The sequence below is a fragment of the Lissotriton helveticus genome, chromosome 7, assembly GCF_964261635.1.
Source record: "Lissotriton helveticus chromosome 7, aLisHel1.1, whole genome shotgun sequence".
NCBI classification, from domain to species: domain Eukaryota; kingdom Metazoa; phylum Chordata; class Amphibia; order Caudata; family Salamandridae; genus Lissotriton; species Lissotriton helveticus.
Window position 1 is genome coordinate 606,701,394 of NC_136068.1, and position 144,179 is coordinate 606,845,572.

The window sequence follows — 144,179 nt, forward strand, 5'->3', positions numbered from 1 at the left end:
GACCCCTTGTTAACCCTGAAGGCTTCGTGGCACATAGCGCAGGAGTCGGTAGATAGCCGTGTCTCCTACAGCCTGTATGACTGTCGACAGCGTCGACGCTGGTGTCAGCAATCCTTTCAAGGTGGTGCACGGCGCCATGTATTAATTCTGCTCCAAGGTCCACCTTCAGACGCTGCTGCACTGCTTCGTAACGGGTGCACACAAACACAGAGGTGGGTCCATGTAATTATCAACGCTCAAAGTTTCAAAGAAACATGGGGCACTCGGGGGTTCCGTTACACAATGAGATTTATTGGCAAGGACGCGTTTCGGCAATAAGCCTTCTTCCTGCTTGCTTCATAAATTCATACAGCTTTTGCATTGTGGTACTTTCTAAGTTTAAAACCTCGATTTTCATTGGTTGCCACACATGGAAGAAGAAAGGGGATTGCTCACTCATGGGCCAATAGAATTGCCCCTCCCTCTCCTTGAGTTCGTTCTCTGCATCCAAAGCGTTCTTCGGAATTATAATATTTGTTTAAATAACTAAATGTTAATGCTTTTCCATATTGTACCCCCTCATGGGAATTCCAAAGTCCGCTTATTGCTGCTGCGGTGGTTCCTGCGTTGGGACCCCTTGTTAACCCTGAAGGCTTCGTGGCACATAGCGCAGGAGTCGGTAGATAGCCGTGTCTCCTACAGCCTGTATGACTGTCGACAGCGTCGACGCTGGTGTCAGCAATCCTTTCAAGGTGGTGCACGGCGCCATGTATTAATTCTGCTCCAAGGTCCACCTTCAGACGCTGCTGCACTGCTTCGTGACGGGTGCACACAAACACAGAGGTGGGTCCATGTAATTATCAACGCTCAAAGTTTCAAAGAAACACGTGGCACTCGGGGGTTCCGTTACACAATGAGATTTATTGGCAAGGACGCGTTTCGGCAATAAGCCTTCTTCCTGCTTGCTTCATAAATTCATACAGCTTTTGCATGGTGGTACTTTATAAGTTTAAAACCTCAATTTTCCTTGGTTGCCACACATGGAAGGAAAGAGGGGATTGCTCACTCACGGGCCAATAGAACACATGGAAGGAGAGAGGGGATTGCTCACTCACGGGCCAATAGAATTGCCCCTCCCTCTCCTTGAGTTTGTTATATATATATATATATATATATATATATATATATATATATATATATATATATATATATATATATATATATATATATATATAGATATATATATAGATATATATATAAATATATGATTAAAACAGGTGCCTGGACGGTTTATTTCCAACACATTCAACCCCACCTACTGACTCGTGACGAGAACAGCAGACCCAAGGACGGCTTTAGAGTGATGTGACCGGTGCAGCCGAGCCGAGTATTGACCTTGGAGTGGGGGGCGCTGCCTTCAGAAATAACAAATGGATTTTAAAAACACTGCTGCAAGGTTTCTTGTCTGACCAGCAGCTCTCAGGCAACAATAAAATGTCAAGATAACGCTGGTGATTAATGTTCCTACTGGAGAGAAATAGAAGTTTTGTCTAGTGACTCAAAATACAGTAGGGCAGAGGGTTAACGTGCCTATGCAGGTCACAGAATTGTGTTTTAAATCGATAGCTTGGTGCTAGTGGCATAGCAAGGGGGGGGCAGTCCGCCCTGGGTGTCACTAGTTTTGGGGGCTGTGGTCTCCCCTGCACTCACATGTGTTTGCCAAAGCAAACGCAGGAATCGCCAGCCCCCCTCCCTCTTCCATGCGGTCGCCGCAGGGCGGCAAAGCCAGGGACTGCCAATGGGCGGCAAAGTGTCTAGCTATGCCACTGCTCGGTGCATTACTGCTTTTGTCACAGAGATCCTTTTGTTACTTTTGGTTCATTAGTCACAATCCTAATATAGCACAGTGAGCTATAAATTGGCATGAAAGTGCTGCATGCAATCTGCAAGGTAGAGGTTTGAACTTTATGATTTTTTCCCAGTCTCTAATTATCCTAATGTTGCTAAAAATGGTTTGTACGGGTATAAATACATTCTTATTAGTAAAGCCAACTCTAACCAGTGTGCTACTTTTAAATTATGATGCTAGCGCTTCTCCAGACCTATTAATTCTAAAAGATAATGCTGTATGGATGACACATTGTAGCACACCTTGTCTATGTGACATTTCCTATACACTGATTTATAGATGTATGATTAATTGTCCCTATATAATGTGTTTGTGATGTAAAGTGCCCTGACACCCTATACTAGTATGAGTAAAGCTATAAAACAGACAAAATACATATAAGAGAGGTGCTATGGCGAGATGAGGGGCATCGTTGGAGGATTGTAGTGATAGAATCTGTGAAGAAGCAGGTAATTGGGTGGTGGGTGGCGCCAACATAGGTTGCCCCACGGGGTGCCACAATGCTAAAGCAGGTCCTCAGCAGACCTGCCAACTTCTGGAATGTTTTTACCATGTATAGGGAGGGCGGGGCCTTGGAGGGGGAAGGGCTTAGTGCAGAGCACAGCCTGAAGCACTTTTATACACTCCTTTCCCCTAGGACACCAAAGAAAAAAGCCACGTGTCCTAGTTAGGTTTCATCACCAAATGAGCACTGGCTGCACAGAGAGCTGGAAACAGACTCTATGCAGTGGCCTAACGAACCTTGAGGGAGGGCCCTTGCTAAGTACATGGAGGGGGCCAGCCCCACGCTACGGACTCAGTCAGGAGCTCTCAAGCCAGGGGCATAACAAGGGCCCCCATGGTGTGGGGAGCCCCCAGGCTTACCCATACTGGAGGGGGCACCCTCAGCCCATAGTGATGTTAGTGGCCCCTTCAGCATATCTTACAGGGGGGCTCCTCACGTTTTGTTACTCCACTAGCCAGGGGCCCATTGCCCGTGCACAATACCGAAGGGGGCTGGGTGGGCTAATGTTACGCCACTGACTCTATGCAAGGGTTTCCAACTTATTATCTGCTCCTCCCTGGTGGATCATGTGAAGGGAACTGAGTTTGTGTGACAAATGGTGGCACCATGTGAGTTGAAGGTCTGGAACAGAAATATCCCCATATGCAGTAATATATTGAAACGCCCCCATTCTACCCAGGACAACAGAGCCTCTGTACACACTCCCCTCAGGACAGGGTGACCAGACATCTTGGATTTGCCATGACAGTTCTGGGTTTTTCACCATTAGCACCAGCAGATTCTAGAAACTGTAGTCAATGTCCCGGTTTTGAACAAGATTCTCTAGAACACAGAGGGATGGAAGTTTTAATGTGCTTCTGTCAGGCCACAAGTTAGGGTGGGCACAGGTGTACGGAGTCCCCACATTATATTTAGGAAGTGGACTTTGTTTCCCTTAGTCCAACCTAAGAGGTGTGACCTTGTGCCCCAGCACAGTAGCTGCAGTTGTAAACTCTTTGGGGCTTATTTACAAGCCCACTGCACCACCGATGTGTCACTTTTTTGACACACCTTTGGCACAATGGGATTGCCCTTATGTACAAGGCCACATAAAGCCACCCTGCATGAGTTTTCATGGCCTTCTAAATATGGGCCCCTTTTGTACACTACTCTGCGTGAAAGGGGGGTACCATGGGTATTGCTGTGGACCCAACATCCATGGAACTTGACTCATTCCCAGATTTACAACATTTTGAAAACATGGCATGCATCAGAATCCTACGCTGTGGTGCAATGAAGGGAAATACTTTTATTTTTCCTCCTGTTTTCCTCTTTCTATGCGTGCTACATTCTGCAGCATGCATAGAAAGAGGAAAATGCTATTAATTATTGTTTTTTTGTGCCGGAAGGTGTTCCTTCCTGCACAATAACAATCATCCCCACAGTGCAGGCACCCTTGCAAAATGACGCAAAGGTGCATCTACTGGCGCATGGCAGCCACTTGTGCGCCAGCATAGGGAAAGCACTTTTATGTTTTGCATTGTTGTTAATACAAAGCATCCCTGTGCTTTGAACATGGTGCAGCACGGTGCAGCTAAATGACTTGTGGCACCGTGCTGCATCATTTTGTTGTAGATGAGGCTCTTTGGGTGTGCAACCTGACCTAGTGATGTTTGTACACCTCCATCCCACTTGCAACATTCCCTTTATGTGTGGGACTGGCCAATAAGGTGCTATATTTCAAACTCTTACCCGAAGAAAAAAGAAACTGACACCGTTAAACCGTTTATTGTTTAACAAACTACAAGCTGAAGCACTTTTGTGATTTGGAACTAGATAAAAAATAGCAGCAGGAAACTAACGCATTAACAGCAAGTTTAATGTTTAAAAGATAAACCCTGAACATTTTGTTTACTCACTAAAAGCAGTCTAAAAATATAATTCACAAGTTTCCAAGTGTCTGTTTTAAAAATATTGGCACTTTCAGAGATTTTTAAGCTCAGTGACACCCTTGAAGATGAGTGGAAAGAGTACATGTGATTTATAAAACGTAAAACCAAAACATGTTCTTTTCACATTTTTGTAATTATGTTAATTTGCTGTTGTTGTGAAATAGGCCCTTCAACTTTTAAGTAAGTACTAAAAGGGTGTCACATCACCATATGTGATGTCACTTTCTGTGTCATCATTTGTAAATCGGATATGATAATTAGTCCCCTACTGTTTTCCCTTAACTTGTGCCTTGGCTTCAGTGCAAAAACAATTAGCAGTCCCAGGCAAAAAAAAAACATAGTTAACACATTTTGTACTGTGTGCAAAAGCTGCACTTAATTTCCCATTACAGCATCATTGTCTGTGTTTTCTAGGTTGGTGAGTGCTATCCATAAGCCATTCCATGCCCCTTGGGCAAAGCTATTTTTTTAGCCCGACGTCTATGTTTGTGAAATGTCCCGGTTTATGGTGCCCAGAATCTGCTACACCATCTGCATGGATGGGATTGGAACCTTTTGCCTGCAGGATTCGCGCAAATCTTCGCAGGAGGTTCTCAGCCCACTGAGCTAGTTTACAGGGCCGACGTATAACATTGCCTCCTCGTCACTACTTCCGGTGTGTTTGTATTCCTTTGGAACCCACCACTAAGGGCCCCCACCCTTACAGCCGCCCTCCCCTCCAAAATGACTCTTTACTGGAAACAGCTTCCTTGCATGCGCACATCTCCAGTTGCCTGGCAACCGGATGCTCCACGAATACTGATTGGATCAGACAATTGAGTGAGCACTGAAATTGACACAGACACACAAGGACTATATATAGAAGAAACACTCATCGATAAATATAGCTATAGATTTATAGGTGTACTTGTACTGTAATGGTGAGATTGAACGTTACCCGACGAATGGCGGCATTGGGGCAATGTTATTTTAACAATAACCCGTAAACAGCTTGCATGTTGCTGTGAATGACCTGGGGGTAACAACACGTTTACCAGTAGAAAATGTAACATCACATTGATTGTCACCGCTAGAAATGGCGCTAATCCCTGGAAACGTGTGCTCGCCGCACCACTGCCCACTCAAGCAAGTTCTTCCAACATCCCACAGACCACAGGCATTAGCTTCTCACGCTGCTCACAAGTGGCAGCGCCTGAAACGTCCCACAGGGCACATGTGCTGGCTCCCTACACTGTTTACCTCTGCCAAGCCTAAACCGTGCCCACTAACGCCACCTCCTCAAACATTCAAAGTGGGGGCACTTAATACTGCTTCCCAGAGCCAGCTCATCTCTCTGCCCAGCACTGCAAGACCCCAAACTGCAGCACTGCCCTAGCTTCACACATTTACACCCAGTGGCCCCCCACACACACGAGGCTTTCCCTTACTGACTCCTCTCTGCAGGAATATCTGACAGGCGAGCTTAAAGGCCTCTGTAAAATGAAGCTGCTCCATCTACAAGTTGGGCATTTTTTCCTGCGATTGAATGCCTTCCAAAATGGCGTCCGAGGCCTACAGCAATTAAGTGCAGGCTCTGTCATCAACAGGAACACTCCTTGCCCCACATCCTATCGATATGCCCAGTTCTACGCAGGGAACGTAAGACTCTGTTGCGGAACATCTTTAGTCAAAACGGCATTCGCGCAATAAACAGACCACGCAGTGTTAAGCGTAAAAGGCCATTTATTAGACCAGGCTGCGTAATCTTACAAAACAGTAAACATCAACAATAAATAACTTCAAACCCTCAGAACACTTCACTTCTCACACACTTCACCCGTTCTACATCCTCAGAACCACTCCATGCCCCATACCGTCCTCATTCATATCCATCAATCACCCGTCACCCTGCCATATCCTGTGACCTTCCAGTCATGCCTCTATCTGCCATTCAAACTTCCCCCCGCAAGGGATGGGTGTGCCCACTCTTGACCCCCCTCTCCCTTCAAAGTACCGCCAATCAGGGAACCCCCTGTAGGGTGGTTCCCTGCCCCACCCCCCCACGGGTCCGCTATCCTTCGCAAACTGCACCCATCCACACTCACTCCCTGCAACACCATATCGCCTCATTCCACAACTCGCTCACCACATCTCTCATCTCCATCATATAGTACGCATTCCCCAGTCGAGACAGGTGCACTCCGTCGTCCCTGAAAACTAAAGGTTCCTCCAGTGGAATGCCTCCGTGTTGGATCACTTTAATGTCCTTGTCCCCGCAAAAAAGTCTCATCGCCCTGTTGAGTTTTCTCCGTGCTCTCTCAATTGCCCCGTGTTTCATTGCCCCCCTCCACACTTTCCTGGGCACCAACTCCGTCCAGGCAATGCAAGTTCCTGCAAGCCTTGACTTCAATACTTCCAGATCCCTCTGCATCAGCTGCAAAAGCGCCAAACCTGACAGCCTCACCAAATTGTTTTCTCCCAGGTGAATAATCAACAGGTCCGGGCATCCTTTTTGCGCGACCATTTTTGCGAGCCAGGGCAGTAGTGCCCCCCATCGCATACCTCCTTTACCCCACCAGTATACCTCATGTAAATGTCCTTTCAGTCCCAGGTTACGGCCGTACACCTGCTGTTCCGCGTACTTAGATGCCCAATGTACGAAGGAGTGCCCCACAATCCAGGTTACCGTCTTGGACCCTGGTCCGCCCACGCAACCTACGAAAGAGAAATATGTTAGCACAAAACCACAACCCGCGTTCCAGCCAACCGACTCCCCTCAGGACCGACTCACTTCCTCACATACCTCTCGCAACAGCGCGACTTCCATCTCCCAATCCGTCTAATCCTATCCCAGGACCACCCCAAGCGGGCCGCAGCTGTCACAGCCCCAATACGAAAGGAGTGGGTCCCAATTCCAGATGCCTCCAAACCAAGCCCACGCAATGCCATGCGCAACACCGCTAACAGCTGGCCAGCCGTCACTCGCGCCCCTGATGCATGACAGAAAATCTCACCTTGCGTCACACGTGCGGCCCCCAGGAACCCCCGCCATTCGGCCACCGGGCACACATCCCCGCCATCCGCCTCATTCAACCACACCCACTTACCCCTACCCAGCTGATCCGTCTTGGAATATCCCAACCAAATCCCCAAGCGCCCCCCATCCACACGAATCTCCTCAAACACCCTACCTGCCCGCGTCCTTGTGCCCAACAATTCAGAAACCCGAAACGCACCAAAAAACATCCACACCATACACAACCGAAAAATCCTCACTTCAAAAAGCTCATAGCAACACTCCAGCAAAACACCCCAACCAGCCGAACCAGCAGCTCAAACATAACCGCCTCCCGCAGTCTACCCTCCCCCATCCTACGCTCCCTACCCCAACCTCGGAGCATCCTGCTCACAATCAGATCTTTTGTAGGATCAAACCCCAGAAACAAAGTACAATAAAAGGAGATCCCTGCCAGTTTCCCAGATATCGTAGCCGCAGTCAATCCCTTATCTATACAGCACAGCACAAAACGCTTAACGCCCTGTTCTACCTCTGACCGGTCACACAGACTTGACTCCTGACTCCACCCCATGAATGCTCCAAACTCTGACCATGCCTGCCGATACGTCTTCTTAGTGGTATTCGCAACTGAATGCTCCACCAGGCCAATCATCCTCACTCCCCCAAGGCCCAGATGCCGTCCCGCAGCTTGGTCTTGCACATATCCGCTCCCGGTGCCAGGTGCCGGAACCGCTGCCACTGCGAATGAGACAAAGCATCCGCAATGTCATTATTCGCCCCAGGGACATGCTTAGCCCTAAACACCACATTCAGACGCAGGCAAGCCAGCATGAATCTTCGCAACAAACGCAACACTCTCAGGTCCCTGGCCCTCTGGCGGTTCAACAGCTCCACCACCGTCATGTTGTCGACGTGGAAAAGCACGGAACTATTCTGAAACTCACTCCCCCAAACCTCCAGCGCCACCAGCAAAGGAAATAATTCCAGGAAAGCAATGATCCTACCCTGTTGCAACCAGTGAGCATGCCAACTCTCCGCACACCACCTCCCGTCCCAGAAGATGCCAAACCCTGCTGACCCAGCTGCATCCAAGAAAATTTGTCATTGCCAAACCGCCCTTTCCTCATCAAAGTCCAGGGACACCCCGTTGAAGTCCGTCAAAAATGTCAACCAGGTCCTCAAGTCAGCCCGCACGCCCATGGAAATCCTGACTCTGTGGTGTGGAAGCACTGCCCCCGACATGGCCATGCCGAGCAGCCGACAGAACATCCGCCCTGCCCTGACCACTCTACATGCCAAGTTCAAGAAGCACAACAGCTTCTGTACCGCTCTCAAAGCAATCCGCTTCTCCTCGATCGCCCACTTGAGACATGACAGTATCTCAGTCACCTTGGCCCCCGGAAGGCGCGCCAGCCACTGTACAGAGTCCAACTCAATCCCCAGGAACGTCAAGCAACAACTGGGCCCAGCCGTCTTTTTGGGTGCCAAAGGAACACCGAAGTGGAAAGCCAGCTCCTGGAACCGCGACAGGGCCCTGCCGCAATCACCAGAATCCGCCCTATTCAGGAAGAGGAAATCATCCAAATAGTGGGTAACCTCGCGGCACCCACTAGACCTCACCATTGCCCACTGCAGGAAAGTACTAAAGAGTTCAAACAAGGCACATGAGATGGCACACCCCATGGGAAAAACTTTGTCCACGTAGATGGCCCCCCCAAACTGCATTCCCAGGAGCGAGAAATCTGCCATATGTATAGGCAGCAAACGGAAGGCCGACTTGATGTCGCATTTCGCCAATTCAGCCCCTGTCCCGCACGTCCTCACCAAACGAATCACATCATCCACTGACGCTTACAGCACCCTTGAGTCCTCCTCCGCAATAAAATCGTTTACAGATTGACCCTCTGGCCACGAGAGATGATGAATCATCCGAAACTCCCCCTCCTCTTTCTTCGGCAACACCCCCAGCGGAGAAATGATCAGATCTTCCAAAGGCCAATCGGTAAACGGGCCAGCTACCCTTCCTTCCTCAACCTCCTTCAACAACTTAGCAGCTACCACCCTCGGCAATTCCTTCGCGGACTGCAGATTGTCTGCCCACCTATGCACCCTGGGACCCTGATAGCCTACCATAAAGCCCTCCGTTAAACCCCAGAAAAGCCGCGACGCCGCCTCCTGGTCCGGGTAACACGCGAGCCACGGGGCCATCGCCTCCACCCTAACCGGTGTAGGCGTCCTTCTGACCAGGGTGGCCCCGTCCTCTGGCATTCCACCACTGTTCCGAGGGGGTGACAAGGGTAAGGCACTGAGTGAGGGCATGCTGCCCGCGGCACTTGGAGCACTCGTGTTTGAACCTACAGGGGTACCTCGAGCAGTACCCCCTGTTGTAGCTCCAACAGGCCCCCGTCGCATAACCCCCCGGCTTACCGGGCTGACCAGTGGTGAGGGTATTTGGCACCACTCCTCCCCCCGCCCCGCCGAGGGTGGGACGCGGCGGAAAAGACCGATACACCACCGGCAAACCGCTGGCCGTATGTGTGGACGCAGTTGAATGTGTGGACTCCATCCATTGCACCCAGAGTTCTTGGTCCACCTCCCCCCAGTTCTTCTCCGGGTTCGCACTAACCCTCACCCTGAATTCCTCGTCATAACTCAACCAGGCGAAACCCCCAAACTGCATCTGCGCCTTGCGAATGATGTCCATGTATTTCAGCAACGCAATAGCCCTATCCAAATACTTCTCACAATAAATTCTGGCATATATTAAGAAAGCAGATGTCCAGTTCTCCATCGTCACCGGGACCCTGGGCCGCCTATTCAGCTCCCATTCCTCCTTCTTCGATCCCTCCTTGGCCTGAACCTCTCTATGTAACAACTTGAAGACATCTACGAACTCGTGCTTCCAGATCTTAGTCCTGACCTTCTCAGATAAATGCGACCCCAGGGGCATCGCCAATCCCATGTACGGGAGCTTCCTCGGCAGCTTCACCCCCACGTCCTCCTTACAATCCCCTTTGTCCGTCTGCACCCCCGCCGTGACCACCGACTTACCGTCCACCTTCTTACCCTCCACAGGTGGACCGCCCGTTGGCGTCTCCGGCTACCGAATCAATATCTCCCCCACGCCCACTGACCTACACGCCTTCTTCCTACCCCCCTGGGGACCCTCATCCCAGGCCACCCACCAAGACCCATCACCTGTGACTGTTGGACGCCTCTCTCGGGACCGCCCTCTGGGAGTTGAAGCCTGGACCGCCACCGCCTTGACCTTGTTCTTTGTCATCGCCGAGGCCTGTAAAACACCAAGGTCGCTGTTGTCCACCACGCCCCTCGCTTCGTCTGTGTCATCCCGCACCTCCCCCTCCGCAAGCTCCTCACTCTCATCATCATAGTCCAACTCCAGCACTGGTTCCACCTCCACAGGCACACTCAACACATCCCTCACCGCTCTCTTCACACCCTTCTGCGCTCCAACTGACTCACGTGACACATTCGCAACATGCGCCGCCGGTGCCCGAGCCCACGGAGGAGGAACAGCCGCCGTGGACCACCCTACTACTTCAGTCCTGCGCCTCAGGGCCGTCTTGCGCCCCGCCTGGCACCCCCGGGCTCTGCTGACAGCCGCCGGCTTGGGTCCCCTCGCGCCCCTCAGGTCGCTCCAGCCTGAGCGGGCCTCAGCACCATCGGGCCTCAAAGCCGTCCTGGCCGTCCCTACACCTAGCATCCTACCCTTGGGCCCCTCGACTGGCGCCTTCTTAGCTTTTGTGCGCCTCTCCACCTCTTCTAACTCTGCCGCCCGTTCCTCCTCCGAGGTTGGGGTAGGCAGCCCTTCCAGCTCATGCCCCCACACTGCTCCTACCCTGGCCATGGTCTGCTCCACCCACCTGGCCTCCTGAATCTGTTCCATGATCCGCTGTTCACAGGCCCTGTCCTCCCACGACATGGCCCCCCAAACCGGGATGGGCGGGGGTGGGCAGTAGCCCATGAAATCCCCCCGGAATGAAGGAACCCTCCCTGCACCTGCACCGGGGGACACCCTCCCCCGGCCCCCAGGAACCCAGGCCCACCCAGCCCCTCCTGGCCCTCAGGTCTCCCTGCTGCCTCCCGCCCCGTGGGGGCGGGGGTCTGCACCCTAGAGCTAGTGGACAAATCAATGGGGGCCTTATCCCCTTGGCCCACGTCCCTTGACTCTGAACCCCCTCCTACAACCTGATCTGCAGACAGATCCACCACCTGATCCCCTTCCCCTGACCCCAGCGACACCTCCCCGGGCCCAGAAGCATCCTCGTGTAAACCGGCAGGCAGATCCCCAAGCCCCGCCCCCGCAGATAGGCTCCCCGACGCCCGGGCGTGCTCAGGCCGCGTCACGATAGGCTCCGCGCCCCCAGACACAGCCCCAGAGGCCCAAGGCAGGAATTGGAGAGGAGGAAAAACTCACGGGGCAGGCTCTTGCGCTTCCCGCCCCGCGCTGAGTCCATCGTCGCTCCGCCCCCCCTCCGAACAATCACCTGCCCACGCTGAGGAGACGCGTCGTCCTGATACGCCAGGACCGCCGCTGCAACCCCGGCCGAGGCCGCGCGTGGGGCCCTCACGGCCCCCACCCACGCCTGGCCCAAGACTCCCGGCTGAAGCAGGTCCTCCCTGCCCGCGCGGGCCAGCAACAACAAAGCCACCCTCACCTCCTCGGACGTGACTCCCGACATGGTCGGAATGATACGCTTGATGCGGACGCTGAACCTAGCTGCCGGCAGACAGCTCGCGATGTCGATAGTAAGTGAAAACTATTCCGGCCTACACTCACACTACCTCCAAACTTCCTACGATACCTTCGCTAAACCCTTCCGATGGTGCCAGGCAACAGGAAGAGGAAGTCCCCTTCCGCTCCTGTGCCTTATACCCCCCACCTAACTCCTCCCCTTCCCCTGCCTGTCCTATCCCCTGCGCGAATGACCCCGGAGGAAGACTAGTCTGCGACTTTGCTTCCCCCGGGGCCGGCAAAGTTCCTGCCGACGTGCTCTGCTTCTTGCATGAAAGGAGGTACACCGCAAGTGATTGAGGCCTTCATAAAAGTTCAGATTAACAGCAAATTAACTGTTGTCAGCTGAAGGGTCGAGCAGCTCAAGTACTCAATAAATCCAATATTTGCACTTTATCGCACAGTCTGCACTTTTCACTTTCAATTTTTTCACTGTCATTTTTGTTCTTCGTTCGTGACTAATGGTACCTGTTTTAGTGATGTATGTCCGAGAATGCCAGGCTGACACATAGCATGAAGGCCTCCTTATGATCTCAGGCCTTTTATTGGCTCTTATATCAAATATCTGTTTTTGTACGCTTTGAAATTTCGGTGGCCTCTAATTTTCTTTTCTTTTAACAGTTTTTAAAGTGTCTGAAAATTTATTATTGTGATGTCCTATGTGTTTTTGATTTTAATTAATTGAAATAAACATACTTAATTACTGACTCCTCGCAATGCCTTTTAGACTTTTCTCCAGATCCTGGGGCAATCTGGGCAGTAAGTGCTGTCATTTCTTTTCAGCGTCAGGACCCTGGAAACTGCTGCTTGCGAGGTTATCATCACTCTTAAGCAGCGGTGGTCCCTCCATTATGGCAGAGGAGCTTCACCCCCCCGGCCCCCAACCCCCCTTGCTAGCAGCCTCAAAACATGAATAATACAACATATTTATTATCGTTTTATTTATCCTCTGAGGGCCAAGTCTTGGGGGCGGAGCAGTCACAGAGGGAGCTTGGTGGGCACAGCTATCAGTGCGCATGTCGGCTTGGCCGACCATCTTAGGAAGGCCAAACCGACAAGCGCGCTGAGCTGTCTCCAAACAGAGATGTGTTGCCGGGTTGGAAATAGCAGGCACAGGCTCCCAGTATCTCTGGGAACGCAAATCAAGGGCTCCCAGAACAATCCTGAAGCTGATCTCATGTTGCCAGCAGCATGAGAGCAGCATCTGGATTGGCCGCATGGGAGTCAGGGAGCCTGTGTCTGCAGTGGAATGGAACTGGAGAGGAGCAGAACAGCGGCGATGTGGCAGGTAAGTTATTCATTTTTGTGTTTTGTTGTATGTTATGGCATCGTCCCCTCACCCCACTTTTGTTTCAAACTGGCCGCTACTGCTCTTTATCGTTTATCAATGATATAGGCTGATATGATCTACAGATTGATTAACAATTTTTTCAGAAAAATATAAGCATATGTCTCTTTCAATGAATGAGACACCATTTTACAAAACTTGGAATTTAAGAGGTTATGCATAAAATGTGCCAGATTCATGAGAAAGGGTTTGTAACACTCTTTGGAAACATATCTGGACCTTCCACTATTCATGATGCGCATTAAGAGATTGCATTTTCTTTTTCAAATCGAATGGCGGGAAGGTCAAGAGTAACTCTAGGTAAAAAACTCTGCTCCGCTTGTGGAATTTGCAGATTTTTTTCAACTCTGTGTTCCGAGTAGAACATGGAGTTACCGAAAACTCCGCGCTCTGCAACGGAGTGGAGTTTTTTTTGTTTGCACGTTCTATATGAGTTTTCGCACGCTCGTGAGCAACTTACCGGGATGCCTGCATTCGCTGGTGAAATTTCCTATCCGTTAAGTGCGCCACGAGATTTGGTAGCAGGCCGCACGGTCCAGTGAAAGTGTGCGATGGCAAACATGTCATTCGGACGGCCCACTGGACTTCCGGCCGAAGTTCTGTGAAGATTGCGATGCCGAACACCAATTTGCAAGCTGGAGAAGTATATCTCCAGAGCAGCATAAAACCTTCTCGCAATGATGCTTTGGATGAAAAAAACTCCTCAGATTGACATTTGGCTGTATTTTTTTGTGCAAGGAGTTCTTTTTCTTTTTTACTTTTTTTTTAAGAGGACAGAAGTGCCCCAGAGTCTCCAACTTCCTGTTCTTGTACAGCAGGCTCCTCCCAGTGCTTTGTCCATGTCCTGTTCCCTTTTCATTTGGATTTGGAGCTTGAAGGATCACTCTTTGTGTCTGCTGCATCCTATATCATACTGGAAATGAGCAGGGCCGGATTGACTGTTGCGGGCACCGGGCAATCCCCCGGTGCGCAGCAAGGGTGGGGGACAGTTGTGGGCCCCTGGGGGCCATTTTTGTTACAGGGCCATTTATGCAGCATAGCTGCAAAATCGGCCCTGTAACAATCGGCCGAAACCCGGCCCGAGCAAAGTGCTCGGTTCCACCCCCAACCTCGCCCCTGGGTATGAGGACTTTTGAAGTTGAAATTTTACAAGTAAGTTGGAAAATTGGTGTTGCTTGTTGGATTGGGGCATTGCACCTACATGTTTTGTACTTTTCATTGTTTTTTTAAAATGTATTGTTGTGGGTGGCCTGTAGTTTCAGTAGGGGACAAGTTGTTTTTCTTTGTATGTACTTTTTCTACTAGTTTTCTTTTATAAAGGAAACATGTTGCAAAGTTCATTACATTTTCTCCAACTTTTGCAATCAATTTGCAACATTTATTTAATTCACTAGACCAGTGGTCTGCCAATAGGCCTTTCAGCCAGTAGGCCCAGAGCTACTCATGTGTGCATGAAACAACTGTTTCTGTGGTGTCTGTTGAATTTAGACATAATTTAGGGCATGGATGGCATTGGATTGAATTGCAAAATGTGTTTTTTGGGTTATATTTCACTTTCTTCTTGTGTGTTAAATAAATGCCTTTGTTGGATGTGTGTTGTGTGGTTGTTGTGTAACTTGCAAACCTTTATTAGCCCTATGGATTTTCGTTTTTGCATTGTTGCATTACATCTGTGTTGTTTAGCATGCCTCCTTTCTATGGCCATATAGGCCTGCTTGAGTTTATTGTTTTACAGGCCTCCTGCTTGTTGTTGTGTGAGTGACCATGTGGCTGGTGGCCATTCTGTGGTGGTAGTTAGTGTGCTTTTCATTGTGTGAGTTAATCTGCCTGCCTGCCGCATAGCGCTTTTCCACTGCTGCATTTAGAATCCTTGCAACTTAACGCTTTATTGGCAATATAGCTCCTCGACCCTCGCAGCATTTGTTTGTTATTGCCAGTGCCATTTTGTTTAGCTTCTTGTTGGCCCGTCCCAGACCCTCCCTCCACCTCGCTCCCGCCTCCCAGCTGACCCTCCCACGCTCCGCCCCCTCCACTTTCCATTTATGACAGATGTCCCAACGCGCAGCGTCCACGCGCAGCGGTCGCGCCGAAGGTGCGCCAAAGGTAAGCCCATCTACGCCCGTTCACGCCTGGACCGCACCCAGTGCCAGACCCCCTGGCCCCCGCAAAATCCACTCCTCCATCATCACGTATGACGCCGCCACCATCCTAGCCCTCAACCCCGGATGCACACCCCAATGCTACGAAGCTGCCCCGAAACGTACCCACGGCCCTTTCGCCTGCCGCTCCTGCAAATTTACCAGCATCAAGACCCTCACCACTACCACTAACCCCAAAATCAGCACCGACTACAACCACCTGAAGTGCATCCTGCTCAACACCCGCTCGGTCCACAGACACACCACCGAACTTTGGGATCTACTCGATACCACATCACCGGACTTCGCTTTCCTTACTGAAACATGGATGAACGCCTCATCAACACCCGACATCGCCATAGCCATCCCGGACAATTACAAGATCATCCGAAAAGACCGCACCATCCAAACAGGAGGAGGCATCGCCATCGTCCATAAGAACACCATCAAAATCACGACCAGCTCCGAAGATAACCTTTCAACCGCAGAACACCTCCACTTCCAGATCCACACCGACCCCAGGACCACACTCAGAGGCACCCTCATCTACAGGCCTCCAGGAACCCGTAAACAATTCAGGGAAGACATCACTGACTTCATCAGCCCACATGCCCTCGCCTCCGAAAACTACATTCTACTAGGAGACCACAACTTCCACCTGGAAAAGAATAACGACTGCAACACCACCACCCTTCTTGACAACCTGGCCAATCTCGGTCTTAAACAACTTGTTAACACCCCCACTCATGTTGCCGGACACACGCTCGACCCAATCTTCACCTCCAGCAAACACATCTCCTTCCATCACACCACAGCTCTCCATTGGACGGACCACAGCTGTGTTCACTTCAGCTACAAAACCACCTTGAACCACAACCCCCCACAACCTATCCCCCGAAGAAAATGGAACAAAATCACCACCGACCAACTCTTCACATCGCTCAACCAAAACCCACCCGCCCTCTCATCTGACCCAAACCAAGCTGCCATCAAATTCAAACAATGGATCACTCACAGCGCTGACGAATTAGCACCCTTGAAAAACCACCACACCAAACAAGACAGCAAAAAGGCCCCCTGGTTCAACGATGACCTTAAGAAATCCAAGAAGATCTGCCGTACTCTCGAGAAAACATGGAGAAAAAACCCAACCTCCGACAACATGACCACCTTAAAGACAGCCACCCGCAAACACCACCAACTGATTCGATCCACTAAGAAATCAGCATTCAAGAATCGTCTCGACAACAACGCCCACAACAACAAGGAACTATTCAACATCGTCAAAGAATTCACCAACCCCACCGCAGCCTCTAACGACATCACTCCCTCCCAAGACCTCTGCGATTCGTTATCCTCCTTCTTCTACAACAAAATTGCAGACATACATAACAGCTTCGAAAACAGTTCCAACGAACAATCCTCTCCACCCCCCTCTGAACCCAAACCGCCCTCTAACACCCTCAGCGCCTGGAACCCAATCACCACTGAAGACTCCATCCGCCTAATGAATTCCATCCACTCTGGCTCGCCAACCGACCCATGTCCCCACCACATCTTCAACAAAGCAGACTCCATCATCGCACCCCATCTCCGTGATGTCATCAACTGCTCCTTCAACTCTGCTACCTTCCCAGAAAGCTGGAAACATGCCGAAGTCAGCGCCCTCCTGAAGAAACCCACAGCAGACCCCTCGGAACTTAAAAACTACCGCCCCATATCCCTCCTCCCATTCCCGGCCAAAGTCATCGAGAAAGCCGTCAATAGACAACTCGCCGACTTCCTCGAATCCAACAACTCCCTCGATCCATCACAGTCCGGCTTTCGAGCCAAACACAGCACCGAAACCGCCCTCATCGCAGCAACAGACGACATTCGAACTCTACTGAACAACGGAGAAACAGTGGCCCTCATCCTACTCGACCTCTCCGCCGCCTTCGACACAGTATGTCATAGTACCCTCATACAACGCCTCAGCAACATCGGCATACAAGGAAAAGCCTTGGATTGGATCATCTCGTTCCTCGCCGGAAGAACCCAGAGAGTCCGCCTCCCCCCTTTCAAATCGGAAGCCACTGAAGTCATCTGTGGTGTACCACAAGGATCTTCACTCAGCCCTACCCTCTTCAACGTATACATGAGTCCCCTCGCATCCATCGCGCGCCAACACAACCTCAACATCATCTCCTACGCAGACGACACCCAGCTGATCCTCTCCCTCACCAAAGACCCAAACACCGCCAAAACCAATCTACACGAAGGAATGAAAGAAGTAGCCGAATGCATGAAGAACAGCCGTTTAAAACTTAACTCGGACAAAACGGAAGTCCTCATCTTAGGATCATCCCCCTCTGCCTGGGACGACTCATGGTGGCCACCGGCATGGGTACAGCACCCATACCTACAGATCATGCACGTAACCTGGGCTTCATCCTAGACTCCTCCCTCTCGATGACCAGACAAGTCAACGCCGTCTCATCTTCATGCTTCAACATCCTACGCATGCTCAAAAAAATCTTCCGCTGGATCCCCACCGAAACAAGAAAGACTGTCACCCACCCACTGGTCACCAGCCGATTGGATTATGGAAATACCCTTTACGCCGGGACCACAGCCAAACTACAGGAAAAACTCCAACGCATCCAAAACGCCTCAGCCAGACTCATACTGGACATTCCCCATCATGCTCACATTTCCGGTCACTTGAAGGATCTCCACTGGCTCCCCGTCAACAAGAGAATAACATTCCGTCTCCTCACCCACGCACACAAGGCAATCTACGACCTAGGACCTGAATGCCTCAACACACGACTGTCCTTCTACACACCCACCCGCCAACTACGATCATCCAATCTAGCCCTCGCCGCAATTCCGCGCATCCACAGGTCCACCATGGGAGGAAGATCCTTCTCCTACTTAGCGGCCAAAACCTGGAATTCTCTCCCCACTCACCTCCGTCTTACACAGAACCACCTCTCCTTCAGAAAGCAACTAAAAACCTGGCTATTCGATAAGTAATGCATCCACCCTCCCTCAAGCGCCTTGAGACCCTCTGGGTGAGTAGTGCGCTATACAAATTCCTGAACTTGAACTTGAAACTTGAAACTGCTTTTGCCATAGGCCTGCATTGTCTGTCTTCCCTTTCTTGTTGTTGTGGTGGCCGGGCCATGTGTCTGGCGGCCATTTTGTGAAAGTAAATTGGAGACAGATGCACAGCCTGCGGTTGATATGAATAATTTAATTGGATGTGTTCCATGAAGGGTAGAGTGTTTTTTAGAGGTGCTCCAATGGTGGTGTCTTCCGTCTCAGACGTCATACATTAATGAAAACAAAGTGTGCTTCTAATGAGTCATTAGTTGCATCCCCTTTGGGCACACTATTTAGGGTTCCTTGTAAATAAGGACTCCACAAGTTATGTTGTATTTCATAAATCTTGTCCTTTTATTTTCTTATCATTTTTTAATAGTTCATCATTATTTTTGAATGAAATTGTTCAATCATTCCATCCTTGTGACTTAATTCATTACTTGTTATGACATCACATAGTTGTATCTTGGCTCCATTGCATTTCGGGCCATCAATAGCCCTTCCTCAGGGAGCAACACTGTAAATATAGAGCCTGTACATAAATCAAAAGTATAAAGACATAATGAAATAAACAAGATGCAATAAGCACAATAAACTGAGCGAGACTCATTGAGTCTGTGAGCCGTAATATGTGAACCCTAAGATGTGAAAGAGCATAGAACCCGTAAATGCCGTGTGATGGACGAAAAACTGAATAGAAGACCCGTGTGACGCTATATGCATACAAAAGCGGACATACCTGCAAACCAATGTCTGCCTCAAAATCCTGCAAAACGAAAACAAAAACTGACTTATCAGCTGTTTCGCTAATAGAAAATCTCAACCGATAACTAAATGCCATGTCACTCACCATGTGAGTCCATAAGATCCGGAACAAACGATAAAGCAAGAGGTTCAAATAAAGTTCGCTGGGGACGCCCAAATGCGTCTCCGTGGATATCCCAAACTGTAAAATGTCGCGAGATCTTCTACCGTGTCATGTGGCGCGGAACTAATTGTATGTATTGAAAAAAAGACTACGCCGCGCGTAAAGGATCCGGAAAACAGCTACTGAAAAACGAGTATAAGCTAGTGAGCGATATGAATAAAATTACGGTGCGATGGAAAATATGTGCAGAGGACATGCCTCAATAAAGTAATAAAAACAATGATGTAAAACAATAAAATATATAAAACAGTAAATTATCTCTATACACAATAGGTGATGCAACACTGAACATAAACATGATGGAATCATAAACCTGATAACACACCGGAGTGCGATCAGAAACACAGTGATGCGATCAAACACAGTGATGCGATCAAAAACACAGTCAGCACCTAAATGAACCAAGGAATAAGAGCCAGTGGCTCTGGAAGTATCACAAATCAAATATTTAGGATATGAATATACAGAATGCAATCAATAAATAAATTCTAGATAACACGCAAATTCAATCCGATCGTTGAGAACATTCGGTTTTGTGGAATTGAGTCTATGGATCCAGAAGTTTTCTCTTCGTAAAAGATGATTATTGTTGTCTGTTCCTTCCGTTTTCTCCACGCATTCCAGTACAATGAATTTTAATTGCGAAATATTATGATGCTCCTCAATGAAATGATGTGCAACTGAAGATTTCATGTTTTTTGTATAAATGTTTGATTTATGTTCCGTGATGCGCGTTTTTCTTTCAGTCTTGCCCACATTTACCTTCCCACACGGGCATTTCAATGAGTAAATCACATTAGAAGTGTCACATGTTGCTGTGACCTTCAATTTAATATTGAAACCTTTCATCGGATGTGATATTACATTTCCACTTATGATGTTATTACAATTGCCACAGTTAAGGCAAGGTCTTGTACCATTGTATTCAATCTTTTCATTAGTTTTTTGTTGTTTAAGAATTTCCCCTATATTTTTTTTTTCCCTTGTATGGGCAAATAGTGGTGGTGATGAAAAAGTTGCATTAAAATCTGGTTCAAGATTCAGGATTGTCCAATGTTTTCTAATCACTTTCTTAAAGCGGGTACTCAATGTGGAGAACTTAGATACTACGACAATTCTCTTGTTGTCTGTTTTTTGATGTTCTCTTAAAAGATCGGTTCTCCTTTTACTTATGGCCCGTTCTTTTGCTTCCTTGATGGTTAGCTCAGGGTACCCTCTGTTCAAAAATCTATTACCCATTTCATTCAATCTTTGTTCCACTTTTAGGGGATCAGAAGTTATTCTCTTCACTCTTATCATTTGCGAAAATGGGAGATGTTTTTTCAAGGACGTTTGGTGAAAACTTGAAAAGTGTAGCATATTGTTCCGATCTGTCAGTTTCCAGTATACATCTGTTGCTAGACCCTTCTCGGTGAGAGTAACCTCATCTAAGAAGGTAACTTTTTGTTTGGAAATTTCCCAAGTCAATTGGATGCGTTCATCACAAGCATTAAGGGAAGTTAAGGCTGTTACTAGTTTTTCTTCCGTATTCTTCCAAATGATAAAAATGTCATCAATATATCGTACTAGTAATTTGATGTTATCGTAGCATTCTCTTTGTGACAGGATGTGTTGTTGGAATCTATAAAAACACACTCCAACCCCAGCAAAACCCTCAGAAAACAGTCTTACCAAGAGGAAAAACGAGGGGGGTGAGCAAGCAATGAAAGTAGGGAGAGAAAAGAACAATGATAAGAAGAAAATCCCTCAAACACCAAACAAGTAGGTGTTAATTATCATCATTGGGTTTTCCAAGTATGAAAAAATGGAAAAAAGGGAAAGGGGACCCTCATAGGGCCCACAGTGAAAGTGCAAATTTAAAAAAGTTCTTATATTGGGAAGAGTTTAGATACAAATGTAAGAACAGTATTACCATGGTACTTATGAGTTGAAGATGTTTGGGAGTATAAGACCAGGATTGAGGTTTTGTCATCACTCATATACATTCAATCCAACACAGAAGTTGTGTTACACTTCACTTGGATATTTTGCTGTTATTAGGATTTTGTTTTCCTTTACAGACACAGGCGTACTAGCAGCAACCAAGGCAACTCACGGAGGAGTAACCGTGAGTGGGTGAATCACCCTCCTTTTTCTTGAGGACAGCGAGAATTGGACACACGTTAGAGTGTGTTCCTTTTTAAGCTGTTAAAACAAAAGTTTCTTTTCGGTCCTTATGAATGCTTGAGTGATTGTTGCTCATTAGTAAGCAGAAACATGTTGACCATTTTTTCTTATTTAAAGGACATCAGGTTTCATTGTTATGCCTTCAAAATGTCCGCTGTTTTCACATGCTTTTAATAGAAGTAGGCTATCCCTCTATTAAAATTGATATTAGGAACTGCTTATCTTCTTTTTAAAATTTGCACTTTCACTGTGGGCCCTATGAGTGGTCCCCTTTCCCTTTTTTCCATTTTTTCATACTTGGAAAACCCAATGATGATAATTAACACCTACTTGTTTGGTGTTTGAGGGATTTTCTTCTTATCATTGTTCTTTTCTCTCCCTACGTTCATTGCTTGCTCACCCCCCTCGTTTTCCCTCTTGGTAAGACTGTTTTCTGAGGGTTTTGCTGGGGTTGGAGTGTGTTTTTATAGATTCTGACGCTCTTTCATTGTTTTGATTACCGAATAACCTGGGGACTGAGAGCGTTTCTGCCACGGCCCTTTCTCTCTTTTTGTTTTGTAGGATGTGTTGTTGTTCATACTCCTTCATAAAGATATTATCGTACGCCGGCGCGGCACAATTTCCCATGGACGTGCCGACAAGCAGTGGAACAGGCTTTAGTCAACTCCAATCTAGACTTACCTATGCAAACTTTTCTCATGGAACTCATGCTGTTTACACTGTACCAAAGTTATTTCAAGTACAATGAGGAATGGTATCAACAGCTTGTGGGCACGTCCATGGGCAATTGCGCCGGCGTACGCTAATATCTTTATGAAGGAGTATGAACAACAACACATCCTGTCACAAAGAGAATGGTACGATAACATCAAATTACTAGTACGATATATTGATGAAATGTTTATCATTTGGAAGAATACGGAAGACAAACTAGTAAAAGCTTTAACTTCCCTTAATGCTTGTGATGAACGCATCCAATTGACTTGGGAAATTTCCAAACAAAAAGTTACCTTCTTAGATGTTGAGGTTACTCTCACAGAGAAGGGTCTAGCAACAGATGTATACCGGAAACCGACAGATCGGAACAATATGCTACACTTTTCAAGTTTTCACCAAACGTCCTTGAAAAAAAATCTCCCATTTTCGCAAATTATAAGAGTGAAGAGATTAACTTCAGATCACCTAAAAGTGGAACAAAGATTGAATGAAATGGGTAATAGATTTTTGAACAGAGGGTACCCTGAGCTAACCATCAAGGAAGCAAAAGAACGGACCATAAGTAAAAGGCGAACCGATCTTTTAAGAGAACATCAAAAAACAGACAAGAGAATTGTCGTAGTATCTAAGTTCTCCACATTGAGTACCCGCTTTAAGAAAGTGATTAGAAAACATTGGACAATCCTGAATCTTGAACCAGATTTTAATGCAACTTTTTCATCACCACCACTATTTGCCCATACAAGGGGAAAAAATATAGGGGAAATTCTTAAACAACAAGAAACTAAATAAAAGATTGAATACAAAGGCACAAGACCTTGCCTTAACTGTGGCAATTGTGATAACATCATAAGTGGAAATGTAATATCAAATCCGATGAAAGGTTTCAATATTAAATTGAAGGTCACAGCAACATGTGACACTTCTAATGTGATTTACTCATTGAAATGCCCATGTGGGAGGCCCTAGACGCGTATCTGAAGCAGTGAACCCCCCCCCAATCCCCCCTTTTTTTTTCCCCTTTTTTCTCCTTTTTCTTTTCTCTTTTCTCTCTCTCTTCGGCACCACTAGGCCAAGTATACATTGTAAGAGCAGCCAAAGAAAGACAACTGTATACATTGTATATGTGAAATTTGATTCAATAAAAACATTTGAAATAAAAAAAAAAGAAATGCCCGTGTGGGAAGGTATACGTGGGCAAGACTGAAATAAAAATAAAAAGGAGCATCACGGAACATAAATCAAACATTCGTACAAAAAACATGAAATCTTCAATTGCACATCATTTCATTGAGGAGCATCATAATATTTCGCAATTAAAATTCATTGTACTGGAATGCGTGGAGAAAAAGGAAGGAAGAGACAACAATAATCATCTTTTACGAAGAGAAAACTTCTGGATCCATAGACTCAATTTCACAAAACCGAATGGTCTCAATGATCGGATTGAATTTGCGTGTAATCTATAATTTATTTATTGATTGCATTCTGTATATTCATATGCTACATATTTGATTTGTGATACTTCCAGAGCCACTGGCTCTTAAACTTCCAGAGCCACTGGCTCTTATTCCTTGGTTCATTTAGGTGCTGACTGTGTTTTTGATCGCATCACTGTGTTTGATCGCATCACTGTATTTCTGATCGCACTCCGGTGTGTCATCAGGTTTATGATTCCATCATGTTTATGTTCAGTATTGCATCACCTATTGTGTATAGAGAAAATGTACTGTTTTATATATTTTATTGTTTTACATCATTGTTTTTATTACTTTATTGAGGCATGTCCTCTGCATATATTTTCCATCGCACAGTAATTTTATTCATATTGCTCACTAGCTTATACTTGTTTTTCAGTAGCTGTTTTCCGGATCCTTTACGCGCGGCGTAGTCTTTTTTCAATACATACCATTAGTTCCGCACCACGTGACACGGTAGAAGATCTCTCGACATTTTACTGTTCGGGATATCCACGGAGACGCATTTGGGCGTCCCCAGCGAACTTTCTTTGAACCTCTTGCTTTATCGTTCGTTCCTGATCTTATGGACTCACATGGTGAGTGACATGGCATTTAGTTATTCGTTGAGATTTTCTATTAGCGAAACAGCTGATAAGTCAGTTTTTGTTTTCGTTTTGCAGGATTTTGAGGCAGACATTGGTTTGCACGTAAGTCCGCTTTTGTATGCATATAGCGTCACACGGGTCTTCTATTCACTTTTTCGTCCATCACACGGCATTCACAGGTTCTATGCTCTTTCACATCTTAGGGTTCACATATTAGGGCTCACAGACCCAATAAGTCTCGCTCAGTTTATTGTGCTTATTGCATCTTGTTTATTTCATTATGTCTTTATACTTTTGATTTATGTACCTGCTCTATATTTACAGTGTTGCTCCCTGAGGAAGGGCTATTGATGGCCCGAAATGCATTGGAGCCAAGATAAAACTATGTGATGTCATAACAAGTAATTAATTCATTCACAAGGATGGAATGATTGAACAATTTCATTCAAAAATAATGATGAACTACTAAAAAATGATATGAAAATAAAAGGACAAGATTTATGAAATACAACATAGCTTGTGGAGTCCTTATTTACAAGGAACCTTAAATAGTGTGCCCAAAGGGGATGCAATTAATGACTCATTAGAAGCACACTTTGTGGCCTTTTTGTGAAGCCAGCCAGTGTGCTTTGCCATAGGCCTGCATTGTCTGTCCAACCTTTTCACCCATCCTTCAACTACCCATGCATCCTATTCCTGTCATCTTCATCCACCACCTATGCATTCCAAGGCCCCTTCCTTCACCCAAGTATCCTCTGTCACTTATACCTGTCATCTGACTATTTGTCTTCGTCATAAAACTGTCTTTGCTGAGTTGAAGATAGAATATGCCATTAGTTACTCAACCACCGTCGCTAATGCTAATGTTTAAGTAAAGGCCAGGGTGTCTTCTTCAAATGTTCAGTGTTCACAAGCAATAACTTAGCCTCAGTGTACTACTAGTACTGAGTGTACACCCTTGCGGCAAGTGTATTCATTGTTCTCAAAAAGTAAGGAATATGACTTACCACCACCCGCCACTGCTGCTGACTCACCCCCTGTGGCTTCCGCATCCGCTCCCTCCAGAGTGACATGGTGGCCCTCTCCACTGGCCCTAGCACTGGTGGTTAGTACGCCTGGAAAAAAAATCCAATTTTTTTAGATGCCGTATACGCCTACCCTATTTATTTTTTTCATTAGCAAGATTGAAAATACATAATTAATAATACATATACACCACACACATCACCATCTACAATGTGGATACTAGAGCACAGTAGACAGTATTTCCTATCAAAAATTACTAAATAATATCCGATTTGGCATTCTGTTGGTGGCAATTTTTTAAAAGCCTCTCAAGAAGAGGGCAACCTATAGGACTGGACTCAGTGACTAGAGCTCTGGTGCATCTAATTTTTTTAAAAGAAGAATGAGTGGCCAACTGGGCGGACATGAGGTCTCTCGTAGTTGGAAAATGCTGCTGTCCCCCTACTCCTCTCATATAATTCCTTCCAGCCATGGGGCACGGTAACAGCTGTTCAGTGTTTGCCATCAATTGCGGCTACTAAAAAAATTACTAGACCTGGATTAGACAAAGTAAAACACACCACTTTGGGGGGGCCTGCTCCTGTCCAACGTGAGTGACCACCATTACTGATTGAGCATGATGAGGAGGTACAAGAAACTAAAGCCTTCTCATCTCACAATTCACAAACCTGCGGATATACCTTACCTGTCTTGGGCATGCAATCTGTAGTCTGCACAGCACATTAGTGCTACTAGTAGTAGTAAGAACTCCTTACTAGTAGTAGCCTAGGACCAATGGGTTCTCTGAGTCTTACAGTACCACTACTAGGCAATCCACATTAGGGGAGAGAGAAAGCTCAGTTAAACCCAGATGAAAGCAAGCTACAGACAGAGTGTTTTATACAGAGTCAGAGCAGAGGTTAGTCAGATGTAGTTTGATTTTATGTAAAAATAAAAACAGACACTAGAATAAACAATGTTAGTAGTAGTACTTAGTAGTAGGTAATGGTGGAGCAAAAACAAGAATTTAGAAACAGATAGATTGAAGAGGATTTTGGAAAAATTGAAATTAGGAAATGGAAACAATAGAGCAGTAAAAGTTAGGGAAATATTAATATATTACAACACCAGGAGGGCTTACTGGGGCCAGCACCAGAGCCATCTGCACCTGAGGCAGCTTCCCGCTGCTCCTGGGAGTCCCCTCCAGCTCCCACACCAGCGGCACTGCCAGTAACCCCAGTCTTCTTCTTGCCCCTGGATTCTGATCATGTAAAGAGACAAACATTTTTTTGTGTTAAATATATAAATATAATTGCTCTAAAAATATTTTGGGACAGGAAACGGCAATTGCAATAACATTGACCTATGCTAAATCAATCAGATCAACTTATTCGACTAGTAGTAGCCGACTAGTATGTATCGCAGTCGAGTACCATCCGATCATTATTATTCCACAGTTCATTTCCGATTCCTGAATCCTAAACATATCTAGCCCGCCTATTCCTGACTTTGGAATGAATTGTAAAAACATTATATTTGCTTCTAAGTTCAGATCTCATTCCCAATCATTTCTCAGACAGTCTCTCAACTCCAACAACCCCCTTTGACAGGCAAAATACTAAGTCTGCATTTATTCTTCTTAATGCATAGATGAACGCATGCATATTTGCATACACCAAATTGGTTGGGTGCTATTATTCACTCACTATAAGAACTACAAAAAGTTCTACTAGGACTGAAGTCATGTGAGAGCCTGAGGACGCATCACCCACTATTCACGATTCAGGTCGCTTAATTACCAAATAATACTAACTAACTAACTACTACCTCTATCTTAGTGACAGGAGGCAGGACTGCCTGACAGGACAAAGGAAAGGAATGGAGTCTTTCCGATGTGGATTAAATACCTACCTAACTTAAATTCTCTAACCTCTCTTCCATGGCCAGCCCAAGTGAGGGCAAAGTTGCAAACAAGTACGCCAATTAGTTAGTAGCGCCGAGCACCTGTCTGGAAGTAACAATCACATAATATAAAATTTTTAAACAAAGGTTACCTTACCTGCATGTAAGCAGCAGCAGCATTTTAGCTATTTGTGTAAAAAATAATATTCGCAATCGCAATAAATAACAGTCAAAACAGAAGAACACAAAATAGTAATATAAATAGCTACTTAGCAAACCCTGGTACCTCATTACCTAGCAGGTTCAGCAGGTGATGCTCCCGGTCCAGGATATCGGACCATCGGTGAGTCAATTGGTTATGGGTGCGCTGGACCCCAAGCAGCGAAACACTGCCCAGCGCACCATTGCCCACCCCCGGTGACGCTCCCGGAGCCCGTACCCAGACTCAGTCCTGCCGCCTGCAGCCAGGGTTAAGGGAAGGTGGCGCAGGATAAAAAAAAACATTGATGCCACCTCCGCCTCACTAAATATGCCCTGTTCCTGCACCCCTTGTGGGGTCGTGGATCTCACTCCCAGCCCTCCTAGTCTTCCCCTGGCCCTTTGCCAGAGTTCTGAGTAGGCGGGGCGGAAAAGAAAAGGTAGGAACTAAGAAAGTAAGTAAAAGAAATTTAAAAAGCAAGTAATAGAAACAGAGTAAAAAACGCAGTAAAAAACTCACAAAAAGTAGGAAAAAATGCAAAATATACAATCAGGAATAAAGAGAGATAGATAATAAATAAAAAAAGATTTAAAAAAGTTCCTAGAAACAATGGCTTGAAAAGATATAGGGAGGATAGAAAAACAGGACCAGAACCATAGCAAAAAGTAAAAAACAAGATGGCCGCGTCCATTGGCGACCGCGTGGTGAAGTTCGCTCAATATTTCCCCACGAGCACGGAAAAATCGTCCCTGAACATGTAATACACATTCCTGAACAGGAAACCGCATCGCGAACGGGCGGAACAAGCAACTTTGTGCAATTGCGGAAATTCGCATAGCTCGCGGCACTCTTCTGCAGCTTTGTGGAATTCCGCGTAGCGCGATTACGCAAACTCCGCCCAGGATTAGTCAAGAGCACTTTTTTGTTGACCTTTCAATTTATTCAGAATGACCTTATTAGTATAGGCATTAACTTGATCTTAAGTGCATTTACAATTGTCCTTGTATAACAAAGAATAGAAGTTTTGAAAGACCGACAGTATACCTTTCTCTCCAGTCACTCCCAAGACTTCTGGGTTCTTGATAGAAATAATTGAATTTCGCTATTCATTTCTTTAACTTGTAAGGCCAGTAGGTACCACATTTCTTCACTGTTTTCAAAGCTGTGCCTCTGTTTCAAGAGGGCCCTTTCATTGCCTTATCCCAAATCTTTTTTTTCTTCAAAAGTAGCTGTAAGGAAGTTGGCAGCTCAAAAATAAACCGTTCTCACTTAACTGGCCATCTTTCTTTAATACTAAAGGAGCTATTTCTAGTTGGAGTAGGCGTGTACGAATACCCTCTTTGGCTGGTCTCTCAACCCTGCCTTGTTAGATGGTGTAACTCAAAGTGATCCAATAAGCTACTGCCTTCAAGGTATCCTAAAGTGGAAGAATTGGAGCAGAGCCCTTGTTACTTTAAATGAATTCTCTATGACTATCCCTCACATAATCTTCAAATTTAGGATATTGTAATGTTTTGAAATCATATTTTCGACAGTGTGGAGACACCTCTGGTCTGAAATAGCTTTCCGTAATATAAAGATAAAAGGTATTGTGGCCAGGTATAGTTCTAGGATTTATTTTATAGACATATATGGTGAAAAAGCATAGTCAGCAAAAATCTGACTAATTCTAGAGAAAAAGCAGCGTGGAAGAAAATAAAAGTATAGCCTTGCTCAGCAAGGTAACAAAAATCCCTAAACATTTACCAATGCCTATGAATCTAAGAGTTGTTTTAATGTCACTATAGATTTCCGCACACGAACGAGAGGCAGCTTGTGCCCCTGGTGAGCCTCACTCATCTAGTTCTGGCACCAATGGTAGATTAAAAGATTCACAAAACAGAATTTGATCCTTCCATTGATATGATTCACCAAGAAGCAATTAAATAATGACAGGGCATCTATATTTGGAGCATAGACTTGGAAAACTGTAAATTAACACACACTTTTCTCCACCCCAGTAATAGGCTATAACCCTAAACTATCAAACTTGTGTTTAAAGCTTTAGTTTCAGCAGTACCTCCAGTTTATATCTGATTTTATCAGGAGATCTTATACCATTAATGTTTTTTTAAAGCACATGCACATCCTTGGTCCTTATTTGACAATATATAATATACAGTGGATAGTGACATTAATTGTAACACTGATGCTGTGTGAAGGTAATTTATATGACATTTTACCCACTTTTTTCCCCTTATTTCCTCTTCACTGCCACCTAGTGAGAAACACACCTGTCCCTTGCCCTACTGTCTGACCCATCCATCAGGTTTTGTGGACCTTTCAGTCCTACAACCTGCCACCCGCAGTTAGTCTATCTTCAACCCCCCTACCTGTCATATATCACAAGGTGGCTAACAAGAATTCATCATTAAACTTTAACCTGTAAACCTTAGTACTAGAAGGAGTGGCTGATTGCTCAACGTGGGACAGCTGAGGGGCAAACTTGAAGTCAACCCAAAGAAGGTAAAAGCAGGAATATGTAAGATTACTAGTAGACCAAGAAAAAAATACTTTGTCTGAAATGTTGTTGGTATTCCATTGCTATAATAACTCTTGAAGGTTCACCACCTCCTGGCAATAAACAACTTTGCCCTTATTGTCTATCTTTGAATTAGCTGAATTCAGCCAGCTGAATTTGAGCTGACAACGTTGCTATCTTTGCTCCACAGTTGTATGACAAAAGTCTGATCTCATATAGAACTCCTCACCACATATGTTGACTAGTGTACTTGGGCATGGAGGCCTGGTATATGCGCTATAGGAAGATGCTATTGCAGACTGTGACGAGACAGAAGGATCGCGGTCTAGTCAAGGTTGGGATAAGCTTGATTTTATTTTTCGGTAAACCCGTCTTTTATGAGTGGCCAGAGTTTGAGTTATAAGGATAATACGTCTTATTCGGTCTTTGGCAAATGGCTTCGGATTCTTCGCTTCTTGTTCTTCTGGACGCGGTCTTCCCCTCTTGGGCTGGCACTCGAGCAAAAGAAAAGAAGGGAGAAGGTTGTAACTGCCTCTAAAAGTTATGAGCAATGGGGAAGGGAGTGAGGGAACACCTGTGTAGTGCCATACGTTTGAAGAGTGAGTGCTGGTGTTCAGGAACCTGGTAGCTACAGGTAAGAGAGAGAGAGAGAACCGCCCTACTCGTCGGACTTCTCCCTCCTCCTAACGCACCCCGCAACTCATTCCCATACCTGAGTGAGCCACACTCCTCCAGGAGCTTGGCTGGGTGCAGCGCAGAACCGTTGGCCTCCTGGCGTTCCAATCGTCCCCAATAACTCCGGAGTGTTTCTCAGGAGCGGTTGTCCCTCGGCTGGCGTCTCCGACGTTTCCCTTGCGGCGGCGTCCTGCTCCTCGCTTCCGCTTCTTCTTGAGGTTTTCCACACCTTGATCCAGGTCCCGTCTTCCATTATTGGCCCAAGTATGATGACGTTTGTTTTGTGGGCATCGTCGTTGGAGGCTGCATCCCAATTAAAGGGACCGTGCTTCAACAAAAAGGTGTCCGGCACATACGTGGTGCTTGGGGTTGCAGTCCAATCATCCTGCTGAGAGGAGAAAAGAAGACCATTCGAAGTGGGCACAGTCCACCAGTCTTCTGTAAGTTCATTTCCCTCCTGTGCAGGGCAGGAACCGTGACACAGACATACATCTAAATAGCCCATGGATGTGGGCTCCCTCTATCCTTGTTGGCCTTTTGGAACAGAAATCTGTGTGCTCTTTGTACTTGACCGTTAATATCCACATTGCTGAGTTTGGGAAACAAATGTTTATAGAGATGATCAATGTAAGGTGTGAGTTCATCACCCTCGTTTACCAGAGGCATACCCAAAATACTCAAATTATTGCAATGTATTTGGTTTTCTAGATCTTCCACGTAAGAGGGAAAGTCTTTATTTTACTCTCCTGCTGCCAACCAGATTTTGTGAGGTGTGCACAGTCTCTACAAGGCCTGATGTGCATGATTCTATATCATTAAGAGGACGTTTCATTGTATCCATATTTATTGATATTTTGCACAATATAACCTTCGTTTTAAGGTGGTAAGTTTTAAGTGCACATCAATTTATTTTATATTCCTCCGTATGGAGCTGTATCTAGTCATAAATAGAGGTCAAGGACAGTTCAGGGGGAGCCCTGTTCGGTAGAGTCAGACTGACCATGAGAGCTAGAGGTAGTAGGAGAATTTTTATTTTTTATTTTTATAACAAACTTTATTGAAAACCACAGTTAGTAGTAGATGTATCATAGCAAGTATTCCAGGTATTTTTGTTTTTGCCGCTTGTTATCTAGTTTTTACCGATATCAATTTGATGTATATTTAACCCCATCCATGCTGGTGACGAACCCCAGCCGTCACGCTCCACGGTGCCCGTGTGCTGATGACGGCTGGGGTTCGTCACGGCCCCGCCCTGTTCGGGCGGCTGCCGCACACGGGGGGAATCGCGGCCGCACGGAAGGGGTTACATCACATCACATCAGTTAATATAACAGAAACAATCAGTACAGATGGTAGATATTGGACGCATCCTTAATATATAACATGTAATAGAACCGCAGGTCGCGGCTGCATCGTGTTCTTTTAAATTATATTGCAAACTGTACCAACTCCTACCCCCTCCCTCCACCCACTTCCTGGTCTGCCATCCTGACATCGTATCGTATCGTATCGTAAGGGGTGCTTATAAAGCGCGCTGACACCATGGGTTTCCTGGCGCTGGTTGGAAATAGAGGGGACAGAGAGACTAACCAGATTGAGGGAAAAGCCAAGTTTTTAGAGATTTACGAAAAAGGGTCAGAGAGTTGGAAATTTTAAGAGAGAGAGGGAAAGAGTTCCAGAGCTTGGGGGCCAGGTATGCAAATCTCCGGCCTCCAGATCTGCAGAGCTTATAAGAGGGAACAGTCAAGAAATGGAGATAGGAAGATCTCAAATTGCGGGACGGGCAGTAGGGTCGGATGAGCGATTTTACAAAGATGGGGCAGGAGCCAGCCAAAGATTTGAAAATGAGGCAGCCGATCTTAAAGGCTGCCCTAGAAGCAACAGGGAGCCAGTGGAGTTTGACGAGAAGGGGCCTGGCAGATTGCCACTTCGGAATCCCTAAGGCCAATCTCGCCGCCTGATTTTGGACCACCTGTAGTCTGCCCATCGATGTTTTAGGCAGACCATGGTAGATCGAGTTGGAAAAATCTAGGCGGGAGAGGACGAGGGCCATGATAACCTGCAGGAGGGCATCAGGTGTCAGAAGATATGCCACTTTCCTGATCCTGCGCAGTTGGTAGATGCAGGACGAGACCATGGTCCCCACCTGCGGCCCTAGGGATAGAGCGGAGTCAATAGTGACCCCTAAGCTCTTCACCGACGCCACAGGGGTGGGAGAAGGGCCCAATTCCACCGGCCAGAATTGAGGCCCCCAGAAAGTGGAGCTCCTACCAGGGAGGAGGAGCTCCGTCTTACCGGGGTTCAATTTTAACTGTTTATGGCCCATCCACTGAAGAATATGGGACATAGCTGACTGAAAGTTAGAAATAGCGGAGGGGGAATTAAGAGAAAAGATGAGCTGCAGGTCGTCCGCGTAATTAAACACGGTGACGTCCCACAGCCTCAGAGAAAAAAGAAGGGGACGAAGATAAAGATTGAAAAGAAGAGGGGACAAAGAAGAACCCTGGGGGACCCCACAGAGCGAATGCTCTCTAGGAGCCCTAAAAGCACCCAGGCTTAGGGTCTGAGACCTACCCGTCAGGAAGGATCTGACCCAGGCCAGAGCCAGGCCCTGGATACCAGCCTCCTCGACATGGTGGAGAAGGATGTTATGATCCACCGTGTCGAAGGCGGCTGACAGATCTAACAGTACCAGGGCCTGGGGGGTACCCTTGTCAACACCGTCTCTCAGGGCATCCAGCACGGCCAAGATCACTGTCTCCGTAGAGTGGCCGGGTCTGAAGCCAGCTTGGTTGCCCTCGAGGAAGTTGGAACTCTCGATAAACTGCGAGAGACAGGTGGTGACGTGGGCTTCCAGGATTTTTGAGAAAAAAGGTAAGAGAGAGATGGGGCGGTAGTTTGCCGGAACAGCGGGGTCAGCCCCCGGCTTCTTCAGAAGAGGCACCAACACGGCCTCCTTGAAGGAGCCCGGCACCGTCCCAGAAGAAAGAGAAGAATTTAGCAAAGGGAGGATACAGTCAGGTAGGGTATGACAGATGTCCCTAAGAATGGAGGGGGGACAGCAGTCATCCGGGGATCCCGACTTGATTCGGGTGGCAAGGGTGGCCACCCCAATATATCTAGGCTATTGTCTCACTGCGTCCCTTGTTGTTGTTGCGCAGTAACCAAATTGATAGGGTCTGTTTGGGTTTTCGGTGGCTGTGTACTCTGTATGTCAGGGTTGTTCATGGGGTAGGATTAACAGGTATGGGTTGGAGATCGAGCCGTTTGAGTTCTTCTAGCATAATGTCCCACTCCATAGCAATGGGGTGTTTCCGTAGTCCTTGTGCTTCTTCGCGCCTCAGTGCTGCACTTTCAGCACTGCCCCACTGAGCTACCTCCTCCCGCCATGTTTGTGGTGTAGGGCTCCTACGGGATTTCCATCGCATGGTAATTGCTCTAATGGCCAAGATAAATGCAAGGTCCAAAAAACGTAATTGAACCTTCAGGGTCTTAGTACATTTTCGCAATCCCAATAGACATTCTAATATGTTATCTGTGATTGTGAGGTGTGTGATCTCCCCCAGTATAATCTGAATCTTTCTCCAATAATCCCGAAGGAGGGAGCATGACCATATCATATGTATGAAGGTCGCCTTCCTTCCGCCTTACATCTTGGACAATAGGTTTGTGCTTCAGGGAACATGCGCTGTATTCTTTTGGGGGTTAAATAAGCTCTATGTAAATCTGCCCCTGTTAGTGCCACAATCAACCTTCCGTACTATAGACACACTCCTGTTGGAACTTACTTGGGGGAAGGGAAGAAGGAGGGTCAGCCTTAGAAAGATTCAAATAGCATCACATAAGGGTGGACTGGGGGTTCCCGACTTCCGAGCATACTACTCTGCATGTCAGCTTCAGTTGCTGTCTTACTGGACGGCAGGTAGGAACCTACAGGAAATCGGATTTACTCAAAGGAGGAGAAAACATCAGGAAAGGGGTCTGCCCCAGCAGTCAGGTCTCGCAGATATATTAATATGTCATCCGCGTATATGGAGATTAAGTGTGTGGTGTCATCAATTCTGATCCCTAGGAGTTCGGATGACTGTCTTATGGCTATGGCGAGTGTCTCCAACGCCAAAACAAATAAAAGGGGAAAAAGTGGGCACCCCTGACGTGTTCCCCTGTGTATAGTATATTCCCTGGAGATATGCCTCCCAGTACGTGCCCTAGCAGTGAGATTAGTGTAAGTAAGCATACCCATTGGAGATAATCTGGGGGAGGCCAAATCGCTGCAATGCCGCAAACATGTATCCCCATGTTATTTATTCGAAGGCAAATCCAGCGCCAAGCATCCGGCATTGTCACAGCCTGCAGGTGTGGCCACCATGATGTGATGAAGTCTCCTAGTGTTTAGGGAGGTGGTGCGCGCAGGGAGGAGCCCGCATTGGTCTTGATGGATAAGGGAGGTAAGGGCAGGTAATAATCGATTAGCAAGGGCTTTACTTAGGATTTTATATTCGGTTGCCAATAATGACAAGGGCCTGTAATTGGATAGGTCAGTGTCGTCTCGCCCCGGCTTTAGGAGGGACACCACTTGCGCCTCCATAGTAGATCTAATATATCAAAACAAGAGCCAATGCTGAGAGCAACTTTTTTTGTCAACCAACAATTTGCCAAAATAGTTGTTTTGAATAAAACAAAAACAACCTGCTTATAATATAGCACCATGCGAGATTTATTCTCTTTTGTAAACTTTTTTTTAACCTTTTTTCAGCACACTATTTTAGTGCATGGAAATACAAAGAATTTTATGTACAATATATACAAACATAAGCATAAATCACAAAAAACATTTACTAATTTCATACACACTTGGCCATACATTCATACCAAAAACATTCACACCAATGGAAAAAGCAAAAAAACAATGAGACCACGTATCGGTAACAAATTAATGGAAATACAATCCTTTCGTGATTCTTCAATTTCTAAAGTCTGTGCATGTCATAGTTCAACAGAGTATCTCTTGTGACAGATGTCAAGAGCTGTTTTAAGACACTAATAGTAGACCAGATACGGGACAAGGCTGGTCGACGCGTTTCAAACCCCTGTATGTTGGTGGGGTTCTCCTCAGGACCGGAAGGGTTCTGAAAAATAACAAAGGCTTGCTTAGGATTTCTTGCTAAAAAGTGATTAAAGACAGGCTCCAGACAAACAACTGCCGCTCCCTACCTTAGGGTGACTGCTGGTTAATCGCAACCAATGTTTGGAAAAGTAGGTTCCCAAAAACGGAGTGAATTTGTATTTCCCACAGAAGGAGTGCTCACAGGGACTGTGGAGAGAAAAAACACAGACACGCGCTGTATTTAATCATGCATACCGCACTCATTCTTGTGGCCCTAACTGCGAGGTATCGCGCTTACCCGCTAATGAATTAGCTTCTGACTCGCTGAAATCTCCTCGTTTTCTCCAGAGCGGCCGCTCCTTCGCTGAAAAATAACCGGGGGAGAGTCTATCATCGTTGTGCAATTCCGACGTATTTAAGAGGAGTTGAAAATGCCCCATTAGTGAACCATTGGACAAAATGTAAACATGATAAAACTGATTTTAAATGGACAGTATTATCTAAAATCGAAAGAGACCCAAGAGGCGGCGATCTAGATGCCAGATTAGCCCAGCGCGAGGCGATGCTAATAATGAAATTCAACACAGCAATACGGGGTCTAAACGAAATTTCTGAAATATATAAACCTAGCGTTTAAATTTCCAACATTGTTTCGTCCATTTGCCAGATTGGATTGCCATCCAGTCCACTGTTTCCTTCACCGATCTGTTCTGCTCTCAGATATCGGACCACAATTCCCAGAACCACCGGGAACACACTCGTAGCCAGGAAGTACTAGTCATGGTAGCACTACCAGCTCAGTCGAATCATTCGTCTGTACCTGGGAAGAGGACGGACGCCTTTTCTTCTATCGGTGTGGATTATTTCAACTTGACTCACACCTTGAATACGTCGGAATTGCACAACGATGATAGACTCTCCCCCGGTTATTTTTCAGCGAAGGAGCGGCCGCTCTGGAGAAAACGAGGAGATTTCAGCGAGTCAGAAGCTAATTCATTAGCGGGTAAGCGCGATACCTCGCAGTTAGGGCCACAAGAATGAGTGCGGTATGCATGATTAAATACAGCGCGTGTCTGTGTTTTTTCTCTCCACAGTCCCTGTGAGCACTCCTTCTGTGGGAAATACAAATTCACTCCGTTTTTGGGAACCTACTTTTCCAAGCATTGGTTGCGATTAGCCAGCAGTCACCCTAAGGTAGGGAGCGGCAGTTGTTTGTCTGGAGCCTGTCTTTAATCACTTTTTAGCAAGAAATCCTAAGCAAGCCTTTGTTATTTTTCAGAACCCTTCCGGTCCTGAGGAGAACCCCACCAACATACAGGGGTTTGAAACTCGTCGACCAGCCTTGTCCCGTATCTGGTCTACTATTAGTGTCTTAAAACAGCTCTTGACATCTGTCACAAGAGATACTCTGTTGAACTATGACATGCACAGACTTTAGAAATTGAAGAATCACGAAAGGATTGTATTTCCATTAATTTGTTACCGATACGTGGTCTCATTGTTTTTTTGCTTTTTCCATTGGTGTGAATGTTTTTGGTATGAATGTATGGCCAAGTGTGTATGAAATTTGTAAATGTTTTTTGTGATTTATGCTTATGTTTGTATATATTGTACATAAAATTCTTTGTATTTCCATGCACTAAAATAGTGTGCTGAAAAAAGGTTAAAAAAAAGTTTACAAAAGAGAATAAATCTCGCATGGTGCTATATTATAAGCAGGTTGTTTTTGTTTTATTCAAAACAACTATTTTGGCAAATTGTTGGTTGACAAAAAAAGTTGCTCTCAGCATTGGCTCTTGTTTTGATATATTATATTGGTTGGACTCAGCCTTGCTGAGCTAGGAGTCAAGTCCCTTTTTTGATTCTTTCCATAGTAGATCTAGGCAGACGGCCAGTGTCCCAGGCCATCTTATAAAGCTCTTCTAATTTCGGAACTAGAATATCTGAATACGTCGCATAGAATTCAATGGGCAGGCCATCTTGACCAGGGGCTTTGTTACGGTTTAGCCCTTTGATTGCAATCCTTATTTCCTGTTGGCTGATGGGTTCTGACAGATCTCTTCGTGTAGCCTCCGTGATTTCTGGGATTATCAGATCGTGTAAGAATTCTTCCACTAGTTCATCATCAGTGTGTGCGAGTGTAGCATAGAGATCGCTAAGATAAGTGGCGAATGAATTGTTAATTTCCAATTGGGTGTGTACGAGGCCCTTTTGAGGTGAGCGGACGCTAGTGATAATAGGCGTTTCTGGGCTGTCCCTCAGTAACCGGGCTAGTAGTGTACCAGATTTGTCCGCGTTAGTGTGTTTCGGCTGCGTATAAGCCTGATAGTCTATAAGTCGGAGATTTTCTAGTATATCCACATGTCTAATGCGAGCCTCACGTAGGGATTCCTGCTTGGTCGGGTCTGTCACCGCGGCTTGTTCTAGATCTGTCAGTAGGTTTTCCACATCATTAAGGCTTCTGTGTATCTCTTGCCTAGCCCCTACCATGGCACCAATTGCAGACCCCCTTATAACTAGCTTAAGCGCATCCCAATCTGCAAGGTTGGAGGAAGCCGTGCCCCAGTTCTCAGTTAGATAATTGCTAATGGTGGTAGATATAGAGGTCCGGAATGGGGCATCTTCTAATAGTTGGGGCCATAATTTCCAAGTCGGGACCGGGGTTGGTACCCTACCCCATGTCAGTGCAAGTTCTAGGGGGTTATGATCCGAGAAGGTTTTAGCCAGATAGGTGGCCTGTTGTATATGTATGATGATGTTGTGGGAGCAGAGGAACCTATCAATTCTGGTATGAAGCTGGTGAACCGGTGAATAAAAAGAATATTCCCTATGTGTGGGGTACAGTCTACGCCATACATCATGAAGCCTCCAGCCCCGTGTCCATGAGTTCAGCAGCTCGGCCTGTTTGCGGGTTCCAGCACCATGCAGTGGGGGGTGGGATCTATCAAGGTCTACATCAAGGACAGTATTGCAATCTCCACCTAGGATCCATGGAGTATTGTCCCACCCAGCCAGGGCTCTGCCTAGGTTCTGAAAGAATTTGTCCTGATCAAAATTCGGAGCATAGATACTTCCTAATACTACAGGTAGGCCATCTAGGGTGCCCCTTAACAAAATATATCGGCCCTGGTCATCTGTACGATCTATTTATTTATTTATTTATTTTTTACATTTATATGGTGCACAGCTACCCAAAAAGGGTTTCCCGGCGCCGATGACTAGTCGATGGACAGTAGCAAGAAGTGAAGGGCACTCTACTTATTTCTGAAAGAGCACTCTACTTATTTCTGGAAGAGCCAAGTCTTTATGTTCTTTCTGAATTTGGCATAATTTTCCTCTTTGCGAATATGGGGAGGGAGTTTGTTCCACAGGGAGGGTCCCAGGACAGAGAAGGATCTACCTCCCATTCTAGCTAATTTGAATCTCGGTATTGCATCTACGATGCTCCAATTCCTTAAACGGGACCCCATGGCGAATCCATATTGTCGCCCCTCTTGCAAAAGCAGAATAATTAGTAGTAAAAACATGGCCCCTCCATTTCTTACGGGTTTTCACTGCCTGGGACTCCATCAGGTGCGACTCCTGGAGAAAAACAATGTGTGCCTTCCGCCTAAGGGTATAGGCATGAACTCGGTGCCTCTTGTGCACTGCCCCAAGCCCCCGCACATTCCAGGTCAGCAAATTATAGGATCCTACGGTGGTTCTACTGCAAGGCATAGAGTAGTATCTTGAACTATGCTCCTTTCCAATCGGAGACAATATATAAGTGGACTCTCACGCATCACCCACAGAAAAAGACAATGGGCAATATGTAGCAAGCCTTTTTCCCATTTGCAAACGGGCCGATTCTCAGAATCTGCCCGTTTGCGAATGGGCAAAAGCGGTTTGGGATGTATTATCCCAAAAAGCCATCGCAAAATTGAGAATCGCAAAATTTGCGAATCTTTATTAAGGAATTGAAAATTGCGTTTCCTTAAATGCCTTAAATTCCTTAAATGCAATTCTGGAAGCACCAGAAATTTGCTATTTGGCCTTAAGGAATTGCAAATTACCACCAACTTCAAGTTGGTGGTAATTTACGATTTTCTAGAAAAAAGCACTTTTTTGCTTTTCTCAAATTGCCATATGGCACACATACATGCCTTTAGGGCATGTATGTGCGCAACATGTGCAAATATGCATATTTCAGGGGTGCAACAAGGTGTCCATTTGGCACCCTTGCACCCTTGAATTTGCATTTGCAAATTGCGATTACCTATTGGGTAATCGCAAATTGCGAATGTCTTCCCATTTATTCCTATGGGCCTCTAGGCCCATAAGAAGGAATGGGAAGGTATTCCTTAATTGTGATTCGCAATTAAGGAATATGTAGCATTCGCAATTTTTTTTGCAAACCCTACATACATTGCATTTTGCGAATCGCTAAAATCGCAAAACTCTTTTTTGATACAAATGCCCCAATGTCAATCAATGGGATTACATAGAATCAGTGTGAGAAACATCCTAAGGGCACAATGGAAACATTCTCTGCAGGATAGCCAAGCCTCTATCATGAGGAACCCTGAAAGGCTTGGGCACAATATATTTTGCACATGTCTGACAAACTCCATGTGCACTGGACCTGAGTACTGAAGTATAGGGACAACCAATAGCATAACCAAGTGCCAGGCATGTGTACGCAATGGGTTAGTGCAACTTATGGCAGCAAACACAGCACTTACAGCATATGGCACACATAGCGGGATGGTACACACTGCAAAATGGACACATCTCCATGCAGAACTACACAAAAGTACAACAAGTTGACACCCTCAAAGTGTGGATACACAAATACCTAACTTCAACACACCTAACACATACCCAACCTACATACATCATAGGGAGAAGGGGAAGCTAAATTACATTGACAGTGGCCAGGCCAAGCTGAAATACTTCACACATAACATGTCACCCAATGCAATGTCTGCCCCATCTTGATGTCAACCCCCATTGTATCCAACATTTCCTCTTGTCCTGTCGAACTCCAGCTCTGGCTCCAAGGTCACATCATACTAACCAATTCAACTGGATCAGCAACCAGGTATCAAATAACTACAATTGTACTCATAGAGCACTAACTATACAATAACATCAAATAAATAGGAAAGTAATGGCAGGAATAATGTCTTCTAAACGGTTAAAGTGTTTAATGAATGGATTTAAACAAATAAAAAAAACAACAGTGGTCAATGGCCAGTCCATTAAATGTCCATGTGCCACAGCAGAATGCTGTGCCAAAAAACGTGCCCTTACTGACACTGCCAGGGACACCTTCCCGGGAAGTGGCATTTTGTGGGCAGTCCAGGCACTTCAATTATGTTATTTGGGAGAGCTGGCATTGGTATTGGGAGGGGCTGGCATGACGTTGAGGGGGAAGTGGCTGTGGCAGAGGTAGGTGTAAGGTCAAACATAGGGCTTTCCTTGGGAGCCTGGGGATGTAGGATAACAAGGAGTGTGGTTTTGGAGGTAGAGGGAGTGTCAATGAGCGTTTTGGGTGTGCCTGTTGTTGGTACTGGCATGTGTGGGTCTGATGTATGTTGTGTCTGTTTTGGGTTAGATTTCTTTTCGTGTTTGTGGGTGTTTGCTGTGGATGTGTATGTTGTGTATCTGGACTGTGCCTACTGGTGTGGTTTCTGTGAGTACGTTTGTGGCGAGGCTGGTAATCGTGATGAGTGTCTGTTGAGTGGTTGCATGTCTGGACTTCTTACTGTGTTTTGGTGTGTTTGTGCTGCATGTGGATGTTGTGGGTGAGTGCTTTAGTCTGCGTTTGCTGTGGACAGGTCTGTGTTAAGGGATTTGGGATAGGGAAGAGGGAAGAGATGGGGTGGAGGGCTTGGGTGGGTGGAAGGTTGCTGTCAGTGAGGAGGCCAGTGTCTGAAACAACATCTGTAGGCCAGACCTACTACTGTGAATGCATTCCAGGAAGTTTAGAGTCTGCATCATCTGACTGGAAGGCCCCTGGATGGCATTCAGCATTACAGAAAGCCTCAACAGAGATTTGTCTCAGGAGGTCTATAGTCTCCTCATTCAGGACATACTCTGGGCACAGGGGCAGGGGTTGAGGTGCCCAGAGCAAAGTAGATGCCGCTTTGTTTATGGGAGCGGAGCAGAAAAACTTGGTGGGGAGCAGCAGGGAGGGTGGAGATTAAACAGGGGTGGTGGACAAGGATGTTGTGGACACAGGTCCTGTGGTATTCACCACCACCAGGGAGTTGCCACTTGAGGTCGACTCAGTAGAAGATGGCATTGAATCATGCGACTCTAGGGAACCCCCCTCACTCTCTGGGCTCAATGTATGAACAGCTCTTAACAATAACATTATCAAGGGTGCACAAATCACTCCACTGACAAGGTTTCCTAAAACTTGCATGGAGACAAGATGTCCTAAGCTTTCTGTCAGAAGTTGCACATATATTGATAGCACCAGACCACACCAACGGCTAGGGACATCCCCAGTCCATATTGGTCCTGGCGGGAACACCATCCTCAGATTGCCTCTATACAACTCAATAGAGCAGTGAAAGTCTTAAGAGGTTCGGGCGATCTCCAGACTATGAATATGAGGTGTAATTTGTGTCCACAAGGGAAAGCACATCACAGTACCCAACATGGTTTGCACACACAAATACCAATGTATCACAGTGTTTACACACCCACACACGAACACAACAAATCTGCATGTCACTCCATGATGCATGTCATCAGCCAGTGAATGTACCTTCAAAAGTGTACATGTATAGGCCACATAACTCTACACTCCCACATTAATAGCATCAAGGATCAGTTTATGAGACACAACTGTAGGTGAACATATCATGAAATACATAGCCTCAAATCAAATCAAAATAAGCTTTATTCGGTTCCTTTTGTTTAAAACCATAAAAGCAGCAAGTGAAAATACAAACATGTAAAAATGACTCAGCTGAACATATACAAAATAAGAAGGATCCAACTATTAAAAACAACTGAAAATCAAATTGACGATGTACGTGCGAAATCAAAAAGGGTAGATGGTTAGTGGCACAAAATTCTTAGAAACCCCTTTCACCAAGAATTGTGGTTCAATGTCATTTGCATTTTGGGCAGATTGAGTCGGGGGCCAGGATAGAAATCATGCAGGTCCCAGATGCAAATGGGGCCATCTCCCTCTTTGGGCAGAGAAGATCGCAAATAGGGGACAATGTTTACACTCTTGAATTTAATTAAAATCAAGTCGCCCGGGATGTCTTTGGCCGACGTGCCTAGCCACCCCACCCTCCTGACTCTCAGGATTCCACCATCTAAACCAGATGGCAGTGGTCTGTTTTGTTGTAGCCAGGAAATTGTTTTATATAGCAAGTCTTGGTGAGTTTCCAATTTACTCTGCCTAGGTGCAGGGACCCCAGAGAGAACAGCCACATAGGGGGCGGCTTCCGGAGGTAAATTAATCCGGAGTGCGGTCCTGGGAACTCTATGGGGTACAGGTACAGAGTTAAAAGTAATATTCCGGCTTCTTGGATTGGGTATAGGCATAAGAGGTTCAAGAGTTTGAGCTTTCGTACTTGTCGTACATGTCATAAGCTTAGGCTTTTCATTTTTGCTGGGCAAAATGGGATGGATGGGTGTAGCAGTTGTTTCAGTTGGAGTATAGCTCCTTAATATTGTTTTTTCGATAATGGTCAGCCTGTCTCCCAGGGCGTCGATTTTTGTGACCAGGGGTGTCAAAGCAGATACTAACAGTTGCTCTATCTGGGCCAGTAAGGTCACATGAAGTGGTGATACAGAGTCAGATATGGTGTTCACGGACTCAATCGGCGATATTAAGGGTGGATTGGGAGAAGATGATGAGGGGCTAGTGCACATTTTATCGGCATTAGGTGAATTCCCAGTGTCATTGTCTTTTTCCGCATCGGGATCTCTACCCACTATAGGGGGGGTAGACACATCCTGGGCGTAGTTCGTACCACACAAGGCGTTCAACTCCTCCCAGATGGACATGTTGAGAGGAAAACAAAGAAAGAGAGTTCAAACATGAGGATTAAAATAAGACAACCCGATACCTCCTCCTTCGTTGGAGCCAAATGTGGAGGCCCGTCCCGGCCTCTTCGTGCCTCAGAGGGCCACAGAGGGCCCGCCCTTTGCCCGGGCTTAGCCCGGCGTCCCGTTCGCGTCCCGCGAAGCTGGAGTGATGCCTGCTTTATGCGCCGCCCGGCGCGATGGTGTGGCGTCTGGCCACAGCAGAGGGAGCCTGGGAGATGTAGTTTGGAACGCCCCCCTCCGCACTGCAGCCGCGCTAGATGACCACTGCGGCGGCAGGAGGGAGGCGAAGAGTGCCGGTAATCCGCGGTCGTTAAGGGCTAGATATCCCAGGGTCCAAGGTCCGCCAATGAGGTGAGCTGGGAGAAAGGCTCAGAAGCCCCTGCAGGCACCCCCGCTCCGCCGAAGTGATGCCTGCTTTATGCGCCGCCCGGCGCGATGGAGTGGCGTCTGGCCACAGCAGAGGGAGCCTGGGAAATGTAGTTTGGAACGCCCCCCCTCCGCACTGCAGCCGCGCTAGATGACCACTGCGGCGGCAGGAGGGAGGCGAAGAGTGCCGGTAATCCGCGGTCGTTAAGGGCTAGATATCCCAGGGTCCAAGGTCTGCCAATGAGGTGAGCTGGGAGAAAGGCTCAGAAGCCCCTGCAATACATAACCTCAACAATTAGACATGACTAATAAAAGAGATCAATATCTCTTTGTATGTTTAACAACCCCCGCAATGTGTACACACTCCTGTCTGTGTGTACATGTCACCTGCATCCTCAGTATGAATGAACATTGTCCTTTACACATTGGTCAACACATACAAGTTTGGAGGACTCTCACCTTAACCTATGTAGACCTTTACATAATGTATCATACCATTGTGCAGATGATAGGACAACAAATTAAAGCTACACACGCCCTCATGTAGGCATAAATACTGTTGGCACCAGTGTTGTTTGACATCTCATAATGCTGTACATACCCCACTTACCATGGGCAAGTTTGACTCATTGTGTGCATCCTATGTGCAATGTATGCCATGTCTCATATTAGAGATCCCAGGACAAGATAAACAGTATTGGTGGACCATCACTCCTGACACAATGAAGACAAGTGGTCTGTGTGGGACAGCTGTCACACACAGCATCAAACATATGTAGTTGAACTGTCACATTACTCATCCATGTGCCTGTACAACTCCGAAGATAGACATGTGACTTGACTCAGCTTTGGATCTGGTCCAAAAGACATATGTCTTGACAAAAACATAATGCACCTACCATAAGAGCTACACATGCAACAACACTGCTAATCCTTAGGACATGAGTGACCTACAAGGTTGATGGGGAATCTGTTGCTTGTAACAAGAGGAAAATATTAATGCACAATGTATGACTCGGCCCAATTCTCACCTCCTCCTAGCTGTTAATGGGCCCTCAACTGCCTATCAAGTTCCGAGTAGGCCACCGCCAGGTTGCGAGCCATTAGTGGAGTCAGTGCCCAGCACACACCTCTGCCAGGTTGGGAGGAGTTCCCCAGCCGAACCTCCACGATCTTCTGCGTCCAGCGTCTCAGGACCTCCCACCTCTTCCTTTAGTGGACACTGCGCCGGCGACAGACTCCCAAGGACCTCACTTTCAAGACAATGGCTTTCCACACTCCCTGCTTCTGATGGGCGTTGACCTGTATATATAGAAGAGAAGAGGCAAAACATTGTACCTGCAAGTAAATCGGTCAATGTCTGGGTCACACACATTTTAGGGACATCTAGCGCAAGCAAGTAACAATTATTAATACAGTACATTTGTAATTCTCACATGCATAGCACTACATAAAGGGGAATCCTGGTTGTGTCCAACACTGATAAAGACAGCCCACTGACACAATGTTGGTCAGGGCCATCCTACATGAACTGTGCTGCGAGCTACTGTGGTTTGCACACTCCAAGTGCACATGACTGCTTTCCGGCTGTCTCCAGCCGGCCAAACAGTCATGCACACTTTGCATATTACCCACCAGGCTGCAGTACACAGCCTGGTGGGGAACATGCCCAGGCACCCAGTCCCCATCTGAGTGCCGATCCACGGTGCTCAGACCAATCGCAATGCTGCATTGCAGCGTTGTGATTGGCTAAGCGGAGCCTGGGGGCTTCCTGCTTCCAGGCCTACTTGCTTCTGTCTCCGGAGAAGTGGAGGAGAGACGGGGTTGGCAGATTATGTAAGTGTTTTTTAATTTGTCCTCCCCTGGCCCTTCCACCCTCATTCCCTGTCAGCCGCTACTGGGTCACAATGAAAGGGCTTGCATATGTCACACTGACAGATACCATCCTGGTATTGTCTGGCCATGCCATGTGGACAAAAGACTGGGATACCTTACAAAGTGTGACAGAGTTTGAGGGGTTGGTACTAGCATCACAGGACATACCTCCTGCCATATGTGGCACTGACACAGGGATGACCCGTATACCTTATAAAACCTAGTTGCATATGTTGCCTTTTCACAAGCTGCTGAACCACAAAAGACGATTGTCTCACTCATAAGCAACTTCAAATGACAGTCAACAGGTTACATGAGGATTAAGCCTGTACAATGCAAGACTTACAACATACCTGTGGAATAAAATAGCCCGACCTAATTCAATCACACACATCCAAAGTCTGGGCCAAGGGAAAGAAGTATCAGGTCAGGTATGTGACATGATGTTGTGTGGCACTCTGAAGGGCCATTGCGGTATATCTAGCTCCATAAGCATTGTTTGACGAGTACTACAGATCTGGTCTCCCTAAGTATTTCAACTGTACACATGCCACACATCATCTTTACCTGATTCTTACAGTATACATCCACAGCTCAGATTGTAAACCTATAATATTTAACACCCTTTACCCTAATTTGGTAACACAAAGTTTAAATGGCACAACCAACTGAACATATACATTGAAATGTGCATGCTACCCAGGAATGATCTATGGCTTAACACTCGTAACAATGATGATGTGAAGTACACAGAGTACTGTGCTTCACAATCCATTACGTGAATGTCCTATGTACGGACACCAACATTTTACTTCCTTACTATCAAATGACACACTGGAAGCCAAACCCACATCATAGCCTGTGAGACAGGACACAAGGCAGTCCAACAGAGTGATGTATGTATGTTAGGAAGTTGCCTGCTCCTCTAGTGGGTCATAGAGCTGGTTGCAGCATGTCGAGGGTCCAGGGTACTGACGGAGAGAGCGGTGCCTCATGCCCTGAGCTTTTGCCAGATGAGGTGAGGTGTTCACCCATACATTTACGGGTGACACCAACACTCTTTTAAAATCTTCCCAAACGAGACTACAGGTTTTCGTAGGTTGTATCTATTCCAACCACATTACTGTCACGTGTATCACACTTTTTTTTGCAGTAGCAACTACTATCTAGGTCCTGAGAAAGGCCACATTCAGAAATTGATCACTATGGCTGAAACATGTAGACCAGTTTTTCAAACTAGTGCAGTCAACATTTCCTAAAACTGCACATGCACTGTTTTTTAACCTTGACACCAAGAGTTAACTAATAAACTCTTTTTTCTCTTGGTAGCTAATTTTAGATCACTTTTCACATCACCATTCTTTGCACTGCAACCATCACCCGAAAGGCTCTTTACGCTTCGCATCAAGCAGTCCATTAAATGTCCATGTGCCACAGCACACTGCTGTGCCAAAAAACGTGCCCTTACTGACACTGCCAGGGAAACCTTCCCAGGAAGGGGCATTTTTTGGGCAGTCCAGGCACCTCTATGATGTTATTTGGGAGAGCTGGCGTTGGTATTGGGAGGGGCTGGCTTGACTTTGAGGTGGAAGTGGCTGTGGCAGAGGTAGGTGTAAGGTCAAACATAGGGCTTTCCTTGGAAGCCTGGGGATGTAGGATAACAAGGAGTGTGGTTTTGGAGGTAGAGGGAGGGTCAATGAGTGTTTTGGCTGTGCCTGTTGTTGGTACTGGCGTGTGTGGGTCTGATGTATGTTGTGTCTGTTTTGGGGTGAGATTTATTTTCTCGTTTGTGGGTATTTGCTGTGAATGTGTATGTTGTGTACCTGGACTGTGCCTACTGGTGTGGGGTCTGTGAGTACGTTTGTGGCGAGGCTGGTAATCGTGATGAGTGTCTGTTGAGTGGTTGCATGTCTGGACTTCTTGCTGTGTTTTGGTGTGTTTGTGCTGCATGTGGATGTTGTGGGTGAGTGTTTTAGTCTGCATTTGCTGTGTACAGGTCTGTTTTAAGGGATTTGGTATGGGGCAGAGGGAAGAGCTGGGGTGGAGGGCTGGGGCTGGGTGGAAGGCTGCTGTCAGTGAGGAGGCCAGTGCCTGTAACAACATCTGTAGGCCAGACCTACTACTGTGAATGCATTCCAGGATGTCTAGAGTCTGCACCATATGACTGGAAGCCCCCTGGATGGCCTTCAGCATTACAGAAAGCCCCAACAGAGATTGATCTCAGGAGGTCTATAGTCTCCTCTTTCAGGACCTACTCTGGGCACAGGGGCAGGGGTTGAGGTGCCTGGAGCAAAGGAGATGCCGCCTTGTTTCTGGGAGCGCAGCAGGAAAACTTGGTGGGGAGCAGCAGGGAGGGTGGAGATGAAGCAGGGGTGGTGGACAAGGATGTCGTGGACACAGGTCCCGTGGTATTCACCACCGCCAGGGAGTTGCCACTGGTGATCGACTCAGTAGAAGATGGCATTAAATCATGCGACTCTAGGTAACCCCCTCACTCTCTGGGCTACTGACTCCATCAGTGTCAGTCTCCCGACTGGAGGCACTGTGGCCAGCTGTATCCTCAACTTCGTTCGCACTGTTTCCACTGCTTGCCTTAGTTGATGCTGAAAAGACAGTTGAAATAGGTGTAAGACATCTGTGAACACTCATTGTATGAACAGCTCTTAACAATAACATTATCAAGGGTGCACAGATTTCTCCACTGACAAGGTTTCCTAAAACTTGCATGGAGACAAGATGCCCTAAGCTTTCTGTCAGAAGTTTCACATATATCGATAGCACCAGACCACACCAACGGCTAGGGACATCCCCAGTCCATATTGGTCCTGATGGGAACACCATCCTCCGATTGCATCTATACAACTCAATAGAGCAGTGAAAGTCTTAAGAGGTTCAGGTGATCTCCAGTCTTTGAATATGAGGTGTCATTTGTGTACAGAAGGGAAAGCACATCATAGTACCCAACATGGTTTGCACACACAAATACCAATGTATCACAGTGTTTACACACCCACACACGACCACAACAAATCTGCATGTCACTCCATGATGTATGTCATCAGTCAGTGAATGTACCTTCAAAAGTGAACATGTATAGGCCACTTAACTCTACACTCCCACATTAATAGCATCAAGGATCAGTTTGTGAGACACAACTGTAGGTGAACACACCATGAAATACATAGCCTCAACAATTAGACATGACTAATAAAAGAGATCAATATCTCTTTGTATGTCTAACAACCCCACCAATGTGCACACACTCCTGTCTGTGTGTACACGTCACCTGCATCCTCAGTATGAATGAACATTGTTCTTTACACATTGGCCAACACATACAAGTTTGGAGGACTCTCACCTTTACATAATGTATCATACCATTGTGCAGATGATAGCACAACAAATTAAAGCGACACACGCCATCATGTAGGCATAAATATTGATGGCACCAGTGTTGTTTGACATCTCATAATGATGTACATACTCCACTTACCACGGGCAAGTGTGACTCATTGTGTGCATCCTATGTGCAATGTATGCCATGTCACATATTAGAGATCCCAGGACAAGATAAACAGTATTGGCGGACCATCACTCCTGACACAATGAAGACAAGTGGTCTGTGTGGGACAGCTGTCACACACAGCATCAAACATATGTAGTTGAACTGTCACACCACTCATCCATGTGCCTGTACAACTCCGAAGATAGACATGTGACTTGACTCAGCTTTGGATCTGGTCCAAAAGACATATGTCTTGGCAAAAACATCATGCACCTACTATAAGAGCTACACATGCAACAACACTGCTAATCCTTAGGACATGAGTGACCTACAAGGTTGATGGGGAAACTGTTGCTTGTAACAAGAGGAAAATATTAATGCACAATGTATAACTCGGCCCAATTCTCACCCCCTCCTAGCTGTTGTTGGGCCCTCAACTGCCTATCAAGTTCCAAGTAGGCCACCGCCAGGTTGCGAGCCATTAGTGAAGTCAGTGCCCAGCACACACCCCTGCCAGGTTGGGAGGAGTTCCCCAGCCGAACCTCCACGATCTTCTGCGTCCAGCGTCTCAGGACCTCCCACCTCTTCCTTTAGTGGACACTGCGCCGGCGACAGACTGCCAAGGACCTCACTTTCAAGATAATGGCTTTCCACAGTCCCTGCTTCTGATGGGCGTTGACCTGTATATATAGAAGAGAAGAGGCAAAACATTGTACCTGCAAGTAAATGGGACAATGTCAGGGTCACACACATTTTGGAGACATCTAGCGCAAGCCAGTAACAATTATTAATACAGTACATTTGTAATCCTCACATGCATAGCACTACATAAAGGGGAATCCTAGTTGTGTCCAACACTGATAAAGACAGCCCACTGAGACCATGTTGGCCAGGGCCATCCTACATGAACTGTGCTGCGAACTACTGTGGTTTGCACACTCCAAGTGCACATGTCTGCTTTCCGGCCGTCTCCAGCCGGCCAAACAGTCATGCGCACTTTGCATGTTACCCACCAGGCTGCATTACACAGCCTGGTGAGGAACATGCTCAGACCCCCAGTCCCCATCTGAGTGCCGATCCCCGGTGCTCAGACCAATCACAATGCTGCATTGCAGCGTTGTGATTGGCTAAGGGGAGCCTGGGGCAGCCACAGCCGGTAGTGGGAGAACCGGATGGGCGGTGACTTGGGGAGGGTGAGGGACAGGGTGGCGGCTAGTAATGTATGGAATCCGGACCTTAATAGGTAAGTAAACATAAAAAGAAATAAAACGAATTTTGTTGCGCGCACTGCATCACCAAATGCGATGCAGTGCGCGTAATGAAATTCGTTGTATACTTACCTGTTAAGGTTCGGATTCCATACATTACTACCCCCCACCCTGCCCCTCCCCACGTCACTGCCCGGCCGTTACTCCCACTACCGGCCGCGACTGGCCTGGGGGCTTCCTGCTTCCAGGCCTACTTGCTACCGTCTCCGAAGAAATGGAGGACAGACGGAGTTGGCAGATGATGTAAGTCTTTTTTAGTTTGTCCTCCCCTGGCCCTTCCACCCTCATTCCCTGTCAGCCGCTACTGGGTCACAATGAAAGGGCTTGCATATGTCACACCGACAGATACCATCCTGGTATTGTCTGGCCATGCCATGTGGACAAAAGACTGGGATACCATACAAAGTGTGATAGAGTTTGAGGGGTTGGTACTAGCATCACAGGACATACCTCCTGCCATATGTGGCACTCACACAGGGATGACACATATACCTTATAAAACCTAGTTGCATATGTAGCCTTTTAACAAGCTGCTGAACCACAACAGTCGATTGTCTCACTCATAAGCAACTTCAAATGACAGTCAACATGTTACATGAAAATTAAGCCTGTACAATGCAAGACTTACAACACACCTGTGGAAGAAAATAGCCCGACATAATTCAATCACACACATCCAAAGTCTGGGCCAAGGGAAAGAAGTATCAGGTCAGGCGGTGACCTCTGACAACATACAGAATGTACAACATGAAAAGACAATCTGGACAGAAGGTGGGGGAAGGGACTCATTTTGGGAATATCCAAGGATCAGCAGAACTACAAGGAGGTAAACCTGTGACTCACAATTTGAGCCCAAAATGACTGTGTTTCTCAGCCTGTACCATTTCCAATGATGGGCACAATACTTTGTCATCCCTTGCCCTTGGCAGGCAGTTCTAGACTCATGTCACAAATACAACACATTCTAAGCACTTCAATCCAGAAATGTACAACTTTGGGCAATGCTATATGTGACATGATGTTGTGTGGCACACTGAAGGGCCATTGGGGTATAGCTAGCTCCATAAGCATCGTTTGACGAGTACTACAGATCTGGTCTCCCTAAGTATTTCAACTGTACACATGTCACACATCATCTTTACCTGATTCTTACAGTATACATACACAGCTCAGACTGTAAGCCTATAATATTTAACACCCTTTACCCTAATTTGGTAACACAAAGTTTAAATGGCACAACCAACTGAATATATACATTGAAATGTGCATGCTACCCAGGAATGATCTTTGGCTTAACACTCGTAACAATGATGATGTGAAGTACACAGAGTACAGTGCTTCACAATCCATTGGTATACAACGGTTAGCACGCATTTTTTACAACGCAGTACTGTTACCACGCTACTTTTACCACGCAAGTCGTTACCACGACTTGCGCTGGGGGGCGCTCCAGGATAGTAAATAGTTTAATTTACTATCCAACTCCTTCCCTAGAGTCCACGGGGACTGGAGTTGGAATAGTAAATTAAAAAATTTACTATCCAGCGCCCCTCCACGCAAGTCGTGGTAACGACTTGCGTGGTAAAAGTAGCGTTGTAACGGTACGCGTTGTAAAAGTACGCGTGGTACCGTCATACATCCCAATCCATTACATGAATGTCCTCTGTAGTGACACCAACATTTTACTTCATTACTACCAAATGACACACTGGAAGCCAAAGCCACATCATAGCCTGTGAGACAAGACGCAAGGCAGTCCAACAGAGTGAAGTATGTATGTTAGGAAGTTGCCTGCTCCTCTAGTGGATCATAGAGCTGGTTGCAGCACGTCGAGGGTCCAGGGCACCGACGGAGAGAGCGGTGCCTCATATCCTGAGCTTTTGCCAGATGAGGTGAGGTGTTCACCCATACATTTACGGGTGACACCAACACTCTTGTAAAATCTTCACAAACGAGACTACAGGTTTTGGTAGGTTGTATCTATTCCAACCACATTACTGTCAGGTGTATCACACTTTTTTTTGCAGTAGCAACTACTATCTATATTAAATGGTCGCAGCCCTGCTCGGTAATTCCTGTGCAAGAATTAATATCAGTAGATGTCTTTCCAACAGTTTTTCCTTATAACAAGGAATCAAGCAAGGGTACCCGAACTTTCCCTGTCTTTTTCTATAAGCAATTGAACTCCGGCTAATTTCTATAAAGCAGAGCAAAAAAATAGAGGGGATTCTCTTTATATCTAACCACCTGTTTTAGCCTGCGATGTGCCACCAGATGCTGCCATCCCTGCAATTCTGGAAATAAGAAATACAAGAAAAATACACATTAGCCCCTGGATAAACATTGATTTAAGACAAAAAAAGAACTTTCTAATCCTTGCAATAGATCATTGGTCACCAACACAGGTTTGAGATGGAACAAGTCCAAAATTAAATTCCCTGGAATTTGGTCCGAGAGTACAATTACAGATGCCATGAAATACAATTAAAATAAAACAATAACATCTATCAGAAATCCCTTAGACGCCTGGTCACCTAGGTATATCACTAAGTCCACAATCACATGTTTTGGTTGGGGACGAGTGTAATTTTACCACATGGTAATTTTGCATGTGAATTTACTATTACAGTGCACTAAATCCACCTAAGAATTGTGCAGTTATGAGTAAAACAGTCTGGAATGGGGACTACCATGTGTGGCCTATTTTTTCCAGCTGTAAAAGGGCACAGATTTTTTCATTCTATTTCTATGGGGATTTTCCTCTCCATTCATTGACTACCTGCTCCGAGCTGGTGGTAAATGCGTGTGGGGCAGGTGCATGGGGTGGTAGGTGTTGAAGTTTGTGTGGGAGTAGGGGAGGAAAGACGACATTTCTTTTGAACAGTACAAAGTATTGTATGCTTCCCCCATCAGAAAATTAAAACGGAATGAGACTTGGCTCATACTGCAGCCAAGGTCTCATGCAATTTTTCCAGCAGGTTCATGTTTGGTAGAACCGGGTGAGGAAAAATCAAACAACATATAATCAGGTGGTGCAGAATTAACACATAAAATCATGCACTAACTTTGCTCTGCCTAGGTTATAATCTGGGCCTTCGTGGAGATGAATTCAGACTATAAAAATGATGGTGTTCCCGGCTGTACACGTTTTATTAAGCATGTCTCCAGACTCCCTAAAGAATGACTTTTTCAACTAAAATTGAGGATCTTATATCAAAATGTATCTGGCAAACTTAAAAACCAAGAATAGCTCTCCAATGGCTAAGATTTCCAAATAAATTATGATAATTTTATTTTGTAGAGATCCGTAGATACCAATAAGATATTTAGCAAGAAAAGGAATTCAGGGGCATATTTACAAATAAATGTCAGAGTGTGGTGCCACGACAAATTTGGCAACGCCGTGCTCCAACATTTATTAAACGCTGCGATGCGCTGTATTCACAAGGATAGAGCATGCCCCTGTGTATCACTTAGCACTGGTGCAAAAAAAGCTGCCTAGCGCTAGCGCAGGCACCCTGCCGCATGTTGCAAAGTGCCTGCACTGCAGGGGCGATTGTTTATGTGCAGCGAGGGACACCTTGCTGCACATAAACAATCAGTAATGGTGATTTACTCTTTCTATGTGTGCTACATAGAAAGAGCAAAAAACGAGGAGAAATTATTAATTTCCCCTTGTAGCGCCATTGTACGACCAGGTATTCCTTGGCATTAGATTTTGGTGCTGCCTCAGCAATGTAAATCTGGGGCAATGTCAAAAAGCAAGGGGTGTTGCGGTGGAATGCCCACTGCAGCACCCATTTCACTCCCCTTTGCCACAGAGGACTGGGGCAGAAAGGGGCATATTTACAAGGCGGTATAAAGCCATATTTAGTGGCTTAGCCCCACCTTGTAAATCTGGGAAATGGAGCTAGGCTACCGGAGCGTCAAAAAAAGAGACGCTCCGGTGGCGATAGGGACTTGTACATATGCCCCTCAGACTCAGGACTTAACCCCCTTCCATGGCTAAACATTTCACAAAGCTTAGCTTCTCTCAACTTAATTTCACTTACAACTGTGAAACAGATCATAAAAAAGACTCTACCATTACCAGTAAAAATACAGTTTTTTCCCTACACCTTTTAGATAAAAGCGTCCAAACACGATGGAGCATTCTATGCTACCCTCTCTTTGGTACAAACAAAACCTCATTATTCAAGGTAAACCTATATTTTTAAAGTAATGCACAGAAAAGGCAATAACACTGACCAAACCCTTATGACCCCTTACTATTTTTTCAATTTAGACAACATATAACTTAGACAAGATTGACCTATCCACACTTTTAAAAATAAAAGGGGCTTTGACCAAAAACAACATTTACCATCAACCTGACCATCCCAACATTATCAAAATACTCACACAAGGGGGGCACAGTACCTCCAAAATGTCTAAACTTCTTTACCCAAAATATTAAACAATGACCATTACTATACAATTATTATGAGAACATGTATTAAAAGAGAAATATATACAAGATTAAGATCCCCAGAACTGTGATAAGATTTGGTCAAGTCTAAGAGCTAACAAATTTGCCCCCTCATTAGCTCATCGTAAATACCAGGTGGCCCACATTGCCTATTGGACACAAGTTAAACTTACTGATTTCAAACCTCTGCTGGAGTTGCAAGAAAAAACAAGTTGACCATAGATATATGTTGCTAGAGGGCCAATGTATTAAAGACTTCTAGAATTAAATGAGTGGAAGCAGAGGGGCTGATTTCGATGACAGTCAGAGTTGCCTCCGACCGACACCGTTTCGGCATGTGAACAGCCCAACCATAGGTCCATGATTCTGCACACCTCATTATAAAGCGACCACACATGGTGCAGTCGCAAACTCCCATTTCTAAATGGGAGATTGTGCGGCGGGAAGAAATCTCTCTGTGCCTGCAACAAGGTGCAGGGATTTTCAGGGGGGCACCTTAGGTGCCCTCCAGGGCCATATATGGAAGGCCAGAGGGAAAGGGGACCCTGCTAGTGGTCCCAAAGTTGTGTTCCAACAGCCTTTCTATGTAAGAAAGGCCGACATGGGAAGGCTGTCAGAAACCGACACAATTATCCTGACGGTGGAAACGCCGTCTATAAGGCATTATGAGGCCATTCCTACTCGCCAACAGGCTCCTTGAGCCCGATGGAACCCAGTCGAATTCCCCAGCCAACTCTGAGCACCGTCATTATAATAAGGCGATCAGAGTAAAACCTACAATGTCGGTCGGAAAGTCTCTGACCAGCGGTTGGAGGCTTTCTGATAGACATTGTAACCGAGCCCAGAATCTCCCAGTCTAGCCTCAATCATAATAGGGGATTTCTCCTCACACACTGACAAAACTCTGCAAAAATTATATCAATCAATCAGATATAATGATCATTGTGTGCAGTAAGTACATTATGTCGGAATGAAAGACTACAATCAAATTTCTATCCAAATGTGGTGGGCCTGGACTCAATTTACAATAGGTGCTAATAACTTCTTAAACTTGTATCTCAAGAAATGTATGTCCAAAAGAAGCTGATGGGCCTATGCTACTCAATGTCTTGATCCACCTAAGCCTCCATAAATCCCATGAGAAAACTGCAAATAGATTTATTGATGGCACAACACATTGCTAGCACGAAATTATGGAAGTTAAGGCAAGAGTTATCTACCACATACCTGGTACACCCATGCCCCCCTTAGTTCCCCCTTCTCTTCTCTATCTTGCTTTCTTCATTCATCTGGGGCTCTTGTCCAGCTCCTTCCTTCTTGCTTACCTTTTCCTTTTTATTATTATTTTTACTAAACGCAGGAACAAGACTGACTCTTATTGCTCTCAGCTACATTGGCAATAAAGACTATGTTTAGCCATCTGTATATCTCTTGTTTACAAAACTTTAAGTAAGATATTTTGAAATTATAAAATAAGTTTGCATACATTGCAGTTTTGCAATGTTTGTGAATCCCTTTCTTCTTTAGTAAAATAATATGTACCTTTAATCTAATTCATGAAAAGGACCAGGAGGTCCTAAAGCAAATGGTGAAAATGAAACCCAAAATGGATTCACATGAACAAAGTGATTTCTACTCCTTGTCACTGTTCAAAGGATGCAACAGATGGTCATATCATCTTGCCACCAGTCACCACCTTACATCTCCAGGCAGCGCTTGGCTTGCCACACTGCACTAAGAACAGTAAAAGATACAATCCATCTACCTACACCTCTTAATTGGAGTGGGGGCATACACTGGTGGTGTGACCATCAGGTGTGTAGCTGGCCCTCAAGGGTCTATCGCTAACCATCTCCTAAACATTCTGGTATGGACTGCCGAGAGCATCGTGACCTACCTGACATGGCCTGTCTAGGGACATTTCTCCATCCACTGTTGCGATGCTAACATACACTGAGTGGAATCTAACTCCAGTACTATCATTTTTTGTGCTTTAGCATGACAGTTCTACCCTGGTGGCAAGACCTGTTCACTTTACCTCACTCCTCATCACTAACCACATTTCCTACCACATATTCGGTGACCCTTCTTTCTACATTCTTCGGTGGTCTGACAAAATGTCCATACCCACACATCTGCAGGGCGTCTTCTACGAAGGAGACCAGAGCGATGAAGAACAACAGCACGTTGTACTGTATCATTTCCTCTTGCAACAGCAAGGAGTAGTGACAACAATTCAGCTCCCCTTTTCACAGCTTGGTGAGGTTCTGCAAAATTGCATTACAACTCTGGAGGCTACCATTATGCAAAATCTTGTATTTGCTGCCCAAATATGCAGCCCTTTAAAGAATGTTAATACATCATAAAATAAAGAAAGTTCAAAACATCATATGAAGACAGTGCACACTACCATCTTCCTCTTTTGTTCGCTACTCCTGACACGGCTAAGTAACTCTTACATTTGTGGTACGATTGCTAACCTATTGTAATATTGTTATAATACAGTTATTTCATTTTAGTAATAGTGTTATTATAACATTGTTTTTCATCCAATATATTATGTCTTGATCTTAGTATTTTAGTTAATACTTTTATTAACCTTTCCTTTCAGTTTCATTCTAACCCTGTCCAATTTATGGCGGGTAATGGTAGGTATCTGTTTTAGTGATCGTCTGTCACAGATACCCTCTTTGTATTACTACAGCATTTTGTCACGTATATTTTTGTTTTATACGCCGCTTACCGGCACTGCTCCATGACGAGTGCCTTCCACTGCCAGGTTTAATTTGGTTAAGCCCGTTCCGGTGCTTCATTTTATCTTGTTTTATTTCCACCCAAAAAATCCCGTCTGCGTGATTTGTTTCTGCTCGCGCTTCCTAGTTACTACACGCGCCCTTAGTGACACGAGGCCCGGCACTTCTCCGTCTCGTGAGCCACATTGCCATAGTTACTGCTCCTTGCTCGAACGCGTAACGGTGCCTGCTGAGTCGGAGGCCTCCTGTGCTTGTTCTCTGTATTTTAAACATCGCAAACGCCACCCGGTTGGCTTTTGTATTATATACAAACTATTCTAAGGATTTTATTACTAAGAGGAATCTAAGTTTGATTTAAGGGAGAGAGTATCCCTGTATTTTAAATATTACGGGTGAACAACCCCCCTTATGTCCTCCTTCAGCACTAACCATGAGTAAGCCTTGTGGCAATTTTCTGATCTAACTATAACTGTTCTTTTAGAACCTTTTTTAAAGAAAAAATGGACATTAACAACCCACAACAGCCTCCTAAGGAGGCGCTTATGGGTGAGAGCCTTAAGAGGTTCCTTGAGGAAGAGCTCAAATTTTCCGTTAAAGAAGCGGCGGATGCTGCCTTAACTAAGAGGAAAAGGGTGTCTCCTATTGAGGAGATTTACTTCTCTCTCTCTGACGGAGACTCCCCTACTACCTCTGGACCAATAAAAAGAGGGAAAGTTTCCCAGAAGAGGAAACACTTGAAGGAAGCATTCACCCATGCTAATGATTTTTGTAGCCCTCGCGCTACAATAGATAATGGTGCTCATAGCAGCACAAAGGATAAAACCCAACATCTTGGGACATTGAGGAAAGTTGCCTGTAGCGGCATGAGAGAAAGAAGTAACCCTCATGGTACAAATGATTTCGATAATTCCTTTAATTCCCATTCTAAATCCTTAGATTATGAGGACTTGGACATGGTCAAATTTATTTTTGATCCTCAAGATTCCTTTGATAATCCTGAAGAAGATTTGGAACAACCTTCCACTTCTAGTTCCATTAAGGACCCACTCGGAGGGGAAATGTTTAACCCTACATCTAGCCGACTTCCCCGCAGCTCTGAATGGTGGCCAATGGACCACGTTAGTAAATGTTTAGCTCAATGGGTGAGGAAATCTCTGGACAGAGAAACTCACAACCTTTTGCGCCATGAGTGTCCTAGACCCTCCTCAGAGGACAAGGTGTGCAACACCCCTAACCTCGATCCATAATTGATAACATTTCTTTTTAAATTTGGTAAGGACTTCAGGAAAGGGATAGAGAAATGCTTGAAGCAGTGTCAAGATAAACTCCTTGAAGTCCTTGGACCGTTAACCAAGATTCTGGATATGACTGAGGAGGCAAGGGCCAATCACATTCCAGTCAATATCGATCTTTTGAGGGGTTGATCACAACATGTAATTTGTTTTCTTGGTAATGCCAATGCAAATTTAATTACGGAACGTTGTAAAGCGGTTGTCTTAAGGATTAACCCTACATTTTCTGACCTGTCCTCTAAGGAGGACGTGAGCGATACCAAAGGACTCCTATTCGGAGATAGCTTTGTGAAATCTTTGGGCAAATATGTTTCCACCTTTAATGCTTTTAGCAAGGCACAGTCTAGCATGCAGAGAATTTTTGGTGGCCCCCCACTTGTTGGAAGGGCTGACAGTAGGGGACTTGCTGTCAGCCGCAACACCTATAGGTCTCACTTCTACCCCCAAGACCAAAGAGGTTTCTCTCACTTCAACAGAGGCTTTTGATCAATTTTCTACCCACAAAGAGGGAGGTGCTCAAGATCCCATGGCGGGAAACCCAGATCTTCAAATCAAAGTTACTAAGGTAAGCCCGACTTCTTGTTCCCTTACAAAGGTGGAAGGAAGATTGAAACACTGCACACAATTGGTCAAGGATTACACAAGATCCTTGGGTTCTAGAAACTATAGTTAGCTTCAAAATAGAATTTTGGAAACATCCATTTCAAGTCAAGATTCCAAGAGAGATGGCTCTAGACTCGGACTACTATTTTCCTAGTAAAAAAAAAGGACAAAGGTTGGCGTCCTGTCATAAACCTAAAATACCTTAACAAGTTCTTAACTTACAGACATTTCAAGATGGAGGGGGTCCATCTTTTGAGAGACATTTTACAAGCCAGGGACTGGCTGGTAAAATTGGATCTCAAAAATGCCTATCATACAATACCCATGGATGAGGACAGCCAAAAGTACATTCATTTTACTTGGACAGCAACTCTTTATAAGTTCCTGTGTCTCCCCTTCGGCCTTTCCTCAGCCCCTTGATGTTTTACCAAAGTCCTTTTTCCAGTAGTGAGCTAGCTCAGGGAGAGAGGAGTGTGTCTAATTATTTACCTAGACGATATCCTCATTATGTCTCAATACAAAATAGAAATTCAGAAACACTTACAAATGACTGTAGATTTTATTCAAAACCTAGGATTCATTATAAATATAGAGAAATCTATCATGGTTCCGACACAAGAGGAAGAATTCCTCGGATTCCAGGTTAATGCTATCCTTTCCAATCTGATTCTCCCTCACAAAAAAAGTTACCAAGATATAAAGAAACACGTTTCTTCTATCCTAACAAAATAATCAATACGTCTAAAAGACCTAAGAAGGGTTCTAGGTCTTCTGTCATCCTGTATCCAAGCTATTTCCCCCAGACCACTTCAATACAGGGGTCTTCAAAGACTAAAGGTTCTAGGTCTGAGAAAGGGTTTGTGGAACGAAGACTCAGTTCCCCTCTCAGAAGACGTACAAGAGGATCTGCTCTGGTGGCTGAAGAATCTTCAAGCATGGAACGGGAAGGCTATTTTCGGAAACATTCAAGACTTTACCCTTGAGTCAGATGCGAGCAACCGCGGCTGGGTAGCCCAGCTAAACAATCTAGAAACTGGGGTGAGGTGGTCCTTAGAGGAACAATCCCTACACATAAACTGCCTAGAGATGTTAGCAGCTCTAACTGCCCTTATGAGTTTCAAAAAGTTTCTAAAGAACTCCAATACCTTGAACCGCTTGGACAACTTTTCTGCTGTCTCATATATAAACCGTTTGGGGGATGCGAGATCAAAGACTCTTTCAGATATTGCAAAACATGTCAGACATGTTGGGGTCAAAAGATTACTCTACGAGCGGAATTTATTCAGGGAATTCAAAATATAAGGGCAGACTGGAATTCTCATTTCCTCCGCGATTCCAGCAATTGGAAATTGAATCCAGAGGCCTTTGCACTAATCCAGAAGTTATGGGGTCCAATTCAGGGCAGTACCTAACCTCCAATTATATCATTGGGCTGCGATGTTGCAGAATATGGAGATACTGCTTAATGAAAAGAGTGATTCAATAAGAGATAGTGCTTCTGTCCCTATTTTTTAAATGATTTTGGGAACTGAAGTTAAGGTGTGTTTTCTACGACATATTGACTACAACTATTACAAATGGGTCAGGTTTAAGACCCTAATTTGTGCATTTAAGGTTTGGACTGCGGTCCGGAGGAGGCTAGGACTGGGACGATTTAATGCATACACCCCTATATACAGGAATAATCTCTTGCCCTATGTCTTTAATGATGGATATATGAAGCAATGGTACAATAAAGGAATACGAATAATTGGAGATATTACAAGTGGGTCTGATATGCTTCTGTTTGATTTCATAAGGGATAGATATGGGCTGGATAACAGACACTTTTTTAAATATCTCCAACTCAGAGATTTTTTTAGCTAATAAACTCGGAGGAACCTCTGGCATATAGAATCGTATCCAGGCGGATGCATCTTGTTAAAAAAATACACGTCGGATAGTCAGTTTACCGAGCTGTGCACACTCATTGGCAATGGGCTGTCATGGAGACGGACGCGAATTCAAAAAAAGTTTGAGTCGTGCGCTGGAAATACAGTTGGATGCGTACAACAATGTTGCAATCCTAGGACATAACTCTACACTCCCACATTAATAGCATCAAGGATCATTTTGTGAGACACAACTGTAGGTGAACATACCATGAAATACATAGCCTCAACAATTAGACATGACTAATAAAAGAGATCAATATCTCTTTGTATGTCTAACAACCCCACCAATGTGTACACACTCCTGTCTGTGTGTACACGTCACCTGCATCCTCAGTATGAATGAACATTGTCCTTTACACATTGGCCAACACATACAAGTTTGGAGGACTCTCACCTTAACCTATGTAGACCTTTACATAACGTATCATACCATTGTGCAGATGATAGCACAACAAATTAAAGCTACACACGCCATCATGTAGGCATAAATACTGATGGCACCAGTGTTGTTTGACATCTCATAATGCTGTACATACCCCACTTACCATGGGCAAGTTTGACTCATTGTGTGCATCCTATGTGCAATGTATGCCATGTCACATATAAGAGATCCCCAGGACAAGATAAACAGTATTGGCGGACCATCACTCCTGACACAATGAAGACAAGTGGTCTGTGTGTGACAGCTGTCACACACAGCATCAAACATATGTAGTTGAACTGTCACATTACTCATCCATGTGCCTGTACAACTCCGAAGATAGACATGTGACATGACTCAGCTTTGGATCTGGTCCAAAAGACATATGTCTTGGCAAAAACATCATGGACCTACTATAAGAGCTACACATGCAACAACACTGCTAATCCTTAGGACATGAGTGACCTACAAGGTTGATGGGGAAACTGTTGCTTGTAGCAAGAGGAAAATGTTAATGCACAATGTATTACTCGGCCCAATTCTCACCACCTCCTAGCTGTTGTTGGGCCCTCAACTGCCTATCAAGTTCCAAGTAGGCCACCGCCAGGTTGCGAGCCATTAGTGGAGTCAGTGCCCAGCACACACCCCGGCCAGGTTGGGAGGAGTTCCCCAGCCGAACCTCCACGATCTTCTGCGTCCAGCGTCTCAGGACCTCCAACCTCTTCCTTAGTGGACACTGCGCCGGCGACAGACTGCCAAGGACCTCACTTTCAAGACGATGGCTTTCCACAGTCCCTGCTTCTGATGGGCTTTGACCTGTATATATAGTAGAGAAGAGGCAAAGCATTGTACCTGCAAGTAAATGGGTCAATGTTGGGGTCACACACATTTTGGAGATATCTAGCGCAAGCCAGTAACAATTATTAATACAGTACATTTGTAATCCTCACATGCATAGCACTACATAAAGGGGAATCCTAGTTGTGTCCAACACTGATAAAGACAGCCCACTGACAACATGTTGGCCAGGGCCATCCTACATGAACTGTGCTGAGAGCTACTGTGGTTTGCACACTCCAAGTGCACATGACTGCTTTCCGGCCGTCTCCAGCCGGCCAAACAGTCATGCGTACTTTGCATGTTACCCACCAGACTGCATTACACAGCCTGGTGGGGAACATGCCCAGACCCCCAGTCCCCATCTGAGTGCCGATCCACGGTGCTCAGACCAATCACATTGCTGCATTGCAGCGTTGTGATTGGCTAAGGGGAGCCTGGGGCAGCCGCGGCCAGTAGTGGGAGTACTGGACGGGCGATGACGTGGGGAGGGGGAGGGGCAGGGTGGGGGCTAGTAATATATGGAATCCGGACCTTAACAGGTAAGTAAACATAAAAATAAATAAAACTAATTTCGTTGCGTGCACTGCATCACCAAATGCGATGCAGTGCGTGCAACGAAATTCATTTTATTTATTTTTATGTATACTTACCTGTTAAGGTCCGGATTCCATACATTACTACCACCCACCCTGCCCCTCCCCCCTCCCCACATCACCGCCCGGCCTTTACTCCCACTACCGGTAGCAGCCCGGTGGCAGAGGGCTTGCGCGCGTTTGTTACTGCAATCTAATTTTTAAAACTCCTGTTTCACTCTGCTGACTACGAGCAGTGCAATCTGGCTTCTTGACTCTTGTCCCGCTGACTACGAGCGGTAGACATTATTTTTAATTAAATTCCTAATTTGCCCCGCTGACTACTAGCAGCGCCCCTTACCTCCCAATCGGCTTGCCACCTCTCTGGTCGCCAAGCCACCCGCCGTGGCCTCACCGCTTAACGGTGCTTCCCAGCGGCCGTGGGCGTCTTCTTGGATAGGGTTGGCCGGCGAGATCCATCTTCGCCACACCCCCCTCGTCATCAGCCTATTTAAACCTCCCCCATGCGTCAGCGCAGCAGCGCAGCGGGCGCGTCGTAGGCGCGCCGGAGTTGCACCTGAGTTAAGCCCGTCTGCGCCCGTCCGCGGCCGGCCGGGGCTAGGGGCCAGGGATGCTGCAGCCGCGATCTCTTACACCCCCTCTGCTTTAAAGAGCTTACAATCCCATCCTTGCCCCCTCTCGCCCGATGTCAAAGCTCGCATTTCCTCATTGGGAATTACTGGGAATATTTCTTCCCATTTGGGATCGGACGTGTTACACACCCCTTCCACCCCTTGTGAAACTCATCTTCGAATATTCTACCTTAATACTCGCTCCCTTGCGAGACACCAAACTGATATCTTCCTCCTACTCTCGGCTGAGAATCCTGATGTTCTTTTATTATCTGAAACTTGGCTTACCGACGACTCTCTCCCCGATATCCTGGCGGCATTACCCCCTGACTACTATCTGCTGAATGCCAATCGCCCCGGGGGCCAGTCTGGCGGTGGGGTGGCAGCGATTATACGCAAGAACTTAAAAATCATCGCTACCACCTCTTTGATTCTCCCCGAAGTGGATAACCTGGTCCTCAGCCTTGGAACTGAGGTGGGTGCAGTTACTGTCATAGTCCTCTACCGCCCCCCTCTCCCTATGCCCTCCTTCCCCTCTTCCTTCACTGAGCAGCTTGCCAATCTCATCACCTCCACCTCCTGTGTCGCCATTTTTGGCGACTTCAACTACTGGTTCCAACACAAGGATGCTGGGCCGCATGCCACTGAGCTATTTGAGACTCTTTCGAGCCTAAACTTTACTCAACTTCTTAAGCTCCCTACACACACCGGTGGCCATATCCTCGACCACATCTGGATTCATGGGGTGAAGTCCTCCTGCCTGCATATCACTCCTTGTGTGTGGTCTGACCACTCCCTGATTGAGACAACAATCTCAGTCAACGATAACATCAGGACCCCCCCTTTGGAGGGCGGTGTTGCCCGCAAGTGGAGGGCTGTTGATTCCTCGGAATTTCTCTCTCATCTGTCTCGTTCCTGCCCTTCCCTTTCTAGCGCTACCCGCATCGATGAGCTAGATGACAACATCTCTCACTGGCTCACGTCAGCTAGCGACATCTTTGCCCCGCTCACTAAGTTTCCCCGTTCGCGGCACAGTAATTCCCATAAATGGTTTGATCTCCAACTTAAAACCCAACATCTGGAGCTTCGCCAATTGGAGCGCAAGTGGAGAAGAACCTACTGCACCATGAGCAGAGACATTTATGTGGCCGCGCGCAATAAATACAAAAAAGCCATCGCCGCGCCAAAACAGCCTATGTCTCTAACAAAATTCTATCTGCCCCTTGTAAATCTAAAGAGATTTTTAGAGTCTTTGATGAATTCACCTCCGACCCTAGGACGCTCCCGACCCAGGTACCCACACAGGAGTCATGCAATGCCCTCAGCACGTTTTTCTTGGAGAAAATTGTTATGATTAAGGACACTATTCCAGTCACCTCTCCTGTTAGTGCTTCTGCCTGTCCCCCTCCTAATGCCCTTTCTTTCACACATTTTCCCCCTCTAGATCCAAAATCCTTGGCCATCTTGGCCGCTCGGGTAAAATCCGGTTCCCCAGACGACTATTGTCCCCCTTCCATACTACGGGACATATGTCTCTCTCTTGCCGACAACATTCTCTCTCTCCTGAACTCCTCTCTCTCCTCCGGCTTGGTGCCTAGCTCCTTCAAGGCAGCCGTTTTGGTGCCTTTGCTGAAGAAACCTGGAGCTGACCCCGCAGCCTTGGCGAACTACCGGCCTATCTCCCTTCTGCCCTATTTCGCCAAAATTCTGGAAGCCCACGTCACCGCCTGTCTCTCTCAGTTCATCGAGAGCTCCAACTTCCTAGAAACCAACCAGGCCGGTTTTAGACCCGGCCACTCTACGGAGGTAGTCATTCTGGCCGTGTTGGATGCTCTTAGAGCCGGCGTGGACAGGGGTACCCCTCAGGCCCTGGTCCTTTTAGACCTGTCGGCCGCCTTCGACACGGTGGACCATAACATCCTTCTCCACCGTGTCGAGCAGGCTGGCATCCAGGGCCTGGTGCTGGACTGGGTCAAATCCTTCCTGACAGGGAGGTCTCAGACAGTCAGCCTGGGCACTTTCAGGGCACCTAGGGAGCGTTTACTCTGTGGGGTCCTTCAGGGCTTCTCTTTATCTCCTCTTCTTTTCAACCTATATCTTCAACCTCTTCTTCTTTCTCTGAGGCAGTGGGACGTCACCGTCTTTAACTACGCTGACGACCTGCAACTCATCTTTCCTCTTGACTCTTCTTCTGCTATCCCTAATTTCCAGGCGGTTATGGTCCACATTCTTCAGTGGATGAGCCAGAACCAACTTAAATTAAATCCCGGGAAGACGGAGCTCCTCCTCCCCGGTAAGAGCTCCACCCACTGGGGCCCGCATTTTTGGCCGGCCGACCTCGGCCCTTCTCCCACCCCTGTGGCCTCAGTTAAGAGTCTCGGGGTCATCATTGACTCTGAGCTATCCCTTAAACCTCAAATAGGGATGGTGGTCTCTTCCTGCATGTACCAGCTGCGCAGGATCAGAAAGGTGGCCTACCTCCTGACCCCCGAAGCCCTGATCCAAGTTATTATGGCTCTCGTCCTCTCCCGCTTGGATTTTTCGAATTCACTCTATCATGGTCTACCTAAGGCCCTCCTTTCCAGACTTCAGGTCGTCCAGAACCAAGCGGCGAGACTGGCCTTCGGGATCCCGAAATGGCAATCTGCCAAACCCCTTCTCACCAAACTACACTGGCTCCCTGTATCTTCGAGGGCAGCCTTTAAGATCGGCTGCCTCACTTTTAAATCTCTAACCGGCCCATGTCCTGCCTTCCTGAAATCCCTCATCAGCCCTTACTGCCCCTCACGCAACCTCAGATCTTCTCACCTCCGCCTGTTGGTTGTTCCTTCCTTTAAACTCTGCAGAATCGGTGGCCGGAGATTTGCACTCCTAGCCCCCAAATTCTGGAATTCTCTCCCTCCCTCACTTAAATTCTCCAACTCGCTCATTCAATTCCGTAAATCCTTAAAAACTTGACTATTCCCACAATCTGGTTAATTTTTCTTTTCCCCGTTGTCAGTATCAGACCAGCGCCAGGAAACCCACGGTGTCAGAGCGCTTTATAAGCACCCCTTAACATAACATAACATAACATAACCGGCCGCGGCTGGCCTCGGGGCTTCCTGCTTCCAGGCCTACTTGCTACCGACTCCGGAGAAGTGGAGGACAGATGGAGTTGGCAGATGATGTAAGTGTTTTTTAGTTTGTCCTCCCCTGGCCCTTCCACCCTCATTCCCTGTCAGCCGCTACTGGGTCACAATGAAAGGGCTTGCATATGTCACACCGACAGATACCATCCTGGTATTGTCTGGCCATGCCATGTGGACGAAAGACTGGGATACCATACAAAGTGTGACAGAGTTTGAGTGGTTGGTACTAGCATCACAAGACATACCTCCTGCCATATGTGGTACTGACACAGGGATGACACATATACCTTATAAAACCTAGTTGCATATGTTGCCTTTTAACAAGCTGCTGAACCACAAAAGTCGATTGTCTCACTCATAAGCAACTTCAAATGACAGTCAACATGTTACATGAGAATTAAGCCTGTACAATGCAGGACTTACAACACAACTGTGGAAGTAAATAGCCTGACCTAATTCAATCACACACATCCAAACTCTGGGCCTAGGGAAAGAAGTATCAGGCCAGGCGGTGACCTCTGACAACATACAGAATGTACAACATGAAAAGACAATCTGGACAGAAGGTGGAGGAAGGGACTCATTTTGGGAATATCCAAGGATCAGCAGAACTACAAGGAGGTAAACCTGTGACTCACAATTTCAGCCCAAAATGACTGTGTTTCTCAGCCTGAACTATTTCCAATGATGGGCACAATACTTTGTCATCCCTTGCCCTTGGCAGGCAGTTCTAGACTCATCCCACAAATATAACACATTCTAAGCACTTCAATCCAGAAATGTACATCTTTGGGCCATGCTATATGTGACATGATGTTGTGTGGCACACTGAAGGGCCATTGGGGTATAGCTAGCTCCATAAGCATCGTTTGACGAGTACTACAGATCTGGTCTCCCTAAGTATTTCAACTGTACACATGTCACACATCATCTTTACCTGATTCTTACAGTATACATACACAGCTCAGACTGTAAGCCTATAATATTTAACACCCTTTACCCTAATTTGGTAACACAAAGTTTAAATGACACGACCAACTGAATATATACATTGAAATGTGTATGCTACCCAGGAATGATCTATGGCTTAACACTCGTAACAATGATGATGTGAAGTACACAGAGTACAGTGCTTCACAATCCATTACATGAATGTCCTATGTAGTGACACCAACATTTTACTTCATTACTATCAAATGACACACTGGAAGCCAAAGCCACATCATAGCTTGTGAGACAGGACGCAAGGCAGTCCAACAGAGTGAAGTATGTATGTTAGGAAGTTGCCTGCTCCTCTAGTGGATCATAGAGCTGGTTGCAGCACGTCGAGGGTCCAGGGCACCGACGGAGAGAGCGGTGCCTTATGTCCTGAGCTTTTGCCAGATGAGGTGAGGTGTTCACCCATACATTTGCGGGTGACACCAACACTCTTGTAAAATCTTCACAAACGAGACTACAGGTTTTCGTAAGCTGTATCGATTCTAACCACATTACTGTCACGTGTATCACACTTTTTTTGCAGTAGCAACTACTATCTCGGGGCTAGATGTAGGTAAATCTTTTTTACTGATTGTAAAATACCGAATTTTACCGATTCGGTATTTTAGATTCGGTAAATTAGATGTAGGTAATAATTCGGTATTTTTTACCGAATCGGTAAGATTCGGTAATTACCGAATCGGTATTTACAGATTCGGTAATTACCGAATCGGTATTTACCGATTCGGCAATGGCCATTCATTCCTATGGGCCTCCAGGCCCATAGGAATGAATGTCAATTACCGAATCGGTAAATACCGATTCGGTAAAATTGTGAAATGGTCAAGGGTGGCAGGGTGTCACTTTGACACCCTGTTGCACCCCTGATTAGTGTTTTTGTGCCATGCGGCACACATACATGCCCTAAGGGCATGTATGTCTGACACATGGCACAGGTGTACATGCACAAATTTGCATATACACAGGTATTTGTTATTTACCACCAACTAATAGTTGGTGGTAAATAACGAATCCTTAAAGCCCTGTGGCACTGTTTACAGTGCCACCTACATTTCAAAATACAGATCCGGGAATTTCAGTAAAATGACCGAATCTGTATTTTGAGATGCCCTACATCTCAGTATCCAAATACCGGTTGGTAACGGCCGAAAATCGGTATTTTCGGCCGTTACCGACCGGTATTTCGATACCTACATCTGGCCCCTAGTCCTGAGAAAGGCCACATTCAGAAATTGATAACTATGGCTGAAATATGTAGACCAGTTTCACGACTAGTGCAGTCAATATTTCCTAAAAATGCACATGCACTGTTTTTTAACCTTGACACCAAGAGTTAACTAATAAACTCTTTTTTCTCTTGGTAGCTTATTTTATATCACTTTTCATATCACCATTCTTTGCACTGCAACCATCACCCGAAATACTCTTTACGCTTCGCATCAAGCGGATTTTAGGAGATCCGATCAATTGATCAGTAAAACATCCCTGAGCTTCTCCCTCACATTGAGGGGGTTGTAGCCCTTGGTTGCACCAGGGATTGCAACCAAGAGGAGATCCCAGATGAGGAAGCATGCCACCTTGGTGGGTGATGGGATTCCGTCCTCTTAAAAGGACTCTCCCTATCTTTAAGTAGGAGTCGTATTCGTGTACTGGTTGTGCCTTAGAGCTGTTCTAAGCTCGGCAGACGTGCAAATTGTTTGTTTCATATATGAGTCATAGAGCTGGCCATACAGGGGAAGGACTTCAATGACGAGCATCTCCAGCTCCTCTGGACAGAAGGCAGGGGCCCTCACCCCTGTAGCGCATGCCATGACTGTCCCCAGAGATGGCAAACAGCAGCTGCAGTTGAGGAGGTGTAGTTCACAGCTGTGTCAGTAGACAAGTGAATTGTTTTGTGCACCACCACGTACATGTACGCTACATAGGCAGTATTCTGCTTGCACGTACACAGCCATTGGACTGTGACCATCACATGCACCAATGTTAGCCAACGGCTGTGTCTGCCATGGATGACACTGCCTACCGAGCGGTCTACTTTTGCAGGAGGTAGTAGATTCTGAATGTCCAATAAGCGTCGTCAGGCAATCGCATTTTTTGCGTTTTAAATTAGAGTATTCCTCAATTTTTCTACAGTGTCACCATCAGTACAAGTATGTTGGGACATGTGTACAGATGTTGTAGGCCAATGCTCTGTAACTGTCAGTTCCCATTTGAGATTGTACAGCATTCTTGCTGATGTCCCCATGATTACTGCAGTGATTTTGATCCTGGCAATGACAGTAATAGGATGTTCTTATAGATAAAGGGGACAGGTATATGACACAATCGGAGTTAAAACACCAAAGTCCAAGTCGGAAAGAAGGAAGCCTTTGGTAAGCTGAATACAGGGGAGATAGACAGGATTATTCTTTAGACTTTATATCAGAAATACCTCTACTTATCACTTCTTTTTCATTTGTTAGATACACATAGACACATACCGTAGTGACTAGAGTGGAAACCAATATGAAATAGCTACGCTCAAATGGACCAGACTAGCGGAGGACTTTGTCTCTTCATTTTACGTAGTTCCCCTTTCCCCTGAGTACTGACATGGCTCAAGTCTTCTGTCAGTATTCGGGTGGAGTCAGTGGATAGGTGGCATAGATAAGTGGGATCTGGGTTCACATCTCACTCTTACAGGATTACACAAGCTGAAGAAGAAACTAAAAAGCTGGTAAGTTTCAGAACATTACACCCATACCTCTTAACAATGTAGACTGTAAGACGTATGCAAAAGTACTCCCTAACAGATTGAAACTATATCTGAAAAGATTAATTCATTCAGATTTTGTATGTGTAAATTAGCTATGGCCAATATATTAGGTTATTCAACCAAGTCACCGAAAGAGCAAAGCTGTTGGAGACCCCTACAGTTGTGATGGCACTGGACGCAAAGAATGCCTTTGATTGTGTTTGATCAATTTCTTTCAGAAACAAATTGAATTAAATGGTCGCAGCCCTGCTCGGTAATTCCTGTGCAAGAATTAATATCAGTAGATGTCTTTCCATCAGTTTTTCCCTATAACAAGGAATCAAGCAAGGGTACCCGAACTTTCCCTGTCTTTTTCTATAAGCAATTGAACTCCAGCTAATTCCTATAAAGCAGAGCAAAAAAATAGAGGGGATTCTCTTTATATCTAACCACCTGTTTTAGCCTGCGATGTGCCACCAGATGTTGCCATCCCTGCAATTCTGGAAATAAGAAGTACAAGAAAAAATCACATTAGCACCGGTATATACATTGATGTAAGACAAAAAAGATCTTTCTAATCTTTGCAATAGATCATTGGTCACCAACACAGGTTTGAGATGGAACAAGTCCAAAATTGAATTCCCTGGAATTTGGTCCGAGAGTACAATTACAGATGCCATGAAATACAATTAAAATAAAACAATAACATCTATCAGAAATCCCTTAGACACCTGGGGCCTCATTTATGAGGCTGTGCGTCACTTTTACGCCGCTGGTGCGTCACTATTTGTAACGCACCAGTGGCGTACAAAATGCGCCTTGTTGCGCCATATTTAGTAAGTGACGCATCTAGGTAGATGCATCACTTTGTAAACCCCTGTGCCACATTATACCTGCGCTAGGTATAATGTATGCAAGGGGGGCGTATTGATACAAGAAAGGGCCGTAGAAGTGATGGAGTGAAATCTATGAGATTTCACTGCGCCACTTCTAGGACACAAATGCGTCAATTTCTTACGCCTGCCTCACAGCAGGCGTAAGACTGACGCAGGCCCTTTCCTGTGTAATGATACATTGCTGGAGTTGCGTCACTTTTGTGACACCCTCCAGCAGTGCGTCACGTTTACGCCAAACAGATACGTCAGAAATACTGACGTATCTGTAACTCCTTGCGCAATGATGCGTCATACTGTAAATATGATGCATCGTTGGTGTCGCAAGGAGGGCGCAGCGAAAAGTGACGCATAGCTGTTTTCACACAGCGATGCGTTACTTTTCATAAATGAGGCCCCTGGTCACCTAGGTATATCAACAAGTCCACAATCACAAGTTTTGGTTGGGGACGAGTGTGATTTTACCACATGGTAATTTTGCATGTGAATTTACTATTACAGTGCACTAAATCCACCTAAGAATTGTGCAGTTATGAGTAAAACAGTCTGGAATGGGGACTACCATGTGTGGCCTATTTTTTCCAGCTGTAAAAGGGCACAGAATGTTTCATTCTATTTCTATGGGGACTTTCCTCTCCATTCATTGACTACCTGCTCCGAGCTGCTGGTAAATGCGTGTGGGGCAGGTGCATGGGGTGGTAGGTGTTGGAGTTTTTTGTGGGAGTAGGGGAGGAAAGATGACATTTCCTTTGAACAGTACAAAGTATTGTATGCTTCCCCCATCAGAAAATTAAAACGGAATGAGACTTGGCTCATACTGCAGCCAAGGTCTCATGCAATTTTTCCAGCAGGTTCATGTTTGGTTGAACCGGGTGAGGAAAAATCAAACAACATATAATCAGGTGGTGCAGAATTAACACATAAAATCATGCACTAACTTTGCTCTGCCTAGGTTATAATCTGGGCCTTCGTGGAGATGAATTCAGACTATAAAAATTATGGTGTTCCCTGCTGTACACGTTTTATTAAGCATGTCTCCAGACTCCCTAAAGAATGACTTTTTAAACTAAAATTGAGGATCTTATATCAAAATGTATCTGGCAAACTTAAAAACCAAGAATAGCTCTCCAAAAACTAAGATTTCCAAATAAATGTTGATAATTTTATTTTGTAGAGATCCGTAGATACCAAATAGATATTTAGCCAGAAAAGGAATTCAGGGGAATATTTACAAATAAATGTCAGAGCGTGGTGCCACGACAAATTTGGCAACGCTGTGCTCCAACATTTATTAAACGCAGGGATGCGCTGTATTCACAAGGATAGAGCTGTGTATCACGTAGCACTGGCGCAAAAAAAGCTGCCTAGCGCTAGCGCAGGCACCCTGCTGCATGTTGCAAAGTGCCTGCGCTGCAGGGGCGATTGTTTATGTGCAGCAAGGGACACCTTGCTGCACATAAACAATCAGTAATGGTGATTTACTCTTTCTATGAGTGCTACATAGAAAGAGAAAAAAACTAGGAGAAATTATTAATTTACCCTTGTAGCGCCATTTTACGACCAGGTATTCCTTGGCATTCGATTTTGGTGCTGCATCAGCAATGTAAGTCTGGGGCAATGTCAAAAAGCAAGGGGTGTTGCGGTGGAATGCCCACTGCAGCACCCATTTCACTCCCCTTTGCCACAGAGAACTGGGGCAGAAAGGGGCATATTTACAAGGTGGTATAAAGCCATATTTAGTGGCTTAGCCCCACCTTGTAAATATGGGAAATGGAGCTAGGCTACCGGAGCGTCAAAAAAAGAGACACTCCGGTGGCGATAGGGACTTGTACATATGCCCCTCAGACTCAGGACTTAACCCCCTTCCATGGCTAAACATTTCACAAAGCTTAGCTTCTCTCAACTTAATTTCACTTACAACTGTGAAACAGATCATAAAAAAGACTCTACCATCATTAGTAAAAATACAGTTTTTTCCCCACACCTTTTGAATAAAAGCGTCCAAACACGATGGAGCATTCTATGCTACCCTCTCTTTGGTACAATCAAAACATCATTATTCAAGGTAAAACCATATTTTTAAAGTAATGCGCAGAAAAGGCAATAACACTGACCAAACCCTTATGACCCCTTATTATTTTTTCAATTTAGACAACATATAACTTAGACAAGATTGACCTATCCACACTTTTAAAAATAAAAGGGGCTTTGACAAAAACAACATTTACCATCAACCTGACCATCCCAACATTATCAAAATACTCACACAAGGGGGGCACAGTACCTCCAAAATGTCTAAACTTCTTTACCCTACAGTTGAACATCTTATTGTTCCACATTATCTTGAGCAAAGCAGGGAATTTCATCTGGACTTGAGCTCCCAAGGAACGAAGTTCTGGCATCCTACAGCCCAGTTCCCATTGCCTGTGAGCAGTCTTTCCCCCTATGTCAGATCTAATTTGATAGGGGTTAGCAGGATAGTGGAGAGAGGAACGTGCAAGGCTTCTACTGAGAATAAGCTCCTTGACCGTATAAGTTTGAAAATAGACCAAGATCTTTCTAGGAGCCTTACGGTCTGGATGCAACTTAAAAGGATCTCTATGCACTCGCTGAATCTCAGCTTCTAAGTCAATATCTGACCGATCCTTAAGTACGTCTTCTCGTAACAGCCTGCACACAAATCCCTTAATGTCCTCAACTTCTGCTCCCTCTGGTATTTTGAGGATCCTAAGATTGTTTCGCCTGCTTTGCATTTCCAACCTCTCCACATCCATAGTAAGAGTACGATTTTGTGCCTTAAGAGCGTCGATTTCCTTGGAATTCCCTATCGACGTTTCCGCAAGCGTGGTGACTTTACTCTCCAGCAGGCTAGTTCGAGTCGCCAACCCCTCCAAGCTGGCCTCTAGTGCATCAAATCTATCATGCAATCCCCTCTGATTGCTCTTGGAGATCTCAAACTTGTCAAGTAAGGCTCCCCTCAAGGACTGAAATAGGAGACCCAGTCTATCCCCCTCAATCTCAGCCACCACCGGCATGCCTATAGTTTGTGGGACCAGGTTATGCATGACAGTAGAGGTAGTGGAGATAGTGGAGAAAGGAAAGGACTGGGAAGGATGTGCAGTTAGGGCTGCAAGGGGTATTGGCGAGGTAGAATGAGTCACTGAGCACAGAGGGTCCTGGTCTGCAGGTAAGCCCGGAGTCAGGTTCTCTAAGGTTGTAGGTGCATTCGGCGCCTGAACGTAAGAGCTTAAATCCATCCATCCATCCATCCATCCATCCATCCATCCATCCATCCATCCATCCACAAGAGCTTAAATGGATTAGGGCCAACATACTGGACTGACAAGTTTATACCTTACACTCCGGCGCGATTTCTCAGGTCCAGTAACCAGCTGCTCCTAACAGTGCCAGCTGCCAAGAAAGTAAGGCAGGGTGGTAGGGCATTGTCTGTAGCCGGTCCCACCTTATGGAATAGATTACCCCTGCCACTTAGGAAATGCACAGAACATCTGAGTTTTAGGAAACAGCTTAAGACCTTTTTGTTTCAGACATAAATCACTTCCTTGGACTTGCTGAAAGCGTTCTCTAGCTCACAGGCGCAGAGATACTCCTTCGGGAGTCTATTCTAGCGCGGTATAAACCAACAAATAAATAAATAAATAAAACATCTAATGATGGAAGACTAGGAGTAGGGTTATATCCAAGATCCGAGTGTATCATGGCCTCCTCATCTGGGGGTGGCTCGAGCACTGCATACCTGTTCTTCAGGAGTAAGGTGGGGGGGGTTATCACGCTGTCAGTTTGGTCAGTTTGGTAGGTTCCCCCTGCTTCAGCTTCAGCTTCTACGGCCTCTGTCTCTACCTCTTCCAACCCCTCCCCTCCTTTTTCTGCAGCCTCAGCACTTACAACTTTTACTCCAGGCGTTGCTCCTGATTGGCCTACTGTGCCCTCCTTAGTTTTTACTGCTTGCTCCATTATTTTAAAGTAGCTTTTAAGATGTTCAACTGTAGCCACCCAGAGGAAGTGGACAAATTGCTCTTAAAAATGAGGAAATAGTCTCTTCCAGGATGTAATTAGCTGCCAGTCCAAGGGCAAACGATTACTAATTACTAATTAATACATGTCGCTATCGACAGGGGGGTAACAGAATGGGATGGTCTTGTTTTCTTCCTTTCGATCTGTTTGTTGTTAGGGGTAAAGAAAGGGGAGGAAAGGAAAGGAGAAAAACAAAATAAAAATCAATAAAGGATTAATGAATGAAGGAATGCAAAAGAAGAAAATAATTAAAAAAAAGAGAGAGAAAGTAACAAGTTGGATTTTAGCACTGAGTAAGGGAAAAAAGGGGAAAATAAAATTGTTTTTTTTGGTGGTGTTTCACGGTATGGGGCCCCCTAAGGCGTGATTACGCCGGATAGAAGGGGAGGGTTCCTCGGGGGGAGGGATGGTAGGGGTCACAGGGGAGCGGGTAAAAAACAAAAAAAAAGTCCTCATATGCCATAAGTCCTCATGTTGTAAAACTAGAATGTGAACACAGGTCACTACTAGTTGTAGGTGTAGTTAGGTTAGGTAATGCCTCTTAATATGGCACCTAGCAATAAGTTCCTCTCTTGGAACTTAAATGGTATTGGAAGCCACAAGAAACAACACAGAGTGTGCGAATTCTTAAAAAATACTGAGGCACATGTATATCTTTTACAAGAGACCCACCTTGAAGCAGAGGCATGTGGTCAAGTATTTGGGAAACGCAGCTGGGTCCAGGAAATCCTATGTTCCAGGCAAAGGGGTTCCACCAGAGGAGTAGCCATAATTGTGCGTGCTAATAAGGGAATAAGGGTTCATAATTGGGAAACCGATCGGTCTGGGCGATGGTTGGTGGCAGTCCTCTCCATTGGTAGTTCTATTTTCCAATGTGCTGTCTACTACGGCCCTAATGATGACAACCCGGGCTTCCTCCAGAAGTTGCCGGAGTATATGATACAGCACTCAGCCCCAGTCATATTAGGAGGTGACTTTAACCTTATCTTGGATCCCCAGCTAGATCGTACTTCAAATGCTAAATATAATACACCAAATACATTTCTTTCAACCTTGAGGAATATCATGAAGGACTTTACCCTACAGGATGCCTGGAGAGTCAAGCATGGTAGCCTTAGGGAGTACTCATTCTATAGCAAAAAGTATAAACAATACTCTAGATTAGATTATTTCCTCTTAGACCGAGCTTTTCTGCCTGATATTGTCTTAATTTCACATATTCCCACAGGATTGTCAGATCATTCTGTTGTTGAGTTAAAAATTAACTTTAAGGCTAACCCCTCAGAATACAGGTGGACTCTAGATAGAACTATCCTTCTAGATGATGAGATTAAAGTTAAAATTAGAGGGAGTCTATCGGAGTTTTTCTTACTTAATGTTGGTACTGCCTCTGAACAGACAGTTTGGGATACCCTCAAGTCTTACTTGAGGGGTATCCTTGGTTCACATATGGCTTTAAAAAGAAAACTTGGGAAAGAACAAGATATTAGGGATTTAGACCTGATTAAAAAGAAGGAACAACAGCTACAGTTAGCGGTAATGGAAGACAGAAACAGGATCTCGGTCCTTGAAAAAGAGCTTCTGCAGTTACAGACAGGCTTTAAAGTACGGGCTGACAAGATAAATAAGGATAAGTGGGATGTAAGTAAGCTCCGTAATTTTGAATATGGAGAGAAGTGTGGCTCACTCCTGGCATGGAAAGCCAGGATCGAGAGGAACAGGAACAACATTAGTTCACTAATCCAGCGAGATTCCGGGTTGCCCATAACAGATGACCTTGAGATCAGGAGAGAGGCTAGAGGATTCACGGAAGATCTATACCGTGAGGAAAACAGGTGTGGGGTGGAGGAGCTGGAAAAATGGTGGGCCCTGAGAGAGTTACCCCAGTTGAGTGAATCCGATAGAGCCTTTTTAGTCACGGAGATTACGGAGGGGGAGATACGGGCCCAGTTAAAAAAGATGTCCAGGAATAAGGCCTCTGGTCTGGATGGCCTGCCAGCGGAGGTGAACAAGGATAACTTGGAAGTAGTTATAGCCCCATTATTGGTACTCTTTAATAAAAAATGTCTTGGAAGGGGAGTACACCCCATCCTCTTGGTCAGAAGCTACCATCACCCTAATAGCAAAACCCAATAAAGACCCTAAACAAGTAGAGTCATATAGACCCATTCCTCTCCTCAATTCTGACCTGAAAATCTACTCTGGTATACTCTCATCTAGGCTGGCAAAAATAATTAAATCAATAATCCACCCTGACCAGAGGGGTTTCATCCCAGGCCGTCAACTTAACAAACTTACTTTCCAAGTTGTAGGAGCAGTGGACATGGCAATGGACAGAGGACGGCCGCTCGCCATCGTTGCGATCGATGCAGCAAAAGCCTTCAATCAAGTTAACTGGCTATTTCTATGGAAAAACATGGCAAAGTTCAGGTTTCCAGATATGTTCATCAAAGGGATTGCGACATTGTATAGGGGTCCCCGGGCCAAAGTTTTGGTTAATGGCTGCCTAACCGAATGGTTTAACATCTCAAGGGGAACGAGGCAGGGCTGCCCCCTGTCCCCTCTTCTCTTTGATATTTATATCGAGCCCTTTGTCTGCTCCCTGAGATCAGATCCGGTAATCTTACCGTTCAAAGTGGGTGATCTGGTGCTTAAGACAGCATTATATGCTGATGATCTTCTCCGCTACACGTCCAACCCTGCAGAGGCCATCCCCAGATTATTTGAATTGGCTGAAGATTTTGGTACAGTGTCTGGGTATAGAAATAATAAAGATAAAACAGACATTATGACTTGGAACAGCTTAACCCAGATACCAGAAGCCAACTTAAAAATCAGATACTGGGAATTTACCTTACCCAAAACTTAGAAGACATTCCGAAAGTAAGTTGGCAGGAGGTGGTAAAGGAAGTAAGGAATCTACTGACTAGATGGAACACTCTACCCCTTAAGATCTACGGTAGAGTGAACCTAGTCAAGATGATAATCCTGCCAAAAATTACTTTTCTATTTAACTCCATCCCCCTAATCTTTAATAAAAAGGACATTTCAAACCTTCAAGGAAGGATTGGCTCTTTCATCTGGGCGACTAAGTCACCAAGGATCGCCTGGAGGAAACTAAGAAGGGGATTGAAATTAGGCGGACTGGCTCTTCCCGATTTACCTTTTTATTGTTATGCTTTTCAGTTTAAGAACTTTAGACTTCTGGCTAACGTGTTGGACTCTTCATCCCATGGTAGACTTTTTCAGGCTATGCTATCGGACTTGCCACATGGTTTAGACTTCTTTCTCTATAAATATGGGGATAAGATGTTTTTTAAAAAGGTCCGTTTGAAGCTTTTAAAGACAGCACTTAATACTTGGCAGTCAATGCGTAAAATCTTTGACATACCCTACTACCACTCTCAAGCCCCAATTTGGGATTCCCCTGGTACACCGGATTGCTTGTTAGATAGACTGGCTCTCCCTTTGAGAGCGGCAGGCCTTATGAAGTGAGGGGATCTGTGTAACAACTCGGCACTGTTAAATTGGGAATCCCTATCGAACATAACGGGGGGCTTCATTACAAGATTCAAATATTATCAGTTGTCTTATTGGTGGGGGAGGCAGCGTTGGGTTAACGAAGAGGAGATTCCACTTTTGGAATTTATCAATAGGGTGGGGGGATGGAAAGGGGACGTTGCGCTCTGGTACAGCACACTTGTGGGAGCAAACGACAATCTAGGAGCTGAAACCATCAAGCTTTGGGACAATCTTATAGTGCAAAATCCAGGGGAGGTACTGAAGGTGTGGACGGACTCATTTACACTTTCTCAAAATATCATAAAACCGTCCAACCTCAGAAGGAATCACCTATTCACACTCTATAGGGTTTATTGGACTCCAGCGAAGCTCTCTAAGCTCTCAGCAGTAGTATACTTTTGTCCAAGATGTAAGTTTCCAGCTGCAGACGACAGACACATTTTTGTCGACTGCACTGAAATTACGAGTTACTGGACTGAGGTGTGTGAGTTCCTAGAAGAGGTTATACTATCCCCAATTATTTGCAGCCCTAGATTGATCTTTTTTGGCCTTCCCCCTGATTATGATATTACAAACTGTACTGTACAGTTTATCTTTTACGTCATTGTTATTGCCAGGAGGGAGATCTGTAGGGAGTGGAAGTCTGTAAATCCCCCCAGATTCGTAGACTGCTTAAGAAATATCATGGTGGTTTGTCGTTTAGACATGTTATGTGGAGGGGAAAGTGCCATTAAGATCTGGTCTGCCTTAAATGCATGTTCTGAGAGATAACATCCAATGAGTCCAATGATTATGCCAGAGGTTAGTGGTCCTGTCCTCCCTAAGTGGCAAGATACATCGTGAATGGGAGTTGGATTAGGAAACAACCTACCTCTGGGCAATCTCCACTGGCTATCCACAGACTCCAGGGAGGGATCGGCTGGTCTGTGATAGTGGCCTGGAGAAAGCCCATCTAGAGTTGATCTTTTCTGGTGGCATTTATGAGGACAATATAAAAAAAAAAAAAAAAAACTTCTTTACCCAAAATATTAAAGAATGACCATTACTATACAATTATTATGAGGACATGTATTAAAAGAGAAATATATACAAGATTAAGATCCCCAACACTGTGATAAGATTTGGTCAAGTCTAAGAGCTAACAAATTTGCCCCCTGATTGGCTCATCATAAATACCAGGCGGCCCACATTGCCTATTGGACACAAGTTAAACTTACTGATTTCAAACCTCTGCTGGAGTTGCAAGAAAAAACAAGTTGACCATAGATATATGTTGCTAGAGGGCCAATGTATTAAAGACTTCTAGAATTAAATGAGTGGACGCCGAGGGGCTGATTTAGATGACAGTCAGAGTTGCCTCCGACCGACACCGTTTCGGCATGTGAACAGCCCGACCATAGGTCCATGATTCTGCACACCTCATTATAATGCGACCACACATGGTGCAGTCGCAAACTCCCATTTCTAAATGGGAGATTGTGCGGCGGGAAGAAATCTCTCAGTGCCTGCAACAAGGTGCAGGGATTTTCAGGGGGGCAACTTAGGTGCCCTCCAGGGCCATATATGGAAGGCCAGAGGGGAAAGGGGCCCTGCTAGTGGTCCCCAAAGTTGTGTTCCAACAGCCTTTCTATGTAAGAAAGGCCGACATGGGAAGGCTGTCAGAAACCGACATCATAATACTGACGGCGGAAACGCCGTCTATAAGGCATTATGAGGCCATTCCTACTAGCCAACAGGCTCCTTGAGCCCGATGGAACCCAGTCGAATTCCCCAGCCAACTCTGAGCACCGTCATTATAATAAGGCGATCAGAGTTAAAACCTACAATGTCGGTCGGAAAGTCTCTGACCAGCGGTTGGAGGCTTTCTGATAGACATTGTAACCGAGCCCAGAATCTCCCAGTCTAGCCTCAATCATAATAGGGGATTTCTCCTCACACACTGACAAAACTCTTCAAAAATTATATCAATCAATCAGATATAATGATCATTGTGTGCAGTAAGTACTTTATGTCGGAATGAAAGACTACAATCAAATTTCTATCCAAATGTGGTGGACCTTGACTCAATTTACAAAAGGTGCTAATAACTTCTCAAACTTATATCTCAAGAAATGTATGTCCAAAGAAGCTGATGGGCCTATGCTACTCAATGTCTTGATCCACCTAAGCCTCCATAAATCCCATGAGAAAACTGCAAATAGATTTATTGATGGCACAACACATTGCTAGCACGAAATTATGGAAGTTAAGGCAAGAGTTATCTACCACATACCTGGTACACCCACGCCCCCCTTAGTTCCCCCTTCTCTTCTCTATCTTGCTTTCTTCATTCATCTGGGGCTCTTGTCCAGCTCCTTCCTTCTTGCTTACCTTTTCCTTTTTATTATTATTTTTACTAAGCGCAGGAACAAGACTGACTCTTATTGCTCTCTGCTACAATGGCAATAAAGACTATGTTTAGCCATCTGTATATCTCTTGTTTACAAAACTTTAAGTAAGATATTTTGAAATTATAAAAAAAGTTTGCATACATTGCAGTTTTGCAATGTTTGTGAATACCTTTCTTCTTTAGTCAAATAATATGTACCTTTAATCTAATTCATGAAAAGGACCAGGAGGTCCTAAAGCAAATGGTGAAATGAAACCCAAAATGGATTCACATGAACAAAGTGAGTTCTACTCCTTGTCACTGTTCAAAGGATGCAACAGATGGTCATATCATCTTGCCACCAGTCACCACCTTACATCTGCAGGCAGCGCTTGGCTTGCCACACGGCACTAAGAACAGTAAAAGATACAATCCATCTACCTACACCTCTTAATTGGAGTGGGGGCATGCACTGGTGGTGTGACCATCAGGTGTGTAGCTGGCCCTCAAGGGTCTATCGCTAACCATCTCCTAAACATTCTGGTATGGACTGCCGAGAGCATTGTGACCTACCTGACATGGCCATGTCTAGGGACATTTCTCCATCCACTGTTGCGATGCTAACATACACTGAGTGGAATCTAACTCCAGTGTTATCATTTTTTGTGCCTTAGCATGACAGTTCTACCCTGGTGGCAAGACCTGTTCACTTTACCTCACTCCTCATCACTAACCACATTTCCTACCACATATTCGGTGACCCTTCTTACTACATTCTTCGGTGGTATGACAAAATGTCCATACCCACACATCTGCAGGGCGTCTTCTACGAAGGGGACCAGTACGATGAAGAACAACAGCACGTTGTACTGTATCATTTCCTCTTGCAACAGCAAGGAGTAGTGTCAACAATTCAGCTCCCCTTTTCACAGCTTGGTGAGGTTCTGCAAAATTGCATTACAACTCTGGAGGCTACCATTATGCAAAATCTTGTATTTGCTGCCCAAATATGCAGCCCTTTAAAGAATGTTAATACATCATAAAATAAAGAACGTTCAAAACATCATATGAAGACAATGCACACTACCATCTTCCTCTTTTGTTTGCTACTCCTGACACAGCTAAGTAACTCTTACATTTGTGGCACGATTGCTAACTTATTGTAATATTGTTATAATACAGTTATATCATTTTAGTAATAGTGTTATTATAACATTGTTTTTCATCCAATATATTATGTCTTGATATTAGTATTTTAGGTAATACTTTTATTATCCTTTCCTTTCAGTTTCATTCTAACCCTTTCCAATTTATGGCGGGGAATGGTAGGTATCTGTTTTAGTGATCGTCTGTCATAGATACCCTCTTTGTATTACTACAGCATTTTGTCAAGTATATTTTTGTTTTATACGCCGCTTACCGGCACTGCTCCATGATGAGTGCCTTCCGCTGCCAGGTTTAATTTGGTTAAGCCCATTCCGTTGCTTCATTTTATCTTGTTTTATTTCCACGCAAAAAAATCACGTCTGCGTGATTTGTTTCTGCTTGCGCTTCCTAGTTACTACACGCGCCCTTAGTGACACGAGGCGCAGCACTTCTCCGTCTCGTGAGCCACATTGCCATAGTTACTGCTCCTCGCTCGACCGCGTAACGGTGCCTGCTGAGTCGGAGGCCTCCTGTGCTTGTTCTTTGTTTTTTAAACATCGCAAACGCCACCCGGTTGGCTTTTGTATTATATACAAACTAATCCAAGGATTTTATTACTAAGAGGAATCTAAGTTTGATTTAAGGGAGAGAATATCCCTGTATTTTAATTATTACGGGTGAACAACCCCCCTTATGTCCTCCTTCAGCACTAACCATGAGTAAGCCTTGTGGCAATTTTCTGATCTAACTATACCTGTTCTTTTAGAACCTTTTTTAAAGAAAAAATGGACATTAACAACCCACAACAGCCTCCTAAGGAGGCGCTTATGGGTGAGAGCCTTAAGAGGTTCCTTGAGGAAGAGCTCAAATTTTCAGTTAAAGAAGCGGTGGACGCTGCCTTAACTAAGAGGAAAAGGGTGTCTCCAGTTGAGGAGATTTACTTCTCTCTCTCTGACGGAGACTCCCCTACTACCTCTGGACCAATAAAAAGAGGGAAAGTTTCCCAGAAGAGGAAACACTTGAAGGAAGCATTCACCCATGCTAATGATTTTTGTAGCCCTCGCGCTACAATAGATAATGGTGCTCATAGCAGCACAAAGGATAAAACCCAACATCTTGGGACACGGAGGAAAGTTGCCTGTAGCGGCATGAGAGAAAGAAGTAACCTTCATGGTATAAATGATTTCGATAATTCCTTTAATTCCCATTCTAAATCCTTAGATTATGAGGACTTGGACATGGTCAAATGTATTTTTGATCCTCAAGATTCCTTTGATAATCTTTGCCCGTTTTTGGACTGGAATAGGAATTGTTGGCCTCGGGGGCAAGATGGCCGACGCTGGGTTGCTGTAAGCAGTCGCACCACTACCCTCCTCAGCCTTGGAGTTTTTGAAAAGCATGATTAAGATGCCAATCACCCTGAATGGCGCATGAATGGGCGCTATGGGCCAGTGCTAAACTGCTCAGCATATGCAGCTTACCTAGGTTATACAGTTTAGCCAGTACGGGGGCAGCTACAATCTACCTTCACAGATGCCATCAAGGTGTTGCCTGGCTTAAGGAAAGCGCCAAAACTCTGATGAGCTCGATTGGTCTCAAAAAGAGATTGAAGGCGCAAGCTGCCAAAATGCCAGCGAGAACACCGAGGCAGGAGAGAGAGAAGGAAAAGGCTGTGGCAGGAGTACTCGGGGATACTGACGACTCGAACAGACCCCCTCGCAATCCCGGTGCCATCATGAAGACAGGAATACCACCCACTGGTAAAAAGAAAGCGGAACACAAAACTGAGCAGAGACCCAAGCCGGTACAGGGGAGCACTGTAAATACGCGCGCAGTGATCGCAAGCAGAGCGGGAAAGAACGACGAAAAGCAGAAAGGCAAAGAGGCGGCTTTGAGACAGCCTTCCGTTGCAGATGCCTTTTCATCTTCATCAAAATTACCGTTGTGATCCGCAGAGGAGAATCCTGGCAGTAGAGGTATTAAGGACATCAAAGGCATGGAGGACACCGGCAACCCTGGAGGCGGCGAGAGCGATGTGAGGGATCTCCGCCAAGGCGTCCTCGAGGACGCAGTGAACGCTGAGGCCGTGGTTGCTAGGCAACATTGCAGCTCCGACCGGGGCAGAGAGCTGTTGGAACAGTCCGTGGCCATACCTGTTGCTGGCTCACCAGAGCAAGGAGGACAGGGAACAACACCAGGAGGTAAAAACATTAGCCCAGCCCTGAATACCGATTGCAGTGCCAAAGTTGTCAAGAGCGTGTCACAGAGCGATTTTGAGCTCGGAAAAGCCGACATGATGGGAGCTCTCATGCTGGTAGAGCAAGAAATGTTATTAGCCAAGGGAGGGGGAGAGCCCTCCAAGACTTGGGGAAGTACCCTTAGCCTCGTAAGTAAAGAAGGGATAGCAGAAGGAGGCTCTGCAGAAGGGGACTGCTTCTATTCCCTGAATGAGGAATCCGAGATAGAGCTGACAAGCGATAGGGGCTCACAGGAGCTCTCGGTCTCGGGGTCTGGTGTTGGCTCAGGCTCTGACTCCGGCTCAGACAGAGATACTACTCAGAAAAGGAAAAGGAAATCATTAAGGCTTTCAAGACAGTTAACAGAGGGCTTTGAGGGGGCGCAAAGGAAATTAGTATGGGACTACTCAGCGACCTCTCAGGCATATCAGGAAGAGGATGGCAATAATCCAGTAAACCCACCTGAGGGGATAGCGCAACAGATGCCCGTCGAGCTTCTGTTTAACACCCTTAAACAAATGCAGTCTGAGGCCAGAGTGGAAAGCCGGAGAGCAAGGCAAGATGCTAAAAAAATTCAGAACACAATGAGGAAAATGAACAAATTATACGACGAACTAGCGGAAAGAGTTGCGGAAGCTGAGGAACGGACAGGCAAGCTGGAAGATGACATGGGGGACTTTAAGACCTTTAAAACAGATCAGGAAAAGCGATCAGAAGATTTCCAATGGAAGCTGGAAGATTTTGAAAATCGACAGCGAAGAAATAACGTTAGACTTTTGGGTGTGGCAGAGGGGATTGAAGGGCAAGATACGAGGCGATTTGTAGTGAATTTACTGAAGGGGGCCTTCCCAGGGTCAGAATGGGACTGGGAGAAAGAGATTCAGCGGGCCCACAGATATCCTTTCACACTAAAGCGAGGAGCAGGGAAGAATAGTCAGAACAGTCAGGGCTCCTACCCCAGAGCAATTTTGGTAAACGTAGGGAACTTCTTGTTAAGAGAGGAGATCATAGCTAAGGCCAGACCAGATTCTAAAAGAGCTTTTGAGGGGTCCTCATTCTTTGCTAGGCCCGACTTCTGCCATGCCACAGTAGAGAGAAGATGGAGGCTCAGACAGCTGATTACACCACTACAGGCATTAGGGTCAGAAGCGTATCTCCTCTTCCCCGCTAAATTGAAAGTAGTGACAAAAGGCAGAATAAGTATGTTTAACTCAGAAATCGAAGTGCAGCAGTTTATTGAAGAGCTGAAAAGCAAGAAAGGGGGCTAAAATGCTATAATTATCGTTTAGGATGGTTCATAAGTATTGTATATAATGCATATAAATGGAAGAATGAATGATGAATGATCGACCAATTATGATTGCCCGACCGCTCCGAAGGTGCTTCAGGGAGGTTGGCAGCCTGTGAGTTAATAGGCTGAGGGGGGTTGCGATTGACGCAACTCAAAAGCGGCCACACATAGGTCACCTTGACCTATTTGCCAGTAAAGCAGGGGGGGGGGTGGAGGCGGGTGGGGCGGGCAGGAGGGGTGGGAGCTCAGGGAGGAGGGGTGGGGGGGAAAATGCACAAATGTTTGGTCTTTATTATTTGTTTCAGCACAGTTGCGCATTGTACAAGTCTCAGAGTATATGGTACACAAAAGGAACAGGGTTTCACATAAGGAAATTATGGCATTATGATGACGTGTAGGATTGCCTCTATTAATATCTGTGGTCTTAATTGTGCTAATAAGAGGTTGAGGGTGGCAGCCTTGTTAAAATCTCTGAAATTGGACTTGGTATGTCTACAAGAGACACACATTGAAGGTACAAAAGGATATCTTTTGGAACAACTTGGGTTTAGATTATTAGCCAATACTAAACAAGGGACAAAAACAAGAGGAGTAGCAGTTTTGGGTAAAAACAGGGAAATAACTGTTAAAAGAAAGAAAGAAGATCAGTGGGGAAGATGGGTCATTCTTGAAATTTGCTTCAAAGGAGAGACCTTAACGTTGGTTACAGTTTATGGCTCTACTGAGGATGACCCGGACGTCCTGCAATACTTGGATATTGAATTAGCTCAATGGCCTGAACCTATAGTATGTTGCGGAGACTTGAACATTCATGTACCAGATAGCTCTTTTTTGCAGGCTGGTGTGCAATATGGTGGGAGGAAGAAGAAAGTATATAAAGCCTTAGTAGATTTGGTCTCGCACAATTCCCTGGTAGATCCTTGGATTAAATTACAACCACAGGTAGATGGTAGCACATTCTTTTCTGCCCCACATAGGACCTTGGTCAGGTTGGACTACTTTTTAATCTCTAGAACTATAATTCAGGAAGCACAAATAGAGAAACAACCCCGTATAGTATCAGATCATAGTCCATTGATTCTAACTCTGAAAATGGGACAGGCTCAGAACACCAGGTCACAATGGACTTTTGAAAGATCATTGCTAATAGATGATGCATATAGGGGACATATGGAAAAATGGATACAATTTTATTGGGAAATTAACAGAGATTCAGCCTCTCCAGGTATCGTATGGGATGCCTTTAAGGCAGGGGTAAGGGGGGAGACAGTTAGTTTTGTCCTAGCAAGACAGAAGAAAGAGAGGGCAAGATTGGAGGAAGTAAGATTGAGACTGTTAAAGGAGGAAGAAGATCTCGCTTTGGCTTTAAGACAGAATCTCCCAGTAGAAACACATCTCTTTAGAATCATAGCTGTGAAAGCAGAAGCACTAGAAGGCATCGCAGAGAAAGAGGCAAAGAATTACCTGTCTAAAAAGGAGAATGCATATGAATTAAGTGAGAGGGTAGGACATATCTTGGCTGTGCGCACGAGACAAAGAATGGCCGTATCAGATATCAAAGAAATTAAGGATTGCCAGGGCAACATTGTAAGTGATATGGAACAGGTTAGAGAGGTATTCAGGAAGTACTATACTACCCTCTACACCCCTGAGAAGGAAGAGCCTACTACGAATATAGATGGGTATCTAAGGGGAATTGAGGCCTATAAACTGCCCGAAGGTAGAAGAGAAGAACTAGAGATGGCAATACATATAGATGAGTTTAACACTGCACTGAATAGCTTGCCATCAGGTAAAGCCGCAGGGCCGGATCAGATACCGGTGGAATTTTATAAAGTATTCAAAGGACTTTTGATTAATGATATGTTTAACATTATTATCTCGGCACAAAAGGGCGATGGGGTTCCCCAATCTTGGGGAGGAGCAGACATTATTGTGATCTTAAAAAAGGGGAAGGACCCAAAAATTACAGGGTCCTATAGGCCGATCACATTGATGAACGCTGACGTTAAGGTGTATTCCAAAATCTTAGCCACAAGGTTGTCAGGGGTCATTGAGAGCTTGGTAAGTCCTGTCCAACATGGATTTATCCCCGGTAAAGGGACAACGCAGCACACCAGGACGGTTCTAACTATGTTCGATGCGGCAGGCAGCCTGGGAGACCCTATGGCAGCGCTCTTTTTGGACGCCGAGAAGGCATTTGATAGGGTCTCCTGGGAATATTTATGGCAAACCATGAAGTGGTCTGGGATAGGCGAAGGTTTTATAAGGGCTATACAGGCATTATATAAGGACCCTATAGGTAGAATTAGAGTTAACAGAGGGTACTCGGCAGATGTCAAAATTGGAAGGGGGACGAGACAGGGGTGCCCCTCATCCCCACTGTTGTTCGCCCTTTATTTAGAACCACTGCTCCATAGACTAGAATGTAATCCTCTGATCCGGCCAGTTAGGGTGAATGGATGCGTGGTTAAATCATTGGCCTACGCAGATGATGTGGCAATCCTCACTCCCGACCCTCATATGGCAATTAGTGAAGTTGAACGCGAAGCTGAGGTATTTGGGCAAATTTCTGGTTATAGTCTTAATAAAGCAAAGACCCAGATAGTAGAGAACGCATATTCTCACTGTAATGATTCACGTGTGGTTGCCTCGGCAGTTTATCTAGGGGTGGCCATCTCATCAGATCTGGATAATGTTGTGGGGAATAATATTGCCCCCCTACTATCAAAGGTCAAAAATGATCTGGAACGGCTAAATAATCTACATTTGTCCCTGGTAGGAACTACAAATGTTATCAAAATGTTAATTCTCCCCAAGTTCCTCTATTTTTTTAGAGCTATCCCCCTCTTCTTCGAAAATAAGTGGTTCAACTCACTTGAGATTATCTTGAATAAATTTATATGGGCACAGGGTAAGACCAGAAGGGCCTATAGATTCATGGCTCTACCAAGAGAGAAAGGGGGCTGGGGAGTGCCTGATTTTAGGATGTATTACTTTGCTGCTGCCCTGCAATATATGCAGGGGCTAATTGGGGGGGGGGTGGTAAGACGCAAAAAGTTACAAGTATGTCTACAGAAGTTTATGTGGCTGTTCTGGGTGAGGAAGCAGAAAATTGCTTCTTAAATTGTACGGAGTACGGCTATTACAAAAGGACCAGATTTAAAACACTCAATGCTGCAGTAAAAATTTGGAATGCTTTTTTGAAAAAGTCAGGTCTTGGTAGATTTAATAGATATATTAGATTATATAAGAATAGGTCATTTCCTGCTGCAATTTTTGCAGATAGTATAATGGCTAGCTGGACTGAAAGAGGAATTGTACAGATTGGGGACCTGAGAGGGTCGGAAGAGATGTTACAGTTCACAGATCTCATGATGAAGCACAATGTCGACAGGAGGACTTTTTTTAAATACCTCCAGGTTAGGAGTTTCTTGGGTAATAAACAAGGAGGTCCTGCAGGCTACCAGAGAAATGAAATTTTGGAGAAAATACAAGTTTGTGCAGATTGCACAATCAGGAGTCTATATGCATGTTTGGTGAAAGGGAAAGTTGATGATATGGAAAAATTTTGTAACAAATGGGTAACCAAATTGAGTATTCCAAAAGAAATATTTCAAGAGTCACTTGATCTTGCGCGTACGGTATTGTGTTCGGCACCTCTACAATCACAGCATTTTAAGACCCTGTATTTCCTATATTTTACCCCAGAGAGAATAGCTAAATGGGAGGGTACTACTGGTATCACTTGCCCGAGGTGTAACTTCCTCGAGGCAGATATAATTCATGTCTTGGCCACTTGCCCACAACTGTATTCTTTGATTGGAAACATAGAACGTTTTTTAAATAGATCATTGAATTTACAAATAACCATCACCCCATCTTTATTATTGTTGGGGATAGATAATAATGAGGGTAATGCGCAGAAAGGGTTTATTTTTGTGGCCGCGGCAGTCTATAGACTGACTATAGCCAGAGCATGGCTTGATAAAAATCCACCTATCATGCAAACCTGGTTGGCTAACCTATTAGCGGCTTATAATTTGGAAAAACCTATCTATGCCCGGAAAGGGATAAGAGGTAAAACGAGAGGATTAAGAATTTGGGAACCCATAACTAGATGGAAAGAGAATATTGGTTCTCAGTAAGATTAAGGGTGGTTATATATATATATATATATATATATATTTTTTTTTCCCCTTCTCACCTTGAAATGAAGAGTTAATTGATGTACTGTATATATTGAGCTATTTTTCTTGATTCTTTTGTTTTTCTTTGCAGGTGATCAATATAAAATATAAAATGTATAGGCGTACAATGTGTGTACAATGTGTAATATGTGCAAAATTTGGAAACAATAAAATATATTTAAAAAAAAAAAAATGATAATCTTGAAGAAGATTTGGAACAACCTTCCACTTCTTCTTCCATTAAGGACCCACTAGGAGGGGAAATGTTTAACCCTACATCTAGCCGACTTCCCCGCAGCTCTGAATGGTGGCCAATGGACCACGTTAGTAAATATTTATCTCAATGGACAGAGAAACTCACAACCTTTTGCGCCATGAGTGTCCTAGACCCTCCTCAGAGGACAAGGTGTGCAACACCGCTAACCTCGATCCAGAATTGATAAAATTTCTTTTTAAATTTGGTAAGGACTCCAGGAAAGGGATAGAGAAATGCTTGAAGCAGTGTCAAGATAAACTCCTTGAAGTCCTTGGACCGTTAACCAAGATTCTGGATATGACTGAGGAGGCAAGGGCCAATCACATTCCAGTCAATATCGATCTTTTGAGGGGTTGATCACAACATGTAATTTGTTTTCTTGGTAATGCCAATGCAAATCTAATTACGGAACGTTGTAAAGCGGTTGTCTTAAGGATTAACCCTACATTTTCTGACCTGTCCTCTAAGGAGGACGTGAGCGATACCAAAGGACTCCTATTCGGAGATAGCTTTGTGAAATCTTTGGGCAAATATGTTTCCACCTTTAATGCTTTTAGCAAGGCACAGTCTAGCATGCGGGGAATTTTTGGGGGCCGCCCACTTTTTGGAAGGGCTGACAGTAGGGGACTTGCTGTCAGCCGCAACACCTATAGGTCTCACTTCTACCCCCAAGACCAAAGAGGTTTCTCTCACTTCAACAGAGGCTTTTGATCAATTTTCTACCCACAAAGAGGGAGGTGCTCAAGATCCCATGGCGGGAAACCCAGATCATCAAATCAAAGTTACTAAGGTAAGCCCAACTTCTTGTTCCCTTACAAAGGTGGAAGGAAGATTGAAACACTGCACACAATTGGTCAAGGATTACACAAGATCCTTGGGTTCTAGAGACTATAGTATCTCTTTGGACCAACACATGATAAAGGTCATACCTTGGATCAGGTCTTTTCCACGTCCCCCATAGAGGTGACGGCACTTTTGCCGGTCCTCTGCACAGACCATCGGCTGGTCAATTTTTTTGTGCTGGGTACAAAGAAACCGTCGAGCATTGCTCTCAGACAGCAGGGACTAATGCGGAGGGCGTATCATCGGGTGACTCCAGAAATGCTGGCTCAGGCATCTTTTGATCATCCTTGCCCTTTTACGGGGGACTTGGATAGGGATCTGGAGTCTCTGCAGACGTGGCTGGTGGACAGGCTGAATGATCTAGCTCCTGCGATGGCCCCTTGCTTGTCATCTAAACGGGTTTCTGCCCCTTGGTTTACTGAAGCGCTGTCGGGCTCTCGTAGGCAGTGCAAGGTGGCTGAAAGAGCTTGGCGTGCTCAGTATGATTCTGCCGCCAAGCTTGCGTATAGGACAATGGTTAAAACGTATCACCGGGACATCCTCCTTGAAAAGAAAGGCTATTTCGCTAGGAGGATAGAGGCTGCCTCTAATTCCTGCAAGGAGATTTTCTCGATTGTCAGGGAATTTACAGCTCCACGGTCTAATTCGATCCAGACCGCCCCTACCGAGGCGTGGGTTTCCGATCTTGCCAACTTTTTTACTACCAAGATAAAGCTGATCCAGGACTCCTTCCCGCTGAGGCCGGTTGTAGTCTCCCCCAGCTTTGAGGACGGACCAGTTCTATTGGCCCCTTTGGGGTCAGTCTTGGCAGATTTTCCGCCTATTTCAGTCCCTTCGTCACTAACACTTATGGCCAATCTTAAATCTGGCTCGCCTCTTGACCCATGCCCGGCCAAGTTTTTGGCGAAGATGGCGGCAGTTGTGAATCCGTTGGCGAACCCACTTCTGAATCTCTCTTTGAGCCGGGGGGTGGTCCCGCAGGCTTGGAAGCAGGCGATGGTCATTCCCCTCCTTTAGAAGTCTGGTCTTGATCCCGAGGTCTTGGCCAATTATAGGCCCCATCTCTCTCCTCCCTGCGCTGGTCAAGATCTTGGAGAAGCATGTGCACATTGTGCTTTCCAACTTCTTGGAATCCCATGATTTGCTACACTCCACTCAATCTGGCTTCCGCCCTAACCTAAGTACCGAGACCGCGCTTCTGGAGGTGTCTGAAGCCATTAAAGAGGCACTGGATTCGGGAGGCAAAGCCATGCTTGTGATGCTTGACCTGTCGGCGGCCTTTGACACCGTCCCCCACGAGGATCTGCTCGCCAGACTTTATGAGATCGGTCTGAGGGGGACGGTGCTTAGCTGGTTTAGATCATTTCTGGCGGGCCGTCGACAAACGGTCTGGGCCTCATCTAGTTCTGCCGTGATGCCGCCTTTGGGAGTCGGAGTCCTGCAGGGCTCTGTGTTGAGTCCGACTCTTTTTAACATCTTCATGACCCCTCTGGTGGCATTGGCTGAGTCTTTTGGGGCCCAGATCGTATCCTATGCCGACGATACCCAGCTCCTCTTTACTTGCGGGAAAAGAGAGGATTTTGATGGAGAGAGTATCCGTGAGTGCCTTGGGGCTGTTTTTAATTGGTTCCAGCTGAACAGCCTCAGGTGCAACTCAGATAAATCTGAGGTACTCTTCTTCGGCTGCCAATCCGACCCGGACTGGCAGGAATGGTGGCCTGCTGATATGTCTCCTCCAGTACGATCGTCCCAGCTGGCAAAGAACTTGGGGATCAAGATTGATAACGGTCTGACTTTAAGATCTCAGATCCTTGCTCTTACGGGCACCTGTTTTGGCCTCCTCAGGATGCTCCGGAAGTTTCTTCCTTTGCTTTCTGAAGATCACAGGAAGACTACGGTACAGGCCTTAATTGGTTCAAGATTGGACTATTCCAACGTCCTATACCTTGGCCTGCCGGAGTATCTCTTACAACGGCTGCAGGTGGTCCAGAACACGGCCGCGCGGGCCATTTTTGGCCTCCATAGGTGAGCGAGGGTCTCCGGCCTTTTGCAGTCTCTTCATTGGCTGCCTATCCGGAAGCGGATAGTTTTCAAGGCCCTGACCCTGGCACACAAGGCTCTTCACGCCTCGGGGGCTAAATATCTTCAAAGTAGGCTTGACTTTTACCAGCCGGCTCGTTCTCTGAGATCTGAAGCGTTGTTCCTTGCTGTGGTTCCTCGAGTGAAGAAGGCCCGCATTGGAGGCCGTTCTTTTAGGCTGCGGGCTCCACAGCTCTGGAATACTTTGCCTTTGGCATTACGTAGCACCGCTAATTTGCTGACCTTCAGGAAGGGCCTTAAAACCTGGCTCTTTGCCCTTTAGTTTTTCCCTCTTTTATTTGCTGGATTTGTCCTTTTATTCTTGTGTTGTGTTTGTCTTCCTCAGGCAGTCAAATAAAAGCGCCGGGACACTCTATCGGAGTAGCCGTGCGCTATAAAAGACAAAATTAACATAACATAACATATAGTTAGCTTCAAAATAGAATTTTGGAAACATCCATTTCAAGTCAAGATTCCAAGAGAGATGGCTCTAGACTCGGAGAATTCAAAACTAATAGAACTAGGGATTTCCCAGATGTTAGGCAAGGGAGCCCTCATAAAGATACCTTTATCCGAAATTTCAAAGGGTTTTATAAGTACTATTTTCCTAGTCAAAAAAAAGGACAAAGGTTGGTGTCCTGTCATAAACCTAAAATACCTTAACAAGTTCTTAACTTACAGACATTTCAAGATGGAGGGAGTCCATCTTTTGAGAGACATTTTACAAGCCAGGGACTGGCTGGTAAAATTGGATCTCAAAAATGACTATCGTACAATACCCATGGATGAGGACAGCCAAAAGTACCTTCATTTTACTTGGACAGCAACTCTTTATAAGTTCCTGTGTCTCCCCTTCGGCCTTTCCTCAGCCCCTTGATGTTTTACCAAAGTCCTTTTTCCAGTAGTGAGCTAGCTCAGGGAGAGAGGAGTGTGTCTAATTATTTACCTAGACGATATGCTCATTATGTCTCAATACAAAATAGAAATTCAGAAACACTTACAAATGGCTGTAGATTTTATTCAAAACCTAGGATTCATTATAAATATCGAGAAATCTATCATGGTTCCGACACAAGAGTAATAATTCCTCGGATTCCAGGTTAATACTATCCTTTCCAATCTGATTCTCCCTCACAAAAAAGTTACCAAGATAAAGAAACACGTTTCTTATATCCTAACAAAAGAATCAATACGTCTAAAAGACATAGCCAGGGTTCTAAGTCTTCTGTCATCCTGTATCCAAGCGATTTCTCCCAGCCCACTTCATTACAGGGGTCTTCAAAGACTAAAGGCTCAAGGTCTGAGAAAGGGTTTGTGGAACGAAGACTCAGTTCCCCTCTCAGAAGACATACAAGAGGATCTGCTCTGGTGGCTGAAGAATCTTCAAGCATTGAACGGGAAGGCTATTTTCGGAAACATTCAAGACTTTACCCTTGAGTCAGATGCGAGCAACCGCGGCTCGGTAGCCCGCCTAAACAATCTAGAAACTGGGGTGAGGTGGTCCTTAGAGGAACAATCCCTACACATAAACTGCCTAGAGATGTTAGCAGCTCTAACTGCCCTTATGAGTTTCAAAAAGTTTCTAAAGAACTCCACTACCTTGAACCGCTTGGACAACTTTTCTGCTGTCTCATATATAAACCGTCTGGGGGATGCGAGATCAAAGACTCTTTCAGATATTGCAAAACATGTCAGACATGTTGGAGTCAAAAGATTACTCTACGAGCGGAATTTATTCAGGGAATTCAAAATATAAGGGCAGACTGGAATTCTCATTTCCTCCACGATTCCAGCGATTGGAAATTGAATCCAGAGGCCTTTGCACTAATCCAGAAGTTATGGGGTCCAATTCAGGGCAGTACCTAACCTCCAATTATATCATTGGGCTGCGATGTTGCAGAATATGGAGATACTGCTTAATGAAAAGAGTGATTCAATAAGAGATAGTACTTCTGTCCCTATTTTTTAAATGATTTTGGGAACTGAAGCTGAGGGGTGTTTTCTACGACATATTGACTACAACTATTACAATTGGGTTAGGTTTAAGACCCTAATTTGTGCATTTAAGGTTTGGACCGCGGTCCGGAGGAGGCTAGGACTGGGCCGATTTAATGCATACACCCCTATATACAGGAATAATCTCTTGCCCTATGTCTTTAATGGTGGATAAATGAAGCAATGGTACGATAAAGGAATACAAATAATTGGAGATATTGCAAGTGGGTCTGATATGCTTCTGTTTGATTTCATAAGGGATAGATATGGGCTGGATAACAGACAATTTTTTAAATATCTCCAACTCAGAGATTTTTTTAGCTAATAAACTCGGAGGAACCTCTGGCATATAGAATCGTATCCAGACGGATGCATCTTGTTAAAAAAATACGCGTCGGATAGTCAGTTTACCGAGCTGTGCGCACTCATTGGCAATGGGCTGTCATGGAGACGGACGCGAATTCAAAAAAAGTTTGAGTCGTGCGCTGGAAATACAGTTGGATGCGTACAACAATGTTGCAATCCTAGGGCGTCCTGAAGGTGAGTGATTTGAACGATGCGGAAGACATGTAGGAGTCTTACATTTCCATGGATTGGACAGATTCATAGAATGCAACCGTGTCTGGCCTATCAGTGAGGGGAAATGTCACATAATCTGCCTCTGCAGCACTAATTTAAGGCTGGCAGGCTCCCAGGGAGCTCACTTGCCTGCACTACATGCTACAGGACCACTTTCCCAAATCCACTGCTGCTGCTGTCTGTGCTTCCTCTGGATCCTGCAATGGTACGTACTTTGGAGGGGGCCCCAGCATTCACTGAGGAGGAGAACCTGGCCTTGCTGGATGGGGTCTTCCCAGAGTACAACAAGCTGTATGGGAAACCAGGGGAGCAGGTAAGTGTGCAGTCCACTGCCTATCATTTTCTGCAAGTTGTCTGACTAAAAGTAATAGAAGTGTGCACAGCAGTGAGAGGAATATGCACTGAGCACTTTCAGCTACCTATTTAAGTTGGTACATGTGATATACAGGTGTCCTGCTACAGTAGTGCAGGAGTGCTAGCCTTAAATTCCTAGCCAGTGTTCCCATGTCAGACCTACAGCACAAATGCACATTCATATGGGCCCACTAACTGTGTACCTCTTTTCGCTTTGTGATGACTACATGTATTCTCTACTGTATGCAGGACAATTATGTGGCATGTGTGGTAATGTCCTCTTCACTTTCTCATCCTCACTGGTTGATGCCCACCAGAAGCAAGAAATCTGGCTGACCATCGCCCGGGCAGTGCGATCTGTGGGGTCTACAAGCGCCGGATCCGCAACTGCCAGAAGAGGTGGCAGGACCTACGTGGCTTGACCCGGAGGATCGCGAGGGTCCAGCTGAAGCTGTCACCTCCTTACCGTAGGGGCGGACCTCGGACCCTGACCCCCCACATGCTCAGGATTCTGGCGGTGGTCTTACCGGACATGGATGGGCAACTGAAGGCCAGACAGCAGCAAGGAGGGGGTAAGTCCTTGCCTGATCTGTGAACAAGTCTGACATGCCATATGCGGTCTTTTGACCTGGTCCTACTCCCACTTTAAGTTGGTCTTGGAGTCCAGGACTCATATCCCTCAATTGTGTCAGTCACACTCCTCATCTGATCCACAGTTGTGGCCCCTACAGTCTGTGACTTTTTTAACTTGGGCACTGTGTCCCTTCATTCAGCTATGCTGAGGGTCATGCCCAGCATAGGTTACTGGGACTCTGATGTGTGCATCGTGGGTGGGTCTATTCTTTGCACTATGCCTGGTCTATGACATGTGTTCTGTGTGCGCCTTTCATATGTGTTCAAATTGCTGGTCTGGGTCACAACATGTGTGATGGGGGTCTTAAAATATGCACATGCATCAGGTGAGTCTATGTAATGTCCTCAGGAGTATGTTTAGGAAGTATGTCACACTAGCCCAGACACCTACCTACTGTCCAGGCCAATACACTGTTTCAGGTTTACCTGGTCAGTCATGCCCACTCCACAGCATTGGGAGACTCTGTACTCACACTCACGTGTATGGACCAACTAATTGTGCTTCCTGAAATGTGCCATCAGGTGTCTGACACAATGTCATTGTGTTGTGGCTTCCTTTTTGTGACAACTGGTGTGTTGAGGATTTTAGTGTCAGCAGGACATCTGAGTTGTGACAATGGTGAACATACCTGTGCAACATATAGGGGTGTGGTCAGTTGAATGTGCACAATGCTGTATGCAAGAGTGACTTTCACACAGCTGTGTGTCATTGTCAGCAGACTGTGAGGTGCTCATATTCATGTAGTTGTGTTTGCAGTCACTCATATGTCAGATTTGAGTGATGTACTTTCATCATAGTCCAAGAACAGTGTGTGGCAGGGGACAGAGTGGTGCACTTGTCAGCTGCAGAGTTTGAATGTGACGCAGTGCAGACTGATGTTGTCCGGATGCATTGCCCCATGACATGTGACAGTGAAGACTGACTTACCAGTGCATTGACTTGAGAAGAGGGATCCTGCATTGGTGTCAGAGGTGCTCCATGCACCCCATTGTGTCATTAACTTTCAGGACGTAAGGACATCATTGTGTGTTGTGCTGCCAGGCATCACGAAATTGTGAAATGTGAGTCTGGGCATACATTAATCCAGATCCCTGTACTGAGTGATTGGCATGCGATGTGATGTATGTCAATAGTACTGTCCTTCTACATGGTCATTTGCATGCTCAACAACTGTGTATGTGGTGCGGGTATTATCAGCCAGTATGCAACAGACATAAGGGGATAGGTCCAGGAGGGATTTGTGTGCCATGGTTGATGTTCAGACTGGCTATTGCCCTATGTACACCTGTGTGTGCATTTTGAGCACATATCAGCTAAGGATGCCAGTGCATGGCCTGTGATGTGGTGTATTTACAGTGTTGTGTGCAGTCAGTGCAGGCAACTAATGTGGTCGATATTTTCCTACTTATATGCAGATACATCCACGGGCACAGGAGACAGCGCCATGGAACTGGAGGAGCCGCAGAGCCAGCCTGGGCCAGCGACTGAGGAGTCGGAGGGACCCAGTGTCACGGAGGATGAGGGGAGCCACACCGAGGAGGCCTCAGCACCATCTGCCTCAGCTGAGGACCACAGCAGCTTGGAGGATGACTCCCTTGTGGGGGCGGGTGTCAGCAGCCAGGAAACAACAGATAGTGAGGCTCTCCCCGCCACCGTCACCACCACCACCCTCCCCTTGGCTCCCATCCCAGAGGTCCGTGGCAGCTCCTGTGTTTGGGAGCATGTCTCCTGCCTGCCAGGTACCGCACCCCTTGCCCCTGTGTCCCCTGCTGCCCTGAGTTTGGAGTCTGTGGTCCTACTAAAACAGATCCATGTAGGACATACATCAATGCTGAGTGTCCTCCATGCAGAGGACCAATCAGTACATGGCCTCCTCACTGACAGCAGCAGTATCCCTCCTACAGCAGTCCCTGACCCCTTCAGCCTCAGCCCAAACAACTACTCCTAGCACCCTACCTGTCCCCAGCACACACACACCTGCACAATCCCCAACCACACAGACACAGACAGCACACAATCGCCCAAACATAAGTCTAAACGTGCATGCAAGCTAAGGCAGGGAACTGATACCACACACACAGGGGATGGGTTGCATACACAGTCACAGGCATCCACAACCACTCCGCAGTCCTCAGATCCCTCTCCCTCCAAGAGCCCTTCCCTTGACTCACCTGCAACCCCATCTCCTAAGAAGCTCTTCCTGTGTGACCTAGGCCTCTTCCCCTCAGATCCAGCAGATCCTGACTACAGGGAAAAGGGGAAGTCCCCACACACAGAGAAGAGTGCCCCTCACACCCGGACATCCTCCCCCAAGCACAGGCAGACTGAGGCCCCACCTGCAAGTCACCCCGTACCCAGAAGAGCAAGACCCCACCCCCACCCACCAGCTCCACTGTACAGCCATCCCCCAGGTCAGCACACCACCGGGGGTAGGCCAGGCACCGCAGGGACAGGATCAGGCCAGGCACCGCAGGGACAGGATCAGGGCTCAGCAGAAGGAGGTTGTGAAGGGGTGCAGGAGAGTCAGTGGCAACTGCAGTGGAGGGGTCTGACATGAGCTGTGCTGTCACAACTGTGGGGCACAAGTCTGATGGGGTGGGTGCTGGAACCACTGCAGTGGGCAGGTCAGGTGTAGTGGACATGGTGCCCACTGCAGTGCCGATGTCAGACTGGATGGGCGTGGACTTCACTGCAGTGCCTAACACCATGGGAGTGGAAAGGGATGCAGGTGAGGTTGGCAGGACAGCTGGGGCGGTGCCTGGCCTACCCCATGTATGCCCCTCGGAGTGGATTTCCCCAGTCTTTATCAGTGCAGGCAAGCAAGCAATGGGTGACAGGTGTCACTCACACCATCATTGGACTTTGGATTTTCTAAAGGACATTGGACTACATTTCATTGTTGATTTTCCCTTCCAGATGGCAGATTGCTGAATTAAAGCATTTTTTATTCTCTTTGTGCATTTGATTGAGCTGTAGATTTTGTTGATGCTGTTTAGCCTGACCTTGGTGTGATGATCCAGGATTTACAAATGTCTGTTACTGAGGTGTTGATGTGGTGTACTCCATGTGGCCCATGAGATGTGTTTCATGTTCAGGTTGATATCCATGTCATCCTTTGCAGCTGAGTGGGTGTCATGATTAACTATTTTAGCACAGGGATGGTAACATTTCATTGGCATGGCCACATCTGTGGCTTGCACCCATGCACATATGATGTGCTTCGCACTGTCCAATTTGACAGTTTCCCTGACTGTTGTCCCATCTCCACTGTACATGCAGGTGTGAGCATCATTGGTGTAAAGTCAACTGTGCCGTCTGTGCAACTTGGTAGACATATGTATTGTCTATGTGCAGGTGACTTAAGGGGCAATACCATACCCAGGCGTATGTCACCAGTGCCTACATTGGGTAGTAGATGAAGGTTAACTGTACAGGTGTTGTGCTGACATTCCCAAGAATCATACATACTGTTTGGCATGTGCTGCTATTTCCATGATGACACCTACCTTGTGGTCACTGTGGGATCACTGACACAAATATAGACTTACCAAAATATTGAGTAAAAACATATAGAATGCAAAAATATCAAATCCCTATCTCCAAACAGGTAAGTACAAAAATATCGAATCAAAAAGATCGTTGTAAAAAATATAGTTAGTCAAATATCGATTTTTTTTAAATGTCTTAAAAGTAATTGAAAATTAATGAAATAATAAATATAATTAACTGAAACATACTAAAAATACTTAAATAACCTTAAAATTAATAAATAATTATTGTAAGTAAAAAAAATACAATTACATTTTTTAATACATATATATATATATATATACTATATGAACATAATATTAATAAAAAATATACAATATTTTTACCGTACGATAGCGGGAGGGTTACATTTACTATTACCACTCCAGTGAGTGCAACAGTAGAGAAAGCGTTGGATAGTGTAGCGGTAAAAATTACTATTCCCACTCAGTGAGTGCAACAGTAGGGAAAGCGTTGGATAGCGGGAGGGTAAAAATTACTATTCCCACTCCAGAGAGTGCAACAGTAGGGAAAGCGTTGGATAGCGTAGGGGTAAAAATTACTATTCCTACTCCAGAGAGTGCAACAGTAGGGAAAGCGTTGGATAGCGGGAGGGTTTAAAATTACTATTCCCACTCCAGAGAGTGCAACAGTAGGGAAAGCGTTGGATAGCGTAGGCGTAAAATTTACTATTCCCACTCTAATGAGTGCAACAGTAGGGAAAGCATTGGATAGCGGGAGGGTAAATATTACTATTCCCACTCCAGAGAGTGCAACAGTAGGGAAAGCGTTGGATAGCATAGGGGTAAAAATTACTATTCCCACTCCAGTGAGTGCAACAGTAGGGAAAGCGTTGGATAGCGGGAGGGTAAAAATTACTATTCCCACTCCAGAGAGTGCAGCAGTAGGGAAAGTAAATACTTCATATATGAATAAAAATAAATTAAATATTAATACCAATTACAAATTAATTAAAAGTAATTAACAATTTAATATAATATGATAATTATTCAATTAAAAATACAAATACAAATTAATTATTAAAGATAATTACCTATTCATACAAATTATTTACCAATTAACAATTAATTAATTAACAAAATAATTAAAAATTAATTTTAAAAAACCCAATAAATAAATTAAAAGATTTAATTAATTACAATTAAATTACTTCCCACCCTATTCCCCTATAAACCCACAACCCACAACAGAAAATAAATTAATAAAATTAACATAATAATCAATTAATAAAAATTAATCACCAATTATATTTAAATTAATTACCAATTAAATATTAATTAACAAATAATTCAAGATAAATACCAATAAATAAATTAAAAGATTTAATTAATTAGAATTAAATTACTTCCCACCCTATTCCCCTATAAACCCACATTCCGGGACAGAAAATAAATTAATACAATTAACATAATTATCAATTAATCAATGAATAAAAATTAATTAACAATTATATTTTAATTAATTACCAATTAAAAATTTAATTAACAATTAATTCAAAATAAATACCAATAAATAAATTAAAATATTTATTTAATTATAATTACATTACTTCCCACCCTATTCCCCTATAAACCCACAACCCACTACAGATAATACATTAATAAAATTAACAACCCACTACAGATAATACATTAATAAAATTAACATAATTATCAATTAATAAAAATGTATTACCAATTATATTTTAATTAATTACCAATTAAAAATTAATTAACAATTAATTCAAAATAAATACCAATAAATAAATAAAAATATTTAATTCAGTATAATTAAATTACTTCCCACCCTATTCCCCTATAAACCCACAACCCGCTACAGAATGATACTACGCAAAAATTAAATACCATAAAATAATTAATTAAAATAAACTATAAAATAAATATACACTTTTCACACATATATTAACATAAAAAACACTTTAAAAATTGGATATTATTAAAAAATCGATATTAACTTACTTACCTCAAATTTGATATTTTTGTTTTCTATATTCTGTCCATTCAATATTTTTGTTGTCTATATTGTGTCCATTCGATATTTTGTCCATTCTATATTTTGAATTCGATATTACTGCTATTCTATTCGATATTCTTGTTGTCTATATTCTGTCCATTCGATAATGTGTCCATTCTGTATTTTAAATTCGATATTAATGCAATTCTATTTTTTTAACTCAATATTTTGACTGTATACTGTCACTGTGATGATGGGTGATTTGCACCCTTTGCCACAATGCTCAACTTTAGCTGCAGTTTGTGTCCACATATTTTACATTGGATGTACAAACTGATGGGGGGGTTCACACATTGGCCCAGTGTTATTTCAAAGCTTGACTTGTGTAGCCCACACTCTGGTGTTGTTCACACATGTGATGGTAGTTACTTTGTGCGTCATGAATGAAAATAACTGTTGGGGGTATTTGTCAGGCACTACACACGGTTGCCATGATGTTGTTGTGAAATGTATTTGGCTGACATGCCTGTGGTTGATGTTTGATGATGTGTGACGCATCATCCTCCCTATGGGTGGGGTTGCAGTGGGGGTGGGCAACATGCCCCTAAGGGTTGGGTGGCAACAGTGATAGGCAACATGACACTTATGGGTGGGGTGGCATCAGTGATAGGCAACATGACACTTATGGGTGGGGTGGCATCAGTGATAGGCAACATGCCCCTATGGGTGGGGTTGCAGTGGGGGCGGGAAACATGCTCCTATGGGTGGGGTGGCATCAGTGATAGGCAACATGACCCTATGGGTGGGGTGGCATCAGTGATAGGCAACATGCCCCTATGGGTGGTGAAGAACTGGGCTATTTAAGGCTCAGCGGTGCCAGGGAACAACACCTAAACCTTCGTGGGATACCTGTTCTGGCGCACTAAAGACAGAGACACGGGAGACTTCCTTCGGCGTCAAAGATCAGCGTTTATTACTGCAGGGAGGCAAAAGTCACTAGAAGTACAACAGCGTGTAGGTTCTACGAGTCTGCTTCAAATTGCATATGTGAGTCGCTCTCTTTTATACAAGATTTTGCCATTGCACGACATGTGAACAAAAGGTTACAACCCAGTTCCCACAATAAACTTCAAAAAGGGTCGCTTTCATGCTTTCAGAACCCCGGAACATAATCACAGTAACATTACCGGTTCCCAACTGTAAAAACACATCTTCCCACCGTTAGGCACATTCCACTTGAGTTGTAAATAATGCAAGAAAGAAGGGAAAAGGGACAAGAACAGCTGCTAGGAAGATCAGACACACCTAGAGAAAAGAGTGTGGGGGTAATATCGGAAACATGATCATAGGATCAAAGAGCTTCATCCCAGCATATGCACGGCTGAAACAATAGGCCGGCACGGCAAGATTACCCTCAAGCTGAGCCATTTGCCTCTGCAGTGTCATTCCTCCGGTCATAAAGACGCATGAAAGGAATATGCGTCTTCCGTATGGCTTGGGAACTAAAGGGTCATGAAGCGAACAGTTGCCTGCTCGCTGACTACGTGAGGGCAAGAAACAAAATGGATGCCGTATCTAAAATGGAACCCGAGGGTTCAGACAAGAAAACACGTAATTTAGGTGAACCGTGTCAAGTAGTGTAGCGAGATTGCGTACACTTACCGAACTCGCCATTTACGGTTCATAGATACCAAACTCGTCCATATTCGGCAATGCCCAAAACACCGTAACGGTTTTCACGGAACCTCAGACGCTCCTTTTGCCCTCATGTAGGCAAGCACTAGTCGAAATCAGAGTCGATCTCGATATTCATCAGATCATTCAGGTGTTGCTGGAGCATTATTCTATCCATCAATGCCTCTTTGGAAACAGATGGCCTTCTTATACACGTTGTAGCACAAAGGCCACATAAGGCAGGACCACACTGTACACAAAGACAACACGTGAACAGGAACGTCACAACAACCCCTATAATCATCAGAATCTTCCAACCCCAGGTCGACATCAGGCCCCAAAACCATCCTAGAAGCGTCCAATCTCCCTCGTCCACGTGTATGGACTCCGAGATTTTGTGCAACTTGGAGATGGCTTGATAAACCGTTGGAGCGTTATCAGGTATGAATATGCAGCAGCTCGAATGGATGACCTTGCACACACCTCCTCTATCTGCTAGAACAATGTCTAGAACCATACGGTTCTGTAACGTCATAAGCCTATCCGCTTGAAGCTCTGCTGTCAGATTACCAAGGGCGCTTGCAGTTATGTTAGCAGTTGACTCTACTACACGAGTTACCTGTCTCAGATTTCTGCTATTGACCATAGGGCCCCAAAACGGTAGAAAACCCTTAAAGAAGTCTCCTGCTTCTTGGCCGGAAGTATCCTCTTTACTAATGACTACTTTCACAACTCTGGTTTTGTGATAGTCGGCAGCAACAGTGAAAATCGGGGGCAAGAGATTTGCAATGTAGCAGGTACCTGAGAAGTCATGTGGTAACCACGTATATGCTCGGTCATAACATACAAAATAGGTACCCTTGGCAGTCAGAAAGACAGGGGAAGAGAGCATAGGTAGAACGTAAGTATCCACACAAGCACTCTTCCCAAGCTGTGCTCTTGGATTTCGGCCACGACCTTGCAGACAAAAGTGGCCTAGGTGAGGTACAATCCAGATTGGAGATGAGCTTTTAAGCTGCCTATCACCCACTGATATACTATACTCAGCCTCACTAAGATACTTATAGGCCTGCACTTCCTCCTCTGGGATAAGTGACGTATCGAAGATATCTCTATCTAGATCGGCAATAGCTATCATTAGAGACTTGTGATACGGGCCAGGACCAAAGTTTGCTGAGCGTGGCTCTCGATGGGGGTAGGAATCTAGTGCACTATGGAACATGATTTGGAATGCCCGAGCTGACCCTTGGGGGCTGTACGGAAGAACAAAATACGGGATACCCCTGTCCATGGTATGTGGCATTAGCCCACACACCCAACAATTTGTAGTATTTATCACCAACTGATGCTGATGCAAAAGTTGCACAAAGGAATTGTTTCTAAATTCCGCACGTCTGACTTGCTCATGTTGGGGCAGTATGTGAAAAGAGTGTGGAGAAACAGTAGAGACGAAATTTAGATCATGAGAAGGAGAGGTAGGTAAGGTAGAAGGCAGTAATGAATGAAAACCAAAATATACTCCACCCACCAGCAGCATAGAAACAGTTAGGAACAACATGAAAACCTGTAGAAAAAAACATTTTGTACGCAACACCTTATCTAATGCAGATCTTTGCGCCGACATTTTCTCTCTTTCCGACAGCTTAGAAAATTCCATCCTCTAACGACCGTCCGCGACGTTCTTGACGCACTTCGTTCTGTGTAGCGATTATCAATTCCCAGGAGTTCCCAGAAATTGACAAAAGAAACCGACCTAGTGTCGATAACTGCTAAACAGAAGAAAGTACCCGCACGGCCCTACGGCCAACCCGGATGATAGGTTCTAGATAAATTGAACATTCAATTTACTATAAGGTTCTTGGCTGCACGAAAAAGGGAAAAAGGTACACAATATAAAATGTCCACAATGTTCAGGGCAAATGTGGGATCCAAAAATAACAAAAATTTCTTTTATTAGTCTTTTGTGCGTGGACGAAGAAAGTATCGGCTGCTCCCAGGGCGAGTCTGATCTTCAAACAGTGGATTGGACGGCAAATGAGTGTTCGATTGTTCTGACAATTGTTCAGCACTCGAATTTTTCAGGGTTGATGGAAAGGAAATTGTTTGAGGAGAATCAACAAGGGTGTCATATATGGGCTGAGCTTCGCTGAACGGGACAAAGCGTTGTGGAGCGTCGGTCTCAGACGAGGAAAAATCTTTTCTTATCCAAGTATCCGCCGGCAAAGGAAACGGAACCTTCTTGGTGTGGGTGGCATGCACCCAGTGCTTCCGTCCCTCCAGCTGAACCGCCGTCCTTGTTGCCAGTAGCACCTGGAAGGGTCCCACAAACCTCGGCTCAAGGTTTCGTTTTCGTCCGAAGTTACGGGTGAGGACCCAGTACCCTGGTTGCAGCCGATGACCAGGACCCTCTGTTTGTGACGGCAGAGCCTCAAAGACCTGTTGATGAATCAAACTCAATTTAGCAGTCAGATCATGGAGATAATCAATCAGCATGGGATATTCAATTCTATCAAATTCTTTAGGCCTCGGGACTCCCCAAATATTAGCAGGACGGCCGAACACAATCTCATATGGGCTAAGCCCTACTCGAGAGTGCACAGTTGCCCTAGTCGATAAGAGAGCTAGAGGCAAAGCATCTGGCCATGATAAACCAGTTGTTGCCTGAATTTTAGCAAGTTTCAGTTTCAGGGTGCCATTGTATCCTTCCACCAAACCCGCTGACTGAGGATGATTAGCGCTATGGAATTTTTGAACTATGCCCAGGCCACGGCACACACTCTTCATTACACTTCCCACAAACTCACTTCCGTTGTCCGACCATACAATCCGAGGCATGCCGTATCTGGGGAAATACTCTTTGAGCAGAATTTTTGCTGTGGATAGGGCAGTATTATCCTTAAGGGGGTAAGCCTCAATCCATCTGGAGAACGCACATACTACAACCAAAACATACTTCAAATTGTTGCATCTCTCCATGTGGATGAAGTCCAACTGGATAACTTCGAAAGGGCATGTAGGAGGGGCAAAATGACCAGGTGGAGTGGGAGTGCCCTTACCGGGATTATACATCATACACACCATGCAATTCTTAACCACTCTCTCTGCACACTTAGTAATCCCATCATTCTTCCATACAGGAGACAACAACTTGCATATGCCTTTTGCGCTTATGTGTGCTGTACCATGAGCCATTGTAACAACAGCGAGCACATATGCATCCGGTAACATCCATCTCTGTTTCTCTGACAAATCAACCCAACATCCATTCTCATCCAACCTCCCCGTGCTCTCTTTCCACTTTGTCTTTTCCGTCTCAGTGGCCTCATTCTGTATTCCCTTCACACTCTCGACTGTGTCTTCACACATACTAGTCTCCGTTGGCCATCTCACTGATCTCGTAACATACATTCGATTTGTCAGATCTTTAGCTGTCTCCTTAGCAATCTCGTCTGCAAACGCATTACCACGACCAACATCATCCGTCACTTTCCGATGCGCACTACATTTGATTATTGCCACCTGCTTAGGCAATGTAAGTGCATCTAGAAGGTCATTCACAAGCTGTCCATGCTGAATCTTCGTGCCATGCGACGTAAAGAATCCTCTTTCTCTCCACAATCACCCAAAACTGTGCGCCACACCAAAAGCATACTGGCTGTCGGTAAACACATTCACCCGTTTCCCTCTGGACAACACACACGCTCTCGTCAAGGCGATCAGCTCAGCAGCCTGAGCCGAATTCTGACTCAATCTTGCAGTTTCTACAACCGTACTCAATGTCACTACAGCATACGCGGCCGTCACATCACCATTCGGCAACTTAAAACACGAACCATCAACGTACAAAGTACCATCGGGATCTACCATTGGAGTATCTTTCAGGTCAATACGACCCTTTGTTTCCTCCTCAGTTCTCAGATAACAGTCATGTGGTGTTTCACCCGTTGAATCCGTGTTGATCGGCAACAATGTAGCTGGATTCAACACATTACACCGTTTTATGTGTATGTGACTAGCCAGTAACGTCAACTCATACCCAGACAACCTTGCGCTCGTCAAATGTTGAGTTTTCATTCGGTTCAAGAGAGTGTCAACTGCATGCGGAACCATCACCGTGAGCGCATTATCCATGACCAGACCTGCGGACTGTCGAATGGACGCCGCAGCTGCCGCTGTTGCTCTTAAACAACTCGGCAAAGCTCTAGCTACTGGGTCTAAGGTCGAAGAAAAATATGCGCATGGGCGCTGTTTGTCACCAAATTGTTGCGTCAAGACACTCAATGCACAACCATCCCTCTCGTGAACGTACAGTGTAAACGGCTTACTGTAATCAGGAGTACCCAACACAGGAGCCGAACACAACGCATCACGCAATTCAGAAAAATCTTTCTGACACTCTTCAGTCCAAGGCAAAGGAGATGAAACATCCTTGCACGTAAGGGCTATCAATGGTTTCGCCAACAATGAAAAATTTGGGATCCATTGTCTGCAGTATGACGTAATACCTAGAAAGGCACGTACATCTCTCTGAGTTTTTGGCACAGTCATTCGAGTAATCGCTGCAATTCTCTCTGGGGTCAACCTTCTCCCTTCTTTGGACAATAAGTGACCTAAGTAGGTTACTTCTTGGCAACAATATTGCAGCTTGGAAGGTGACACCTTGTGATGTAAGTCATGTAGATAGTGCAATAATGATACTGTAGCCATTTTGCAAATAGCCTCCGTATCAGCTGCCACTAATAGGTCGTCAACGTATTGAATCAAAGCCGCACCCGTCGGTAACACAAATGCATCCAGTTGACTTTTAAGTGCTTGGCTATAGATCGACGGGCTTTCACAATAGCCTTGTGGTGTGCGTTTTAGTCTGAAACTGCGACCACCTAATGAAAATCCGAATAGGTCTCTGCTTTCCTCAGCGATCGGGATACTAAAGAAAGCATTCTTTAGATCGATCACCGTGAACCAGGAGGCAGAAGCTGGAATCAGGGTCAGCAAAGCCGTGATATCAGGGACCACTGGAAATTGCGGAATCACGATTTTATTCACCTCTCTCAAATCGATTATGAAACGGTACACGGGAGGTTTAGATGGATCAGTTCGTTTTAAAATGGGTAACACGGGACTATTACACACATTTCCCCGAGTTTCTTCAACGACATCCTTTTCGATCAGGTCATGTACAATCGTTAATAGCGCCCGTTCTCCCTCAATGGAGATACGATACTGTGGTATACGTGGCAATCGCACATTTGGTTTTGATCATATAAGGTGGGATGTCCAAGAGACCCACGTCATTGGGACCTGTGGCCCATAGAGACGCAGGAAGGGAGCTCAATTCCGGTGGGAATTTATCGATCGACAAGTACATAGGAGAGATTACTCTCCGACCTAATGTAAGCTCCACTCCTTCGGGAGAGCAATACAAAGTCGCATGTAACCGTTTTAACAAATCCAAGCCCAACAGATTCTCACCACAACCAGTAGATAAAATCAACGAAGCCTACAGCTCACGAGGGCCAATCGTAAGTGGCAAAGGGCTAGAGACAGGATTGCTAACCGGGGCGCCAGAGAATCCAACGGAAACATTTGTTAAGCCAGACAAAGGTGCGCCAGGGAGTTTCGAATGCATGATGGAACTTTTCGTCGCACCAGTGTCTAACAGAAAAGGCTCAACTACGCCAGATGTAGCAACTGCAACATAAGGCCCACTCTGATCAACCGGAACTGATACTACTCCCTCTCTCTGTCGGTGGCTGTCCTAGTAATGATCGTTTGCGACAGTCTCATGTTCAACGTAGTAATCGTGCACATGATACTGTGTAGATCTAACTGACCCCGCATTTCGCTGGTCAAAACAATTATTCGCATCTGCTGACGTATTAGAGTGCTCAGTTTGATTTTGGGGGGTACCGCGGCCTCTACCTCGAGATGCTTGTTGAGGACCACCACGACTTCCACGTGCTGATACACCATTAAGTCGATCACGCAAACCGGACTATCATATTTTATGTGTCCCTCTCTTCTACAATATGCGCACTGATTATACCCAAGCATAGATCTATAGTCGGAGGAATCAGATCGTGACTGCGTTCTGGAGGACTGTGACTGCGGCCTATACTGCTGTTGTGAATCATTTTGATTCGAACGTGGAGGATACGCTTGTTGCAACAAAACCTTCATTTTAAGCTCTTTCGTTTTCTTGTCTGAACGATCACTTTCTTCTTTCTCCCTATTCTCATAATATTGAGCCGTTGCTATTATCTGTGCAGTGGTTGAAACAGCCCATGCACTTTCTGAATTTTTTAATTTGTTGCATAGTTCAGGCAACAAATTTGCTACAAATTTGTCAACAAATAACCGTTGACCTCCCTCAGTACCCATGTCCTGACCACTATGATCAACAAATGCCTCTTCGAACCTCGTAAAGAAATCGGAGACACTCTCATCCTTCTTTTGTTTACAAGCTGCTAATTTATCCCAGTTCACCTTCATCGCCGGCATGAGAGTTTTCATAAGTGTAATGATTTTCTGAGGTAAATCTAAAATTAACTGATCAGGCTTAGCCCCACCAACTTGTAATCCATCAGCCGCTAATAGTGCTGCCCAATCACCACCTAACTCGTTTGCATGATTTGCTTGGCGAATTTTCGCCCAAACCGGTTGCGGTACGACATTACCAAACAGCATGTCGATGTCGGCAAGGTTCATAACAGAAGCGTCCACCAATTGGGATAACTCCTTATAGTAACCAGCCGGATTCTTACGCGGATCAGGCAAAGATTGCTTCACTTGCAAAACCTCGGATCGTTTCCATGGGAGGTGTATCCAAACTCTTCGGAAGTGCGGTAAAACCGGAGGGTGAGCTTGTGGATCACCTGGCACCCAAAGTGGCGGAACCTCTCGCATAGGATACTGACCAGCGTTCGTTTTCGTTTTGTCGGTGTCATCATTAAATAATACACGGGAAGGCACTGAGGATCTGTAGGCTAACAGTCTCTCTAGTGCACGCCGTACATCTCCACCCACAACCATACCGTTCGAGAATTGACTCTGAAGCTCAGTCACATCGGGCGGTACATTATCTAAATCATCATTATACCATTCCTCCCTCAAAAAATTGCACATTTCTTCGAACACGAATCTCTGAGTAGGCTCATTAAACTGAGAAAACGTCTCAAAAACCATGCGTGGGGGGTAGTTGGCAGGGTGTCTTATCCACCTACGTGCCATTGTCACTAACGTCTCTTTTTCCTTTCCACTAGGGATCTGACTCCGTCTCTGGGGAGTTTCAGAAAGATCAAGTGGAAATAACGGACCAGTAAGCGGTGAATAAAGGGTAGCAACAGCATTACGGATACGATTACAAACAGAAGGAGAAGAAGAAAGAAGAACAGGAGCAACAACATTAGAAGTGAAGGTAGGCGTAGTAGAAGCAGGCAAGGTAGTCGGGGTAGCAGGGATAAGAGGCTGAGGAGGTACAGGCACAGGAACAGTAGGAATAGAGACAGGTGGTGGGACAAACGTAGGACCAACAATGGGCTGACCCGCAGCCGCTGGATTAACAGGAGGGACAACAGGAGGAATTACAGGCGGGACCACAGGAGGAACTACAGGGGCTGTAGCACCCTGTGCATAAGGAGGTGGCGAGTTCATGAAATACGTTAACAGGGGATCCTCCTTCGGCTCCTCCTCTTTCTTATCAGGACTAGTTGGTAAAACCGGATAACATTTGTCTATCCTCATGTGATGTAATCTAGTAGAAACTTCTATTTGTTTTTCTTCTTTATCTCGCTGACATTGTTGTACAACTTGCATTATCGGAACGAACCCTTCTCTTCGATCCTTTTTAAGCTGTTTGATTTCTTTCTGCTTGGCCTCTTTACGCCACAACCGAAAAGAATCAAACATAGCTGGCCTAGCTTTTCTTTTAAACAACTTAGCTTCTAGATTATCTAAAATCGTAAGTTCGAAACTTCCATGTGGTGGCCAACTAAGGACACCATCTTTTTTTGTGTAACGGACCCAATACTTATTATATATAATAGGACCCACACCATGTCGACTATAGAGCTCATATATCGGAGTTCCAACTGGAGGTATCGGACACGAGTCCTCCAACCGGGAATCCTTGTTGCAACATTGAAGGAAACCAAGAAAACCACTATGGCTAGGCATCGTGCACACTAACCTAGTATCAAACTTCAAGGGTTACCAAAGTGCTAAATCTTCGTGAAAGACAAAACCCTCGGTTTTTGGCAATTGCAATTGTCAAATAACAACTAAGGACCAACATCTAAGAACCACAAATGCAATGGAACCATGCATACAACAAAGCTTCAAAAAGCTCAACAACAACTAAGGACTGGGAGCGACCCACAAATACTTAACTGAGAGCTTCAATGGCGTCACCAGGAAGGCCCGTCTATCGTCTCGCTTGTACGGAAGGTCTACGCCAGGCGTCGAAAACAGGTCGACAGTCAGGGCATCGGTCCGTCGCAGCCGTCAGGAGGCGGGAATCTTCGCGGGAAAAGTCTTCGGACCACTTATTTCGACAACAGGATCGATGAAGCGGGGTGCACCTTTTCCTCGGAGATTTCACACGAAGTTCCTCACAATCGTCAGGCTTTGAACCGGTACTGCCGATGTCGCCCCACGTTGGGCGCCAACTGAAGGACTGGGCTATTTAAGGCTCAGCGGTGCCAGGGAACAACACCTAAACCTTCGTGGGATACCTGTTCTGGCGCACTACAAAGACAGAGACACGGGAGACTTCCTTCGGCGTCAAAGATCAGCGTTTATTACTACAGGGAGGCAAAAGTCACTAGAAGTACAACAGCGTGTAGGTTCTACGAGTCTGCTTCAAATTGCATATGTGAGTCGCTCTCTTTTATACAAGATTTTGCCATTGCACGACATGTGAACAAAAGGTTACAACCCAGTTCCCACAATAAACTTCAAAAAGGGTCGCTTTCATGCTTTCAGAACCCCGGAACATAATCACAGTAACATTACCGGTTCCCAACTGTAAAAACACATCTTCCCACCGTTAGGCACATTCCACTTGAGTTGTAAATAATGCAAGAAAGAAGGGAAAAGGGACAAGAACAGCTGCTAGGAAGATCAGACACACCTAGAGAAAAGAGTGTGGGGGTAATATCGGAAACATGATCATAGGATCAAAGAGCTTCATCCCAGCATATGCACGGCTGAAACAATAGGCCGGCACGGCAAGATTACCCTCAAGCTGAGCCATTTGCCTCTGCAGTGTCATTCCTGCGGTCATAAAGACGCATGAAAGGAATATGCGTCTTCCGTATGGCTTGGGAACTAAAGGGTCATGAAGCGAACAGTTGCCTGCTCGCTGACTACGTGAGGGCAAGAAACAAAATGGATGCCGTATCTAAAATGGAACCCGAGGGTTCAGACAAGAAAACACGTAATTTAGGTGAACCGTGTCAAGTAGTGTAGCGAGAACGCGTACACTTACCGAACTCGCCATTTACGGTTCATAGATACCAAACTCGTCCATATTCGGCAATGCCCAAAACACCGTAACGGTTTTCACGGAACCTCAGTGGGGTTGCAGTGGGGGTGGGTAACATGCCCCTATGGGTGGGGTGGCATCAGTGATAGGCAACATGCCCCTTTGGGTGGGTTGGCATCAGTGATAAGCAACATGACACTTATGGGTGGGGTGGCATCAGTGATAGGCAACATGCCCCTATGGGTGTGGTAGCATCAGTGATAGGCAACATGCCCCTATGGGTGCGGTTGTAGTGAGGGTGGGTAACATACCCCTATGGGTGGGGCTGCATCAGTGATAGGCAACATGCCCCTATGGGTGGGGTGGCATCAGTGATAGGCAACATGCCCCTATGGGTGGGGTTGTAGTGGGGGAGCGTAACATGCCCCTATGGGTGGGGTTGCAGTGGGGGTGGGTAACATGCCCCTACGGGTGGGGTGGCATCAGTGATAGACAACATGACACTTATGGGTGGGGTGGCATCAGTGGTAGGCAACACAACACTTATGGGAGGGGTGGCATCAGTGATAGTTAACATGACACTTATGGGTGGGGTGGCATCAGTGATAGGCAACATGCCCCTATGGGTGGGGTTGCAGGGGGGTGGGTAACATGCCCCTATGGGTGGGGTGGCATCAGTGATAGGCAACATGCCCCTATGGGTGGGGTGGCATCAGTGATAGGCAACATGCCCCTATGGGTGGAGTTGCAGTGGGGGTGTGTAACATGCCCCTATGGGTGGGGTTGCAGTGGGGGTTGGTAACATGCCCCTACGGGTGGGGTGGCATCAGTGATAGGCAACTTGACACTTATGGGTGGGGTGGCGTCAGTGATAGGCAACATGACACTTATGGGTGGGGTGGCATCAGTGAAAGGCAACATGACACTATGGGTGGGGTTGCAGTGGGGGTGGGTAACATGCCCCTATGGGTGGGGTGGCATCATTGATAGGCAACATGACACTTATGGGTGGGGTCGCATCAGTGATAGGCAACATGACACTTATGGGTGGGATGGCATCAGTGATAGGTAACATGCCCCTATGGGTGGGATTGCAGTGGGGATGGGTAACATGCCCTTATGGGTGGGGTGGCATCAGTGATATGCAACATGCCCCTATGGTTGTGGTGGCAGTGGGGGTGGCCATGGGTTCCCTAAGGAGGCGTGGTAATGGTGGACAGGGTCTGGACCCCCCTGGATTAGTTTTGTAGAGTGGGTGTCCGACTTACCGTCTGCACCGTCCGCATCTGTTCCTGATCCGGTCATATATGTACAGGACTGGTATGACCTGCGCGATTGGATTCATGCTCCGTCTCGATCCGTTGCTGGCTGCTCCAGTTCGAATCTGTGGAATGGGTTAATGGCACAAATCGGAGTTGATATACAGCTCTTCGGGGTGCTGTGATGTGCTGTACGTGATGGCCCGTCCGTAACGTAGGAACTGCGCATCGTACTTGACCGGCTGGAAGTAGCAGTGTTTATGTGGCCGTGCGGCGCGGATTGGGTGTTTCTGGGTCAGGCTCGGACGGAAATTGATGATGGAGTCGAAGCGTGCTGATCGGTCAGGAATTTGGCACTTTTCCGCATCGCACTTCCTCGCCCGGAAGGTCCTGCTCCTGCTGCTGGTACCGTTCAGCTGTAAGGGAAGGCTACTAACACGTCTCGGAGGGTTGACCGACCGAGATCGGAATCGACCCCTTAGTTTGGTTCACTTTCAACTGAAGCGAATCCATAAAAGAGACATACGCAGTTATCAGCCTTTGAAGCCCAATCCCTGTACTGGCGATTAAAACCGCATCGTCTGCATAAGCCAATAGTGGTAGCATTTGATTTTCAAAGAGGGGGACCTCCCTGGTAGCCACCGTAAGTACCTTTTCTACTCCGTTTGTGTACAGAGAGAAAAGGAAAGGGGCCAGGACGCAACACTGCCTTACTCCTCTGGATATTTTTAAAGAACGTGTGCAATCTCCAGTTTGGGTGTAACACACTGATGCCGTCGCGTTTGCGTACGACTGCCTAACAAAATTTAGAATAGCAGGTTCGACCCCCATCTTCTCCATTATAAACCATAGCTTATCATGGACCACGCAATCAAACGCTGATCTTAGGTCCATGAAAGCTAAGTATAATTTCCCCTCCTTCATTCTTGTATATTTTTCTATGATCAGTGCTAGATTCAAGCACTGATCCATAGTACCCCTTCCCTGCTGGAAGCCATACTGAGCCTGGATCAAGATCTTATTTTCTCTAGCCCAACCCTCTAGTCTAGAGAGAAGTCTGCCCATAAGCTTTGATGTTGTGTCCAGCAGGGAAATTGGTTTGTAATTGTTTGGGGTTGCCCTATCCCCTTTCCAATAGATAGGTACTATAACCCCTGAAGACCACGAGGGGGGGAAACTACCAATGCTATGCTATTCAGGACATTAGGTAATAGTGGGATCCATAAATCTGTGTTTTCTTGAAAAAAGTCTATAGGGACCCTGTCAGGTCCTGGGGCCTTTCCCGAACTACATGAGTCGAGTTCCACTTTGACTTCGGTGAGTGAAAATGATAAAGGTGCATGGCATGTCTCCTGCATTGCTACATAGTGGGTTGTTATGCCAGGATTTAAAGAGAAAATATTCGCAAAATAAGATACCCAAGCTTCCTCGTCGACATTTGTATCCAATGATGGATCGTTAGGGCTCTTAAAGTATGGCGCATTAACCAGCTTCCAGAAATTCAAGCTATTTCCAGAGCTGGCTGCCTTATCCAGATTGTCCCATAAGTCCTCCCTGATTTCCTTTTCTCTAGTTTTCCTTGCTGTTTTATATTCGGCCCGCAGTGTTCTTATTTGGTCATATTTCTGGGCTTAGCATTTAAGGCACATAACAGAGCCTTCGTAGCTTTTGTGCAAGTGGGATCAAACCAACTCCTATCTTTATTACTCTTTGTTGCTTTTGTGTTTGTTAGGGCTATTTTTATATTTTCCAAAATATTACAAAAAGCTGATATAACTTCTCTTGCTTTAGCTTCTGGGTCTAAACATAATTGTATGTCTTCTTGTGTCTCTACTATGAGTTTTGGAACCAACCTGATTTTATCAATATGTGCCCATTTGAGCTGTACCCCATTTTTCCAAGTCCATAAATGTATTGTGTGACATTTGTTGGAAGGAATGCAGAGGCTGTTTTGTGGAAAAGGGTTGGTGCTGGTGACTTTTCTTTGTTTTAAATAGGAGTCCAATGTGTCTGCTTTGGTCATGTAATGATTGGCAGTTTGCCTGTGAAATCTTGAGTAACCGGATAAGCACCTTCCAGGCAATGTGGTTTAATAAGTTCAGTGAGAATTTTATAGAATTCTTTATTTGTAAATTTAGCATTTTGAATTCTGTCTGAATAGTATTTTTCCTTAGCTTTTTTGATTGCTGACTTGTATAATCTGTTAAGTTCTCTGTCGGTGCAGTTTGTCTTGATTGGTGTTTGTTTTGAGCCAGGTGTGTGGCAGCGTTCTTATTTGCTGTTTTACCTCTTTTATCTCTGTATTTCTCCAAGGTACCTGTTTTCTTTTGTTCTGTTGTGTTTATTTAAGTGGTATCAGGACATCAAAAGCCTCCTGTAGCACGGTATGGTTTTTAAACAGAATGTATTGTGTCTAGATCTGTACTGGATGTTAGTTGTGTTTCTAAGGGGCCCATTAGGATGGCGGGCGGATCGCCCCCGCCAGGCTGGCGGTAGCCACCGCCGGCCTGGCGGGGGCGATCCGCCCACCATCCTACCCTACTCCTGCGCTGCTCAGGCAGAACAATGTAAAAGAGCTTCAGCGCAATGTGGGACAAACCAAAGTAAAGCACTCCAGCACGGTGTGGAGAAACAAGGTAAAGCGCCCTAGCGCGATGCGGGACAAACCAAAGTAAAGAGCTCCAGCGCGGTGTCTGAAAACCCAAATGAAAAGCGCTCCAGGGCGGTGTCTTTTAACCCCAGCGACAAGCGCTCCAGCGCGGTGTGGGGTTAAACAAGGAAAGTGCTTCAGCGCGATGCGGGAAAAAACAATGAAAAGCACTCCAGCGCGGTGACTCTGCAGGGCCTCCCCGTCGGGAATGCAAACAGTGTTTGAGAGCGAGAACAAGGCGGCGCTCCTGAGCGACCTCGGAATACCTGCTTGGCTGTCTGGTCTGGTGCAGGCAGCTTCAGGATGGATTCAGGGTAGGATTTGAAGCGCCGAACCGGCGGGAACCTCTGTAGTTAAGCGGATTCCCCCGGAAGCGCTGGATGCAGTTGAGGCGGTACCTGTTTGCGGAACTAGACCTGACCTTCACCCGGAAGTGAGGGTTTCAGACCTCTATATTTGTGAAGAGGTTTACATAGTGCGGCAAAACGTCGCAAGCATGACATCGGCATATTGTATTAAATACACTTTCTTTTGACCTATTTTGGGGGTTGCTAGATTGGCTTTTTGCAGCATCTTTCCCAAATCCACAGTGTATAGATTGAAAAGTGTTGGAGCAAGGACGCATCCTTGTTTTAAAACCCCAATCTGGAAAGCGCTTTGAAGAAACCGAGTACCCCGCTGGTATTACTTGAACCCAGGTCCCACTATACATTCGGAAGCCTGTTCAGAAATGTCCAGTTTTGGAGTTTCCTTCAGAGGTTCTGACGAACTACCCCATCAATCACAGATGGTGAAGAAGAGATGCCAATTCAAGCTACTGACCCATGCACACAAAGCCCTCCACAACCAGGGATCAACCTACATCAACCACTGATGGATTTCCAACAACCCTCCAGATAATTCTACTCTGACTCCCTATCAACTGCATACATCCCCTGCATCTACAGAAGCACCAGCAGAGGAAACTCCTTCTCCTGCCTCGCAGAGAAGGCATGGAACAACCTCCCCTGCAGCACTGCACCACCCTGTCACTAACAGAGTTCCAGAAGGAACTCAAGACCTGGCTTTTCGACTGAGCACCCACACTCTGCAAGTGCCTGGATACTCTCACTGTGATCAGCAACGCTGTAGAAATTGACTGATTAATTGAAACAAGCAAACAGTGACATATTACGTTTACCATTGGTTTGCTGCACAATATATAATAGGGCAACAATGTTATCCAAAGATTAGGTTCATGCTTTTTGGCTGGGTATGTAGTATACTAATACCACATGCATACATACATTAAACTACGGAAAGACCACAACGGGAACATTTCACTCCTCGTAGGGTGTTGTACTCTAGATTCAGACTTTCGTCATGGCTCTACCAATCCATTCTCCTTCTTACTCTGTCTCCTTTTCCCAATCCATGTCTTATCTCTCCACTCCTCAATCTGCCTGGTCACTCTACCAGCCCATCACACACTTTAACTTCTACTTCTTTCTCACTGTGCCACTCTTCTCTCTTCTGCACTGTCACTTTTCTATGCTCCTCCCTCTGCCACTTTTCTATGATCTTTACACTGCTCCCCTTCTCTGCCCCTCATTCTGTTCCTCACATCATTCAGCTTCTTTGATCCACACTCTTCTTGCCTCCTTCCACATATTGTCTTCTGTGCTTCTCAATCTGAGTCTGTTCTCTGCTCACACTTCCTCTTTACTCTGCTCCCTACACAACACCTCTTTTCTAATCTGCACTCTACTTCTCTACTTTACTCCTTATTCTGCCTCTCTTCTCGGCTACTCACTCTACCTTACTTCTTTCGCTCCCCTCTGCATCTTCTTTCTGCTCATTTGCTTCACCTCTCTCCTCTGCTCCTCACTCTGATTTCCTGCTGCTCACTTTGTTCTTTTCTCTTCTGAAGTTACCTCTCTTCTCTGCTCTTCACTCTGCTTCTTTTCTCTGCTCCTCACTCTGCTTCTCTTCTCTGCTGAGGATACTTCTCTACTCCTCACTCTGCTTCTCTTCTCTGCTCCTCATTCTGCCCCCAACATCGCTTGTGTTTGATTTTTATTAGTCATTCAATACAGAGTTTTTTTCTTATGTATTTCCAGTACATTGCCCCAAGTGCAGTGGCATGTACACACCTTCTGCCATTGCTGTCTTTCTTTCCAACCATCACCTGTCGCCTGGGTATTGCAGTTTCTCGTTTTCCGTTAACTCGTAGCACTGGGTACCCCACCCTGTAAAGTATGTTTGCCTTGGTATGATTTGCCTCTGGCCTGCACCTGCTGAAAGTGGCACACATGACATGCCACCATTTGGTTCTCATCCCGTCAGCACTGTGTCCTCTGCTGATGCTGTGTTTCCAGTTTTAGCTAGCCCGTCAGGGATCCCCCATTCCTTTCAAAGCCTACGCATATTTGAGATATGGGATACTGTGGGGACCCACATATTAGGCAGGGAAGACCCTTGGTGTTGTGTTGTGTACTGGTCTCATTATTGTGAAAACGAGAGAGCAATGTTCTCCTCTTTTATACATATTTGTTTGTGCTAACACACATTCACATCTGCTGATATATTAAATGTATTCTGATTATTTCTGCCGTCTGTTCTGCCTTTGGTGTATTGACATTCCGATTCTCTTTAATAATTAAGGACACTTCGCCCCTCTATTATGTTGTATTTTCTTTTTTTAATGTGTTATCTCTACGGCCTAGTTTGTAATCACATATCTTTTGTTTACCAAATACGTAGTCCCATTGTTCTGTCATATGTGTGTGCATTTTGTGCCATAGTGGCATAGTTGGGGATCGCATTACTGAAAATTAGAGCTATTGGTGTTGCATTATTATTTGCAACGCCAAAAGCACTAACTCTAACTGATGCAAGACCTGTTGCATTGCAAATGCTTGTTTGCTGACTGGTACTGGTGGTAACTGGCTTTGACTGTCCCTGGGCTCTGCCTAACCAGGGCCAGTGCTATGCTGAAAACACTTCAAATACAGTGAAAACACCTACACATATTAGGGTTAAGGTACCCCTATGATTGGCATATACTCCCCTATAAGTCCCTAGTACATAATAGGGCAGGGGGTCTAAAACTACCTTTAGGTATCTAGTATATACTAGGGCATGGCAGGTTGGAGGCCAGCAGCTCTTTCTGCACCTGCATGTGTGCACTGCGAAGAGCCTGGGGACATTTTAAAAGCAGCCCTCTATTGCAGGACTACTTTTGAATGACAATTGTGCCCAAACTCAACTTTGGTGTTAGGATCACTTAAAAATGTATAAACTACATTTTTGTGGCATATTAGGGACCACCAGGGTCTCACCTAGGTGTCCCAGGGGTGTGGGATCAGGTACTTATAAGGAGGACCCTTATAAAATAAGCTTTATATGCCCTTCGTATAGATACATTGCACATTTCATTTCCCTCGTTCTTGTAAAGTGCTTCCCAAAATCAACGTTCATGCTAGGAGCACTGTGGAGTGAGAATCTACATTATTTTTGTATATTCAGGACCCCTAAAGTCTCCCCTAGGTGTCCCAGGGGTGGGGTGTCATGAAGTTATAAGCAGGGTCCTTATAAAAGCAGTTTTATAGGCACTGGTGCTGGAGAAATTGGACATTTCATTTTACCCATTGTAGATCCCCAGCCACATAAGTGAACATTGCAATAGTTTATGAATTCATAACTACCACAAGGGGCAACTGAAAAATCTCATTCAAGGACTTGGGAGAATAGTTTTGATAAATACAACATGTTGTTGAATTTATCCTACAATGTACAGAAAATAAGTTTTAAGACGTTCTTGTCTGTAAGCCAAAATTCAGCCTACCAATTGTCTGCCCTGATTGGTCAGAGTTAAGTGGATTTGCCAGGCTGCTTTGATGAAGTGGCACCCAGGGAAAAAAAGCTATCTCTTGAAAGAGGACCCTGCTCTACAGGAATGCCAGAGCAGTGAGGAGGGGTCATAAAGCATCAGCTTCAAAGGTAGAAGGGGGCAGGCAGAGACACCTAGGTCCATCTACCCCCTTTCCACTATGAACCCAGTCAGATGGCAGGCTTAGGAAAGGAATATGTAGATGTAGGAGAGAAGGGAGCTATGGAAATGAGCCATCCTGGAGGTTGGTTTAGCTAGCTCTTTCTTCTCTGCAGAGACTTAAACCATATAGAATTTTGGAAGAATAGTGCTTTCTGGGAGACCATTGTGCCACACTTTGGAGGAAATGGTCATGCTCCGGGGTGTTGCCCTGCACCCCATTGAACAAGAGTGCCTTCCTGCTTGACCCCAGAGAACACTGGATAAGTATCTGAGAGGGGCAGAGCCTCTCGGATCTGCTGCTTGAAACAAGAGAAGAAGAAGGGTTTATGCTGGTAGTTTGATTTGCACCAACCAGGCCCTGCACTCTCGCAGCCTGAGCCTCCTGCACAATCTGGAACTAAATCCCTGTGGACCTAGCTTGCTTCAAGAGGAATAAAGTTACAGGTTGACAGAGCTCACATGGAATTATAACCACCAAGAATCCCCAGCTTGGACTTCGTCCAGTGGATTTGTAAGGGTTGTGTCCAAGTGGATTCTGGGAACTGGAGTCCCAATATTTTAAGGACCATCTTGGAGATTCCAGACCCTTTGATAGTGTTTTGGGCAGTTTTGCGCCCCAAAAGAACTTCAGGAAAAAGTTCCAGAAGTTTGGAGAACTTTGGAGTAACTTTGGAAAAAAAGTCCATAATTGGACCGACTCGCCCTGGCCAGCCAAGCCGGTGACCCCTTAACCGCGAGCCAGCCTGCCCTCCAGATTTGTCCTGCTGAAAAGCTCAGGAGGCCTGACTTCCAGAGTTTGACCTGGAGTTGGCGAACCCTCAAAGAACGCAGCCTGGTGAAGAGCATTGAGGGACCCCGGATGAAAAAGCTCAGTACCATTTCTAAGTCCGAAGGTAAAAGGCTTGACCGGCTCCAACCGTGAGAGTCAAGCCATCCACCGTCAACCGCAAGCCGGCCTGGATACCTGGTTGTCCCGCTGGAATGTTCTGGAGGTCCAACTTCCATAGTTTGACCGGGAGCTCACCGAAAGGCAAGCCGGCGAACGAACACGGACTTGTGGAGGGCATCGAGAGACCCCAGCAGAAAAAGCTCCAGCAAAGTTTCGAAGCCAGAAGCTAAAAACTTTGACCGAGTCCTACCACGAGGGGTAGCCGTGCAGGGCTCCATTGTGGTCGGCCTGAAACTTTGACTTTGTCCTAGTCTAGCGTGACCAGATGTCCCAATAGGTGTCATAGGTTTCGATGTGCTTTATAGTGCTAAATCTTTGAAAACTCATTTCTCCTGTTCCCTACATTGCCTTTTTTTTTGTTTGGTGTAATTTTAAAGATATAAATATTTCCTATTTTTATAAATGGGTGTTTGATTTTTATTGTGTATTGTGCCTTAATTATTCACTGAATTGGTGTTTTTAAATACTATACATACCTGTCTCTGAAGTTAAGCCTGCCTACTCGCAGCCAAGCTAACAAGGGTTGAGCATGAGAATATTTTCTGAGACCTATTCCAAGCCCTAGACTGTGTTAGTGGCCTTATTGCCAGTGGTAGATATAGATTTACCACTACTAATAATCCACTTTCCAACAGAGTAACCCTGCCTCCTCTCTGCTACTCGCACTACCTCTATTATCTGATCACCACTTTGCATCTTCACTCTTCTTGGAGTCCCTCTGCCCCTCTTCTCTGCTCATCACTCTACCTCGGCTCCCGTGTCAGCTCCGAACTCTGCCTCTAGTCCAGCCGTGGCCCGTGGAGGGAGTTCGGTGGGGCAGGGAGGCGGTGCGGGGGAGGGGCAGGGTGGTGGGTGGTAAACAACGGAATATGGATAATTGTAGGTAAGTAAACAATTTAATAAATAAAACGAATTTCGTAGCGCACCCTGCATCGCAAAATGCGATGCAGCGCGCGCTACGAAATTCTCTGCTCCTGACTCTGTCTCTCTTCTCCTCTCTTCTCTGCTCCTGACTCTGTCTCTCTTCTCTTCTCTGCTTCTGACTCTGTCTCTCTTCTCTTCTCTGCTCCTGACTCTGTCTCTCTTCTCTTCTCTGCTCCTGACTCTGTGTCTCGTCTGTTACTTCTTTCTCCTAACCATGTCTCTCTTCTCTTCTCTGTCTATCTCCTCTTCTCTGCTCCTGACTCTGTCTCTCTTCTCTTCTCTGCTTCTGACTCTGTCTCTCTTCTCTTCTCTGCTCCTGACTCTGTCTCTCTTCTCTTCTCTGCTCCTGACTCTGTCTCTCTTCTCCTCTCTTCTCTGCTCCTGACTCTGTCTCTCTTCTCTTCTCTGCTCCTGACTCTGTCTCTCTTCTCTTCTCTGCTCCTGACTCTGTCTCTCTTCTCCTCTCTTCTCTGCTCCTGACTCTGTCTCTCTTCTCTTCTCTGCTTCTGACTCTGTCTCTCTTCTCTTCTCTGCTCCTGACTCTGTCTCTCTTCTCTTCTCTGCTCCTGACTCTGTCTCTCTTCTCCTCTCTTCTCTGCTCCTGACTCTGTCTCTCTTCTCTTCTCTGCTCCTGACTCTGTCTCTCTTCTCTTCTCTGCTCCTGACTCTGTGTCTCTTCTGTTACTTCTTTCTCCTAACCATGTCTCTCTTCTCTTCTCTGTCTATCTTCTCTTCTCTGCTCCTGACTCTGTCTCTCTTCTCTTCTCTGCTCCTGACTCTGTCTCTCTTCTCTTCTCTGCTCCTGACTCTGTCTCTCTTCTCTTCTCTTCTCTGTCTATCTCCTCTTCTCTGCTCCTGACTCTGTCTCTCTTCTCTTCTCTGCTCCTGACTCTGTCTCTCTTCTCTTCTCAGCTTCTGACTGTCTCTCTTCTCTTCTCTGTCTCTCTTCTCTTCTCTGCTTCTGACTCTGTCTCTCTTCTCTTCTCTGCTCCTGACTCTGTCTCTCTTCTCTTCTCTGCTTCTGACTCTGTCTCTCTTCTCTTCTCTGCTCCTGACTCTGTCTCTCTTCTCTTCTCTGTCTATCTTCTCTTCTCTGCTCCTGACTCTGTCTCTCTTCTCTTCTCTGTCTCTCTTCTCTTCTCTGCTTCTGACTCTGTCTCTCTTCTCTTCTCTGCTCCTGACTCTGTCTCTCTTCTCTTCTCTGCTTCTGACTCTGTCTCTCTTCTCTTCTCTTCTCTGCTCCTGACTCTGTCTCTCTTCTCTTCTCTGCTTCTGACTCTGTCTCTCTTCTCTTCTCTGCTCCTGACTCTGTCTCTCTTCTCTTCTCTGCTCCTGACTCTGTCTCTCTTCTCCTCTCTTCTCTGCTCCTGACTCTGTCTCTCTTCTCTTCTCTGCTCCTGACTCTGTCTCTCTTCTCTTCTCTGCTCCTGACTCTGTGTCTCTTCTGTTACTTCTTTCTCCTAACCATGTCTCTCTTCTCTTCTCTGTCTATCTTCTCTTCTCTGCTCCTGACTCTGTCTCTCTTCTCTTCTCTGCTTCTGACTCTGTCTCTCTTCTCTTCTCTGTCTCTCTTCTCTTCTCTTCTCTGCTCCTGACTCTGTCTCTCTTCTCTGCTCTGCTCCTGACTCTGTCTCTCTTCTCTTCTCTGCTCCTGACTCTGTCTCTCCTCTCTGCTCTGCTCCTGACTCTGTCTCTCTTCTCTTCTCTGCTTCTGACTCTGTCTCTCTTCTCTGCTCCTGACTCTGTCTCTCTTCTCTTCTCTGCTCCTGACTCTGTGTCTCTTCTGTTACTTCTTTCTCCTAACCATGTCTCTCTTCTCTTCTCTGTCTATCTTCTCTTCTCTGCTCCTGACTTTGTCTCTCTTCTCTTCTCTGCTCCTGACTCTGTCTCTCTTCTCTTCTCTGCTTCTGACTCTGTCTCTCTTCTCTGTCTATCTTCTCTTCTCTGCTCCTGACTCTGTCTCTCTTCTCTTCTCTGCTCCTGACTCTGTCTCTCTTCTCTTCTCTGCTCCTGACTCTGTCTCTCTTCTCTTCTCTGCTTCTGACTCTGTCTCTCTTCTCCTCTCTTCTCTGCTCCTGACTCTGTCTCTCTTCTCTTCTCTGTCTATCTTCTCTTCTCTGCTCCTGACTCTGTCTCTCTTCTCTTCTCTGCTCCTGACTCTGTGTCTCTTCTGTTACTTCTTTCTCCTAACCATGTCTCTCTTCTCTTCTCTGTCTGTCTTCTCTTCTCTGCTCCTGACTCTGTCTCTCTTCTCTTCTCTGCTCCTGACTCTGTCTCTCCTCTCTTCTTTGCTCCTGACTCTGTCTCTCTTCTCTTCTCTGCTTCTGACTCTGTCTCTCTTCTCTTCTCTGCTCCTGACTCTGTCTCTCTTCTCTTCTCTGCTCCTGACTCTGTGTCTCTTCTGTTACTTCTTTCTCCTAACCATGTCTCTCTTCTCTTCTCTGTCTATCTTCTCTTCTCTGCTCCTGACTCTGTCTCTCTTCTCTTCTCTGCTCCTGACTCTGTCTCTCTTCTCTTCTCTGTCTATCTTCTCTTCTCTGCTCCTGACTCTGTCTCTCTTCTCTTCTCTGTCTATCTTCTCTTCTCTGCTCCTGACTCTGTCTCTCTTCTCTTCTCTGCTTCTGACTCTGTCTCTCTTCTCTTCTCTGCTTCTGACTCTGTCTCTCTTCTCTTCTCTGTCTATCTTCTCTTCTCTGCTCTTGACTCTGCTTCTCTTCTCTTCTCCTGACTCTGCCTATCTTCTCTTCTCTTCTCCTGACTCTGCCTCTCGCTCCTTCACTCTCTTCTCTCCTCCACTCTCGGCGCCTGCTCTGCGCTCGCAGTCTCTCTGCCTCCCTTCTCTTCCGCCTGCTCTGCCCCTCCTCCCCGCCTCTCCGATGTTCTCTCCGGCTCTGCTCTGGCTGCCACAGTCCCGGACCTCTTCTGCAGGGCTGAGGAGTCCGCGCTAACAGGTACCGCGTGCTCTGTTCTGGGGCAGGGGTGAGTGCGCGTCCCTGGGCCGGTGTCTGTGATGGGGCGGAGGTGGCGTCCTCGTCCCTGACTGAAGATCCCCCATCATTTAGGGACGGTTTTGTTCCTTTTCTCTGTGCTTTATCGCACCTTCTCTTCTTTTCGCCCGTTGCCTCTGCCCACGGGGTTTCATCATCCAGGGATCGGTATTTGTTGTTGACATATCAGTACTGCCCCTCCACTGCCCCCAGCCCATATTCCTATTCTTTTAGTGGTCTAAAATAATAATCGCAGCGGGGTTTCCTCGCCTTCTTTGACTTCAGCGAGGCCACCCATGTTCGATATTAGCGGCCCCCTTAAATAATGACCCCAGAGCGAAGCCATGCTGCTGTGGGGGGCAGCCAACACGCCCCCACCCCTCCACAAACAGGTAACATCACACGCGCAGCGCTCTTTGACGCTACGAGCACGCGCCCCCGTGACTCCTGGCGCACACTCTTTGCTGTGATGACCCTGCGCAGTCCACCTGTCTCTCCGGCACACACTCAGCGCGTGACCCCTCCACTATTACTAACCCAACAGCCATATGATAAAACCCAACACCCTCGAGTCCTGTGCACTCTGACCTCCACTTGCACTTCCGGGTGCACCCTGGAAACACACCAAGCATGCACCCTTATCGGTGCCCGGGTGCCCCCCAAAATAACCCATGTATGGCGGCTCATACGCAATGAATCGGTTCCATCTTGTATGTCTGCGAGCTAGAGTGCGCTCTGTGTGAAGTGTATGCATGTCTGTTCACTGGAGTGCACTGTCAACTCTGTGTTTTGTGTGCAAATTATACGCGTATTTTGAATATGTTGTGGTTGTATTGTTATGCATTGTAGGCAGTGTACTGTACTGTATTGTTCGTTGTGGGTTTTGACTGTTACTTTTTATATTGTGCTCTTTGTATTGTTTTGAAAAGTGTGAGCTTCGGTTTCTTGAAATGTTTTTTTATGTACAGCATGTACAGAGAGTTGTGCATTGTTCTCTTATGTTTATCCACTGCTTTGCCAGTGGTTCGACCGCTGTGCATTGGGGTGAATGTTTTGATTTGTCCTGCATTCCGTCCATCAATTGTGTGTCTTTTGCTTCCTCGTCCTAAGTGCGCCGGGTATGCCCAGACGTGGGTCCCGGGCTCACTGTGCCACTGGAAACAAGCTATCCTGGCTGAAGAGGGGTGAAACCACTAAACCGGTCCCAGGAGGCTTGTTTCCGGTCCAAGGGGGACCTGGCTTGGCAGTTCGAGCTGAATTGTTCCCATGAGGCACAGGGTCAAGACTGATTTGCATATGGCTGGGTCCAAACTGGGGTGGCATGGTGAGCAAAAGAATTGATGCATTTAACCCAGATCTCTTGACTGGGGGTGAATGTTTTGATTTGTTCTGCATTCCGTCCATCAATTGTGTGTCTTTAGAGTATATTGTTACCCAGTGTGTTTATAAGCCTAATTAGATTTTATACTCAGAATTGTCTGTAGCAGTCCAAGTTTGTAGCCCCATGACCCGTGTACACCTGTTTAGTTGAGTCCGTGCTGTGTTTAGGACTGTGGGTTGGTTCCTCCTGCTGTGCAGTGAGAATATGTGTCTGGTCAGTATTGATTGTGGCCTGTTCGTTTCTTACTGACTGCTGTGTGTAGAGCTGTGTATTCCTTGCTCAGTTTTTTTTTGTCCTCATTCACCTCAGGTACATACCCCGAATTTCCGGAGATTTCGCCCTTGTCTTTCCAAGGTAGCCAGGCCTGAGGGGTAATGCTTTCTCTCTCGGCGTGCATCAGCATATAACCGAGTATCGAGATACAGAAATGGTTAGGTGTAATCTTAGGACAAAGTTATGAACCATTCACTCACCAACATTACCTTGTTCCAGCCAACTCATTAGTGGTAACCAAAACTTGTATCTTTTAGAAGTCAGATCTGCAGCATACATTCTTAACATGTATCTTAACAAGAGACCATTCAGTATACTTTGGTGGGCAGTCTATGATCCTTTCCTGCAAACCTCTCTACATGCCAAAAGTATTAAATGGCTTTGTTTCATCTTTACTCAGCTTTACCGGGCCCTCTGGGATGCCAATATAATGAGGAAGTGGCTTACCTTAATGCTTATTCAAAAAATATTCTTCGAGGCCTTACCCACATTTTCCAAGAAGCTGAAGATCCCAGGGCATTCCATAAATATGTGAACATCACTGGCCTTCTCTAGCCCACATTTTATACATTTAGCTAGTATTATTTTTCCCATCTTCGATGGCGTCCAGTAGGCTCTTTGCAGGGAAAAGAGATGGTTCCTACTTAACTAGCAGGTTTGACTGTATGGTATAACATGTTCATTGATACTTGCCGTAATTCATTTAACTCCAAGTGTAGTCCCACAGCTCGCCTGATAGCGTAAACTCTTCTTCTGTTATATCCATCAGTAACCAATACCATCTTGACACGTCCTTCCTCTTTGGTATTCCTTTTATTAGGGTTTACTCCAATTCATTTGTTTCCCCTCTCTACAGGATCGAGCTCTAAGACCAACTCCTTAATTGTAAATGTTTAAATCTTGATATGTTCCCTTCCGTCCTCCAATGCAGTTCATCCCCTGATAGAAGCGTGCCATCTAGCATGAGTTGGCCACATCTCTGTATACCCACTGTTTTTATGGGAAGTGCCAGCTTGTCAATTGCACATTCTGGTGCCCCCTGTGAATCCCAATATGGGTGAAAATGTACTATGGTACTTAAACGTTTAGTGACTTTCCTGATTTGGTACCAAAGTTACGCCATAACTTGCAACACCTTGAGTCTGACCTTCTTCTAGTACTTGGGTCTCCATATGTATATACAACTATGTCTTCCTCCCCTAATGTCTTTTAGCATGTCCTTATACATATTGCCTATCTCAGAACGGTTCGGGTTATTTAACAGCATTTTACCATTCTTTAGTTGGAACGTCCAAGCATAGTACTACATGTCTGGTAATGTCAGACCCCTTTTTCTCTTCTTCTCTGCAGCTTCTTCCATGATGTTCGTGCAGCACCTTTGGAGGCCCAGATAACGCTGTTAATCTTTCCTTATAATGTATTTAACCACTCCTTCTTGAAACAGATGGGAATTGTATTGAATAAAAAAATAACATTTGACATTATCATCTAGATCAGATTTGATCTTCCAAAAATGGTATGCGAGAGATACAACCAGCCCTTCATCAGTCTAACGCCTAAGTGTGAGCTCTTGTGAAGTTGGCCTCAGTCCGTTGTGTGATCTTTAGCCCTACTTTTTTTCATTTAGTCTTTAATTAAGCTACTACCCATCTGTAAATTCCACCCCATGATTTCGGCTTTAGAAGTATTGACCGAAGACCCCGTAATTGACCAAAGTCTGCTGTTAGTTGTTCAGTGATCGGTAGCTCAATCTGTAAGTCTGGCGTGTAAACCATAAGGTCATCTGCATATAAGGAGCATGTTTTATCCCGCTGTTATAGGGAAAAAGAGGAATGGAACTCTTGCTTCTCATCTTGAATGCCAGTGGTTCAATATATAAATTAAATATTAAGGGTGATAGCAGGCTTTCTTGTCTCGTGCCCTCGGCATCAAGAAAGCTGTAGTAAGGTTACCATTTACCAATATTCTAGCAGATGGATTTTGATTTATCTGGTGTAGAACTCCACAAAAGGTATCCCCCAAATTATAACGATTTACCTTAGCTTGCAAATTTTCCAGTTGACTTTGTGGAATGCTTTTGTAACATCCAGCGGGACATTATGGGTGGTGGTCAGATCTATCAAACCAGTTGGGCCGCGGGATAACCCATGCAGCGCTTTGCAACTTAAAAAACCCTTTGGATTCTCATGTAAAAGACCTCCTATCACTCCATTCAGCCTCTTGGCTAGAACTTTGGCAAAGGTTTTGAAATAACAGTTTAGGAGTGATATAGGTTTACTATGCGATTCACAACGATTGGGGATTTTGCCGGGCTTGACAACTAAAGTGACAATAGCTTCATTCCAAGAAGAGGGCAAAAGTAACCCTGCCTCGAAAATCTCTGTGAACAGATTCGTCGTTACCGGGAGTAATATCATGCCTCCTGTGGCTTTACAGTGCAGCTGGTAGGGAACCGCGGCGGGGGGCTTTAGAAAAAACAAACTCATGTTTGTGCTTTTTAGTCTGTGTGGCATTCATGAGTCAGTGTTTGCGTGGGTGCAGCGAGCAGGGCTCTGTGTTTGCAGCTCAATGGTGTGTGTGGGACTGTGTTTGCAGCTGTGCTGTGGGTTGGACTATGCGACTGCACACCTGTCCTTTAGTGCAGGGCTGTGCACTGACTTTAGTGCAGTTCGCACTGTGCAGCTCTGTCAGGGCTGTGATTGCAGCTCAGTGTTTAGAGTGCGTACTTAGGGAGTGAGTACTTGTAGTTTGTGTCTACTGTGTGTATGTCTGTGTGTCTGCAGCTCAGTATTATGGCTGTGTTTGCACCAGTGCTGCGGGTTGACTTATGCGGCTGCAGAGCTGTCTTCATGGAGGGCTTGTTCTTTGTTCTGCAATGCGCACAGCTTCCTGTGTGCAGCTCTGAGTCAGAGCTCTGGCTGCAGCTCAGCGTTCAGGGTGTGTGTTCAGGGGGCGCGGGGCTGTGTTTGCAGCCGTGTTCTGGGTTGCGTGGTGTGATGGAAGAGCAGTATTTTGTGTATAGCTGTGTGTAATCCTTGTTCTTTGCGGCGTGCAGGGCTCTGTGTGTTTTCACCGAGGGGGGCGTACTTTCCAGCTGCAGACAGTGAGTTATCTGTTTCCAAGGAGATGGTTTCCTAGGTCCCAGCTCCCCTTCTCTTTCTTCTCACCCCCCCACCTCCTCCAACACACATTACGTCTCACCTCTGCGTCTCGTGCTCCGCTCTCCCCCTCACACTCTCTCCAAATCCCTCTCAATCCTCTCTCACTCGTTTCCCTGCAGCTCCCCCACAAGATCTTTCTCCTCTCTTTCTTCCCCCACATCTGCCTCGTCACCTCTTCCCTCCGCACTATCTCTCCCATCTCCCTCCATGCATTGCTGTGCTTTTCCCACACCTGTTCTCAGTGCTTAATTTGTAAAAAAAAAAAGTGCCAGGTCTCTCGGCAGTAGACCACTGCAGCTTGCACCACACACTGCCCCTGCCATGCTGCCAATATTAGTAACAACTACTAACCCTCGCACTCCTACAAGTGTGACAATTCGGACTATGTCAGCCACCAAAGCTATGTCAATGGCTTGGACAGCAGGTAATAGTCATTTTTAATGTATATTGAAAAAATAATTAACTGTTGTTGTGGACATCACTAAATTACCCAGATAGCACCACCTTGTGGCAGACTGTCAAAAGCACTGGTAATGACAATTAAGTGCCGGGCCGGTGCCAAGCACTGGAACCCACCGGCTCAAATTAAGCACTGCCTGCTCCCCTCTTCAATCTCTCTCTCTCTCTCTCTCTCTCTATCTCTCTCTTTCTCTCTCTCTCTTCTTATATTCTCACATAGCACGCTCTTCCATACTATTTGCCTCTGCCCTCTCCCTTGTCTTTTTTCCTACTATCAGCACGTCTACTCTCCTTCACACTCTCCTTCTCCAACCCCACCCACTACTATAGCCCTCCCACCCCCTTGTCTTCCCTATTCAAATGCTGGGGTCGATTTAGAGTTTGGCAGACAGGAAACTCCACCACAGATGTAGCAGAATAACCTGTCACTCAAACTGACAGTCCATCTGCTCTATTTAGAATTGTGCGGACAATCATGTTTCTGCTGGGGGTGTCACTGCGGGCCCTGCGAGTGGAATTCTTACTCTTATGGCCAGACGGACTTGTGGGGGTCAAGTTCCAAGTACATCGAACGTCCAACCTATTTTAGAGCAGACTGTCCAATGTACTTTTTTCTCTTTGGGACCACCTTTAAAAGCGGTAGATATCAAGAGAAAAAATAAATAAATAAACCCCTAATCTTGAATGAGCACTCTCAGGAAGTCAGGTTCATTAGTTTCTTGCTTTCCAAAGACAAACTCCCGCTTTGGAAGGTTTATTTTGTGGGTAAAATATAAAAAATTGTGCTGAGGAGCAATCTAAAATATAGCAGCCTCTTTTAATGCCATGGCAGGGGCCCCTCTAATGGCACAGAAATCTCTGCCAGGCCAGCTAAGATCTCTAAGTATGAAAGGCAGTGCTCCGCCAGGGTAGCGGAGGTGATTAGCTCTGTTCTCCTGGTGGTCTGTGGACCACCGGCCAAACCCTAAGAGAGGGCCCATTTGTTTCTCCTGCACTTACTCTCCTCTTCTCTCACACCCCACTCATTTTCTGCCCACCTTTTCTCATACACTCTCACACATCTCAACATCTGGCAAAAGCAAAGATAGTGTTTTTTTAAGGAAAAAAGTAGAGATAGTGTTGCATTTGACTAATGCCTTGCTTCGCAATGATAGACAGGGACATACCTGTGATAAGGCTTTGGCTGTTGGTCAAGTCGTTGACAAGTTTCGGCAACCATAGAGAAAGACTGTATCCAGAATGCCCTTTCTTCTATTTGTATGGCATGAAAGGAGAATGAATAGTCTAAGAGGACATGCTCATCATATTACAGTGATATGTCTATCCCAGGGGTCATGGTAATGGCATTATATTGAGTATGTTAAGTGGCAGTGCGCACGAGAAAAGCATTTGGAGATTTTTATGTACCTGGGCAGAAACTGATGGTATCATGGAGTTATGTAGCTTTCATGGTACACGCTGTTGGGAATGTTGTGAAAGCCTCTGAAGCTGATAATATTGTTGTGAGATATGTACATTTCCAGGAGGCATACTAATGGTAAAATAGAGATGTAAAGTCGAGGAGACACAGTGATGGTTCAATAGATGCCCTGAGTCAAGCATAACTTTCTGATGGTATTGAACAGCTGTGAAAAGCACAAGGACATGCTGAAGGGACTGTGGACAAATGTGACCCCTTCACATTTTGACTATGGGCCTGATTACGAACTTGATGGACAGAGACAGAGTTAGTCCATCACAAATGCCATGAATATCCCCTCCGCCATATTAAATTCCATTATATCCTATTAAACTTGCAATATGGTGAACAGGATATTTGTCACGTTTGTGACGGAGTATCCCATCCGCCAAACATGAGGTTTGTATTAAATTGCTCTTTTATTATAATGTGTAATAACCTGCTTCCTGTGATCTCAACTAATTGCCAATGTCAACTATTTCCCTGATCCTGAAGTTGTGGTAAACACCAACTCACAGGGTTGCAGCGTACATCTGGCCTCATTGTGATGTCGAGCGGAAAGCCTTCCGATAGCTCATCGGAGGCTTTCCGCCCTACATCATAGGCTTCCGTCCGACCGCCGTATTATGATACTGGCCGTCGGAGGGAAACCCGTGGGGGAATTCCTCTTTGCTTCTGATGGGCTCACAGAGCCAGTCGGAGCAACCGGCAGAATTGTAATCCCAAAATGACAGCGGAGCCAGCCTCAGCTCTGCCATCGGGATTACAGTGTCGCTTTCCACCTGCCCTTTTATGGTGGTCAGCCCGCCATGAAAAGGCAGGAGGAAAGTGACTTTGGTGGCCCCTAGCAGGGCCCCCTTTCCCCCTGGCCTTCCGCCATGGGACCTCAACATCCCTGCACCATGTGGCAGGCACGGTGAAGTGATGTTTGAATACATCATTTTTTGTATTGCAGCTTGTTTTGCAGCCCTTTTAAGGCCGCCGCACATGCTGCAAAAGAAAAATTTATGTTTTCAACCACCCATAGGGCGGTCGCACCCTAATACTGCGGGTGGAACCAATGACTAATAGTCAGGGGGTTCAATTTCCGCGAACGTCCGACAGACATTGTAATAGGGCCCAAAGTCTTGGGTGGAAAATGGAACCTCTTTGACCTCCTGTGGAGCCTGGACGAGCACCCAAGACCAAGCAAGTATGAGCTGCTGTGAAGGTTGAGCCAAATTCCGGTCACACAAGGACAAAGAGGGGCTGGAGTAGAGGTGGGCGAGCCAACAAATTAACAGAGAGAGCAGAGCCAAAGCAGAACCACGTGTCTGGTTTGGCTCCTAGCGCCTGTGCGTGTGTCGAGCCCTGAAAATGTGTGCTGTGTAAATCATACAACAAACACCATGTAAAATATGATAAAATCTCTTCAAAATGAAATCAAACACAATACGTTTTTGTGCAGCTCGTATTCTACAATTACATATTTGAAAGTGCTTTCATAGGAAGTAATAAAGAAAAAAGGAGAATCCGTGAAATAAAATATTTGCCTAAGATCACAGCGTTTGCTGAAGCTCAGGAGCAGCGATTGATCCAGGTTTTCTGGTTTCACTTTGAACAAATCACACATTAAATGGGTATCTATTTGCCTTTCCTTTTTTACCACGAATGTCCATGCTTTGTTGTTCCCTCTCTCTGTATGTGGGCACAGTGAGAGTGGCAGACAGACGCCACATAAAAGCTCGACTAGTTAGCTCAAAGTCCCAACAGGACCTCAGGCTGAGCCTGAGCCAGGTTTCAGGCTCGAGCCTGGCTGCAGCTTTTAGTGGCTCGCCCACCTCTAGCCTGGGGTGTTTTGTCTTCCTGTTCAGAGGGGCTATGGCTTGGCTATTTGGAGTGGACTTCTCCTCTTGGGTCTGGACCAAGGAAAGGCAAAATAATGGCCCATGTCTATAGTGGCAAAAAAACAAGGGACTTGAATGCGGCACTAGTTTCCAGTGCCTGAAATTAAATCAAGCATATCGCTTTTTCGTATTTTATAGTTGATTAGCACAGTCCCAATAAATACCAATGTCCAGTCATTATAAAAACGTAAAAAAAATAATAACTCTTTAATGAACACCACAGAACTACAGTAGAGTGGAAATCAGAAATAACGATGAAAGTCTCAAGTCTCTTGAGCTAACTGTTCAAGAAATATTTAAGACCAAAGCTTTCAAGTAAAGATCGCGGCCCCTCGGGCTCGATGGAGTACGGCGTGCAGCCATCAAGAGCGGGCTTCAGAAGCTATAATGAGGCTGTTATTCCAGGGAGTTCAGCGCCACGGGAAGCCTGGGAGCTGTCCGTGGTGCTGAAAGTATTCAACGTGCGAGTCTACGGCGGTGCCACGGCACGCGCGCATGGCGGCTCTTGTGATTGGGTGGCACATTTTGACAGAATCAGTCTCTGCTATGTTTTTTTAACGCCACCTCCTTTCCTACTGGATGCAAGCAAAAATAAAAACAAAGCACGCTCTCAACATGTACTAGAGAGTTCTTGGAGCACGTGGTTTAATTGAGGGGTAATAGTAGGCTAATCTGAGATCTACCGGTGGAAAAAGAACAGTGCCCCCCACGTACTCGTGCACTGGGCTCGATGGTGGTTAGGGTGCCCCCCAAGACCAAAAATGGCTGTAACATTTGAACCACCGGTCAAGAGCAGTGGTGTTTGTCTTTTTGGAGGCATGTCTCCCTTAGTTAGAGCTGGGAGGGGCGGGGCATGGGTAGGAGGAAAGAGGCGGGGGGGGGGGGGGGGGCATGTGCTGCAAGTTTTGAGTCTTTGTATGTTTGTATGTTTGGAGCTGTTGGTGATTTGTCACAGCGTCTTCATGATTTCATTTGGCATATTTTGGAAATGGCTCGATATGCAAGACCCTGAGGATTCCCTCAAACTATAAAAAAAAAAGTAAAGGCAAAGGCTGTGAGGATGGTCATGTCCTATGTGCCGATAGGGCACATGACCACCACTACACAAATAGTCATTTTTCTACGGCACAATTACACAAACACATTGGAGGTAAATGTCTGAATTTTATATAGGGATTAAGCAGATATCGCTTCTCAGGAATTGCGTCCATGCGGTTACTACAATGGCCAGTCAGTGTCTCCTACAATGGAGCAAATTGTGCAATTTCAGTAAAAAGTCTACAATCTGCCTTCTCCTGTCTTCTGGTGACATTAGATTTGAGTTCTTCTTCATTCAGTGAGCAAGCATTGGCCTCTTTTCCAAGGAAGTTATGTTGAACCTCAGATCCCTCTGCTTCCTGTTACACCGGGAGGAAACACAGAAACTCAGCTCTTCCATTTGGGGCCAGAGGAAAGGTGCTTTGGTCTAATTCTCACCTACTCACAGGAAAATATTTGCTAATCAGGACCATTGTGAATTAATAATCTGAGGTTTTCTTCGAAGTACTCCTTCAGCAGACATAGTAGAAGTTTGAAAGTGTTTCAGAAAATTATCTTGAGTAGGTTAAAACCCGTTTGATTCTACGGCATCTACCCAGTAGCAGCTGCTATCAAAACCAAGTGGTGAGGCACCGCAGGGGAGGGAATAATATATATATAAAAAAGGACTTACCTGCTCCTGCAGGAGTCCAACTTCTTCAACGATCGCGTGCTGCACAGGCTCCCCACCCACTCCAAACACTGCTCTCATGCATGAGAGCAGTGAAGGGATTGGCTGAGCGGGCTAGACTAACATTTGCTCCCACCTGGCTGCACAATATGGGTTGGAAAAATGTAAGTGCGCATGTTGGTTTGGCCATCCTAAGAGGGCCGGCAAAACCAACACGCACACTTACAGTGCCCAACTCTCCACTTCCGTGCTCAGCCTGCTGCTGCCATATACGATGGCCCCGCCTTGCCCTAGACTCGAGCCACTCGGCTCAGTCAGGGAAAAATAAAATGATAAAAATGAATCGTTTTCTTTTTTTTTATCTCCTAGCTCTGACAAGCTGGGTGATGCTCCTCCACCATAACAGGGGAGCAGCCCTAGCATCTACCTATCTAAAAAATCGTTCTATATACAACAAAAGCCAGTGGTACCGTCTTAGTTGGCTGGAATAGTGCCTTATTCCTGTCTCATATCTTCCCTGAACCTTTCGCCTCTCGATCATTAGTGAATGCTATACATTTCCCCCTACTGGTTTAACAGTTCCTCTAGTGCAGTGGTTCCCAAACTATTGACTCCTGAGGACCCCCATTGAGTCACCACTGGAAGCCGGGGACCCCCAGGCAATTTGTATGAGTTAAATTTAAAATATTAAAACAGTAATTCGAAAAAAATACACACGTGTGCACACAAAACAAATACTCAAAGTACTTAGGCGCAGATTTACAATAAGTGACGCGTCCATGCATTTCAGCAGAGATGCGCCACTTATTGTGCACCATGCCTCCGCCACCATTGATGCGCCGCGTTTACAATGCTGCGCCTCATGGGGCAAAAAAGCACAGATGCATGACGCACCTGTGCCGTGAAGGTGACGCATTGCTGGAGTTGCGCCACAAGCGTGACACAGCACCAGCAATGCTCTGAGGGGCCCTATCTTGTTAATGCTGCGTCAATCCTTACGCCTGCTTCAAGCAGGCGCAGGGTTTTGATGCAGCATGGGCCCCAAAGTAGATTTCACTCAGCCACTTTTAGGAGGCGTTCCTGCGCCGGAACGCCTCCTACTGGCGCAGGGCTTTACAACGTGACACATCTCCCAGATGCTATCAACAATAATGGCCTTTTCCTCTAGTTCTTAGGAATAAATGTCCCTAGACGATTATTTTGATTATTTCAACTAGGCAACCCGGGTCACATATTCCCTTGGAGCCTGCTGTGCTACTCATAGTCACATTCAATGTTCTATCATGCGTATATAAAAACAGATAATGTGTGTGTTTGTAGGACAATACCCCAGCTGGCTACAACAAACTACTCCACCCTCCAACTGTGAAAAAAGGGGAAGGGGGGGTCGACAGGGCCTCACGGGAGCAACACCCGGGGGGGGGAATAATACAGACTGGTACTCGCCTGTGTCCCCGCTTCTCATCATCAGCGCCTGTCGACCCAAACAAAAATGGGAATACAAACAGTGTGCAACAAAAACAAACCCCAAATGTGTAATAACGTTTTGGTTGACCCTTGAAAAATTTAAAAAGAGCTGCGCTGAACTAGCATCTATAACTTTATTCTTTGCTGTTCGCTCACTCTAATAAAACAAACAACCAACATGTTTCATCACCATTCTTACTTAGCTGGTGATTTCTTCAGGGTCTTGTTCGGGTCAGCGGGTAATTAGCACCTTTTAAAATTCTCCATATATTGTACCTGCAAGGGGTAGAGACAACAGAACACAAACACACATACAATCTTTTAACTGTGTCACACTGTCTAGCCAGGACGTTAAAGCATACACCACTTCAGAGCCCCTGGTGTCACTCATGTATCATGAAGGCTAACTTAATACTTTACCAGGTGGCCCCTGTTGTGTGGCCTACCGGCCCCCGTTGAAGAATTTATATTATGGGGAGTTCCCCTCGCTTGTTTAGCGGGTCCCTTATACCGCCTCAAGGTCAGTATCTGCAGAGAGGAAAACGTGATAGTTATGTATACACAGTTCGCGTTTCCAACATTTACTTTGTTTTTTTTAAAAACCTGTATCACTAGTCAAGTGTCTCTACGGTTCTACATCCTTATCTCCATTGTGTTAGTTTGTGCCTCGGAAGTGATAGCCCCCACTCTGTTCACTTATTTTTGTAGTGACTACGCCCACTGCGCATTGCGTCCGAAGTTACATACTCCCACACCGGGGATCGCATGTACCGTTTACCATACCCCTGGTCTCTAGTCTCAACAACGGGCCATTCTCGAGATCTCATTTAGCCAACATACACTCCTTACCGGTGTTCCTGAATCGTGTGGCTTCCGCTCACCCTCCGTACCTTGTGCCGCGTCCAGTGAAGGGATTTGTGAACACGGGAGAAAATCACGTGTTCGCTCCGCTGCGTGGCCTGCGTGTAAGACGTCTCGTATTTCTCTGTAACTGTGGACGCCATTTTAAGCTAGTGCTGACTATATGTTGTATCTAATACTGGCTCGTAGCTTCTTGTCAGGTCTGAGTTAACCGCACGCACTGCGCCCTCTACCAGCGGCGATCTTAGATCTATAGTCACTGCCCATTTGAAAAAACATTCCCGTGTTTATTGTTTCGTTTTTTATTTTTTGTTTTTTGTTTTTTATTTTTATATTTACATCTGGAGCAACTGTCTCAAGTCATATGTATCCTGAGTGACAATACTGATCCCGGGGAAATGAGGATTTGTTTTTACAGAGGACAGGTAGGAAATGCTGTGTTTCACAAGAATGAACAAATGTGAGTGCCACTTGCCCTGATACATATGACTTGAGACAGTTGCTTCAGATGTAAATATAAAAATAAAAAACAAAAAAACAAAAAATAAAAAATGAAACAATAAACACGGGAATGTTTTTTCAAATAGGCAGTGACTATAGATCTAAGATCGCCGCTGGTAGAGGGCGCAGTGCGTGCGGTTAACTCAGACCTGACAAGAAGCTACGAGCCAGTATTAGATACAACATATAGTCAGCACTAGCTTAAAATGGCGTCCACAGTTACAGAGAAATACGAGACGTCTTACACGCAGGCCACGCAGCGGAGCGAACACGTGATTTTCTCCCGTGTTCACAAATCCCTTCACTGGATGTGGCACAAGGTACGGAGGGTGAGCGGAAGCCACACGATTCAGGAACACCGGTAAGGAGTGTATGTTGGCTAAATGAGATCTCGGGAATGGCCCGTTGTTGAGACTAGAGAACGGGGGTATGGTAAACGGTACATGCGATCCCCGGAGTGGGAGTATGTAACTTCGGACGCAATGCGCAGTGGGCGTAGTCACTACAAAAATAAGTGAACAGAGTGGGGGCTATCACTTCCGAGGCACAAACTAACACAATGGAGATAAGGATGTAGAACCGTAGAGACACTTGACTAGTGATACAGGTTTTTTTTAAAAACAAAGTAAATGTTGGAAACGCGAACTGTGTATACATAACTATCACGTTTTCCTCTCTGCAGATACTGACCTTGAGGCGGTATAAGGGACCCGCTAAACAAGCGAGGGGAACTCCCCATAATATAAATTCTTCAACGGGGGCCGGTAGGCCACACAACAGGGGCCACCTGGTAAAGTATTAAGATAGCCTTCATGATACATGAGTGACACCAGGGGCTCTGAAGTGGTGTATGCTTTAACGTCCTGGCTAGACAGTGTGACACAGTTAAAAGATTGTATGTGTGTTTGTGTTCTGTTGTCTCTACCCCTTGCAGGTACAATATATGGAGAATTTTAAAAGGTGCTAATTACCCGCTGACCCGAACAAGACCCTGAAGAAATCACCAGCTAAGTAAGAATGGTGATGAAACATGTTGGTTGTTTGTTTTATTAGAGTGAGCGAACAGCAAAGAATAAAGTTATAGATGCTAGTTCAGTGCAGCTCTTTTAAAATTTTTCAAGGGTCAACCAAAACGTTATTACACATTTTGGGTTTGTTTTTGTTGCACACTGTTTGTATTCCCATTTTTGTTTGGGTCGACAGGCGCTGATGATGAGAAGCGGGGACACAGGCGAGTACCAGTCTGTATTATTCCCCTCCCCGGGTGTTGCTCCCGTGAGGCCCTGTCGACCCCCCTTCCCCTTTTTTCACAGTTGGAGGGTGGAGTAGTTTGTTGTAGCCAGCTGGGGTATTGTCCTACAAACACACACATAATCTGTTTTTATATACGCATGATAGAACATTGAATGTGACTATGAGTAGCACAGCAGGCTCCAAGGGAATATGTGACCCGGGTTGCCTAGTTGAAATAATCAAAATAATCGTCTAGGGACATTTATTCCTAAGAACTAGAGGAAAAGGCCATTATTGTTGATAGTGTTATGAGTGGGGGGCGGCCTATCCTTATCGCAATTGTCCCTCTTTGGCTCCTGTGATGAATGAACATCTCCCAGATGCGTCATGTTGTAAATACCCTGCTCCATGGCGTGTCCTTTGCGCCGCCGCTGCATCACGAAAGTGATGCAACAGCGGCGTAAAAGAGGCGCAAGAGGCTTGTAAATCTGCCCCTAAGGATTTTGGGGCCAGATGTACGACCATTTCATTTAGCGCCTCGCAATTGGGGACACATAGCGAGTGGCACATTGTGAGTCGCTAAAATGAAATGTACAACAGTGTGTTTAACACTGTTTTGGATTGCCAATGGGGTCGCAAATTGCGAGGTTCATTAATATTAATGAGCCTCTCGCAATTTGCGAGCCTATTGGGAATGCCAGCCCTCCTAGGTATGGTGGCCTGTTGGGCTCTGCATGCCACCATGTCTGGGACTGCTTTTAAATAAAGCAGTTAAAAAAAAAATGCTGCCCATTTACCGTGCATTTAAAAAAAATGTTAAAAAAAAATGAAAGTTTTCGTTTAATTTTCTAAGGGCAGGCAGAGGTCCCTGGGACCCCTTCCCATTTGTGAATGCATTACCATCTACTTGAAGTAGGTGGTAATTGCGAGTGTTTTGCGACTGCAAAACATTTGTACATGGTTTTAAGACTCGCTATTTGGATGGGAATGCCCCTACCAAATAGCAAGTTGCAAAACCTATTTAGCGAGTCGCAAACAAATTGCGACTTCGCGAAATAGGCAATGTACATCACCCAATACGTTTTTGCAAGTGAAAGCGGGTTCACCAACCCGTTCGTGCATATAAAAACGGATCGTACATCTGGCCCTTAGTATTTTATATTAAAGTAATATGTATTTGATTTGTTTTATAGCATCTCTCATACCATTGTAAGATGTCAGAGCACTTCACATCACACACATATAGAGACATTGAATCATACATGTATATACACACAGATACATGTAAATCAGTGTGTATATAAAATGTTTAAAGAGTGCTTGGTTTGGAAAAGCACAAACTCAGGATTCAGAACATAACTCAGTGGCTAGCACTGACTTTAACATTAAAAATGTATTTCCACCCAAATAAATCTTTTTAGCAGCATCAGCATAATGAATAACTGGGAAAAAACAAAAGTTACTAACTTGTACCATGCAGTTTGCAAGCAGCTCTTTGATGACAGTTTATAGGTCCCTCTGCTACATTACGATTCACGATTGTCACTTATGAAGTGCACAGTAACAAAAGAATCTCTGTGACAAAAGCAGTAACCAGGAACTTATGCAAATAAAATGCTGCTTTTTAAAATGCATGTTACACGTTCTTTGCAGTAGGCACATTAACCCTCTGTGCTACATTAGTTAAGTCAAAGCTGCCACTAAACAAAAGTCTCCTCACGCTCCAGCAGGTACATTAATCACTGGCTTTATCTTGACACTTTTATTGTTGCTGGAAAGCTGCTAATTATACAAGAAACTTTTCTGTGCTTTTAAAACTGTGGCCTGCGGACCCCCTGGGAATGTGTCACGGACCCCTAGGGGGCCGCGGACCACAGTTTGGGAAACACTGCTCTAGTGGATTGTTCGTCTGCCATTCCTGGGTAGTCTCTAAATAACACAGTCTGGTAGTTTAACTGTGCCTCCAGTAGGCTGCACTTGGAGAATATGTAGGCAGACACGATGTAACACTTGCTGGTCATGTAACAGCACTGCCAATAGGCTGTCTCACTGTCACTCTTAGGTAGGCCTAATATAATGCTACCTGACGATTAGCTCTGCCTTCAATGAGTTTCTCCTAAGCCGCTCTAGGTGGACGCCAGACAACACTCCCTGGTGATTTAACAGTGCTGACAATGGTCTGGGGGTTTTAATGCTACTGAGTGAGCTTAATTTGCCATTATGGATGCATCTTTTGCAAAACAGCTGCGCATACGTATGATATTGCTCTCCTGAAATATAGTACAGACCTGCATGGTGGCTCCATCTATTCTCAGACTCTCTGAAACGCAAATCAAGCGATTCACCAGCGCGTCAAAAAATGAAGGGTTATATAATAGCCCCATGGGACCACCCAGAAAATTGCTTTCAATCCCGCAAGAAGTATGAAAAGTGATTTATATCAATCCCTAGTATGTCACCCTTTTTACCTCGAGGACTATCGAGGGATATAGGAGTTGTAAGGAAAAGACACTTGCCTT

General features: G+C 45.6%; 1 long non-coding RNA gene across 1 annotated transcript; it reads left to right on the plus strand.

Annotated features, from left to right (window-relative positions):
• Positions 1-202: 202 nt before the first annotated feature.
• Positions 203-100,727, plus strand: LOC144766921 (uncharacterized). Its single transcript, XR_013597982.1, has 3 exons — positions 203-822; positions 97,493-97,747; positions 99,225-100,727. It is a non-coding gene; the product is annotated as an uncharacterized LOC144766921 (long non-coding RNA).
• Positions 100,728-144,179: the final 43,452 nt, after the last annotated feature.